Consider the following 134,656-nt stretch of genomic DNA (forward strand, 5'->3'; position numbering starts at 1 on the left):
TCATAAAACCACTGTTATTATTCAACGTGTCCAGTCCCAATGGGCTAGCAGTCTGGATTCTGCCTAAATAACCTTTACACACATTCTTAAGGAGTCCCTCTGGGACTACATCAGTACATCTGAGAAAAGTTTCAGTTAGTTTGATTTTACATTAATTTGGTCTAAGTGGGTGCCCAAAAGGTCTTGGTTGCTAAGTTGTTAGTTAGCTGGTGAAAGTCCTGCAGAAAGATCTGTACGATCTCTGACATTGCCTATTAAATCAGAGTTGTAGTTACGTACGTAAAAAGGCAAAAAGTGGAAGATTAACTCAAGAAGTGTTTAATAAAGATGAGCAAGTACAGCTATTTCTGGATGCGTCTCTGGCGGGGCCAAACCCGAAGTAGACAGGATTTAGGCTGAATCCCATTTTCTCTGTCTTACCCCTACCCCATCACCATTGGCCCTTGAAACAAGGGGTAAGGGGTAGGGGTGAAAACATACCCCTAGTAAATGGGACACCACTTGGGTGCATCACACCATGCAGTATTGATCACAAACCTCCAAGATGCCATCTCTGATCTGTTGAGTGCGTGGGGTTTTGACAACATGGCATATGCATGTATTATTTATATATTTTATATTGTCTTTTATGTTCACTTTGTGTGGTGCGAGGCAGATTTTCTTATTGTGTAGTACTTAGGTCTGTTTGCAATCTGTATCACATGTTCAGTGTATACATACATATAAACCCTGTCCACATGGTGTGTATCTGTTTCAGTTATCACCTTTTTGGAATGTCATTGATGTTCACAAAAACATTTTGTTGACAAAAATCTGTCTTTATTGCCGATAAATTGAACATAACAGGCCAAAACGCTACATAAATGAATGTTACAGAACCATTATCAAATATTAGAACCATACTAACATGACACACACATAAAAAGGCACTCATGTGTGTGAAACTAAAAAAAATCACACAAACCACAAACAACAAAATAACTACAGCGTTTTCTGATATTCCAGACCAGTCTGAAGCCTGTTGCCAGTACCCCCCCCCCCCCCACCCCCCCCTCCCCCCCCACAAACACACACACACACACACAAATTTCATCAGTGTCTTGTATCAAACCAAGTGCCAACCAAGTGCATGAACAAGAATTAATTACAATGATTACAGTAATTCGTACAATGCAATAATGAATGGTACAACATGAACACATGATCTAAGAAACTTCTGCTCGCTTTCAGCCCAAAGTGAATCAGCTGCGTTCCTCCCCCTGCTTCAAGTGAGCTTGCGTCCTCCCTTGATTTTGTATTTCACTGTCTATGGTTCCAGGGCCATACACCCCTTTTCCTTGTTCAAAAAGAGTATTGGGACAGCACTAGGTTTCGCGTGAACCCGCAAAACCAAGGGAAGGGTGAGATAGAGAAATGAGATTCAGCCCAAGACCTCATGTGACACAAAACTAAGCGGTTGCCCCCTTTTTAATACCTCAGAAAATCAGACAACACAACAAGCACTTTTAAATATACATGATTTACAGTTTCCATTTTACTTTGTATCTATTTACAGTATTGTACTGTAGGAAATTTATTATATTTGTGTTTATGCTGCCGTTTTATTGGGTAGATCAGGCTTGAGAGCTGTAATTTCTTTTTTAATGGATGAAATAATTCATCTAATTCACTTCAGACACTTGCAGCAAACAGATGCTTTGTAAATGTTATCACGTATGCGTACAATCAAGTCACAAAGTATGGCAATTAGCAGAGGATGGTTTCGATCCATCGACCTCTGGGTTATGGGCCCCAGCACACTCCCCTCTGCGCCACTAGGCTCTTCAGACCTATGTTCTGGATAATCTGTGATCCACATTTTGAAGGAACAGTTACGGGTTGGTAAAGTTAACCTTTGGTAGACCTTGCCACTATCTTTTATGCTTCCTGATTACTCACACATTGATTATTCACATAACACTTGTGATTGGCTGGTGCTTAAAAAAAGGGCATAGTGAGTACAGATAGAAACATCAGTAAAAGTCTACCAATTTCCTCTTTTCATTTTAGTTTTGGACACCCAGTGAGGCTTACCGTGATGGTTTGGACTGGTCCACCTAGGGTTTCCAGCTGATCTCGAGCAGCGGCTGTACTCACTCTGGTTTCTTCATACGCACAAGTCTTCGCCTTTTACTAAAGACTTCCTTGGAGGGGAATGCTGATGAGATGAAACTATTTTTGGGGGCTTTGCTGTTTGGTCGAGCCTTTTGTACTTGTGAACAATAGCAGCTCCTATCGCTTCCTGCAGGTGTTTCTGGGCTTTGGAGCTGTGGAGTCTGGATCTGTTGGTTTGGAGACACTGCTCTGCCTCCATGTTCTGTGCTCTACACCCACTGCTTCAATTCTCAAAAAACTCAGAAAATAATCGCTCGATCACGCAAATTTGATCATGGGAAGTCAAAATCGTGATCACGATTTGATTAATTATTTCAAATACACAGACATAAACCACAAGACATTGAAAACAACATTGACCCAGCTAATAATTTCTACATTGGTTCTTACTGCCAGTGTGAATATTACACAGTTAACAGCAGGAGCCGTATCAAAGTTCACAGCAATTGCATAACAGAGACTTTCTTACGGTAGAACAACATTGATTGAGGGATATGACCTGTCACTCGTCAATAGGAAACAATCAAAGGGGGGGGGGGGGTTGCATTAATATTGACCAAAGATATCAATGTCAATAGTTACTAAAATTTATTTTGTTTTAGATACAGTGATTATTTACATGAGTCTAGTGGAGATATGCGTTCTGTACACGCTAGAAGTAGTGATTTTACATAGAGTCTTGTGGATTGGTGATGGTGATGTCGGGGCTGTTTCATGTTAAACTAAAAGGATCTTAATCTCTAACTAAAAAGTCTATCTCTGTAGGGATCCATCCCATAATGTTACACACTTAGAATATTATCTGAGTCTTTCAGCATTTTTAGTGTAAGGAAACACTTCTTATCAAGGAGTTTAACCACAGAAACGGCAGAAGGATAAATCGGACCAATAAATCCAAATCCAAATCAAGTCAAATATCAGCACGATGCAGCGTTTTATTTCTTTTTTGTATTTATTGTTCCACATTGCAAAAATTTAAACCAATTCAATCATTGTTGTTATTCTACAAGTCGATAAATAAATCACTGTTTGCTTTCTATTTTCAGATTTTGTATGATATCATCAGTGTCTTTACTTTCAGTCTGAACAGACCTCAACAGATTTGAAACCACATTCAGTCACAGAAAATATGAAATGTCAGACAAAGATTATTAAATGAAATTCCACCAAGTAGGAAAACATTACGTTAAACTACAAAACAACAATAACGTCAGAGCATACAATTAAAAATGGCCAACTTCTAGTATGTTGGTAATGATGAGAGGACAGTTTGGACCAATTTACACAAACATTGAATTTGTGCTTATTAAACTTATAATGCTCAAAGGTTAGAGTTTTTGCCAACTTTTGGGACTTTAGAAATATATAAGGGGACAAAAATGTATTCCTAAAATGAAAATTATACTGACTTCCTGTCAGCAAAAAATTGTGTTTTTCTAGAGATGAAAGAAAGTTTTTACTAATAAAAACGATATAAACTTTTTTTAAACATGTCTACATTTTCCAACCAAACATCTTTAAAACATTGTGGTAGGGTTGGGTACCAAAACCCGTGCTAGTACGGCACCGGAGCCTTAACACCCGGTATCTATCGGACCGAATAGTAACGGGGATTTCGGTACTACTGAAACACCAGCGCTGCCTTTTTCCATCTAGTGGTTGTTTTTGTTATTAAGCAGCAATTTACTGGAGAAATATTACTATTTTTTTTACATTTAATTTGGACCATTAACATAACAAGCCATTCTTAAATGTTGCTGGCTGTCTTTTCTGGCTCTTTTTTATTTTTAAATATATACATTTTAAAAATTTATTTTTAAAAGGATGGTTCAGGCGCCGATTCTGGTGCCTAAATGGTAAGAGTTCTGAGGAAAGAGAGAAAACAGTCCAGCTGATCCACAATAACATCCATGTTGCTCAGAAGATAAAGTTACTGCTGGTCAGCCTTCACGTGGAGAGAAGATCAGAATATAACACCAGCTATCAGGCATGAGGAGGAGGAAACAGCTTGGCTCTGAAACATGTTCACAACGAGGCAGAGTGATACGCTGGGGTCTTTTAAGGCTACTGCTACGAGAAAAGGTTTCCCACATTGTTCACACCATACGGCTTCTCTCCAGTGTGAATACGCTGGTGTCTTTTAAGGCTACTACTCTGAGAAAAGGTTTCCCCACATTGTTCACACCAGTACGGCTTCTCTCCAGTGGTGAATGCGCTGGGTTTTTAAGGCTAGCACTATGAGAAAAGGTTTTCCCACATTGTTCACACCAGTACGGCTTCTCTCCAGTGTGAATGCGCTGGTGAGTTTTAAGGTTACCACTACGAGAAAAGGTTTCCCCACATTGTTCACACCAGTACGGCTTCTCTCCAGTGTGAATGCGCTGGTGAGTTTTAAGGTGTCCCCTCTGAGAAAAGGTTTCCCCACATTGTTCACAGCTGTACGGCTTCTCTCCAGTGTGAATGCGCTGGTGAGTTTTAAGGCAACCACTCTGAGAAAAAGTTTCCCCACATTGCTCACAGTTGTACGGCTTCTCTCCAGTGTGAATGCGCTGGTGTCTTTGAAGGTTACCACTCTGAGAAAATGTTTCCCCACATTGTTCACAGCTGTACGGCTTCTCTCCAGTGTGAGCTCTCTGATGAATCTTTAAATATCCAGATGATGTGAAGGATTTGTTACACTGCTGACAGCGGTGACGTCTGACTCCTCTTCCTCTCCGTTTCTATCAACAGAGAAAAACCAAGAGAGTGAGTTAGTGAGGTGCCATGCTGTAGAGCTCTATCTTAAACTAGAAACAACATTTAGAGGATGTCTATGAAACATTGTTTGACTGATGCAATACTTTTCTTAATTACCTGCCAACATCACTATTATGGAGTTGCATTATGGGAAATGTAACATCCAGTGTTGGTTAGTTTGTGGTAAATAAACTACTTTTGATCAATTTATGTGTGGCTTCCATTTTGTTGCCAGCCTTTAGCCAGCTGTTTAGTAACAAATGGGGGGTCAGCAAGGATTTTAGTGCCGGGAAAATTGTAAATGTAACATTTTCCCACATATTTTAAGATTTCACTGGTATCTGTAGGGGTTACCGTGTTGTCTTCATGTTGCTGAAACAGCTCTACTCCAGTAAAGTAAATTGGAACCATTGTTCCTGATAGGCATTAGCAATGAGGGGCACCAGTTGACCTTTGACCTTTTGTTTTAGGTTGTTGTTTTTGCTAAATCAAACTTGTATAGCCAGCAGCATTGTGTAAGTAAGTAATATGGTAGTGTAATGTGGTATTGTCCACACAAGCTCCATTTCCTCAAGCATTTCTGAAGCTCAGCAGAGCTTTCTGCTGTGCTCTGGAATAAAACTGCTGAGCATCACTGACGTCTCTGAGAAACAAAAGGCACATATGTCGTGGTCATGGATGTTTAAAAAATAGCTTTAATGTACAGTTATGTTCAAAATAATAGCATCACTAAACTCATAAATCATATTTTTTGGTAAAAGTGATATTTCTACATGGCAAGTCATTTACTAGTAAGTGTTGTAGAGTCCTAGAAAACCAACAGTCATGACATGCATGCTGCGTGTTCAAAATGTTCAAAATAATAGCAGTGTTGTGTTCAATTAGTGAGCTGATTGATTCTGTGAAGATACAGGTGTCAGTTATGGCCCATATTTAATCTATATACTGTATATATACATATTCAAGGAAGGAAGAACATGTTGTGCATGCTGGTTATAGTGCATTTCACACTGAAATACTCAGCAAAATGGCTCGTTCCAGACATTGCTCTGAGGAACAGAGGACTTTGATTAAAAAGTTGATATGAGAGGGGAAAACATATAAAGAAGTGCAGAAGATTATAAGCTACTCTGCCAAAATGATTTCAAATGCCTTGAAATGGCATCCAACGCCTGACCGACGTGGGAAACAACCAATAAACACACTGACTGGCCAACGGAGAAATGGAGCAACATTCTGGGGACTGATGAGAGGGAAACTGTTCTTTTTGGGTCTAGGAGCCGCAGACAGTTTGTCCTACGACCCCCCCCCGCACTGAAATCCAGCCCCAGTCCACTGTGAAGACAGTAAAGCATGGTGGTTATGGGATGTTTCTCATGCTGTGGTGTTGGGCTTGTTTATCACATACCAGGGATCATGGATCAGTTCCAATACATCAGAATACTTGAAGAGGTCACGTTGCCTTATGCTGAAGAGGAAATGCCTTTGAAACGGGTCTTTCAACAAGACAAGGACCCAAACACACCAGGAAGGAGCAAAGTCTTGGTTCCAGATGAACCAGATGGATGTTATGGAGGGGCCAGCCCAACCCCCGGACCTCAATCACAGAGAACACTTGTAGGGTGACATCATAAATGTTGTTTCTGAGGCAATACCCATTAATGCAGAGGAATTATGGGATGTAGTTCAATGGTCCTGGGCTGTTCACAGGTGACTCCAGGCAACACTGCAGCAGTTCTCAGAAATAATGGTTATGCAACTAATTATCAGTGCAGGGATTAAAACCCTGACACATTTGTCAGTTTATACAGTAAACATTTGAGTTTGTAAAGAAAAATGCAAATACTACTAATATTCCATTTTCTTAATTTTCTGTAAAGGTAGAACACAGACTTGATCAATGTTGGTCATGTTTTGATTTGGAAATGAACGGCCAGTGCTCCCAATGCATTGGTATTATGAAATTAAAAGCTATTCTAAGGATTTTGAGCATTATTCACTTCTTTAAAAACACAGCTGTTATTCTGAACACAACTGTACGTAAAGGTTTTGCATACAAAGGTGTAATGATTGGTCGAAAGGGGGGTGGCCTCATACACCCCCCCCCCCCCCCACAACAACACATGCATGTCCATTGATCTGCGTTTTTATATCAACAGACAGAGTGAGTGAGATAGTAAGGCGCCATGGTGGAGCGAGCTAAGTAAAACCAGAAGCATCGTTCACTGCATGTCTGTGTCTAAGTTCCACTGCTGTATTACCATGGTTACGCTGTGTGTGTGTGTGTGTGTGTGTGTGTGTGTGTTAGTAAAGTTTGGATTGAATATCTGCCTTTGTTGGCGGCCTTGAGCTGCTCTTAGTGGAAAGACCTTGGAGATAAATAACATCCCAGAGTCCGGTCTAGACCTGCTCTTTATCTTTATGGAAAGCACAAAGAGATAACTGTTGTTGTGATTTAGCGCTATATAAATAAAATTGAATTTAATATCTGCGTGGCCTTTTTGTTGCCGGCCTTGAGCCAGACGTGTATGTATGTATGTAATATGCATGTGCATATTGTAATGACAAGAGTCATTTATATATAAATCCTAAAAGACATTTGTGAAGCCATCTGTGTGCATTCATTAATATTGAGATTAGATTTCTGGGACTCTTCAGTCTGGAGTACCCTCTTTCCTTCACTCACCTCCTCCTCCCTGACACCTTTCCTCTTGCCCTCCTTCTTCTTCTCCTCCTCAGTCTCACCGTGTTTCTGCATGTACTCAGTGATAAGGTCCAGGTCCAGGTTGTCTTGCGGTTCCCATGTGTTATCCTCACTGGAAAGGTGAGTGCAGACAGAAGAACATCTCCTCACACTTTGTTTTTTAGGAAATACATTCTCACTCTAATTATCATTTCTATTATTCCTTTTTTCTATTGCCATCTTGTGAGGTTATTTAAGGTTATTTGTGGGTCTGCAACGTAGTGTCAAAATACCAAACCTTCAACTTTGAGGGCATGATACCATGCTGACATTTATTTGCAATATGTAAATATATTATATATCTCAAGACCAAGAACACAAAGTATTAATATTCTAGACTCATACTTACTCTGAGAACCTTTTCCATTTCAGCAGAAACTCTACTCTTCCCTTCACCACTCTGTGGTCCAAAACCTTCTCCACCACATACTCCTCCTCCTTCACTGCTGCTGCAGGCTGCTCCTCCTCCTTTCCTGCTCCGGTCGCCAGCTTGCCGTCTGCTGAGGACGCCTTTGGTAGACCCAAGGAGGAAACATGTAGAGATAATGATACAAGGGTTAGAAGAACTAATGGGAGGTGTGAGTGAATTCTAGCTGACCATGTTTTACTAGATTCAAATCTTCTTGTCCCTAGTTTTCTTCATGACAACACAGAACGTGTGTATGTGTGTTTTTTTTAACAAATCTTCTTATGAATGTTTTTGGTAGATTTCTGTGTAACTGAGTGAATACAACATTATGATGTGATATCTCTTGCAGGATCAGCCACCGTCACCCTATCCTACTGTACAACTCCACAATGTCTCTGCCTGGAGGACTGTGCTCACTCTAAGGGTCCCTGCAGCGGTCAGACTGGATGGGCAGCCAGAACACCCAGATTTCATTCAGGGATATGTTCTAAAAATGTCTGAGGTTGGTGACCAGCCTCCACCTGTTAATGTGACCGGGGTAATCAACATTTTAGCTTGATCAACAGCAGCCATGCCTCCACCATTCAGCTGTCCTAAATGCTCTCGAAGAGCCTTCACACTGGGGAAGTTAACCCAGCACATCGGACTTGTCCATGCACATGAGCCACATTTTGCCATAACGTGTGGCAAAGTCTTTCCGAGGACATATTTACAGGAAGCATAAAGACATTTTAGCGAGACGAGCCATTGCTCATGATATGTTCATAAATTGAAAGATAAATAGTGCTATTGTATTTATTCTTTGCTATTGTTGACTGTTCTCTTGTTTTTGACATGGCAGTATGAAGATGTTAATAAAATGTATATAAATGTTTTTTTAATTGGACATGACATCCTAAAAACATTTTGCATTTTATTTTGGATGTTACATGTTATGTTTGAGATCCTGTGAATGAAACGTTTCCATTTTAAGGACTAAAATAAATGTCTAAAAGTCACTTCATTGTTTGCATTTTTTTTTTCTTTCACTTAAGGAGTTTTGACACGAGCAAGCATTTGGGTGAACAGTGGCAGACACCAGGGCCAAGCCAGTAAGGTTATATGATAGGAGAACACGACCTGAACACGGCTGCTATCAGAGGCCCAGTCTGCTGCTGGTCTTCTGGGGACCTCTTTGCTCCGCTGCTCCTGGTCCTGGTTGTCCTCCTCCATTCGTCTCTGGTCCCTGATGTCCAGCAGCTCTCCCTGTGGCTTCTTACACGGAATAAATCTAAAGGGAAACATGGACTTTGGAGTTAACACACACAACTTTATTAGGTCATTTCCCCTCACACTGCTACGGTGGCCCACACGGTTCAACAAACACACCACACACACACACACACTGCAGAGGGAGTAGCGGGGGTGCAGCCTCATGTGCTTCACTGAGACGTGGCTGTGTGAACGTTTGCTGCTACAGATCAGATTCACACTGTTGTCTCTCAACTATAAAACCAGCACCCCCATTCCCTCCTCCTCATCTCCAGGGACTTCAATCATGTTTCCCTGTCCTCTGCTCCCCCCCTCCCCCTTCACCCAGTATGTTAAAGCCCACCAGGGTCGTCACAACTTTGGATTTACTGTATGCAAACATCAAAGATGCATACACCCCCCCCGCTCGGCCGCTCAGATCACAACCTGGTCCACCTGGTCCCAGACTACCCCCCTGTGGGGACCACACACCTGTGGGAGGCTTGTTAAGCAGTGGTCTGAGGAGGTCAGTGATAGGCTCAGAGACTGCTTTGAAACTACAGACTGGGAAGCACTCTGCCCCCCCCCGGCACCGACACTGACAGGATGACCCAATGCATCACAGACTAGATGAACTTCTGTGTGAAGAACACTGGGCCCTCCAAGTTGGTCTTATTCTAACCCCAACCGGCCCGTCAGAACGCCGCCTACCAAGAGCCTGGGTCTGACCGAGGTTTCTGCCTAAAAGGAAGTTTTTTCCTCGCCACTGTTGCACTGTTGCTTGCTCTGGAGGAAACTACTAGAACTGTTGGGACCTACTCTATCTGTAAAGTGTCTCGAGATAACTCTTGTTATGATTGATACTATAAATAAATTGAATTGAATTGTTTTCCCAACAACAAACCCTGGGGGGACCTCTGAGATTAAGGCCCTGCTGAATGAGAAGAAGAGGTCTTTGCATCAGGGGACAGAGGGGAGCTGCACAGAGTCCAGAAGAACTCCGGCTCAAGATCAGGAGGGAAAGGTCATCTATGGGAGGAAATTAGAAAAGAGTCTGGAACAGAACATGGCCAGAGACGTCTGGAGAGGGCTGCAGAACATCTCAGGCCACAGCAGAGGTGGGGGGGGGGAACCAAGCCAGCGGAGACCAGGACTGGGCAGATGAGCTGGATCTGGTTTTAACAGATTGGACTCTGCCTCCTCACCCTCTTCAACCCCCCCACCCCCTCTTTCACACCTCCCCTAACCTACTCCCCCCCCAGCCTGCCACCTTCACGACCCTCAACATCAATATTACAATAAGCCCACCAGCCCCTCTCCCCCTGCTCAACACACACACAAATGCTACAACACACACACACACCAAAAGCTCTACATCACACACACAAATGCTACAACACACAAAGACACACAACCTACAACACACCACAAAAGCTCTACATTACTGCCTTGCATCACACACACAAATGCTACAACACACACAAGCTACAAACACACACACACAAGCTACAACACACACACACAACGCTACAACACACACACACAAACGCTACAACACACACAAAAGCTAAAACACACACCAAACGCTACAACACACACACACAACACCACACACACACACACACACACACACACCAACACACACACAACACACACCACAAACGCTACAACACACACAAAGCTACAACACACTGGCGAGTAAAGAGCAGTTGTTAAAGAGTTTACCTGAGTGTGTGCGGGTTCACCTGGAGCTCTGTCTTCTTAAAACTCTAATGCTACGTTCACACCGCCAGCGACTTGAGCTGCAAAAAAGCTCTGGCCGCCCCGCCGAGGACGCTTGTCAAAAAGTACGGGGACGCTTAGTGACGCTTTGACCGCTCTGACGTGGCGGCGTTTTCTGTCCGACCGGGAGAAGCGCACGCAGCCACGGCCAATACACTGACACTAGAAACCTTTATAAATTACATATAGAATGACAGAAGTTGTATTAATTGGTCGCAACGGAGTCTGTTAGTAGCTAGCTCGCTCGTTAGCCGCTGAGCCGTAGCGGCGTGCAGGCAGAGCGAGCAGCCGCCGGACTAATCTAGGGACCCAGACTAACCTGGTGACCCAGACTAACCTAGTGACCCGTGCAAGATTCACTGTGAGCGGATGTGACCGGCAGGTAACGTTAACTTGTGTCTATGTACAAACAACGTTATATTATAAACGAAAGGTAACCCAGCAACGGCGATTATGAGCTTGTCCTCAGAATTAATCTTTTGGTAGGAACGAAAGATTACATCGTATGTTTCTCCAGGATCAGCCAGCGTGAAGGACGTCTATATTCCGATTGGCGGCTGGCGTTAGCCGCTGCTTGCCGCTGAACCGCGTCATAGCTCATTACCATAAAGTTGAAAAATTTCAACTTTCTGATTGACGCTCAACACGCTCAAAACGCCCAAAACGCGACGCCGACAGATTTGCCGCTCCTTGCAGCTGAGAGAAGCCGGCTTCCATTGAAAATGAATGACTTCCGGTAACTTTAGACGCTCAAGTCGCTGGCGGTGTGAACGTAGCATAAGAACAAAGAACACAGCTCTCCCGCCGCCAGCCCGAGATCACAGTGAAGCAACGAGACTTCCGGTTTCTTTCAAGTCAGGGTTTTTCAGATTAAAGTTCAAAATGAAAGAAGGTCGCCGCCTGGAGGTCAGGAGGGGAACAACAGCTCCACATTCACTTAATGAATCAGAGGTGGACTGGGACTGAGGACAATTACTCAAGTACTGGACTTAAAGCCCATGTTGCAAGTTAACCACCACTGTTGATTACAAAAAGCACTCAAGATATGTTTATCATTTTTAAAAATGTCTCCAAATAGTGTTAAAAGTTAGTTTTTGGTCATTTTTGGTATTCGCGGGTTTATTAAGTCAATTCGGCAATGACTTCACACTGGGGAGAGAAGTCTCAGCCTGGCACCAGAACTACGAAGACTGACTGGGATGAGGAAGAGGAGGAAAGGCCAGCAGCCGAATAATTACCAACCTGACAGACGTGAGAGGGCAAATGAGGAATTGTCAAGATTGTGGGGAAGTCTCCATCATTTATCTCCTTTATTTAGTAGGTCAGAAATATATTTTGTAAGTATTTTATTCATAGCATGATAGTCGACGCAAGCTTATTTTATTCCAGATGCGAGCTTTTATTTTGAAAAGTAGAAGCTCGGGGATAGCACCAGGCGGGACTGCATGACGTGGGATGCTCCAGGCTGCAGCCATACACTCTTGGACCCAGTCAGTGTGAGAGAAGTCCCCCATCAGATGATGGAGTTCTACTATCTGTCCACTAGATGGAGCTAACTGACCATCTAATGAGCTAAAGATCAGCAACTTGTACAGCAGCAGGTATCTCTCCAAGGGGCCTCCGTGTGACACATACATCAACGTATACATTGTACATTTAGCTTTTAGTACTTACTACCTTGATACTTCCTCCACAACAACCCCTGTTTCTCATGTGGCTCCTTGGGAAAAAGAATTGCCCCCCCTTTCCCTAGGACTACGTATGTAGGAGACAGGCTAAATTATTCACAACGTCTGCTCATACGGGCTGTTTAGGTGTGAAGAAGCTAGCTGCTAGTCTGGGCTGTGTACATTAGCTGTAGAAGCTAGCTGCTAGTCTGGGCCTAACCCTAGTTAGCGGAGCGTCTGTTCCCTGGAATGTTGTCGTTTCTTCAGTTTTTTGGAGCCGGCACAGCATCGTGAAAACGTTAATCTACTGTCAGCTGTTGTCAGAGGACGCAGGGGAGGGAAACAAGAAATAAAAACACAAACTCTCAAAACCCAAACTGCAGATCCGCTCACTGACAGTCGTGAAGTCGTTTCCTGTATATCCGTAGTTTAATGTAAAAGAAATACAGACACTTTATGATCCTTTTCTGTGTGAAAGGGCCGCACACACCTCGTAAACACACACCTCGTAAAAAACATACAGACTATCATGTGTTTGTCCGCTTGTAGAGCAGATAGTTAAGTTCCGGCTGTAATAGGCCTGTGTGGTTAACTCAGCTGTAAACCCAGTAGTAGATCTCTATCTTTGGTTGGTCTGGAGTCCGGTCAGGTCTACCCGGCAACACTGAAGCTCGGGAGGGGATAGCAGCGCCAACCCTCTAATACGCACCCCCCCGCTGCTCTCTGGCTGCTGTCGCCAGCTTGGTGATTCTGGTGAAGCGTAGTGTTGAACATCAGCTCCTCTTACGTTACGCGTGCAATGGAGCCGGCCAGCAGAGTTAAAACACTTCTATTGGAGGATTATAATATATGGTCTACTGGTGAAGCATCATTAATCACTTTAAGGGGGGGGGGGGGCACATTTTGTCCCCACCGGGCCTAAAATAATTCATCTGAGTCAGGGACATGTAGACCAGAAAGGGGGTAATCCCATAGACCGTTAATATTAATAATATAATCAATATATATACCGTGTATGGGTAATCCCATGCATCCCCGTTATTTCTTTCAGCTAGAATATAAAGTGCAGCTTCCAGCATGAAGCATATCCCACAATCCACTGCAACATGAAGTCACACAGGTGGGACGCCGCCTGTGCTCCAGAGACCCGTCGACAAATGTGAGTAGATATTAAATTATTTCTAACACCGCTGCTTTTGCTGTGTTGATTTGCGAGCTGCAGTCAGGAGAAAGAGCTTTTATTTTTTAATTTGAGATATTCTCCTCACCCAAGAGGGAGGGAGCGGTGCATGTAAAGGTAAATGTCAGACAAAAACAAGTAGTGTTTAAAATATATATTTAGGAAGTAAATATTAACAGCTAAATGTACTTAAAGTATCAAAGTAATATGTCACACGGAGGCCACTTGGAGAGATACCTGCTGCTGTACAAGTTGCTGATCTTCAGCTCATTAGATGGTCAGTTAGCTCCATCTAGTGGACAGATAGTAGAACTCCATCATCTGATGAAACTCAGTACACAGAGACCTCAAACTGTCTGACAACAACAGGAAGGTGACAAATGTGGAGGAGGATCAGTCATATCCTGATCATCCAGACAGATTTGACATCTGGCCTCAGCTGCTGTGTAGAGATGGTCTGACTGGTCGCTGTTACTGGGAGGTTGAGAGGAGAGGAGAGGTTGATATATCAGTGAGTTACAGAGGAATCAGAAGGAAAGGAGACAGTGATGACTGTTTGTTTGGATGTAAGGATCATTCCTGGAGTCTGTTCTGCTCTGATGAAGATGTTTACTCCGTCTGTCACAATAACAGAAGAAGAGTCCTCACGTCCTGCTCTGTCTCTAACAGAGTAGCAGTGTATGTGGACGTTCCTGCTGGCTCTCTGTCCTTCTACACAGTCTCCTCTGACTCACTGATCCACCTCCACACCTTCAACACCACATTCACTCAGCCTCTCTATCCTGGGTTTGGGTTCTGGTCTGGTTCCTCAGTGTCTCTGTGTCCTCTGCAGGACTGAGAGTCTCTCCTGTGGACAGAAACACTGACTGAAGACCAGCTGCTGAAATCAAAGTTCAGTCTGTTCACCATCACACACACTCTGCACTGTGAAGCAGATCTGAGACTCAAACACAGAAACATTCATCTGATTTCATCTCTGATTATCAACATTTGAACTGTTTGACTAAAACACTTCATGATATGTCACATCTCAAAAATAATCAACTGTTATTGGTCACTATTATGTCCTTTTATATTTTAAATCATATTGATATATATTTAAAATGTGGAAAACAAATGTTTCTATAAACAATCATCATATAGTCTAATGTTTCTAAATGCTTTTAATAAAATCTATATGTTTCATCATTTGTTCATTTGATCATATCATGATTTCATTCATAAGTTGAATCTCTTTACAAAGATTGATACACCCCTCCTCCCAAAAAAAAGTCAAAGGTATAACTAATAGAGGGGGGGGGGGCAGTAGCTCAGTCTGTAGGGAGTTGGGTTGGCTGATTTATTCATCTGACTTGTAGAATAACGTCAATGATCGACTTGTTTTAAATGTCGGGGAATGTGGAACAACTTAATGCAAAATGAGTTCAATAAAACAAGGCCACATGCTGATTATTTGATGATGTATTCTTCCTGTTGTGTCTGTGTTTCAACTCCTAATTAAAAGGTAAAGTTTCGTTCCACTAAAGGTTCAGTTGTTGTCTCTGACAGACTCAGATTATTATTCTAATAATATTATGGGATGGATCCCTACAGAGATAGACCTTTAGTTAAAGAGTAAGATCCTTTAGTTTAACATGAATCAACCCGACATCACCATCACCAACCCACCAGACTCCATGTAAATAATCACTACTTTTAGCATGTATAGAGCAGCATACGTCCACCGACTCCATGTAAATAATCACTACTTTTAGTGTGTATAGAGCAGCATATCTCCACCAGACTCCATGTAAATAATCACTACTTTTAGTGTGTATAGAGTAGCATATCTCACCAGACTCCATATAAATATCACTACTTTTAGTGTGTATAGAGTAGCATATCTCCACCAGACTCCATATAAATAATCACTACTTTTAGTGTGTATAGAGCAGCATGTCTCCACCAGACTCCATGTCAATAATCACTACTTTTAGCGTATATAGAGCAGAATATCTCCACCATACTCCATATAAATAATCACTACTTTTAGTGTGTATAGAGCAGCATATTACCACCAGACTCCATGTAAATAATCACTACTTTTCAGTCACACATAAATAATATCTGCCGGTCTGCATACTTCCACCTACGCAACATTAACCGCCTCCGTCCCTCCCTTACCACTCACACTGCCTCCATCCTTATCCACAGCCTCGTCACCTCCCGCCTTGACTACTGTAACTATTTGGCCTCTTTCCATAAACTTCAACTTCTTCAGAACTCAGCAGCTCGTGTCATCACAAGAACCCCCCCTTTTCATCACATAACCCCGGTCCTCCAGCAGCTCCATTGGCTTCCAGTTCAATTCAGAATACAATTTAAAATCCTTCTCCATACTTTCAAAGCCATCCATAACCTTGCTCCTCTATATCTATCAGAACTCCTTCACATCGCCGTCCCCTCACGCTCCCTCAGATCCTCCTCTTCCCTCCACCTCACTGTCCCCCCCAGCTCGACTTGTCACCATGGGGACCAGAGCCTTCAGCCGCTCTGCTCCCCAGCTCTGGAACTCACTCCCACCTGGCCTCCGCAGTATCGACTCTCTCCCCCTGTTCAAAACTAGACTAAAAACCACCCTGTTCCAGCTCGCTTATCTGTAAATACACTGTTCCTGTTTTTGTTTTGTTTTTGTTTTTTGTTTCCCTGTATCTGTCTTTTATTGTCTGTAAAGCGACCTTGAGTGTTCAGAAAGACGCTGTTAAATAAAACGTATTATTATTATTATTATTAAAGCAAATAAAAGCCTTTTGTTGGAGGTGTTTTTGCAACTTTAGTGGAAGATTATAAAGTTTTTATTATCATGAATTTCAGTCTTACCTTGGAAGCTTAGGGCTCCTGCGAGTGAGGACTAAATTAGGACTGTGTTTTAAGCTTTCCATGGCTTTCCATGAGAAATGGCATGATAACAGCTGTTTTCAGTGTTGATGGAACATGGCCTGCCTGGAGTGGTTAATGACCTTTGTGATGAGGGGACTTATGGCATGGAGGTTGGATTTTACCAGGGCTGTGGGGAAAGGGTCTCTCATCTCTCAAGGTCCTTGCATAGGACTTCTGTTGTTCTCGGTAGGCCTGCCTATGAACAGTGAGTCCTGAGGCGTCGCTCAAGGACACGTCCAGCTGTTTTCATTTGCCGGAGTTCGTAGGGGTCCCCTACTGGAGCTGCTGGACGAAGATGGATGGATGGAAGCAACCCTGTTCATTAGTTCATTGCATTCTTGCAAGACAGGCTTGTCTGTAGAAGGCGCTGTAGCTTAATGGTTAAAGCGCCTGTCTTGTAAACAGGAGATCCTGGGTCCAAATCCCAGCAGTGCCTCATTCTCACTTAATGAAGTCTATGCATGTGATTCTTTACAAGTGCAACAAAGTTACCAGTTGCCTGGTTTTCCACAGCACATACGTGACATGTGATGTAGTCTATGTATATATGTGGCTGAAAACAGTCTATACCAGTGGAGTGGAATGCTGGCTTTAATAGGTGCAGGTGGGCTGCATGCTGTTAGGTCAGCCATTTTGGGAATTACTGGTTTAGACTTCCACCGATGACACTCATCAAGTGTGCAGGTGATGACGGATGGCCTCTCACCCATCTCACTCCGGACACCCATCTCACCCCGGACACAACCTGTTCCAGCTTCTCCCCTCTGGTAGGCGCTACAGAGCACTTTACGCCAAAACCAACAGAGTCAGGACCAATTTCTTACCACAAGCCATCATTCTGATGAAATATTTGCACCGCTCTTCTATGGCTTCTGAATGAGAGTAAGTTTGTTGTTTTGTTTGTGAGTAGTTCTGGAACAATAGGTTGAAATTGTAGAATTTTAAGAGTTGCGGTCCTAAAATGTTAATTGCCGTTCTAAAATGTTACATTGTAGTTCTAGAATGTTAAGCTGCAGTTCTAGAACAATAGGTTGAATTTTTAGAATTTGAACATGCATTGTCACCTGACTTTAGTTTGATCTGAGGAAAAGGAGGTCAGCACAGGCCATGATCGTAGAATGCAGGATCATTTTAGTCTGGTAAATTACAGGGATTCTTACACTGGGATGGAGCTGCTGAGATTGATAGACAATCAGCCCCCATACTGCCACATTATACGGTGCAGAACTGAGGGATTCCCTCAGGGTTGTGGGTTCGAGCCCCACTCTCTAAACATGGGGCTCGAACCCACGACCCTGAGATTAAGAGTCTCATGCTCTACCGACTGAGCTAGCCAGGCACTTGTCAAGTTTAGAGTTGCAGTCCAAAAATTTTACTTAAAAGTTCTGAAATGTTACAGTTCTAGAATGTTACTTGGCAGTTCTAGAATGTTAGGTCAAAGTTCTAGAATGTTAAGCTGCCATTCTACAATGTTAGCTTTAAATTCTAGAATGTTAAGCTCCAGTTCTAGAAAGTTAGGTTGAAGTTCTAGAATGTAAAGATGTTATTGTTTTAGGGAGCAGATTTACAGCTGTACACGTTGCAAATCAGTGACTCACCTTTGCCGCCATCAAAGATTCTAATTGCTTGCAGGTAGTGTGGCCGAGTGGCCTGAGGCACTAGATTAAAGCTCCAGTCTCGCTGGAGGCGTGAGTTCAAATCCCACTTCTGCCTTTTGCATATATTACATAGCTGGAAGCCAACCAATTTGATGTCTTACAGCTGTATCCTTTGGGCTGAACTTGGTGACGTAACTAGAATCATCCATCAATCAACTTGCTTCCTTGTTAACCTGAGATTAAACGATTGGTGAAACCTTCCTTTCCAGAAATTTGGAGTAGAAAATCAACAAATAATTGTGATCTCCATATTCATCAAAATAATTGATTATCATTTTGGCAATAATCGTGCAGCCCAAAGAGATCTAAGGTTCTATCAAACCAGGTTGGGCAAGTAACCTTTCTGCTGACTTCTTGTAAAATAAAGCAAGTAACATCACTCAAAGAAAGCTACTGCGATGGCTGGGAATCGAACCCAGGTCAACTGCTTGGAAGGCAACACAAACTTCAAATCTTGTAATACATCTGGGCATTGAGACTGAAAGTGCGCTCTAGCACTGAAAGTCCCTCCAAGGGGTCCTGTGTTATCACATTGACAAAAATGTGAAGTGTGTGAAGTGTGTATGTGCTAGCTCCCTTTGATAGCTCAGTTGGTAGAGCGGAGGACTGTAGAGGCGTAAAGCTGAAATCCTTAGGTCGCTGGTTTAAATCTGGCTCGAAGGAGCAGGCTTTTCCAGAGCTACACTTCAGGGTTCAATAAAGTATTTCTGATTCTGATGTAGAGATGGACAGACGACCCAAAAGCATAATACTTCTTGCCGAGACATAACAAGAAACAAAAAAAGAGTTGGGGGAGATAGAGTTAAAGAACCTTTGTTCAGGACACCCAAATATAGTCTCTCAATATGGCAGGCATTCTATGCATCCAGGGCCAAATGTTTTACCATTTCATCCACTACGGGCCCCTAAGGAAACGTGTGACTGTGAACTCTTGTTACCCATAACAACGACAAGTAACAACGAGTGGAAGTACTTCTCTCTTTTTGTATAATCGCCACTATACGGTCCAGTTCAATCTCGGTAAATTTTGCAGAAATCCTGCAAACAGCTACGATGACTGTTTATCTGTGTGGATTTTAAAATCTCTCTGTCACCCCCGTCTGGCCCGTATTGGATGAAATGATGATGATGATTTTCATCTGTTATACATAACAACCTGGATGCAACAAAGAACCCTTTCTCCTGTTTTGTACACAACCCAAAACAAAAGATAACTTTCACCAAATCCCTCAGTTAAATCACAGTCAGTAACTGTGTGTGTTGACAACACATGCACTGTGTCCAAACCTTTCCGTGTAAAAAAATATCAATCTCAGACATTAGTTCCAAATGAAAACAATTTTTGTCAGCAGTGGGATTCGAACCCACGCCTCCAGTGGAGACTGCAACCTGAACGCAGCTCCTTGGACCGCTCGGCCATCCTGACTGATCCAACAAATGATTTAGTAGGACCTGTTTAAAAAATTGTAATTTAGTAAATTTAACGTGATGATATAGTAGGTCATCCAGGTCATAGTTAACAAGGGAAGGTTTCTCAACTGTCAGCCCAAATATATGGGCGTTCATGGAGACATGGAAGAAAGTCACCAGGTTGGCCATGTGCTTGACAATGGCAGTACATAGCACGGGATGTGAAGGGAATGTGCAATACAGGCCAAATCCTATGGTGGGAATTAAGATCCACCAATGTATCTGTCCACAATGTCCACCTGAATCCAGAAATGTCCCTGCCAGATGGGAAATAGACTGACAATTGGGTCAACAATTTGCAATTATCTTTAAAGTTATGATATATAACTTCTATAACAAGGGTTTGGACACAGTGACCACTTACTTCATTTTGTAGTTCAGGAGATTGTTTTTTCCACAGGTGGCAGTTTTAGAAGCCTGGGTAGCTCAGTTGGTAGAGCATCAGACTTTTAATCTGAGGGTCCAGGGTTCAAGTCCCTGTTCAGGTGTGGAGTTGCACATTCTACTACATGAGTTGTCCATTTGACTAACCTGAACACTTCAGACACTGCCATATCATTTCTGTTCCATGCATAAGTCTTTAAACAGAATTGTGGCTGTTTTTCAAGCAGGTTTGTATCATAACAATGTTGCTGGTAAGTCTAAATGAACAATACGCAACCTACATCCTTCTTGCTAGCAGCCAAATCTCTGTACTCATCTCCCTGCTTGGATAGAAGGTCATCTGGTGCATTTTTCCTGTCACGAGGGCTAAGTGTTGTGGTCTGCTGCATTCCCCAACCTGTGTTGTGTCTTCCCTTTCTTCTGTGTGTCCTGTCTGTCTTGCCATGAGGGCGTTCCAGGGGATCTAGAGGCGTGGCTTTCCATCTACGTTCCATCATCCACTCAGCTGTTCCTCATCACTCATCACCCACTGCAATACATAAACCCGGGCTGACCGCCTCTTCAGCGCCAGATCATTACATGCACTATTGTGGTAACTTGGCTCCTCGTCATTTGCGCTCGTGTTGTTGTTTCTTGTTGTATTCTAGTAATAACTTTGTTTTTGGTTCTTATTTTATTTTTTCTAATTCCACACCAGGTATGTGTGATTGTGTGTGTGTGTGTGTGTGTGTGTGTGTGTGTGTGTGTGTGTGAGTAAGAGAGAGACAGAGAGAGAGAGAGAGAGAGAGAGAAGAGAGAGAGGGGGCGGGGGGCGGGGGGCGGGGGGGCAGCTGACAGCTAAAAAAAAAAAATCTCCGATGGCAGAGATGCAACGGGAGTCGCATTTAAACCAAGCACCACGTCTGAAACCCACGTTCACCAGAAATCTACTGGTTACTAAGTCTGTAAGTACTACAAACAGAAGTTAAAAACAAACCTGAAGCTGAAGAAACCTATAGTCAGAAAGCTCAATCTGGCAGTGGAGCCATAAAAACACTACATGCCAAACAAACTACTTAACAATTGCCTTTCGAGTCACTGACTGATCACATTGACTTGATAGAAAATTTCTATTTTAATGTTTTTGCGTGGCTTGTTGGTCTAGCGGTATGATTCTCGCTTCGGGTGCGAGAGGTCCTGGGTTCAACTCCCGGACGAGTCCTGAAGGCAGGAGCTGTTACTTTCCTAATCTGAAATTTAATATCAAGTTTAACGTTAAATTAACCCAGATTAGGAACAATTAAGATTGTATTAGAGCATGCTGGCAATTTTTCATGTCCTGCTTCAACTGCACGCAACAGAAAAAACAAAGAGGAACGATGAGCAGGAGATGGCTCTCCTTTATCATACATTGCGTCTCTGCCTGTCAGAGATTTTTATTTTTATTTTCTAATTTATTCAATCTATTTGATCCGTAGAACACAGTCTCCCCCCGCCTCTGATCAACCCATATCAATTGCATGCTTAAAATAACATACATAAAGCCCCGCCCATTTCAAGACAACCCGACCACTTCCGGATTAAATGCTGTCCACGTCCGGGTTAGGCCCCGCCCAGTCTGAGCACAGAAACAGATACAGATATTGTTGTACTTGCTCATCCCTACCAGGTACTTTAAGATCAGAGGGTAAGGTCTTCAATCTTCTGAGGTATGATCCCATCCAGAACCGTGCCATAGCTGCAGTCTTAGGATTTCTGGATGGGGCCGTGGCTGCTGTTATGTGTATAGCTGTAAATCTGCTCCCTAAAAACAATAAAAAGTCCGTCACTCCTTTCCTTTCTTTTTCCTTTGGCTTCTCCATCACTCTTCTTTGCACTCGTTCCCACTTGGACCTCTACAGGAAATAAAAGATGGCTCGTTCCAGGTCTAAAATCTCTTTTCTGGGTGGGATAAAAACAGAGCTGATGAGTAAAAGCAAAGGTAGCAAAAGCAAGAACAAAAGGCTCGGCCAAACAGCAAAGCTCAACAAAAATAGTTTCAACTCATCGTTGTTCCCCTCCAAGGAAGTCTTTAGTAAAAGGCGCAAGACTCGTGCATTATGAAGAGAAACCAGAGTGAGTACAGCCTTCTGATCGAGAGCAGCAGAAAACCCTAGTGGACCCAGTCCAAACCATCACGGTAAGCCTCACTGGGTGTCCAAACTAAAATGATAAGAGGCAACTTGGTAGACTCCTTACTGATGTTTATATCTGTACTCACAATGTGTGTTTTTACCATAATACCTGCTGGAGATGCCAGGTCCTCATACATGTAAAGCATGCGCTCTACCACTGAGCTACATCCCCTGAAGATTTTCAGATTTTTTTACTTTTTTCTGAGATAGAATTAGACTTATCTTTATTAATCCTTTTGGGATGACTCCCGCAAGGAAATTGAAATATCACTGAATAAAAGAAGAAACCTGGGTAAAACATGTAATGTTAATGTTGTATATGGCTTCAAAACCTGTAAATGTAACTGCAATGGCTGGAAATCAAACCTGGGCAAAATACTTGCACTGCCATGATATAATTCATAGTCAAAAAGTAAAACACCTGTTGCCTTTCTGCTGGATAATACAACGTTCACTGCAAACCTTGTAACACAGACTGAAAATAAATGCATTGGTGGAGACTGGTGGTTTCTATTACCTATGAGATAACACAATAATGTTCATGAAGGTACATCTGCAATTTGGTATACTGTGTTTTGCCATTGGTTAAAGAACGCCTCTCGTTGTCGGCAGGATTTGAACCTGCGCGGGGAGACCCCAATGGATTTCGAGTCCATCGCCTTAACCACTCGGCCACAACAACCTGAAAAGCAATAGGATACCTGTTTGCACAAACGTTCATAAACTTTTCAATAGGTTAGTAGTAGTTACCAGACACGGGCAAAGTGCAAATCGTAGTGCGCTGCCTGTCTGTGGATCCTCATGGAGGCAGCTTGATTGATTTATATGCTGGTTTATTTGTACCATAACACAGATGGATCCAATTGCTGTCCCTCTGGCTGTTCCTCTCTCTGTCCCATCTATGTTTTCTTCCTCCTCACTCTCTTCTTCATGCTCTTCACCCGCTTCTTCATCCTCCTCATCCTCTTCTTCATCTTTCCCACCCTCTGGAATATCCCTCTTTGTGTCAGAGCCCTCACTTTCATCACATGCCCTCTCTCCAAACTCCCAAAACTCCTCTGGCTCTCCCTCTTCCTGCTCTTCAGTCCCTTGATTTGTTTCTCTCACTGCTGTTTTTCTCACTTTTTATTTACTAGGGCTCTATATCGCTTCCTCGTTTCATGATAAATATTAGAAGAAGATAAAACGGAGGGGTATGCATTACATTCCCCTCCCTACTCAACACGGGCATAAAGCCTGTCGATTACTTTACACAAATGTAGTTATTTGTTATCGCAATGCAACAACAAAGATGGATGAAGTTACGTGTTAACATCCAGAGATACCAAAAGTACTCACTTCCCATACTCAAGTAGAAGTAGAGTTAATTATGTTAAAAAATACTCTGGTAAAAGTAGAAGTACTGATTTAACGTATTTACTGAAGTAAAAGTAACAAAGTACAGGCTTAGCAATTTACTTAAAGTATAAAAGTAAAAGTACCAGACCAGATTTTTCTGAATTTCTGAATGTGATGACTACTGCACTATGGAAACTGCGGTAGGCCTGGCCACGATTTCACATCAGGAATATTCTTCCATGTAGGTTAGTTAGAGTTCAACTCAGCAGAGTTTTATTGTGCAAAGTCAACCTGAACAAAGAAATGTGTTTCTGCCCTGTTTCAAACAGGGGACCTTTCACGTGTGAGGCAAACGTGATGACCACTACACTACAGAAACTGATGAAAAATGATTTTTTGCATGTTTGTGGGGAAATGCAACATTCACATTTTCCTGTAAATGTTTAAAATGCTGTTAGACATGTTCATTTTTGACACATAGAGATTTTAAGCTGGATTCAGTCACAGATGCTTTGTCATGGATTTGAGTGACAGCGAATATGTAGTAAACCTAAATATATCTACATGTATTTACTGTAGCATAAATGCTGGAATAGCTCCACCTATCGATTGATGTACGAAAAGTGAAGCTTGGGCATTCCTCGTTAGTATAATGGACAGTATCTCCGCTTGTCACGAGGAAGATCGGGGTTTGATTCCCTGACGGGGAGATTTTTCTACCAGCTTAGGCCTCGAGGAAGTCCTGGCAAATGCGTTGGACTATACATGAGGGGAAAGTGGGCCTTGGCTCAGGCTGTCTTCTGTGGGAGGAAAACCCCTGACCCCTGAAGGGGAATGTTGTCAAGCGATGGAAGGAGCACAACTCCTGGACATGAACAACACGTCTCAAGGCGCAGCAGGAGGTGGAAGAAAGTCTGTGTGACTTGATAGATAAAAGAGTAACATTTGAAAGCGTAAGTTCCTGTTTCAAAACTGCATGTTTTGAAACCATATACAACTGAAATATTACATATTTTACCCAGGGTTCGTCTCTTATTCAATAATCTCAGAAAAAGTAAAATAATCTGAAAACATACAGGGGATGTAGCTCAGTGGTAGAGCGCATGCTTTGCATGTATGAGGCCCCGGGTTCAATCCCCGGCATCTCCAACTAGTGTTATTGTACAGTTTATCAAAGAGCTGCAGAAGCTCTTATTCTGAAAGAGAGAAGTATTAAAAGGCAATCTCCTTGTGTTCATGGTCATTAATGTAAAAGTCAGTCTGAATGCCCAGATGTGTTGCAAGATTTGCACTGAGCAATACATTGCCCAGTGATTGTGGTATAGTGGTCAGCATAGCTACCTTCCAATCAGTTGACCAATGTCGGAGTCTCAGCCATCGCAGTAGCTTCCTTTTAGTGATGTTAGTTTTTAACTATGATTTATACCATAGCAGTGCAAACATTTTGCCCAGGTTTGATTTCCAGCCACTACCAGCTTTTGAAGCAATATACAACATTAACGTTACATATTTCACCCAGGTTTCTTCTCTCATTCAGTGATCTCACCAAAAAGTCAAAAGAATCTGAAAATCTTCAGGGGCTGTAGCTCAGTGATAGAGCCCATTTTGAGTCTCAATGCCCAGATGTGTTACAAGATTTTCAGTGAACATTGTCCAGTGATGGTGGTATAGAGGTGAACATAGCTGCCTTCCAAGCAGTTGACCTGGGTTCGATTTCCAGCCATCGCAGTGGTTTTCATTGTGTGGTTACTTGCTTTATTTGTCAAGATTAGCCAGAAAGGTTACTCGCCCAACCTGATTTGATAAAACTTAGATCTCTGTTATGGCACAAATAAGGGAGCGTATCAATGTTACAAGCTGCCTCCACGAGGATCCTCAGACACAAGCAGGGAACCACGATTTGCACTTTACCCGTGTCTGGTAACTACTAATAACCAGTTGAAAAGTTTATGAACAGAGAAGAAAGAAGCAGAAAGGCAACAGGTGTGTTACTTTTTGACTATGATTTAAATCGTAGCAGTGCATGCATTTTGCCCAGGTTTGATTTCCAGCCACTGCAGTTGCATTTACAGGTTTTGAAGCCATAAACAACATTACCATTACATGTTTTACCCAGGTTTCTTGTTTTATTCCGTAATATTTCAATTTCTTTGCGGTGAGTCATCCCAAAAGGATTAATAAAGATAAGTCTTAGTCTATCTCGGAAAAAAGTAAAAACTGAAAATCTTCAGGGGATGTAGCTCAGTGGTAGAGCTCATGCTTTACATGTATGAGGACCTGACATCTCCAGCAGGTATTATGGTAGAGTCTTTAAAAGAGCTGCAGAAGGTATTACCTCACTACATGCCATTAATGGTTAATCATTTCTCTTCAGACAGATGTAGCAGCAGATGTTCTTTAAACATCAACAGTCTGGACATAGACTTAATGCTGATACAGATCACAGCAATTAACAGAGTGTGATTTTGATTTTGATCTATCAACCTCTGGGTTATGGGCCCAGCACTCTCCCGCTGCGCCACTCTGCTCTGCTGATCCACAGCCCCAAACAGCATGCTCCACCCGTCAACCAAACTACACATTGCACAGTATTTAAAGCCCCTCAGCCAATTGTTAAACACCAGCTCCTCTTTAAATACCAGCCCAGAAAACTGCAAGAGAGGCAGGAACTCTGGCACTCTCTGACCAAGGGGAGTAAGACCACCAGTGTGCCAGTTGTTAGCATGTCTGCTGCAGTTGTTAATCCACCACCACCATCACCTGTGCAGACCCAGGCCACGCCTCTAACTCAAGATTCTGATGGTTGCTTGGCCCGGGAAAGCATTGCTTGTGATGTGGATGAGGTGCTGTGGCCAGACCGCAACAGAAGAGGATGCAGCATAGTAGTTTTATTTTATTTTTATTTATTTTTTCTGTAACTGTGTACAGTGAATTCTTCTGTTGTTTTGTAAGTAGTGTATGTGCAACTTTGTGTTGGTTGGGAATGGGCTGTACACTGTGTACATTGTTTTTGTGGGACAAGTATATTTGTTACTGTGTATATGTGTGTTCTGAGCATAAAAACAATATTCTCAAATATTTTACAACACACTTATGTATGTACTGTCTGTAGTAAGTGTAACACTGAACAAAAAAAGGCCTAAGTCATTATAATGAATGGAGAAGAAGTGTTTTCCATTCATCTTAGTGTTTTACATTGAGCACATCAGTGTTCAACTGGTTCTTATGAATGTAGATTCATTTTGTGGTTTGTGTGTGTAATTTGAAAACAAAATACCATTTTGAGAAGAAATAACATTGTTTTGAATGTAATGTTTCATTTTGCAGGAGAAATTAGGTTTTTTTTTTATTTGTGTGTAGAGTTCTGAGAATATGAGGCATTCTTTCAGAAAATGTGTGTAAACAATCGAAAAACACTGTAATAAAAAGAAAGGACTGGAGCATTTATGGTAGAGAATAAGTAGGCTGACACTGAAGTGTTGAGACAACAGTGACTGAAAATCTAATTCAATCTACATATCGGTCTTCTTAAAGATCTAAAGAGATTTTCTCACCTCAGAGTCATCTGGAGCACGTAACGATTAGCTTCTGTCCCTCTGAACCCTGAGTGACAATCACTCTGCAGTGAATGAGATGCAGTTCCCCCCTCAGTCTAACCAAGACTATACTTTCAGGGATCATTTCTAGAGTTTCTGACTTGAGGAATGTGTTTCTAAAGTGTTTAGTCTCGCTGGCCACGATGATGAGTTGTGATATTCCTTTCTGAGCGTGAAGCTGACAGAGCGTAATGATTCACTTCATATGCTCTGCGTCATTGATGATTGTTCTTTACTTCTTTATGGAGTGTTGAGGAAGGGAATATGATCAGAGTGGTAGTAGCAGATATATGGAAAACTAACATGTTTAAAGGTAACAAAACATGATAAGCTTTCTAATTAAGTGAAGTTGTAGTCAGTCTCAAAGTATGTTTGGTCCATGGTGGACAAAGTTACTTGAAAGGGTTAACACCTACTTTCTTGACTTTGTAATACATTATGTCCAGTGTAAAAATATAAACTGAGTTAAGCCATCATAATTCATTTTTATTTCTACCTTTGCTTTTCCTACTTTGACATGTCAAGAAGGTGCATTGTTTGAAAGCCCATCTCTACACATCCATGTTCCACTCCCACAGGTGTCTCCACTTGACTAATCAGACTGTGTGGCCTTTACAGGCTCAGCTTGATTGACATGTATTAAAGGGGTGGAACGGTACACTGAAGTCCCGGTGGACGGGATGGCATGTTGTAACGAGGTTTGAGTACATACAGCAAATACTTGAAGCCAGGTTACTCTACGAGTGGATACGAGGCATTGAAGGTGATGTGGAAATCCTGATTGATTCAGTTATTTTTTGGCCCTGTTTGTATTTGGATCTAAAGGCTGGTTAACCACTGTAGGGAGGAGACGTTGGACAGTTCTTTTTGTCTCGTTCCAGTGATTGGCATGTCTGGGTTATGGCGTTGGATATGCGTTAGCATGTTGGATGTATTTCCACTCACGTACCAACAACGCTGACCCACAGTCCTCGTTTTATCCACCACTTTCTCACCTGTACTACTGGAACTGACTGGGAAACCAACGTTTCCCCGTGGGTCGCCACCACTCGCCGTAGGAGAGGCTGCTCTTCCTTAGTGCTGCTGGCTCGGACTCATATGAAGGGAAATATGGGGCAAAAGGTGAGAGCTTGCAGAACAAAAAAATCTGAACTGAATCTGAATGTGAAGTCACAGAAAAAATATTCACAAATGTGTAGATTGATATTTCCATGAACAGAATGACAGCTGCAAGCGTGTAGTGCAACATTTACTCGTGTACTTTTTTTTAAATTCTGGTTAATTTTCCCTCACAACCACAACTCAGTGATGACAACCTCTCAAACTAATTTGTACCTGTGGACTGAGTCTGTGGAGCTCTGAGACAACACGACGGGGGGGGAAATCAGGGTTCTATCACCAGATGAGGGACAACTCTGTCTGGCTTATTGATGTAGCATGGAAGCTACCGTTAGCTAACTAGCCAACGGCCGGGCCAACTCACAATCGGACTGAAAATTGTTCTTGAAAAAATGCTAATTAACAGTAAAAAAAACTAAAAATAACACTGCAATATATTTCTTGTCCTGCCTATGCACCACCTGTCTGTACCTTGTATATCACATTGCACTTTTCTGGTTAGACACAAACTGCATTTCGTTGTCTTTGTACTTGTACTCTGCACAATGACAATAAAGTTGAATCTAATCCAATCCCCCCCCAAAAAAAAGATGGATGTCTTCGCACAAGAGCAGTACACACAAGTATGCGCCGTTTGGGACGTCATTTTCTCTAACTCCAGTAACTGTGTGTGTTCAGCAACTTCCTATTATTTAACCCTTTGAGACCTAAGGTCATTTTTATAGCTCATTGTCCGTCTGCTTCTATTTTCTATAAAAGCTTGGAAAACCTCAACCCTGGTGTCTCCAGTCAAGATATCAACATCATTTTATTCAGAACAAGCTGGGTCATGAGGATATTTGTGCTGCACTGAGGTCACTTGAATGATAAAAATGGTTGTAGGACCTTAAAGGAACATGAATCTTCCAGATAGTATTGATATAACGAGCTGAGCAATGAGAAATGAATGCTTTGTTAAACACCAACAAACAGGAAATACACTTAGTTTTGATACAAAGCATAGGAAATAACAGAGGATGGTTTCGATCCACCGACCTCTGGGTTATGGGCCCAGCACGCTTCCGCTGCGCCACTCTGCTCTACTGTTTATGACGAAGGGCTGGAAAATCTGTTATTGACATTTTGAGGGAAGGTGGCAACCAAGGCTCCGACAGCTTACAGGTTGTAAAGTTAATCATTTGGTAGACCTTGCAACTATCTTTTATGTGAGCTTCCTGATTAATCCTACATTGATTATTCACAAGTAACACTTGTGATTGGCTGGTGTTTAATGCAAAGAAAGGACTGGAGCAATTATTGTAGAGAATAAGTAGGCTGGCACTGAAGTATTGAGACAACAGTGACTGAAAATCTAATTCAATCTACATATCGGTCTTCTTAAAGATCTAAATAGATTTTCTCACCTCAGAGTCATCTGGAGCACGTAACGATTAGCTTCTGTCCCTCTGAACCCTGAGTGACAATCACCCTGCAGTGAATGAGATGCAGTTCCCCCCCTCAGTCTAACCAAGACTATACTTTCAGGGATCATTTCTAGAGTTTCTGACTTGAGGAATGTGTTTCTAAAGTGTTTGGTCTCGCTGACCACGATGATGAGTCGTGATATTCCTTTCTGAACATGAAGCTGACAGAGAGTAAAGATTCACTTCATATGCTCTCTGTCATTGATGATTGTTCTTTGTTTCTTTATGGAGTGTTGAGGAAGGGAATATGATCAGAGTGGTGATAGTAGTAAATATGTGAAAAACTAACATCAGTGAAGGTAATAAAACATGCTAAGCTTTCCGATTAACTGAAGTTATAGTCAGTCTTGAAACTTGTTTAGTCCACGGTGGACATGGTTACTTGAAAGGGTTAACAACTACTTTGTAATGCCTTATGTCCTGTAAAAATGTGACATGAGTTAAGCCATAATTAATTTTTATTTCTACCTTTGTTTTTCCTACTTTGACATGTCAAAGAGGTGCGTTGTTTGAAAGCCCATCTCTACACATCCATGTTCCACTCCCACAGGTGTTTCCACTTGACTAATCAGACTGTGTGGCCTTTACAGGCTCAGCTTGATTGACATGTATTAAAGGGGTGGAACGGTACACTGAAGTCCCGGTGGATGGGATGGCATGTTGGACTGAAAAGAAATACTTTGGTGGAGACAGATGACTTCCAGTACCTATGAGAAAACACAATATTGTTTGTGAAGGCACATCTGTAGTTTGGTATACTGTGATGATTTATCAGTGTTCTACTATTCTTGAAGAATGCCTCTCGTTGTCAGCAGGATTTGAACATACGCGGGGAGACCCCAATGGATTTCTAGTCCATCGCCTTAACCACTCTGTGGATCTGTGTCTGTGGATCCTCGTGGAGGCAGCTTGATTGATTGATATGCTCCCTTATTTGTACCATAACAGAAATTTAATATTTTATCAAATCTGGGTTGGGCGAGTAACCTTTCTGGTTACTGCTTGACAAATAAAGCAAGTAACCACACAACAAAAACTACTGCGATGGCTGGGAATCGAACCCAGATCAACCGCTTGGAAGGCAGCTATGCTCACCACTATACCAACATCACTGGCCGATGCAGTGTATGTTCTTAAACCTGTAAGCTCACTTTAAACTAGATGTGGAAAGTTGAAAGGTTGATTTTTTTCACCTGTGCTGTGGCTTAAAAACAGGTTCTACTGAGATTTGAACTCAGATTGCTGGATTCAGAGTCCAGAGTGCTAACCATTACACCATGGAACCTTTAAAAGTTTTGCAAGGGTTTGCTACTCAGTTTCTTTCATAATTTCCACATGCGTGATGTTAAAGGCACACAACAATCACAACGAAGATGAAAAAGCAACAATTATAGGCCAACTTAAGTCATTTAGTAAGCAAAGCATTCATAGGATGTGGGAAAAAGCAAGTCAAGAACAGGTTTTAAAGGACTTGCCACAGACAGTGAATACAGCAGTAGATATGTCTACTGTGTACAAACACATGGTAACTTTACATCTGTTGACCATAAAGATACTCACAAAACGCTGTTAAATACTTAAATACAAAGAACTGCTAAGTTCTTTATTCCCAATATCATTGGGAATATCATGTCATATCATGTCTCAGAAAAAGAGTAGCTGTCAGAAATAGGATTTGACCCCACGCCTCCAGTGGAGACTGCAACCTGAATGCAGCGCCTTGGACCGCTCGGCCATCCTGACTGATCCAACAAATGCTTCGTAGGACCCATCTCAAAAATTATAATAAAGTAAATCAAACATGTCATGATATAGTAGGTTCTCAGTCATCCATGTCATAGTTAACAAGGGAAGGTTTCTCAACTGTCAGCCCAAATATATGGACGTTCATGGAGACAAGGAAGAAAGTCACCAGGGTGGCAATGTGCTTGACAATGGCAATACATTGCACGGGATGTGAAGGGAATGTGCAATACAGGCCAAATCCTCTGGTGGGAATCAAGATCCACCGATGTTTCTGTCCACAATGTCCACCTGAATCACACAGAAAGGGTTGGACACAGTGACCACTCCCCCACCCATATCTGTCAGTTGAAAGCTGTGGAGAAAGGGGGGTTCCAAAGCTAAACGACGTAGAGTAGAAAATCAACAAATAATTGTGATAATTAATCGTGATCTCCATATTGATCAATCATTTTGGTCAAAATCACGCAGCCCAAAGAGATCTAATGTTTTATCAAACCAGGTTGGTCAAGTAACCTTTCTGCTGACTTCTTGTAAAAAAAGCAATTAACACAACTCAAAGAAAGCTACTGCGATGGCTGGGAATCAAACCCAGGTCAACTGCTTGGAAGGCAGCTATGCTCACCACTGTACCACCATCGCTGGGCAATACAATGTTCACTTCAAATCTTGTAATACATCTGGGCATTGAGACTGGAAATGCGCTCTATCATTGAGCTACAGGCCCTGATGATTCAGAAATTTCCTCCAGGGGGTCCTGTGTTATCACATTTCCAATAATGGGAAGTGTGTGTGTATGAGCTAGCTCCGTTCGATAGCTCAGTTGGTAGGGCGGAGGACTGTAGAGGCGTAAAGCTGAAATCCTTAGGTCGCTGGTTCAAATCCTGCTCGAAGGAACAGTCTTTTCCAGAGTTTCCCTTTAGGGATCAATAAAGTATTTGTGATTCTGATGTAGAGATGGACAGACGACCCAAAAGCATAATACTTCTTGCCGAGACATAACAAGAAACAAAAAAAAGATGTGAGTTAAAAAACCTTTTTTCAGGACACCCAAATTTTGTCGCTCAATAGGGCAGGCATCCAGGGCCAAATGTTTTACCATTTCATCCACTACAGGCCCCTAAGGAAACGTGTGACTGTGAACTCTTGTTACCCATAGGAAATCCTGCTAACAGCTACGATGACTGTTTATCTGTGTGGATTTTAAAATCTATCTGTCAACCCCGTCTTGCCCGTATTGGATGGAATGATGTCAATTTGCACTTTTTATCTGTTATACATAACCTGGATGCAACAAAGAACCCTTTTCTCCTGTTTTGTACACAACCCAAAGTTTCACAAAACAAAAGATAACTTTCACATAATCCCTGAATTAAATCACAGCAGTAACTTTACATGTGTTGACAATAAAGATGCTCACAATACGCTGTACTTGTAATTTAGTTTCTCATGCACATTCATCTCCTCTTAAATACAAAAAACTGGTAAGTTCTTTATTCCCAATGTCATGTCTCAGACATTAGTTCCAAATGAAAAAAATTGTTGTCAGCAGTGACATTTGAAACCACGCCTCCAGTGGAGATTGCAACCTGAACGCAGCGCCTTGGACCGCTCGGCCATCCTGACTGATCTTACAGATGTTCAGTAGGACCTGTCTCAAAAAAATATAATATAGTTAATTAAACATGTCATGATCTAGGAGGTTCTCAGTCATCCATGTCATGGTTAACAAGGGAAGGTTTCTCAACTGTCAGCCCAAATATATGGAGACATGGAAGAAAGTCACCAGGGTGGCAATGTGCTTGACAATGGCAATACATTGCAAGGGATGTGAAGGCAATGTGCAATACAGGCTAAATCCTATGGTGGGAATCAAGATCCAACAATGTTCCTGTCCACAATGTCCACCTGAATACAGAAATGTCCCTGCCGGATGGGAAATGGACTGACAATTGGGTCAACAATTTGCAATTATCTTTAAAGTCATGATATATAACTTCTATAACAAGGGTTTGGACACAGTGACAACTTACTTCATTTTGTAGTTCAGGAGATTGATTTTTCTACAGGTGGCAGTTTTAGAAGCCTGGGTAGCTCAGTCGGTAGAGCATCAGACTTTTAATCTGAGGGTCCAGGGTTCAAGTCCATGTTCAGGTGTAGAGTTGCACAATCTGCTAGATGAGTTGTCCATTTGGCATGCCTGAATGCTTCAAAAACTTCCAAATCATTTGTGTTCCAGAATTGTTGCTGTTTTTCAAGCAGGTTATGCATCATAACAATGTTGCTGGTAAGTCTAAATGAACAATAGGCAACCTACGTCCATCTTGCTAGCACCCAAATCTCTGTACTCATCTCCCTGCTTGGATAGAAGGTCATCTGGTGCATTTTTCCTGTCACGAAGGCTAAGTGTTGTGGTCTGCTGCATTCCCCAACCTGTGTCGTGTCTTCCCTTTCTTCTGTGTGTCTTGTCTGTCTTGCCATGAGGGCGTTCCAGGGGATCTAGAGGCGTGGCTTTCCATCTACGTTCCGTCATCCACTCAGCTGTTCTTCATCACTCATCACCCACTGCAATACATAAACCTGGGCTGACCGCCTCTTCAGCGCCAGATCATTACATGCACTGTTGTGGTAACTTGGCTCCTAGTCATTTGCGCTCGTGTTGTTGTTTCTTGTTGTATTCTAGTAATAACTTTCTTTTTGGTTCTTATTTTATTTTTTCTAATTCTACACCAGGTATGTGTGATTGTGTGTGTGTGTGTGTGTGTGTGTGTGTGAGTAAGAGAGAGACAGAGAGAGAGAGAGAGAGAGAAAGAGAGAGAGGGGGCTGGGGGGGCAGCTGACTGTCAAAAAAAAAAAAATCTCATGATGGCAGAGACGCAACGGGAGTCACATTTAAACCAAGCAGCATGTCTGAAACCCACGTTCACCAGAAATCTACTGGTTACTAAGTCTGTAAGTACTACAAACCGAAGTTAAAAACAAACCTGAAGCTGAAGAAACCTATAGTCAGACAGCTCAATCTGGCAGTGGAGCCATAAAAACACTACATGCCAAACAAACTACTTAACAATTGCCTTTCGAGTCACTGACTGATCACATTTACTTGATGGAAAATTTCTATTGTGATGTTTTACGTGGCTCGTTGGTCTAGGGGTATGATTCTCGCTTCGGGTGCGAGAGGTCCCGGGTTCAACTCCTGGACGAGCCCTGAAGGCAGGAACCGTTACAACATTAATCTGAAATTTAAAATCCAGGTGAATGTTAATTTAACACACATTAGGAGCAAGCAAAATTGTATTAGAGCTTGTTGGCAATTTTCCATATCCTGCTTCAACTTCCCGCAAAAGAAAAAGCTGGGAAAAAATATGAGGAACAAACAAGCAGGACATGACTCACCTTGTTCATTTGAAAAAGGAGAATCATGCCTGTCAGAGATTTTTATTTTATTTTCTAATTTATTCAATCTATTTGATCCGTAGAACACAGCCCCCCCCCCCCGCCTCTGATCAACCCATATCAATTGCATGCTTAAAATAACATACCGGTTAAAGCCCCGCCCATTTCAAGACAACCCGACCCACTTCCGGATTAATTGCTGTCCACTTCCGGGTTAGGCCCCGCCCAGTCCGAGCACAGATACAGATACAGATAGAGATACAGATAATGCTGTACTCGCTCATCCCTACCAGGTACTTTAAGATCAGAGGGTAAGGTCTTCAATCTTCTGAGGTATGATCCCATCCAGAACCGTGCCATAGCTGCAGTCTTAGGATTTCTGGATGGGGCCGTGGCTGCTGTTATGTGTATAGCTGTAAATCTGCTCCCTAAAATCAATAACAGGTCCGGCACTCCTTTCCCTCCTTTCTCCTTTGGCTTCTTCATCACTCTTCTTTGCACTTGTTCCCACTTGGACCTACACAGGAAATAAAAGATGGCTCATTCCAGGTCTAAAATCTCTTTTCTGGGTGGGATAAAAACAGCTGATGAGTAAAAGCAAAGGTAAGCAAAAGCAAGAACAAAAGGCCAAACAGCAAAGCCCACCAAAATGATCCGCAGTCCGTCAACACCCACCAGGTCCGGATAATTTGTTGAAGGCCATGACTGACAGCTGAAGTCACAAGGACCCACGGGATCTCGTGAATTCATGTATGATCAGGCGATATAACAGGATGTAGTTTCTATAAACAGAACCACAAAACCAGATGAATGAACTAGCATTGCTCTGAATTTCATGTGTTTTCATGTAGCATCTTGAGTCTGTGTTTATGTAGTGTTTCTGTGTAAATGTAACATGCCTTTTTCATTTGCTACCAGGGCTTAATGAGCAGCATGGGGATTGGGTAGACATGATGATGGGATGCAAACAGAGGTAATGACTGCAACGACAAGGTGCTGCAGGGATTTGAACCCTGGATCTCCTGTTTACTAGACTGGCACTTTAACCAGCTAAGCCACAACACCCTCTTGAGTACTACTCACAAACAAAACAACAAACTTACTCTCAATTACTCTTAATTATTAATCTGGACTGGTTCGGAAATGAATCAGATCATCTAAAGGGGGTGGATTAACTACCTACATTACACCTGAAATACCCTCAAGATTTGAATGATCCTTTGGAACTGAAGTGCTTGGGAATCCCCATTAGTCATTCAGAACTGCCCAAGGTACTTGTGAGATAGGCTCTATCTTTGTCTGATTAGTCTGAATGGAATCTGTCAGGCATCAGGGGTTCTCCGCTGTAAAAACAAAGTATATTTTACAGCTGGGATGGCCGAGTGGTTAAGGCGTTGGACTTGAAATCCAATGGGGTCTCCCTGCGCAGGTTCAAATCCTGATCACAGTGATTTCTAACTACAGGAATAATTAAGAATTTAGTGATATATGGGGGAGGATGATATTTTATATTTTGAGAAATTAAAGTTTATTGGTAGTGCAGATCTCTATGAGTTGGCTTTCTCTTCTTAGATCCATGATGACACAGTGATTCTTTTTTCAGCTGCATATCGCGATTTAGTCAACTGATATCAAATAATCAATGTATTAATTTTCATTCCAGCAGCACTGAAGACGTTAAAATCAGGCAGTCAGTGCCCAAAGTGCCAGTGCTAGTGTTTGCTTGGCAGTTTCTTTTAATAATATCCCCATGTATTCTTGTTACCACTGCTGTTGTATTTGTTTGTTTTGCCGTGCGTATGTCCTGTGTTTTTCTTTTGTTGTATGCAAATAGCGCTGTGCCGGTGCTTGCGGATGACTGGTGGAGGCAGCCCACACCCAACTCATGATTGGCTGCAGCTGTTAGGTGTATTAGCTGTTGGGTATTTAAAGAAGCAAGATGGCGGACGTCAGGGGGGGAGAGGCCAGCAGGCATTCCTCATCCTCCTCGCCTCCCAACCAGCCGGCCAGCCACACGTTGTCTTATTAAGTTGATGTTGGTTCAGTACTTTTCAGTTTCCAATGTGTAAGGGTGGACCTCTAGAAGTGTTTGGTTTTTCTCCTGTTTTTCTCAGTTTATCGGCACGGCGCCACAGCACGAAGGCGTTGTAGGCAGACACGTCGAGGATGTTGTGGAACACGTCGAGGGGCCAGCGCGCCGTCTTCCTGCGGCAGCTGTACGGGCCCACAAGCTTGTCCCCTGTGTGCGTGTCCAAACAAGAACATGGAACATGGAACGAGATGGTAGAAAAAATGTAAAAACTACACACACACACACACACAAAGGCAATTGTACGGCAATGGTAAACAAAAAACAAAAACCAAATAACAACAAAGCAATACAACACCTCGAAAGGGCACCAGCTGCCCGTCCACCGTCATGTCGGCGCCCGGGTTGTAGAGGCGAGGCAGCTGCCTGTCCACGTGTCCCACACCTCTCGTACGGCCTCATTGTGGGACCGGTACATGCCTCCAGCTGAAGAGGAAGTGATGCAGCGGCGCCTAGAAGCTGAGGAGACAGGCTTAATTGCGGGTGGTGGAACATGTCTATGTCTGTGGATCCTCATGGAGGCAGCTTGATTGATTGTTATGCTCCCTTATTTGTGCAGTATTACCAAGATCTAATGTTTTATCCAACCGGGTTGGGTAAGTACCCTTTCTGGTTACTTTTTGACAAACAAAGCAAGTTACGTTACTCAAAGAAAGTTACTGGCTGGGAATCAAAGTCATATCAACTGTTTGGAAGGTAGCTATGCTCACCACTATACCACCATCACTGGACAATATAACGTTCACTGCAAATCTTGCAACACATCTGGGTATTGAGACTCAAACATAAATGCTCAGAGATGCATCGGTGGCTTCCAGTACCTATGAGATATTACAATATTGTCCACGAAGGAACATCTGCCATTTGTTTTAAAGGGATGTGTGACCACCATTAAATTTTGTGTTGTTTGCGTTGTGTGAAGGTACGGAGCAACCGCAGGGGAACGTTACAGTTGGTTGGTTCTCTTAACGTTCTGGAAACGTTAGAACCAGGAGGGAACGTTCCCTAAACGTTAGTTTTTGGTTTGGTTCGAACTAACCTTTAGAGAACCAAAAACTAACGTTCCCTAGAGTTCTCTAACTGTTCTGTGTTAGTGGGGTACTTATTGCTGTCAAAAGGTATGGTGTTATGTTTGACAATGATACTCAATACAGGAAACATGACAATGCATAATATTTTTTTTTATTCTTCAAGTTTGTCTTTTTGTCGTTAATGGCCACAAGTGAACAGTTCCTTTCTGCCTTTGACCAACATATTTCGGCTTGTTTTTCCAGCCCCTGAGCACAAACGGCAGAGCAGAGTGGAGCAGCGGAAGCGTGCTGGGCCCATAACCCAGAGGTCGATGGATCGAAACCATCCTCTGCTAATCCCTTTGCTTTGTACCATCAGTAAATATATTTCCAGTCTGTTGATGTTTAACATAGCGTTTGTTGCTGCTGGTGTCTGAAGTGATATGTCTCTGCTGGCTGAAGAGTAAACTTAATAGTTTGTCAAGTTCATTTCATCCATAAAAATAGAAACTGCAGTGCTCATACCTGCTGTTACACCCATTAAAACTGGAGCATAAAACAATAAATACATTACACTACAGTTAATAAATACTGTAAATAGAAACATGTACGTTTAAAGTGCTTGTTGTGCTGTCTACCAGTCATATTACCACAGGAGGTAATATCTTTAGCAGCTCTTTTAAAGACTCTACCATAATACCTGCTGGAGATGCCAGGTCCTCATACATGTAAAGCATGAGTTCTACCACTGAGCTACATCCCCTGAAGATTTTCAGAGTTTTTTTTACTTTTTTCTGAGATAGACTTAGACTTATCTTTATTAATCCTTTTGGGAAGACTCCCGCAAGGAAATTGAAATATCACTGAATAAAAGAAGAAACCTGGGAAAAATGCTTGCACTGCCATGATATAATTCATAGTCAAAAAGTAACATATCTGTTGCCTTTCTGCTGGACAATACGTTTACTGCAAATCTTGTAACACAGACTGAAAATAAATGCTAAGAAACATTGGTGGAGGCTGGTGGCTTCCAGTAGTTATGAGATAACACAATATTATTCATGAAGGTACATCTGCAATTTGGTGTAATGTCATATGCTGTTGGTTTTCTACCGCTCTTAAAGAATGCCTCTCGTTGTCAGCAGGATTCGAACCTGCGCGGGGAGACCCCAATGGATTTCTAGTCCATCGCCTTAACCACTCGGCCACAACAACCTGAAACACAGCCCTATACCTGTTTGCATGAATGTTCATAAACATTTCAATTGGTTAGTAATACCAGACATGGACAAAGTGCAAATCATAGTCTGTGGATAGTTGTGGATGAAGTTTGGTTGATTGATATGCTCCCTTATTTGTACAAGAGCTATTTTGTAACAGAGATCTAATGTTTTATCAAATCCGGTTGGGCAAATAACCTTTCTGCTTACTTCCTACTTGTTTCTGCATTTGTTCAGAGCTATGTCTGATGATGAGCTCATAACCAAGACGACCCCAAAGAGAAGCACTTATGAACCCAATAATCATCAGTGTCTCCATTTGAGGTGATCTGAATGTGATTACAATGACATCCATCTTCAGTTAGTCTGTAGCATTGTCATGTTCAACTGCCCCAACAAGTAGCACTTACTGAATTCAACAGTCAAGTCAATGCTAAAGTTAGGGTCATAAGAATGACTTAGAAAACATGTCAGCATTGTTCAACCAGTAACAAGGGAGAATATACTTTTTAAACATTTCTATAGGGAGGTCAGCAAAACTACCCGTCTGTCTGTACAGACTACAACTCAACCCTTTTTCAAACCTAAGCTGGGTGAGTAACGTTTCCAGATGTCTTTGTGTAGGTGTTGCAGAAATGCTGGAGTAGTGTGGATACGTGGCCTAAATAAAACAACACCTATGCGTTGTTATAGGAAAACGGTATTAAATGATATATAGTCCAAGAAAGACAAAACCTTTACATAAGCATTGAGCATGTTCCTGCTGTCAAAGAGAGCTTTACCGTGACGTAGGATCACCTACCTCAGGATCCAGGAATCCACAAAAACAACAAATGAGGCTAAAGAGTTATGTAAACATTGGAATTAAAACATGTATGTGCATGAGTGAAGACAATGAAACCTGTACTCTTTCTCTATCTATGCTGTTTCATCTTGCTGACATAGTGCCAAATGTTGTCCGGCTCACTGGTGACTCGACTGAACCATTTAATTGTATCACTCAGTGTTCAAAATTAAAATAAAAAACAAACAGGTTTTCTGCCCGGTTTCCAATCCGGGACCAGTTTCAGCAGAGTCTGATTTAAATGAAATCTAAAAGTCCAGGAACTTACTCTTTCAAATGTTACACTTGCATCTGTCAAGTCCTGACCATTCCCTGACCGGGAATTGAACCCTGGCCGCGGCGGTGAGAGCGCCGAATCCTAGCCACTAGACCATCAGGGAGTCACATCTATCCAATTCATCTTTGTAGATGTGAGTTTCCTTGTGTAAATATGAAAAGTGACGTGTAAAAAAAAGGCTTTAAAAATGTTGGGGAAACCCCACAAAGATTTAAGAAGGAAAATCAGAGGGAGAAGATGGGGACAGATCGGTGGCAGAAGACGGGGACAGATCAGAGGGAGAAGATGGCGACAGATCAGAGGGAAAAGACGGGGACATATCAGAGGGAGAAGACGGGGACATATCAGAGGGAAAAGACGGGGACATATCAGAGGGAGAAGACGGGGACATATCAGAGGGAGAAAACGAGGACATATCAGAGGGAGAAGACGGGGACAGATCAGAGGGAGAAGACGGGGACAGATCAGAGGGAAAAGACGGGGACATATCAGAGGGAAAAAACAGGGACAGATCAGAGGGAAAAGATGGGGACAGATCAGAGGGAAAAGACGGGGACAGATCCGTGGGAGAAGACAAGGACAGATCCGTCTGGAGAAGACGGGGACAGATCAGAGGACCAACCCAAAATCACAGAGACAGATCCTTTTATTCGTCTTTATTTCTTGTTGGAGAACAGAAGAACTCAGTTTTGTTTTTATTTTTCTGTTTGCGTCCGTTTTAAAACCCGAGCACCTTGTTTAAGTTTTGTTGCATGAATGTTTTATTTTGAAAGAGTGTAAAACCACTTCCTAATGAAACAGGTTGAACTATCTGAGGTTTATTCATAGTGTGTGTGCATGTGCGTGTGCGTGTGTGTGTGTGTGTAAAAAAAACAATGATTCAGTTTGAAATATATTTTTATCCACAAATTAATTTTAGTCTTCAAAGCCTCGTAGTAACTCATAGTATAGTACGTCAAAATATTCATAAAAAGTCATAGGATAACGTGTCGAAAATTCATAAAAGTCATAGTTTAGTATGTCAAAAAATTCATAAAAGTCATAGTATAATATGACAAATATTCAAAAAAAGTCATAGTATAACATGTCAAAAATTCATAAAATGTAATAAAAAGTCAGAGTTTAGTATAACAACAAAATCATAAAAAGTCATAGTAGAGTATGTCAAAATATTTATAAAAAGTCATAGTTTAGTTTGACAAAAAAATCATGAAAGTAATAGTATAGTATCTCAAAAAAGTCATAAAAGTCATAGGATAGTATGTCGACAAAAACATAAAAAGTCATAGTATAATATGTCGATATATTCTTAAAACGTTGTAGTGTAGTATGTCGTAACAAGTCCAGATGTATAGTTCTTGTTGTAAAGCAAAAAGAATCTAAAGTCCTCTGGAGAATGCGGGCATTGATCCCGCTACCTCTCACATGCTAAGCAAGCGTTCTTTATAAGTCACAGTATAGTATGACAAAAATTCATATAATGTCATAAAAATTAATTTAAGAGTATGTCAAAAAATTCATAAAAGTCATAGTATAGTATGACAAAAATTCATAAAATGTCATAAAAAGGCATAGTATAAGTTGAAAAATTCCATCAAAAGTCATAGTATAATATGTTGAAAATTCATGAAAGTCATACTATAGTATGTCAAAATATTTATAAAAAGTCATAGTATAGTATGACAAAAAATCATAAAAGTCATAGTATAATATGTCAAAATATTCATAAAAAGTCATAAAAAGTCATACTATAGTATGTCAAATTAAAAAAAAGTCATAGTATAATGTGTCAAAATTTCATAAAAGTCATAGTATAGTATGTCGAAATATTCCTAAAAAGTCGTAGTATAGTATGTCGTAACAAGTCCAGATTTATAGTTCTTGTTGTAAACCAAGAAGAATTTAAAGTCCTCTGGAGAATGCGGGCATTGATCCCACTACCTCTCGCATGCTAAGCAAGCGCTCTACCATTTGAGCTAATTCCCCTTTTCATAAAAGTATTAAAAAGTCATAGTATAGTATGTCAAAAAATTCATAAAAAGTCATACTATAGTATGTCAAAATATTTATAAAAAGTCTTAGTATAGTATGACAAAAAAGTCATGAAAGTCAGAGTTTAGTATGTCCAAATATTCATAAAATCATAGTTTAGTATGTCAAAAAATTCATAAATTTCATAGTGTAACATGACAAATATTCAAAAAAGTCAAAGTATAATCTGACAAATATTCAAAAAAAGTCATAGTATAACATGTCAAATATTCATATAAGTCCTAGTATAGTATGACAAAATATTCATAAAATGTCATAAAAAGTCAGTATAGTATGTCAAAAATTCATAAAAAGTCGTAGTATAACATGTCAAAAATTCATAAAAGTCATAGTTTAGTGTGACAAAAATTCATAAAATGTCATAAAAAGTCATAATTTAGTTTGACAAAAAAATCCTAAAAAGTCATAGTATAGTATGTCGAAATATTTATAAAAAGTCATAGTTTAGTATGACGAAAAAATCATGAAAGTCATAGTATAGTATCTCAAAAAAGTCATAAAAGTAATAGGATAGTATGTTGAAAAACCTAAAAAGTCACAGTATAGTATGTTCCTAAATATTCCTAAAAAGTCGTAGTGTAGTATGTCGTAAGAAGTCCAAATTTAGTTGTAGTACTAGTAAGTCTTAGTATAATATGTCGAAAATTCATGAAAGTCATAAAAAGTCATAGTATAGTATGTCGAAAAATTAATAAAAAGTCATACTATAGTACGTCGAAATATTTATAAAAAGTTATAGTATAGTATGACAAAAAAATCATGAAAGTCATAGTATAATATGTCAAAATATTCATAAAAATTCATAAAAGTCATAGTATAGTATGACAAAATATTCATAAAATGTCATAAAAAAGTCAGAGTATAATATGTCTAAATATTTCTAAAAAGTCGTAGTGTAATACGTTGTAAAAAGTCCAGATGTATAGTTCTTGTTGTAAAGCAAGAAGAATCTAAAGTCCTCTGGAGAATGCGGGCATTGACCCCACTACCTCTCACATGCTAAGCAAGCACTCTACCATTTGAGCTAATTCCCCCTTTAATTAAAAGTCATTGTATAGTATGTCAAAAGACTCATAGTATGTCGAAAGAATTCATAGTAGAGTATGTCAAAAACTCATAAAAAGTATGTAAAAACTAAAGAAGTCTCTTGGATGAGAGACAAAACATCTGTGGAGGACCTTTTACCAAGTCCAGTTGCCCTTGGCCTAGTTGTGGACTTTTGGGGTAATAGCATGGATCAGGAACCAAACGGCAATATTTGACACGTTTAGACCATGAAGACAGTTATCAGTTTAGTTCCCATCTGGTAGGTGTATTTGTGGACTCAGTTGGACTTTTTGAAGATAATTGCACAATGTTGACCCAATAGTCAGTCTATTTCCCATCTGGCAGGGACATTTCTGGATTCAGGTGGACATTGTGGACAGAAACATTGGTGGATCTTAATTCCCACCATAGGTTTTGGCCTGTATTGCACATTGCCTTCACATCCCACGCAATATATTGCCATTGTCAAGCACATTGCCACCCTGGTGACTTTCTTCCATGTCTCCATGTCTCCATATATTTGGGCTGACAGATGAGAAACCTTCCCTTGTTAACTATGACCTGGATGTCAGAGAAACTATAGCATGACATGTTTAATTCATTATATTATAATTTTTGAGACAGGTCCTACTGAATAGCAGTTGGATCAGTCAGGATGGCCGAGCGGTCCAAGGTGCTGCGTTCAAGTTGCAGTCTTCACTGGAGGCGGGGGTTCAAATCCTACTTCTGACAACAGTGTTTTCATTTGGAAATAATGTCTGAGATGTGATATCGGGAATAAAGTACTTAGCAGTTCTTTGTATTTAAGAGGAAATAAATGTGCGCAAGAAATGCAATTTCAAGTAAAGTGTTTTGTGAGCATCTTTATTGTCAACAGATGTAAAGTTACCATGTGTTTGTACACAGTAGACATATCTACTGCTGTATTCACTGTCTGTGGCAAGTCCTTTAAAACCTGTTCTTGACTTGCTTTTTCCCACATTTCCTCTGAATGCTTAGCTAACTAAATGACTGTTGCTTTTTCATCTTTGTTGTGATTGTTGTGGGCCTTCAATATCACACATGTGGATATTAGGAAAGAAACTGCCTAGCAAACCCTTGAACCACTTTTAAAGGTTCCATGGTTTAATGGTTAGCACTCTGGACTCTGAATCCAGCAATCTGAGTTCAGATCTCAGTGGAACCTGTTTATAAGCCACAGCACAGGTGAAAAAAAATCAAAATTTCAACTTTCCACATCTAGGTTAAAGTAAGCTTACAGGTTTAGTATCAAATGGTGCATTGTCAAGTGATGGTGGTATAGTGGTGAGCATAGCTGCCTTCCAAGCAGTTGATCTGGGTTTTATTCCCAGCCATCGCAGTAGTTTTCATTGTGTGGTTACTTGCTTTATTTGTCAAGAAGTAACCAGAAAGGTTACCTGCCCAACCTGATTTTATAAAATATTAGATCTCTGTTATGGTACAAATAAGGGAACATATCAATCAATCAAGCTGTCTCCACAAGGATCCACAGACACAGGCAGTACACTATGATTTACACTTTGCCCGTGTCTGGTAACTACTACTAACCAATTGAAAAGTTTATAAACATTTGTGCAAACAGGTGTAGCGCTGCTGTCCAGGTTGTTGTGGCCGAGTGGTTAAGGCGATGGACTAGAAATCCATTGGGGTCTCCCCGTGCAGGTTCAAATCCTGCTGACAATGAGAGCCATTCTTTAACAGTGGTAGAAAACCAACAACATATGACATTATACCAAATTGCAGATGTACCTTCATGAATAATATTGTGCTATCTCATTGGTACTGGAAGCCACCAGCCTCCACCAATGTATTTCTTAGCATTTATTATCAGTCTGTGTTACAAGATTAGCAGTAAACGTTGTATTGTCCAGCAGAAAGGCAACAGATATGTTACTTTTTGACTATGAATTATATCATGGCAGTGCAAGCATTTTGCCCAGGTTTGATTTCCAGCCACTGCCGTTGCATTTACAGGTTTTGAAGCTATATACAACAATGACGTTACTTGTTTTACCCAGGTTTCTTCTTTTATTCAATGATATTTTTATTTCCTTCCGGGAGTCATCTCAAAAGGATTAATAAAGATAAGTCCATCTCGGAAAAAAGTCAAAACAACTGAATATCTTCAGGGGATGTAGTTCAGTGGTAGAGGGCATGCTTTACATGTATGAGGACCTGGCATCTCCAGCAGGTATTATGGTAGAGTCTTTAAAAGAGCTGCAGAAGATATTACCTCCTGTGGTAATCTGACTGGTAGGGTTATAGAACGTAGTGGTAGACTAAGACCTCCTGTGGTAATCTGACTGGTAGGGTTATAGAACGTAGTGGTAGACTAAGACTTCCTGTGACACAAACTAAGTGGTATGCTCTCTCTTTTATACCTCAGACTATCAGACAGAAGAACAAGCACTTTAAATGTACATGTTTTACAGTCTCTATTTTACTGTATTTATGTACTAGTACTGTAGTATATTTCTTGTATTGTACTCTAGTTTTTACTGGTGTTACTGCAGGTAACCTGTAACTTTTATTCTTGTGTTTTATGTGTCCTAATGTTTCTTTTTTGTTTTTAACTGTCTATTCATGTGTTTTATCGGTTTTTAATGCTTATGATTTTTAACTGTTTGTACTTGTGTTTTATCTGTTTAACTGATTTTGTGTAAAGCACTTTGAATTGCCCTGTTGCTGAAATGTGCTATACAAATAAAGCTGCCTTGCCTTGCCTATGAGTAAGTTTACTCTTCAGCAGGTGGAGACATTTCACTTAAGACACTTGCAGCAACAGAGGCTTTGTTAAATATCAACAGACTGGATATGGCCTTATTGCTGATACAAAGCATAGGAATTAGCAGAGGTTGGTTTCGATCCATCAACCTCTGGGTTATGGGCCCAGCACGCTCCCGCTGCGCCACTCTGCTGAAAATCACCCCAGATGGGACTCTAACCCACAATTCCTGGCTTAGGAGGCCAGGGCCTTATCCATTAAGCCACAGGGACATTACCTTACCCAAACTCACCAGTTCAGAAGAAATACATATACAGTTCTGGAGACATAATGAAACAGTAACCTAGACCTCTAGATTTTGAAGTGCTTCCCTCTAGGCGTTCAGAGATATTGCATTCACAAGAATTGGATGGACAGACATGAGGAGACAGTCACCTTGACATTGAACCTTTGACCTCCAAAATCTCATCAATTGATTTGCGAGTTCATGTGAATGTTTTTGCAAACTTTGAAGAAACACAAACATGGGCGTTGTGATAAGGTGGTGCTGTTAATCGTTGTTTCTGAGATCAACAATACCTTCCGAAGTTGAATAGCTATTGCATACCCGGTAATATTAGAGAAGAGCTCTCGTTGGCACTGTAGACGGACAATTTAGAAAATGAAGTTACTTTACACTTTAAACTGTTACATCTCCTCTAAATCACCATATGCACATTTTCAAGCTTCGTTGGCACGCCAACCACCACCTACAGTAGGTAAATCACTGGCTAGCTATGCATGAGTACCTCATACCTTTTACCAGGTTCAGGAGGTTAATAGTTATGGTCAAATGAAGCTTCATTAAGCTTTCTGAACAATGTTCTTCATTTTCTGAACGCATTCACTCTGTAGTGTTTTATTATTGGTTGTGCATCTGTGATTGCCCTAGAGGTCTCTCAGTCCAGAACCTCTCCCGCTCATCTTTGTTAGTTTTACACTGTCCAGCATAAATCACTGACACCATACCTCACACTCATCCATGCATACACCTTGCATACATGTATACAACCTTTGCACACAGTCTTTTGTCTCCCCTTTTCATGGGGTCATGACAAAGCATCTAGGGTCAATTTTAGCCTTGGTGTGAGTACATAGGTTTCCACATACAATGTTTTTATTAAGATTGACGACCAAATTGTTAGTATTTCTAAAATTTTGCGAACCATTGCAATACCTTTCAAAGCCTTGTTGGCGCAGTAGGCAGCGCGTCAGTCTCATCATCTGAAGGTCGTGAGTTCAGCCCTCACACGGATAAAACAAGAAAAACACAACTGATGCTGAAAATACAGTGACATTCAAGTGGTTCAACACTAGCACATAAATGGAATTTGTCATTCTTTGGTTAATTCTGAGATTGATACAATGAAAGGAATTATTTAAGAGTGGTAGCAAACCAATGAAAAGTTTCCTAGAACATATGTGATATGTCCTTGGACATACTATCCAAGCAAGGAGATGAGTACAGAGATTTGGGTGCTAGCAAGATGGATGTAGGTTGCCCATTGTTCATTTAGACTTACCAGCAACATTGTTATTATACAAACCTGCTTGAAAAGCCACAATTCTATTTAAAGACTTGTGCATGGAACACACATGATATGGCAGTGTCTTAACGGTTCAGGCATGTCAAATGGACAACTCGTGGAACGGAATATGCAACTCTACGCCTGAACAGGGGCTTGAACCCTGGACCCTCAGATTAAAAGTCTGATGCTCTACCGACTGAGCTACCCAGGCTTCGAAAGCAACTGGATGTGGAAAAAACAATCTCCTGAGACCATTGAGATGTTGCCATGATCATGGTCTTCTGGACAGCAGGAGGGTAGACCACGATTTGCACATTGCCTGAGAACACCAATTGTTATTGCACAAACTGGTTGAAAATTGGCCAAATTGGCCAAAAAGGTTAAAAAGCTCAAAGTCACAACTCATATTGGCCACTAGCAGACTGTGAACATACTGCAAACCTGCATGACAGATGACGATAGTGAGCACTTCATACATATCCCACAATAAAGCTGTCGCCCTACCAAGGACTTGAGCTGTGGTATACTTTTTCGCTCAAAACGTTGATAACCTAATTCAAACAACACGGCTCTAGACGAGTAATCTTTACTGCTGGTGGGTACAAAAAAACAACTCTCCCTCTTGTTCCACTTCTATACTCTTAGCCCTCGTGACAGGAAAAATGCACCAGATGACATTCTATCCAAGCAGGGAGATGAGTACAGAGATTTGGGTACTAGCAAGATGGATGTAGGTTGCCCATTGTTCATTTAGACGTACCAGCAACATTGTTATGATGCAAACCTGCTTGAAAAACAAAGCCGCAATTCCTTTTAAAGACTTATGCATCAACCACAAATTATGTAGCAGTGTCTGAAGTGTTTAGGCATGTCAAATGGACAACTTATCTAGCAGAATATTCAACTCTACAGCTGAACAGGGACTTGAACCCTGGACCCTCAGATTAAAAGTCTAATAGTCTACCGACTGAGCTACCCAGGTTTCCAGAACAAATGGTTGGGGAAAAAATCATATCCCGAACTACAAATTGAAATGCAAGTAAATGAAGACCATTAAGCTGTTGCCATGAACACAGTCTTCTGGACAGCAGGAGGGTAGACCACGATTTGCACATTCCCTGAGAACACCAAATGTTATTGCACAAACTGGTTGAAAATTGGCTAAATTGACCAAAACGGTTAAAAAGCTCAAAGTCACAACTCATCATGGCCACTAGCAGACTGTGAACATACTGCAAACCTGCATGACAGATGACGATAGCGAGCACTTCGTACATATCCCAGAATCAAGCTGTTGCCTTATCAGGGACTTGAGCTGTGGTATTCTTTTTCGATGAAAACGTTGATAACCTAATGCAATTTTACGGCTCTAGACAAATAAACTTTATTGCTGGTGAGTACAATAAAACAACTCTCCCGCTTGATCCGCTTCCTCTTGACGGGAAAAATCCACCAGATGACTTGCCATCCAAGCAGGGAGATCAGCACAGAGATTTGGGCGCTATCAAGATGGATGTAGGTTGGCCATTGTTCATTTAGAGATAGCACCGGCATTGTTATGATGCAAACCTGCATGAAAAACAGCCACATTTATTTTTAAAGACTTGTGCATGTTACTTACATGATACAACAGTGTCTGAAAGTGTTCAGAATTGCCAAAGTGTACAACTCATCCAGCTCATCCAGAACTCTGCCAATTTTGCTCAATTTGGCCTTAATTGTTTCTGGACATCTGTTCTTTTTAAACAATTAAAAAGCAGGCCGGTTAGCTCAGATTGTTTGAGTGTGGTGCTAATAATGCTATGCACCCGCAGACACTTTAGGGGTGATAAAATCACCAAACCCTACGCCCAAAATCATCTATATCCACCTTTTGTTTGCACAAATAGGCCATTTACGCAAGTGCAGAAGTTCTTGTATCTCAAAGGCATATGAGGTTGCATACTGATGGAGAGAAGGAGGAGGAGAGAGGTACCTAGTGCATCATGGGAAGTCCACCGGTAGTCTAGGCCTATAGCAGCACAACTAAGGGATGGTTCAGGACTCACCCGAGCCAGCCTTAACTATAAGCTTTATCAAAGAGGAAAGTCTTAAGCCTACTCTTACATGTGGAGATGGTGTCTGCCTCCTGAACCCAGACTGGAACCTGGTTCCACAGGAGAGGAGCGTGATAGCTGAACGCTCTGGCTCCCATTCTACTTTTGGAAAACCTGTTCTTGACTTGCCTTTTCCCACATCCTCTGAATGCTTAGCTAACTAAATGACTTAAGTTGGCCAATAATTGTTGCTTTTTCATCTTTGTTGTGATTGTTGTGCGCCTTCAATATCATATCATATCAATATTATGTGGATATTATGAAAGAAACTGTCAAGCAAACACTTTCAACACTTTTAAAGGTTCCATGGTGTAATGGTTAGCACTCTGGGCTCTGAATCCAGCGATCTGAGTTCAAATCTCAGTGGAACCTGTTTTTAAGCCACAGTATAGGTGAAAAAAATCAACCTTTCAACTTTCCCCATCTGGTTTAAAGTGAGCTTACAGGTTTAATGTCCTCTGCCAGTTAGACTGTAAACAGTATGTTGGTGGGGGCATGTTGAGGAGTCACCTGGTTGTTAATGTAACTTGAAGAAGCTCCACATTTGATGGTATTGATTGGAAGTGATAGGCTTTGAGTTACATGGGGGATACGCACTTTGCATTCAGTCTCGTAATCACCATAAAAATTAGGTATCACTGAAATTTGAACTTGTGTTGCTGCAGTCAGAGTATACAGTGCTCATCCTGAATGGGCCAGTATAGTAAATCAAAACGGCTTGTTGAATATTCTATTAGCTTTGGAACCCCCCTTTCCCCACAGCTTTCAATTGTCAGATATGGGTGGGGGAGTGGGCACTGTGGCCAACCCTTTCTGTGTAAAAAAAAACTTCTGCGGAAGACATTTTACCAAGTCCTGTCACCCTTCAAGGTTCAAGTAGTCTTTATAATCCCCGGGGGACAATTTGTTGTGCAGCAGCATGTAACATAAATAACACACAGGTTATACAATACAACAGCCATACAGAGAGCCATACAGAGAGCCATACAGAGAGCCATACAGAGAGCCTTTATCAATTTTTCATCACGGAAATGCAGCTCCAGTATGTCATTGACTAGAAAAGCAATGGTTATGGAATTGTTTACTCAATGGTAAAATGAAAAGAGTAGAACGTACGACAGATGATAAGATAGAATAGTAAGATATTTGTGTTAAAATGTAAGGAGTAAAAGTAAAACTCAAAAAAAAATTAATAGTCAAATACAGTAAAATATCTGAAAAATCTACTTGAGTACAGTAACGAAGTATTTGTACTTTGTAACTTCCCATCTGTGGTATCCCAGTAAAAGGTCCAAAGGTCCAAATCTGCCGACAACAAAAGGCATCCCATAACTGTGGTAGTACAGCATTGACAGATGGATTATTGTGGGCGTCCTTACATCCAGTGGTGGTGGTATATTGGTGAGCGTAGCTGCCTTCCAAACAGTTGACGGGGTTCAATTTCCAGCCATTGCGAAAGCTCAACTTTAATGCAAAAAAACGAATCCATTAATTTGCTATTTGTAAACTGGATTACTGCAATTCTTTATTATCAGGAAGCTCGAAAAAGACAATGAAACACTCTTCAGCTGATCCAGGATGCTGCAGCACGTGTTCTGACAGGAACCAGGAAAAGAGATCACATCTCTCTTGTTTTAGCTTCTCTGCATTGGCTTCCAGTAAAATCTAGAATAGAATTTAAAATCCTACAAAGCTCTCAGGCACCATGCCTGAAGATGAAGAGCTTTGTAGGATTTTAAATCTTATCTTATCTTAAAAGAGCTCATAGTACCTTTCTGCCCCACCAGAGCACTGAGCTCCCAGATACTTTGGGTTACTTGTGGTTCCTAGAGTTTCTAAAAGTAGAACGGGAGCCAGAGTGTTCAGCTATCAGGCTCCTCTCCTGTGGAACCAGGTTCCAGCTATACAGTACTATGATGTTTGTGGTTTATATGTTATGTGTGTTTTAATCTTTGTACAGAAGTAGTTTGTTGATTCTCTTATTTTCCTCCCTGGTGTAAAAACCTTGTATAGTCAGTAATTTCTTGTGCTAAACAATATTATTCATTACCTAAAGACATATTGTTTTGTTGAGCTCAATAATGTAATAAAGTTGGCATGTATTATATTAATTGGCTTCATTTCAATATTATTCCAATTATAGTGTACACACTGCTGAGCATATGACTTGCCTTTATACACCCTACTTCCCTGCAAATGACTTTGATCTACTTGCTTTTAGAGAAAAGAGAACTAAAAATGTTGGTTTTACCTGTCATACATTGTTTAAAGAAAAGAAAATTATTTATTACTAAACAATACTTATTATAAAGACTAACTTTTAATATTGACCAAATATAGCACGATTACTAAATGTATGCAGTACTAAAAACAGATATATTGTTCAAAAGTCAATCTAAACGTTATAAATTATTTGTTTAAATTGTTTCCCAACCTTACTAATATCTTATTCCTCCAAAACTTTGTTTAGTAGAACAATAAAGTTGTGGACAGTGTAATTGGATCTTCTGGCACTAGGTGGGGATGGAACCTAAGATCTGGTGCTAGGTGGGGATCGAACCTGTGACCTTTGAATCTACGTTAAACTTCCCTTATTTCCCAGAAACATTCCAATTTCAGCAATTAAATTAAAATCTGACTTAATAGAAACTATAAACTCTTACACTATGTGTGTAATTTAGCATCTTTCTCATCTTTTCTCTAATTTCTTCTTTTTCCTCCTTTCCTTTTTTCCTTCTCCCGCCCTCTTCCCCTTTTCCTCTTCTTCCCCCCCCCCCCCCCCCTTACAGACTATTGTTCCCCAGCTTTGGCGCAGTAGGCAGCGCGTAAGTCTCATAATCTGAAGGTTGTGAGTTCAACCCTCACACGGGGCAAATACTTCAAAAACAAAAAAAAGCATAACTGATGCTGAAAATACAGTGACTTTCAGGTGGTTGAATACTGGGACAAGCACATGACTGGAAGTTGTTTTTCTGTGGTTATTTCTGTGATTGAGACAACGAAAGGCATTCTTTAAGGGTGGTAGCAAACCAATGACTCATCACAGCATTAAAAAAACGCAGATGTGCCTTCATTAACAATATTGTGTTATCTCATAGGTACTGGAAGCCACCCGTCTCCATTAATGTATTTCTTATCATTTATTTTCAGTGTGAGTTACAAAATTTGCAGTGAACATTGTACTGTCCAGCAGAAAGACAGCAGGTGTGTTACTTTTCAACTATGATTTATACCATAGCAGTGCAATCATTTTGCCCAGGTTTGACTTCCAGCCACCGCAGTTGCATTTACAGGTTTTGAAGCCATATACAACATTAACATTACATGTTTTACCCAGGTTTATTCTTTTATGCAGTGATATTTCATCCCAAAAGGATTAATAAAGATAAGTCTAAGTCTATCTCAGAAAAAAGTCAAAAAAAAATCTGAATATCTTCAGGGGATGTAGCTCAGTGGTAGAGCTCATGCTTTACATGAATGAGGACCTGGCATCTCCAGCAGGTATTATGGTAGAGTCTTTAAAAGAGCTGCAAAAGATATTACCTCCTGTGGTAATCTGGTGGACAGCACAACAAGGACTTTAAACGTACATGTTTTTCTGAAAGAGCTGAAGATTTGAATGGTTTAAATAACTGAAAGAGCCAAAAAAACATATGTAATGAAAACTAAACAGAATAGCCTTCCCACAATGAAATGTGTTTGAGTACACTAGCTCAGGGGTTCTTAACCTGGGGGTCTGGACCTCCAAGAGGGTCGCACTTAATTTGTAGGGGAATAGGTAGTTAGGGAGAAAACATTTTTAGACTGGGGAATGGTTTTTACATTACCAAGTTTGGCACCTGGAACCGAAAAAAGGGTCTGAAGGTGGGTCAAGAACACAAATAAAAATGGAAAGACAATTGAACAGTTTTAAAGTATCAGTTGTCTGGACAAGTTGGGCCTCAATGAAGAGTCCTTCTGCAGACTGGTTGCATCTCCATGTGTCTGACACGAGTAGAGCGTTACAGCAATTTTAACAAGAACCACCGTTGACATGTTAGCGACAGCCAGACTCCAGTGTGCACCTCTAGTTTCCAATTCAGTTATGCTTTGGACTCACGCCATGCCCACCAGGTGGGGCATTAATAACCTCTTGAAGCACACTGGAAAATATATGATTTTCTCGCCTAAATTTTTACCCCCTAAAACATGCTGCAGTTTCCACATGCTTTGGCCCTCTGGGATGACCCTGAGTTCATTGTGAAGCTAACACTCTCAGCTTGTTGTTTCTAGTGGCATTGTGACACTAGGCCTTACTGACACAGAGCTACAGAGGTTAGAACACAGAATTTCTATTTCCGTCCAAGTAAATCATCTAAAAAAGCATATTACAACTGCTATATACTAAAATAGTACCCTAGCCACATGTCTCAACTTAGAACAGAAAAAATCCAGAAGAAAATTGCTTATAAAATGGATTTTATATGAATGTTTTTCTACAGATATGTCTGTGCGTTTGTCTAATTTCTTATTTCTAAAAAAGCCCAAAAAGTGCTAAATACAAAACTTCTGAAATACAAAAACACATCCACATCACTCACACACATGCCTAAAATAAGTAGATACATAGATTTATAGGAATAAGTAATCATAATTTGATGAAATGTTGAAATGCTATAAGAAGGCCATATTTTTGGCTTTCAGACAGTTGGAGTGAACTCAGGGATAGGTTTTTGTTGGCCATGTCTGGTACCATTCAACTCGTCTCTTTACTGGCTATACAGGGATGCCAGTTTTATGCCCTTATGTTCTAATTGGTGGCTTCTACTGTCATTCTTTCCCACGTGGGCCCAATGGGGGCTGTACGATATGATTGGCTTAGTTTGAGTGTATCTCTTGATAGAATCATGCTATTGGTTGGCAACCAGCTTCATTCGAACGTGCTGGCACTACGGATTACAATGATGTGTCGGCATGATTTCTAGCGCGCACAGGGAAAAAGTTACACGCGATCAAAACCGAGAAATGATGCACTATCTAGATTTTTGAACGTCGAAACTTGGCCAGAAACTACAAGATTGTGAGGGGACCAGATAATTATGGATTACAAGGCTTGGATATTCTAATAGTTTGACATGTTTACGAAGGAGGAAAACAATGTTTTCGGCGATCTTTCACCGCTGTGATTAAAGACACGAGCAGACAGGTATGGATGCAGATTCATTTTATACTTAAATATGTCTGTCTTGCTTTACTTCAGAACATGATTATAACCGTTGTGAGTCACCTTATTGCTTGTGTGTGGGCTCGATGGAATCATGAGACTTTAAGCTTTCTAACGATGTATGACTTGAGCGTGTTTATGACGGATTATGCAAGTAATAACGTCCTTTTATGGTGCGTTTTAATTTCAAACCACCAGTGGTACATTGTACACTAGCTAACTAAATATTTATACATGTGTTTTAATCTCAGAGTTGAAATTGAACCTTCCAACAGCAAAATCTACACAAATGTGTATTTCCTGTCTGGGTAGCTGAATCTTTAAGATGCTTGCCTCAATGCAGAGTCTCTAGAACTGTGGTTGCAGCGTGGATGTGTAGTCTTGTCGCCATTTAGCAGCCGTGTGTGACACAAGCTGAGCTTTACAGCACAGACAAGCTTCCCTAGTCACTCACTGGAATAATGTGTGACTCAAGTCAGAAATGGCATATCTGTGAGCTAATGACATGCCTGGTTTATAGTGGCCCATTTTAATAAATATTGGCACAGAAACCCAGTTCAATAGGTTTATTCACAAAATCAGTCAGAATCAGTGGTTGACTTTACATTCCTTTTGAAAAAGGACTCGTGAATCTTCCCAAGGGATTACATAAACAGAGAAGGTGCACTTAAGTTCCTGAAATATAAAAAGCAAACAATTAGTGAATCTTTAACATTTGACATTGATGCACTGGGGCAGACCAGTGTTGGGCTTTAAGGTGTTCTTCCCCTGAGTTTCAAACACAACCTGAAGTCTCACACTTGCCTTGGGTTCAGAGTTGGAATCACAGTCGCTAGCAGCAGCATTGCCTTTGACAGCAGCAGTGTTGCCGGTCTTGCACGTTGTACGTCCCAGGAGCATTTCCAGGAAGTAGTTAAATCCTCCGACGGTCTAAAGTGACAGGAAACAGGACTCAGACATGTGAGCACCAATAATAAAACAACGCAAGTCATTGAATATGAAAGGATTAAGGCTAATGTCAAAAAGAAGAAAGTCATGAGTTCAGAGATTAACAAATTTGACATTGGCCCTAATCCTCTTCCGTAGAAGAAAAGTACTTTTACGTTACCTGAACTTGAGCCGATGTTATGTCCAGAATTGCGTAATTAAACAGGTCTTCTGTGTTGGCTTTGTTGAATTCAACCACAGCAAACTGTGCCGCTTCTAAAACATCAGTGCGGTTCACCGGGACTTCTTGTGGGCTACCGGGAGGCAGAGGAGGAGGAGATTGTCCAGTTACAAAGCGGCCGGTGAAAGCAGAAACAAAAACGCAAAACCAGACAAACAGCATGATCACAACAGGTTGTTCTGCAGTAGTTATTAGGAGTCCTGGTATCGGTTCTGAGTGGACTAGTTCAAAGCCGAGTTAATATACCGTCTAGAGAAACATACACACACCTGTTTCCTATCTGTTGATGAACACCCACACAGGTGTTTCCACTTAATCTGGCTGATTAGACCACACCCCAGGACTCTGTGGGTTTCCTTTTGGTGCGTTCACACCACCTGGGAATATCAGGGACCGACCCCATCAGTACATTGTTTTTCAGAATGCCAGCAAATGTCTAATAAGGGAGAACTCCCAGTCTGGGGAAACTTCCGGATTGGTGGAATGGGGCTTAATAGGGAGTGAACAGATGTGTGTTCCTCTTTTCTGTCATATTGGCGTTTGGCATAACAACTTGTTGCATTACTGCCACTAACTGTTGGGCGTAGCCTAGAGCATCAGGTGTGTGAAAACATGGAGGCCACAATGACAAAGGACACCCAAAGCTCTTTAATTAGGCATTACGGTCCTCACTACAGTGTGTACAAGAGCTCAAAACATAGACCTACTTGACTTGTCTTGGTTTACCGTTTACTGGCAATGGCACTGTGGGAATTTTGTATATTTCTGAAACGTTTCTAACCATTCAACACATGAACGTACGTCAGTTGTCAACATGTCACCAACTGGGAAACTGTTCTAGCAAAACCTAGCCCCAGTTTCCCACCTCTGACTCCCACATGAGTGATGTCAATGATGACCTTTTCACTGGGAAAAATGTTTTTTTTCCAATGCCCATGATGTCCACTGATTGATTAGGCCCGTACAAATGAGACCTTTATCATTCTTATTGGTCATAAAAAGATTTGACATAATACATTCTGTCTGATGTGGTGGTGAGTGGGACGGGGGCCCCACAGGGGACTGTGCTGTCTCCTTTCTGTTCACCTTATACACCACAGACTTCCAGCACAACTCAGAGTCATGTCACCTACAGAGGTTATCTGATGACTCTGCAGTTGTTGGGTGTATAAGGGATGGACAGGAGGGGGGGTACAGGGCACTGGTGGAGGACTTTGTGGAGCCAGCGACACAAACAGACTGAACAAACTGATCAGGAGGCTTGCACATTGTGTTTTCCCATCCTGTATATATTTGAATATTTGTTTTAATATTTTATTCTTATATTTTATTCCTATTACTATTATTATTATTTATTATTTCATGTATACTGTATACTATGTATATTTTTTCCTAGTATCTCATTTATATTTATATTCTGTGTTGTGTGACTAATGTACGTGTGCTACTGTGACACCGTAATTTCCCATTTTTTTGGGATCAATAAATATCTGTCTATCTTAATGCTGTTACAATATTCTAATAATCAATAATGCCAGAGAAAAATGACAAAGAGTGATAACATTTTTAATAAAGTACTGGCATTTTTCAATAAAGTATTGCCTTTTGACTTGCAAAAGTTTTGTTCCAATAACATTAACAAGCATACCGTTAGTTACGTCCCTGTGTTTGTCACGATGTGGAGAACTTGTGAAGGCAGGTAGTGTGGCCGAGTGGTCTAAGGCGCTGGATTTAGGCTCCAGTCTCTCTCGAGGCGTGGGTTCAAATCCCACCACTGCCGTTTGCAAATGTTGAACCGCTGGAAAGCATTCAGTGTGAGGATGCACAGTTGTTGCTTCTGTGGAACTCTTAGTTCATATTTTGAAGTAACTAAAGTCATCTGTACGCACAAGGACAACTCACTTGTAAGTGTTCAACGTGAAATACTCATTCATTGCCATTCATAGTCGATAACTGTGACTGGATGCATGTCGGCCATCCCGGTAGCGATACGCTACCTATACCATCCTGAGAAAGGTTTATGTTATATGCTCTTATACTAACGTGTTCATATGATTTGATAATTTTCACAATGTTTGAAATCATCAGTTAACCTAGCCATTCTACATTGCACACCAGGTTTATAAGACGGTAAGACTTCCGGGGTGACAGGAAGTGACCCGTATTTAAATGATAAAAATTGTAACCCTCAATATAGCTTGTGGTGTGTTTAAACGTATATCACCATCTTATCACAATGTCCATGCTTGTGTCCATGCTTGTGTCTTTGTTATGCAAATTCTCTGGAAGTCTACTTATTAAGACAATGCGTTCCCCTGTTTCCCTATTGATTATAAAACACATGCCTGAGATTGTTGATCTCAGAAATAACAATAGAATCACAACTTCCATTCATGTGCTTGACCACCTGCAAGTCACTGTATTTTCAGCATGAGTTGTGTTTTTTTTGTTTGCAAATCTCTTAGAAGTCTAGCCTACTTATTGAGAGGATAATTTCACTGTATTCCCCCCATTGATTTTAAAACACCTGCCCCGTGTGAGGGTTGAACTCAGACCTTTAGATTATGAGACTGACGCGCTGTCTACTGCGCCAACGAGGCTATGAAAGTGAATACAATGGTTGGGAAAATTTCGGAAAAACTAACAATTATGTCTTTAATTTCAATAAAAACACTGTTTCTGGAGACCTATGTACTCACACAAAGGCTAAGATCAACCCTAGATGCTTTGTAATGACCCCAGGAAAAGGCCAGGACAAAAGACCGTGTGCAAAGGTTAAAGGAAATGCGAGAATATGACCACAACAAAAGAAATGATAATTCAATGATGGTGGTAGTCAGTTTAGTCGGTGGTGAATGTGTATGCATGGATGAGTGTGAGGTATGGTGTCAGTGATTTATGCTGGACAGTGTAGAACTAACAAAAAAGAGCGGGAGAGGTGCTGGACTGAGAGACCTCTAGGGCAATCACAGATGCACAACCAATAATAAAACACTACTGAGTGAATGTGTTCAGAAAATGAAGAACATTGTTCAGAAAGCTTTATGCAGCTTCATTTGACCATAACTTTTAACCACCTAAAAGAAATTAAGTCTCTGGAAATATTATGCCCTAAGCAATTAGACAAAATAGTGCAATGTAATTTTGAACCGCTCCTAGAAAGAAACCCTTAGGTAGCCAGTGGATTAACTACTGTAGAACGTGGTCGGCATGCCAACGAGGCTTGAAAGTGTGCACATGGTGATTCAGAGGAGATTTAAGAGTTAAAAGTGTAAAGTAGCTACATTTTCTAAATTGTCCGCCTACACTGCCAACGAGAGCTCTTCTCTAATATTACCGGGTACGCAATAACTATCCAACTTTAGAAGGTATTGTTGATCTCAGAAACAACAATAGACGACACCATCGCATCACAACGTCCATGCTTGTGCCTTTGTTATGCAAATACTCTTTAAGTCTACTTATTAAGAGTATGATTTCCCCTTTTTCTCTATTGATTTTAATACACCTGCCTGAGATTGTTGATGTCAGAAATAACCATAGAACTGCCAAGTAACATTCTAGAACTGTAACATTTCAGAAGTTTTAAGTGAAATTTTTGGACCGCGACTAAAAACTTGAGAAGTGCCTGGCTAGCTCAGTTGGTAGAGCATGAGACCCTTAATCTCAGGGTCGTGGGTTTGAGCCCCACGTTGGGCGGTGGTGTTTTAGAGAGTCGGAATCCCTGAGTCTCACAGTATCAGGTGGCTTTATTCGTCTGTCAATCGCAAGATTAGCAGTTTCATCCCAGTGTGAAAATCCCTGTTATTTACCAGAATAAAATGTGCCTGCGTTCTACGATTATGGTCTGTGCTGACTTCCTGTTCCTCAGATCAAACTAAAGTCTGGTGACAATGCATGTTTAAATTCTAAAACTTCAACCTATTGTTCTAAAACTACAACCTACTGTTCTAGAACTGCAACTTAACATTCCAGAACTGCAGCTTAACATTCCAGAACTGCAGCTTAACATTCTTGAAGTTAAACCTAACATTCTAGAACTGAATTTTAACATTCTAGAACTCAAACCTAACATTCTAGAACTGCAACTTACCATTCTAGAACTAAGATGTAACCTTTTAGAAAAGTAAGTAACATTTTGGGACCGCAACTTACAAATATTCTAAAACTTCAACCTATTGTTCTTGAATTGCAACTTTACATTTTATAATGGCAGCTTAACATTCTAGAACTACAACATAACATTGTTGAACTGTAAGTAACATTTTAGGACCATGACTCTCAAAATTCAAAAACTACATATTATTGTTCTACAACTGCAACTTAACATTCCAGAACTGCAGCTTAACATTCTAGAAGTGAATATTAACATTCTAAAACTCAAACCTAACATTCTAGAACTACAACATAGCATTGTAGAACTGTAAGTAACATTTTAGGACCATAACTCTTAAAATTCAAAACTACATCTTATTGTTCTAGAACTGCAACTTAACATCCACATAAAGTGGCTGTATTGGGGCAGATCATCTGTCAATCGCAAGATTAGCAGTTCCATCCCAGTGTAAAAATCCCTGAAATTTACCAGACTGTCCAGACTAAAATGTGCCTGCATTCTACAATCATGGTCTGTGCTGACCTCCTGTTCCTCAGATCAAACTAAAGTCTGGTGACAATGCATGTTTAAATTCTAAAACTTCAACCTATTGTTCTAGAACTGCAACTTAACATTCCAGAACTGCAGCTTAAAAGAAAGTTGATGTGTATTTGCATTAATCCAAAATAAAGTTGATGTGTATATGCATTAATGTGAAAGAAAGTTGATGTGTATATGCATTAATCTAAAAGAAAGTTGATGTGTATATGCATTAATCAAAAAGAAAGTTGATGTGTATATGCATTAATGTGAAAGAAAGTTGATGTGTATATGCATTAATCCAAAATAAAGTTGATGTGTATATGCATTAATCAAAAAGAAAGTTGATGTGTATATGCATTAATGTAAAAGAACGAATGATGTGTATATGAATTAATGTGAAAGAAAGTTGATGTGTATATGCATTAATCTAAAAGAAAGTTGATGTGTATATGCATTAATCAAAAAGAAAGTTGATGTGTATATGCATTAATCAAAAAGAAAGTTGATGTGTATATGCATTAATCAAAAAAAAGTTGATGTGTATATGCATTAGTAAGTAGACCTTGTGGCGCAACGGCAGACTGTCAGTAGAAATAAACCTTTTGTTGTAAGAAAACGTGTTAAATTTGTTATGAATCTTTTTTGTAATTTTACATATGTTTAAAATATCAGAAAACATATCGATATTGCAGTATTCATAATCAATGTTGCAATATCGCATTTTGTCAATATCGTGCAGCCCTAGTGTGTGTGTGTGTGTGTGGGTGTGTGTGTGTGTGTGGTGTGTGTGTGTGTGTGTGTGTGTGTGTGTGTGTGTGTGTGTGTCAGGGACAGAGGTAGTTTTTTTATGCGATGTAGGCTGTATGATTGGTGATGATGTATGATTGGTATTTTACAAATCACACACTATAAATATGGTAGAGAATAGAGGATGGATACCCGACCTGAGCCCGACGGGGCCCGACGGTACCCGACGGGTCGGGCCGGGTTCAAACAGATTTTTAGAAAGGATGCTCGGGTTCGGGTCGGGCTCGGTCACATCAGTGCGATAAGGCATTGAACATTTGAATTTAAAACAGCTTATTATGTAGGTAATGGCGCTTGTTGCCCCGTGTGCATTGATGCGCTCATCTGTTGACATTTCCAAATGCCTTCCTACAATTGCTTAATAAAAGCGGCTTTCCACACAAACAAACGTACATGTGTCATTAGTATGAGAAACAAATGCGATTTTAACTGGGTCGGGCTCGGACATAAATATCTTAATGCCTGTCGGACGCGGGTCGGGCTCGGACAGAAAAATCCGGCCCGATCCGCACTCTAGTAGAGAAGTAGAAAGAAACAGAGTGGCAATAAAGTCAGATATTTTAATAAGTGGAAGAAACAATATGATTATATTATTAGAGTCTACTTGAAGCTTTTTATATTTGTCTCTCTCTTTCACTTACACACACACACACACACACACACACACACACACTGTACTATCACGTTGTTCTAAATCATCGCCTCCCAGCCCTTGACATTTAGCAGTCCCACTCCCAACACACACAGACACACATACACACACACACACAGACACACACTAGGGCTGCACGATATTGACAAAATGTGATATTGCAATATTGATTATGAATACTGCAATATCAATATGAATTCTGATATTTTTAAACATATGTAAAATTACTAAATAGATTCATAACAAATTAAACAAGTTTTCTGACAACAAAAGGCTATTTCAACTGACAGGTTCAGCACCCTGAGCAGGTGGGGGGGTACAATGCCTTGCTTAGGAGCACCTGGCAGGGCCTAGGAGTTGATGGCATTTCTCCAGCCTCCAATTGACACTTTGGTCCACATGGGGACTTAAACCATCCAGTTCCCAAACCAAATCCCAACAGACTGAGTGACTGCAAACCCCTAAACATTTGACCTCGACGTGATTTGAACACGCAACCTTCTGATCTGGAGTCAGACGCGCTACCGTTGCGCCACGAGGTCTCGGGTCAATAAAGATGCACATCTACTTTCTTTTAGATTATTGCATATACACATCAGCTTTTTTTTGATTAATGCATATTCACATCAACACAGCAATGCAACGGTAGCACGTCTGACTCCAGATCAGAAGGTTGCGTGTTCAAATCACGTCAGGGTCAAATGTTTGGGGGGGGCAATAGCTCAGTCTGTATGGAGTTGGGCTAGGAACCAGAAGGTTACCGGTATAAGTCCCCATGCGCACCAAAGAACGGAGTGTGACTTGCTGGCACTTCACCTCCTGGGCACTGCCAGGTGCTCTTGAACGAGGCACTGGACCCTCCCAACCGCTCAGGGCGCTTGACCCCTCCAATTTGAATGTCAGTTGATATAAATCTTTTGTTCTAAGACATTTTTTTTAATTTGTTATGTATCTATTATGTAATTTTACATACGTTAAAAATATCAGAATTCATATTGATATTGCAGAATACATTTTAGTTATCCTAACACTTTTAACAGTTTTAACTGAAACACGGCGGTGAGCTCCAGGTGCTTTTTGTTGGGGCCATCTGTAGATGCTATAAACCAGGTTTCGTACAGATCTGTCGCACGGCCTAGGACGAGTTCAAAAAAGTTGGTTTCACGCTTATATTGCGAAAAGCCCTTTGAGCATAAATGGGCGTGGCCTATATCCGGAGACTCAGCTTAATTCAGTGAACTTTGATGTAAAGAATTTTAATTTTTAATGTCAAATGTGGGAGTTATAGGTAAAAATACGTTTGACCTCACTGTAGCACCACTTAGTGGTCCAAATGTGTATTATTTGGTAAGTCAGGTGTAACCCTTTAGAGGGGGTGAACAGAAAGGGATTACTCTATATGATAAATATCTATGGCCAGTAAGATCAGAAGTTCTATGTTCGTCTATGGAGCCCAGGAATTAACCAAACAATACACCAGGAATGACTCAACAACAGTTTACTTGCTTTGAGAAAACAAAGACGCTTCTCTTTTAATTTATAGACGAGAAGGATAAGCCAAAAACATAAACAACATAACAATTACACACTATCAGATTACACAAAATTTTACCCGGGTAAGTAAAAAAATAAAATATAACCAAGTCCCCACAGCTGTGATTTAAAGTTCAGAGTTTCTGTTTTCAGTCACTTCAAATCAGGTTCAGTTCAATCCACTGTGAATGTGAAAGGTTTGTCCTACCGCGCAGTTGGTATGCGTGTGTGTGTGTGTGAAATGAGGTGCTAAATCCTGTAGGCGCCGTATCTCTAGTTCTCCACTGGGCTGGGGCTCGCCATCAAAGTCTCAATCCAGGCTCCAACTTCCAGACAGATCAAAGGTTCAACAGGGTCCAACAAAAAAACCTGACCTACAGTGAGTAAGGTCAGAACATTTGTTTAGCTTTCAATCATGAACTGTAGAATATAATTCATGTTAACTGAACAATTATTGTAACATGAAATTACCATATTGGTAACAACCATCCTCACAATATTCCTAGAGGTAATTATTGAAAAACCTTTTCAATATCATATCAAAGTATCACTTACACAAAATATTTAGAACACAAAATAACATACTAGTATGCTGAAAACAGTCTGTGTACCCTCTGACATATGAGGGCATGCTTAGGCACATCTCAAATAAAATATAGCACTCAAAGATAATTAAAACATATCTTAATATGCTCAAAGTGCACAGATTACACAGATGCTTTAAGTGCTAAATCAACACAGTCAAATTTATAACAATTACGCAACATATTGCACAACGCTGAATTAAGTTTGCAGTTCTAAACCACCAGCTAATGGTTCTAGCGCTTGTGAATGGTGTCTGACATTGTGCTAGTTAGCATCTCAGCTAGCGCTTCATGCGCGCTAGCATTAGCGGCTAGCGCTTAGCGGCTAACGCTTTGCATGGTAGAACGATCGCTCACCAATGCGTTTCTTCATCCGAGAGGCGTCAGGTCTCTCCAACTGCACGCCCAAAGGTCCAGGGCTCCCCACTGGAGTGTCTCAAGCGGTTTTAATCACTTTTAGCAACTTTTGTCAATATATATTCACAAGGTAGGTATCGTTCAACACGAGGGTTTTGCTACGTTCTCCCAGCAGCTCAAAAAAAGGAAGTGAACTCTGCTCCGTGCAGGTCAACAGTCCGGGCTTCTTCCTGATTGGCTGACAGCACGTCTCCAACTCCTCTCCTTCAAAATAAACTTCCCATTTATTTTCTCTTTACCTATATTTAATTGTTTTCGAGACAATTGAATGAATTGACTTCTTAATAAAGTTTCAGCTCTTTTAATATAGATTTTTGACCTTGGTTACACCCTCCCCTCTTGAATTCATGCACGCCTCTGTGCATGGAAGCGGCTGTTTAGTTACCGGTCCGAAGGGTAAGTTCAGGCTTGTTCTTGAATCTTCAACTTCCAACAAGGCATCAGTAAGAGCTGTACTCAGGCCTTGAAACAGAGACTGGACAATCGATATCAATGGGCTTCCAAGATGTGAATACTGTAGTCGTTCTGGTCTTTCTCTGTTCCTGGTTGAACGTCGTACAGTGCTGCTTTGTCCATCGGCTTCAATACTTTCAGATGGTGCTGTATCACTGGTAACTTTTGCAACACCATCCAGCTCTCTCTCTTCTCTTTCAACAAGGACAACCTTTTCAGGAGTTTGTTTATTTTTGTCGGTAAGAAAGTCATTTCCAACAGGTCCAGTGACACTGAAGGGTAAATGTACACTTGTTGATTCTTTAGCTCTTGTTCCTTCTTCAGGTGTTGTATGGGAAGTAGCAGGCGAACATCCACTTACGGCAGCAACTGGCAGTGCATGCGGTGGGTCTCCTGCTTCAGCGCTACATGAGTCGCCAGACGGATTAACAGGTAAGTGATCTTCATCCACTAGAGAATCAACAGGTTTGGATACGTTTCTCCCCTTGTCCTCTGAAAAGGGGGACTCAGAATTGATGTTTGAACCGGGAATTTCATAAACTGTTGTAAATCTTCCAATTTCTTTTTGTGGTTGTTCTCTGAACCACTCATATGGAATGTCATCCTCAGAGTCACACTGATCATTTACATCATCAGACAATTCAACTGACTTGCGTGTTCGTGGCCTGCGAACTTTTGGCAGATCTGGCTTTTCAACGCTCAGTGGGAGAGAACCACAGGGTAGTAGAAGGTCTCTGTGTAGAGTCCGCAAGGGCCCTTCCCTGCTCTCTGGTCTGAGGATGTAGACCGGAAGATCTCCAGCTTGCTTCACCACCACGTAAACATCCGGTTCCCACTTGTCGGCAAGCTTATGTTTGCCACGCAGGCGAACAGCTCTCACCAACACTCTGTCGCCAGCCTCTAATTTAGAGGCATTGACGTGCTTATCGAATCTTGCCTTGTTCTTTGCGGCTATCTTCGTGGCGTTTTGGGTGGCTATCTTGTAGCTCTCTTCCAGATGAGACTTGAGCTTTTGTACGTACTGTGAGTGAGACTTGTACCCATCATCCCTCAAGGGTAACCCAAGTGCCAGATCAATGGGCAGTCTTGGTTGGCGACCAAACATGAGTTCATAAGGTGTGAACCCAGTTACATCATTCTTCGTACAGTTGTATGCATGTACTAAGGGTTTCACAAAGTTTCGCCACTGGGATTTGTCTCTATTGTCAAGTGTCCCCAACATGTTCAACAATGTCCTGTTAAAACGTTCGACTGGATTCCCTCTGGGATGATAGGGAGTCGTACGGATTTTGTGGATTCCAGCAATTTTGCATAGCTCTTTGATTGTCCGTGACTCAAAGTCGGGTCCTTGGTCGCTGTGCAAGCGCTCAGGAATTCCATAATGGACCATGAAGTTGTCCCAAAGGCACCTGGCGACGGTCTGAGCTTTCTGATTTGGCGTCGGGATGGCAACCGCATACTTTGTAAAATGATCGGTGATCACCAAAATGTCTTTCGCACCACTCCTGTCAGGCTCTAAGGACAAGAAGTCCATACAAACAAGTTCCAGAGGCCTGGTGGACTTTATGTTCACCAACAATGCCGCCTTTTCTGGCTGTGCTTTTCTGCGGATGCACCGATCGCAGGTCTTGACTTTTCTTTCCACATCGGCCGCCATCTTTGGCCAGAAGAATCTGGTCCGTACCAAATCCAAAGTTCGTTCAATGCCTAGGTGGCCCATATCATTGTGAAGGCTCTGCAGAACTACACTCCGGAGCTCCTCAGGTAAGACAAGCTGATATGTAACTCTGCCATTGTCTTGACGTTTCCTGTATAGCACTTCGTCATGCAATTCAAGGCGATTCCACTCCCTTAGAAGGAAAGGATATCAGGGAGTTCTTTTCTGACTGTTGGAGGCAGCTTTTCTCCACTTTCCATTTGAGATATTACCTCCCGAAGGCAGGGGTCAGCTCGCTGTTTATCTCCAATCTCTCTCTCGGACAGATGAGGAAGACCAGGTAAATCATGCTGCTGTTCATTCACAAAGCTGTCCGGTAAGGCTTCAGGGGATATTGCCAGGGATTGCACCAGCGTCATGCCTCCATCTCCGTCTCCACATTCATCTGATTCACCACAAACAAGATGCCTCTCACAGATGGCGTGCACGATGTCTTGGCTCACAACACTCCCAAAGTCAGCCAAATGTGTTTGCATGAACTGACTGATGCGCTCCTGTTCTTTCTGGGACTTTAGGTCATTTGAAAGCTCTCCGTGTGGTCTCCTTGAAAGACCGTCTGCATCAGAGTTCAGTTTACCGGGTCTATATTGGAGCTTGAAAGTAAAGGCTGACAGAGCTGCTAGCCATCTGTAACTGGTGGCGTCCAATTTGGCACTGGTAAGAATGTATGTCAAGGGGTTACTGTCAGTCACAACTGTGAACTGATTTCCATACAGGTAATCATTAAACTTTTCAACAACAGCCCACTTTAAAGCCAGAAACTCTAACTTGTGGGCAGGGTATCGTGATTCACTGCGTGATAGGCCCCTGCTGGCATATGCAATCACTCGCATGTGACCCTCCTGCTCTTGATATAGGACTGCCCCAAGACCCAGGGTACTGGCGTCGGTGTGGAGGACGTAGGGTAACTTGGGGTCTGCAAACCCAAGAACAGGAGCTGTGGTGAGCTTTTCAATGATGGTGTTGAATGCTAGCTCACAACTGTCAGTCCACCGATCGCCAAAGGGCCTCCTTGGATCACGGTATTGGTTAGTTTGTGTCTTGTTCTTGATGCTCTTGTGCAGTGGGGGATAACCAGATGTCAAGTCGGTGAGGGGTTTGACGATGGCGGAATAGTCTTTTATAAATCGTCTGTAATAACCTGAAAATCCGAGAAAGGACCTTAGCTGTTTCAGGTCTTGGGGCCTTGGCCACGTTTTCAGGGCCTCCACTTTTCCAGGGTCAGTCCCCACTCCATCCTGTGATACGACATGCCCCAGGTACTTGACAGACGTTTGAAAGAACTTACATTTCTCCGGAGAGAGCTTAAGGCCAAATTCCTTGAGACGGTTCAGGACTTTCATCAGCCTCACCTCATGTTCTTCCAAAGTCTTTGAAAAGACGATGATGTCATCGAGAAATACAAGAACTTCCTCCAAATTCATATCTCCCACACATCTCTCCATCAAACGCTGGAACGTACTCGGGGCGTTTGTGACTCCTTGAGGCATCCGGTTAAATTCCCAAAACCCCATGGGACAGACAAAGGCGGTTTTGGGTTTGTCTGCTTCCTCAACCTGGATCTGATAATAGCCGGACTTTAGGTCAAGGACGGAAAACCACTTTGACCCGGTGAGTGAGGAGAACGCCTCTTCCATGTTCGGGAGTGCGTAAGCATCTTTCACAGTCTGGAGATTGAGTTTCCTATAATCAATGCAGAGACGGACCTCGCCATTCTTCTTCCTCACTACCACTATAGGTGACGAGAATGGAGACTCAGATTCTCTGATCACTCCAGCTTGAAGCAGTTCTTGTAAATGCTTACGGACAGCCTCCAAGTCATGGGGATGTATGGGACGAGCTTTGTGCTTGAATGGTGTCTCGTCTGAGAGCTTGATTTGGTGCTTAACCCGATCAGTTCTTCCAAAGTCAAGATCATTTTGTGCAAAAACTTCAGGCATGCTGTTCAGTTTCCATGTGATACGCTCTTTCCACTCAGCAGGAACAGGCGAATCGCCGAAGTTGAATTTGATGTCTGATTTCTGGAGAGAGTCTGGTTGTGAGGTAAGTACACTATGTTCTTGTGACAGAACTTTCTGAAAGGCACTGATCTCGCCAATAATACATCTTTGGGGGACAATAACATCGTGGTCTGACTCATTGGTAAGTACTACTGGGAGTTTGCATGGCTTTTTAGTGGGCAAATCAACAAGACAGGTTTTCACCAGCAGGCCACCTGGCAGTGAAGTTGAGGAAGGGTGCTCCAGAACTACTGATCTCTCTGTAGTGAACCCACTGACTGCAACAAAACCTTCCAAGACCACGGTTTGGCCAGCTGGAACCAACTGGGGGTCTTTACCATGCATCCTCACCACCCCAAGGTCACCGTCCTTACTCTGTCGCTGCCTGAGCTCAAGGACTTTGAGCACTGCCCTGTAGCCATGTGCTGCTGGCTGCTGTGTATCAGGAGCAGTCTCACAGTACATCTCATATAGTACATCAAGCGTGTTGGTACCTATCAGCATGAGTGAGCCAGAAGCAGCTTGAACATCTGGAACCACCAAGGCAAGGGTTGGCACCTTGATTTCCACTCCCACAAACTCTTTGGGGAAAGTGATACTCAACTCAATGTATCCGAGGTAAGGTACACACTGACCATTGGCTCCTTGAACTTCAAGTAAGTCGAACAGTGGTCTGATTTCATGTCCAGAAAGGTGTTGCTGATAGAAGGACTGAGGCACCGTGGTAACTTGGGAGCCTGTGTCCAGTAAGGAGATTGTGGAGCTCCCCTCCACTTCCACTCGGGCTGTGCTCTTTGTGCCTACTAAGCCTTTAGGTAGTTTGAATGGACGACCTCTTGTATGAGACTGTTTTAACATGGCACGTTGCTTGGGTTCAATGGGACATGATTGACTTATATCAGTTCTCGTCTGTCCCTCGACAGGAACTGAACTTAGTTTAAAGAAGAAGTAGGGGGGTTCTGTGCTTCCCACAACTGCTGTCGTTGTCTCAGTTCTTTCCGTTTTGCTGCTACCAGGGCAGGATTGGCATCAAACTCACAGGTGGCAACAATGTGCCCATCCTCCCCACAGCGAAAGCAGTACCAAGGCTTTGGCTTGGAAGTGGCACCCTCGTGAGAAGGTAAGTTGGTTTCTGTGGTTGCACGGTCAGGTTTTTGTGTGTTTGCCATTTTTGAAGTTTCTCTTTTGGGAGACACCATCTTTTTCTTTTTCATGAGAGACGTTAGCTGGCTTTTCAAGTCTGCAACTTGTTTCCTTAGCTCATTTACGCTACTAGTTTCAGGCTCTGCTTGGGTCTCACCACAGTTACACACCGTTTGCACGTGGGACACAGCCTTCTGCTTCGTGGTGCCCAAGTGTTGTTTCATTCGCACGGCCTTGGCTTCTTGCTTATCTTCCTCAGTACGTAACAGCCTTAAGAGTTCAGCGAACGTTGGGGGATTCTGTTTTTTGTGTTCTAGGTGGAGGTCATTAAGCAGAACGTTGTCCCAACAGCCCCTACAGAGCTGGCGAAGTAGGTGGCTGTCTATGTCCTGTGCTGGGACGCCTCCTCTGCGCACAGCTTTACACAGGGCAACTTGAAGACGTTGCAGGTAGGAAGACGGTTTTTCTCCAGAGTCCTGGAATGTGTTCATGAACCGTACAAACAGTTCCTCGCCGTCTTCAACGGTGGAAAAGGCAGAGTCTAAAATTTGCAGATATGCCGTAGGGGATGCTTCAGGACTAAGATGTCTAACAACATCGGAAGCTGGAACAAGAAGACTTTCAAGGATTTTCCTTGCTTTCTCAAGATCAGAAACAGATACATCTTTCATCATCAAATCAGCATGAGAACGCCAAGTGTCGTAATCAACCTCACTGTATGGTCTAGGGATTTTCCCCGAGAAAGCTCTCAACTTCAAAGTGGGATGAGAGTGTGACGGTTTATCCTCGTTCCTCACAATGTGCTCAACAACTATCCTTTGTACCTCAGGTGGATTGAGTTCACTGGGGCTCAGAGTCATAGGTGTCTTTGAGTTAGAGGAAGAAGTAGATGTCCTCTGATTAACATCCAAGGGGTTAAGGTTGAGAGGGGCAACATCAACCAGCCGTTGTGACGGAACATCATGCAAGCTGTGCTCTACAGCATGCTGAACTTCCTGTGGGTGTTGGAGGGAAGTAGGATCCCCACTAGGTGCAGCACCCTCAATAGACTCCTCTATTTGAGACATCACCTCCTTTAACACCTGCTCAATGTCCTGTCCACTGAGTTTAGCTATTTCTTTGAGCTTCTCAAGGTAAGTCTGTGTGACAGTGCTGCCTACTTGTTGTGCGTAGACACTTGAAAGAGCTCGGACATGGTAGGTGACATCAGGGCATTCTGGAAATGGGTGAATGTAAGGCAAAAAAGGTTCTAATGCCTGTACAGCAGTGCCATGGTTATACTCTACTATCAGGTTTGTATGAAACTCTGTAGTTGGGTCATCTATCTTTACAGTCCTATTAATTGAACCATACTTTTCCAAAAAGTCAAGAATGTTTTCATCTTGCTCTGATCCTGTCAACCCACTCACTAGGACTGCATTTGGGACTTTGACGCTCAATTTATCAACAATATCCATTTTCTAGGGGTGTGTTAAATTATTATGCAATAAACAAAAGCAGTTTGTTCCAAGTAATTGTTTGGCAATGAACTAGGCTCCTGGCTGGCTCGCCAACTTTATGTAACCCTTTAGAGGGGGTGAACAGAAAGGGATTACTCTATATGATAAATATCTATGGCCAGTAAGATCAGAAGTTCTATGTTCGTCTATGGAGCCCAGGAATTAACCAAACAATACACCAGGAATGACTCAACAACAGTTTACTTGCTTTGAGAAAACAAAGACGCTTCTCTTTTAATTTATAGACGAGAAGGATAAGCCAAAAACATAAACAACATAACAATTACACACTATCAGATTACACAAAATTTTACCCGGGTAAGTAAAAAAATAAAATATAACCAAGTCCCCACAGCTGTGATTTAAAGTTCAGAGTTTCTGTTTTCAGTCACTTCAAATCAGGTTCAGTTCAATCCACTGTGAATGTGAAAGGTTTGTCCTACCGCGCAGTTGGTATGCGTGTGTGTGTGTGTGTGAAATGAGGTGCTAAATCCTGTAGGCGCCGTATCTCTAGTTCTCCACTGGGCTGGGGCTCGCCATCAAAGTCTCAATCCAGGCTCCAACTTCCAGACAGATCAAAGGTTCAACAGGGTCCAACAAAAAAACCTGACCTACAGTGAGTAAGGTCAGAACATTTGTTTAGCTTTCAATCATGAACTGTAGAATATAATTCATGTTAACTGAACAATTATTGTAACATGAAATTACCATATTGGTAACAACCATCCTCACAATATTCCTAGAGGTAATTATTGAAAAACCTTTTCAATATCATATCAAAGTATCACTTACACAAAATATTTAGAACACAAAATAACATACTAGTATGCTGAAAACAGTCTGTGTACCCTCTGACATATGAGGGCATGCTTAGGCACATCTCAAATAAAATATAGCACTCAAAGATAATTAAAACATATCTTAATATGCTCAAAGTGCACAGATTACACAGATGCTTTAAGTGCTAAATCAACACAGTCAAATTTATAACAATTACGCAACATATTGCACAACGCTGAATTAAGTTTGCAGTTCTAAACCACCAGCTAATGGTTCTAGCGCTTGTGAATGGTGTCTGACATTGTGCTAGTTAGCATCTCAGCTAGCGCTTCATGCGCGCTAGCATTAGCGGCTAGCGCTTAGCGGCTAACGCTTTGCATGGTAGAACGATCGCTCACCAATGCGTTTCTTCATCCGAGAGGCGTCAGGTCTCTCCAACTGCACGCCCAAAGGTCCAGGGCTCCCCACTGGAGTGTCTCAAGCGGTTTTTAATCACTTTTAGCAACTTTTGTCAATATATATTCACAAGGTAGGTATCGTTCAACACGAGGGTTTTGCTACGTTCTCCCAGCAGCTCAAAAAAAGGAAGTGAACTCTGCTCCGTGCAGGTCAACAGTCCGGGCTTCTTCCTGATTGGCTGACAGCACGTCTCCAACTCCTCTCCTTCAAAATAAACTTCCCATTTATTTTCTCTTTACCTATATTTAATTGTTTTCGAGACAATTGAATGAATTGACTTCTTAATAAAGTTTCAGCTCTTTTAATATAGATTTTTGACCTTGGTTACACAGGTCTGCTACCCATTGTACATCATCAGTCTGTTAATTTCCCGTAATTCACCTAAATGTAAGTTATGTAGACGAATAATGGAAAATCCATTGAAAAACAATGGGGTTCCACATCGGTTCTGTGTGAACCGCATAGCCTTGCTCCTGAGATCCACAAATCCTCGGCTAAGGGGTCCAAGCCCGAGGATGCGGACCGCAGTAGCAGGAAAGCGCTAAACACGAAACCTGTGACGATTTTTTTGTCATGCCGCTCAGAGGCTCTGTACCAATTTTGGTAAAGATAGGCCATTAGGGGGTGCTGTAACGTTTATTGGTTTTGTCAAAAATATACAATTCACTACTGCAGCCAGGGGCATTAAAGTATGACCCCCCTAAACCTCTTGGTTCCTGTTTCCTCAGCCATGTCTGCTAGCCTCAGACTCTTTGTATGCTGTTGCTATGGCTGCGCTGCTAGTGCTAGTTAGCCACGGAGTAGCTTACCATGGCAGTGACGTAGTAGATTGTGGAATTCCAAAATGGCGGCGCCCACGTAAAAAACAACAACACTTTCAACTTACCATTTTATACATTTTAACAAATTCACCCATAATAATAATAGGACCAATGAGAAGAAACGAAATACATCTGTTATATCACCATTACTCAAATTCCAGTTCAGTTCATTTTTAAAGAAGGTGTTGTATCCGGCCTAGGAGCTGATTTGATTCTTTAAATCTTGTTGGCACATTGGTAATTACAGATCATGATTTTCATTTTCATTGAAAGATTTTTTACAGATAATTTGGGTTCTGTTGAAAACGCAGAGAGCATCATGAAGACCAAGGAACACACCAGGCAGGTCTCAGATACTGTTGTGGAGAAGTTTAAAGCCGGATGAAACCAAAATCAAACTTTTTGGCCACAATGCAAAACAATATGTTTGGTGTAAAAGCAACACAGCTCATCACCCTCAACACACCATCCCCACTGTCAAACATGGTGGGGGCAGCATCATGGTTTGGGCCTGCTTTTCTTCAGCAGGGACAGGGAAGATGGTTAAAATTGAGGGGAAGATGGATGCAGCCAAATACAGGACCATTCTGGATGAAAACCTGTTGAAGTCTGCAAAAGACCTGAAACTGGGACGGAGATTTATCTTCCAACAAGACCATGATCCCAAACATACAGCAAAATCTACAAAGGAATGGTTCACAAATAAACATATCCAGGTGTTAGAATGGCCAAGTCAAAGTCCAGACCTGAATCCAATCCAGAATCTGTGGAAAGAACTGAAAACTGCTTTTCACAAACGCTCTCCATCACACCTCACTGAGCTCCAGCTGTTTTGCAAGGAAGAATAGGCAAGAATTTCAGTCTCTCAATGTGCAAAACTGAAAGAGACATACCCCAAGCGACTTGCAGCTGTAATCGCAGCAAAAGGTGGCTCTACAAAGTATTACCACAAGGGGGCCAAATTATTTTGCACGCACCACTTTTCAGTTTTTAATTTGCTAAAAAAGTTTAAAATATCCAATAGATTTCGTTCCACTTCACAATTGTGTCCCACTTGTTGGTGATTCTTCACAAAAAATAAAAATGTTATATCTTTATGTGTGAAGCCTGAAATGTGTCAAAAGGTTGAAAAGTTCAAGGGGGCCGAATAGTTTCGCAAGGCACTGTACAAACAGAACACCAGAAGAATAATAATTTTAAAAAAGTAATCTTCTAATCTGCTCGGTTTTCTGCATTTGGCCACATGTTCTCATCCACATCACACCTGATATCTTCTCTGCCGAGGCATCGTGGGAAGAATCTTTTTGCATGCCTTATCCACCCCTGGCAGTGTTCAGCTGTGATGTCTTGGCATGCAGCATCCACATCCAGGAGGGACATTTGGTCATGTGGACAATGGTCAAATACCTTCCATCTCCAGACTGAAAAAAACTCCTCAATGGGGTCGAGGAAAGGAGAGTAAGGGGCAAGGAAGTGGGACATCATCCTTGGATGGGCGTCAAACCAGGCTGGGATTGTACAGGAATGGTGGAATGCCAAATTGTCCCATGTGATCACATATATTGACAAGTGTTCTCCCACGGCAACGCCTTTTCGCCAAGTTGAAGCCAGCCTCGTCAACACAGATAATTTCATGTGGGACTTGATTGGCCTCCAACTCCATGACTCTCTGAAAGTAATTAGACACAGTGTATGTAACTGCTGTGCTGTACTGTATATCTACTGTATGTCCTCATGTACTCCAGGTTTATAGAGTAATTTACAGTAATGACTGTATTGCATAACCTCACCTGGACGTATTGGTGACGGAGTTCTTTGATGCGTTCACTGTTCCTTTCAAAAGGAACTTTGTATAGTTGTTTCATTCGGACTCTGTGTTTAGCTAGAGTCAGAGAAATAGATGTTAGGCTGATTGCTGCAATGTTCCAAAAGACAAGGTTGTCCTCTACAACTCTGGACTGAATGTCCAGGCATAAAGTCACTCTAATACTGTAAATGGTAATTTTACAGTATTTACACTTTGATGTAGGAGAAGCAATATCCTACATGTTGGTTGCTCTGGAAATACGGACAATTGATGCCACTGTGTCCCGGCTGATATTTGTCTGTACTCGTTCACCAGCCTCTCTGTATGATAGCCCGTGGTTTATGACATGGTCAATGATAGCAGGTCTTATCTGATCAGTTACCCTCGCTCTGGTCCTTCTTTGAGCGCCACCACGCATTCTAACTCCTCTTCCTCTACCTTGCCCCACTCCTCTCTCTTGTCCTGGTACTCGTCTTCTTCGCCCTCGTGCAGGCATTTTTTTCTTTCTTTCTTTCTCTCTTTGTGTTGCTCTAAATTCTTCCTTTTCCAGCCAGGACCAGCCCAAAGAGTCCTCTTTTAGAACATATGATCATGTGATTGAAAGAACCTCAACACAGTGTGCTTCCTAGATGGGAATCAGCTGTGATTTCATCAATTGCATGACTTCAATAAGCTGTTTCTCATTAGCAATGGAATAAAAATACAGGGAATATATTTGTTTTTCAATTCACAATATGAATAGTTGTTCACTTTGCCTTTAGCCTGTAAGGTCAGGTTTAGAACATGGTGTTATCTGTTCTGACATACAGTGTTAAAGCATTGGCAAATATGGCAGTAAAAGTCTATTGTTTTGGTCTTGTTTGAGCTTGTGTGTAAAAGGAGTTTAAGCATTTTACATTTGAGTTAATTATATGCATTATGTGGTAAAGCAACAAGAAATGTGTTAATAATATAGCTTACACATGCTGATGTAGTGCTAACTGTGTTAAGAGTTCTGTAAAATTGTTAGAAGTATTGAAAAATCTGTCATAGCAATTGTAAAAAACTGTAAAGCATTGGTAAATTTGGCAGTAGAAATCTATTGTTTTGGTCTTGTTTGAGCTTGTGTGTAAAAGGAGTTTAAGCATTTTAAATTTGTGTCAATTATATGCATTATGTGTTAAAGCAACAAGAAATGTGTTAATAGTATAGCTTACACATGCGGATGTAGTGCTAACTGTGTTAAGAGTTTTGGAAAATCTGTCATAGCAATTGTAAAAAACTGTAATGAAATAGACATAATGCTGATACAAAGCATAACAATTAGCCGAGGATGGTTTCGATCCATCAACAATGCTCTGGAGCTGAAAAATTTGTATTTCAAATTTTGAGGGAAGGACCAAGGTTCCAACAGCTTAGGAGTTGTAAAGTTAAACATTTGGTAGACCTTGCAACTATCTTCTATGTGATCTTCCTGATTACTCACACATTGATTATTCACATGTAACACTTGTGATTGGCTGGTGTTTTAAAAAAAGGGCATTTTGAGTAAAGATATCAGGAAGGAGTCTACCAATTTATATGCTGGTGGTCCAGGTAGCTTTGTCATTCATTAGGCTACTTTTACTTTTATACTTTAAGTAAATTGCTAAGCCTGTACTTTGTTACTTTTACTTGAGTAAAGAAGTTAAATCAGTACTTCTACTTTTACCAGAGTATTTGTTAACACAATTATCTGTACTTCTACTTGAGTACGGGCAGTGAGTACTTTTGCCATGTCTGACAGTCATTGGTATGCAGGTCACTTGATGTAATACAAGCAAATACATAAGGCCCCACCCAACAGTTTTGTGATACGTGGCGTTCAACTGTATGTCAATGATCAAGCTTGTTGCTGTGACCAAGAAACCACCAGCAACATGACTGATACATCATCAGTTCCCAAATTTTCTTGGATGCCAAACATTTAAATTTAAAGTCAGATTCCAATTGACATGTAAGAACAATATAATGTACGTCCAGCTTCTACATTTCCACATAAGTCAGCTTCCCCAATTTCTGAGTAACAGGAAAATAGCCTGATAAGCATACATGTACAGCTCAACCTCAAAAAGCCATAAAGCAAATGTTTGTGGCTTAAAGATCGAGCTCCCGCTCATGAAACATCAGACAGTAGCAGTCTCTGTGGCGCAATAGGTCAGCGCAGTCGGCTGTTAACTGTTAGATGTCTTTTTAACAGGCAGAAACCTCAGACCAAAACTTACTCATGGTGGGCAGTCATCTGACAAAACCAGTTGGGGGAGAGGGTGACAGAGAGAGAGAGAGAGAGAGAGAGAGAGAGATAACGGAATGAAAAGATGAACAGTGGTAATTATGGCAGAAGTTAAGGTAATAGAACTATTACTAATAATAGTAGCAGTAATAGTGCAGGGCGTCCAGCAGAACCACGGCAGCAGCTGCATCCACTACTCAGGTGCCTCCACAATCCAAGGAAGTCTGAGAGGGGAGAAAGCACAAGGGCTTCTGAAAAGAAGCAACATTAGTTACATGCATACTTTTTTCAAGTATCAACAACAACTATCATAAAGATGATAGCCTGCACACATCCTTGCAGGGGGCACCCAGATTTGAACTGGGGACCTCTTGGTCTGCAGTCAAATGCTCTACCACTGAGCTATACCCCCACATACTCTATGCTGGATATGCTTATGGAGCAGCAAAACAATGGCTGGGCCTCCACCATGTGGTTACCTTCACATTCTGAGAAAGTATCCAAATCTCATCTACTGTATGAAAGGGAGTTACAGTTTTTTACAATTGCTATGACAGATTTTTCAATAATTTTAACAAATTTCCAAAATTATTAACACATTTAGCACTACATCCGCATGTGCAAGCTATACTATTACAGATTTTTACAATTCCTATGACGGATTTTTCAATACATTTAACAAGTTTCCTAAACTAATAACACACCAACACACACAAAACACACAACTGGCAAAACAGTTAATTTCATGCTCAAACTCACACATTGTAAACTAAACTAATCTACTCCAAAACTAATTTTCAAAATACAATAATACACTAACACTACACACTATGTCTAACAAAACACTGCAAACATGTTTCAAAATCAAATAATTATTCCAAACACTAACACATGTTCTCTTCCAACAGGAACATTTAGTTAATCATAACACAATGACAAAAAAAACTCTATCATCAGCTAACATTACAAAAACTTCATTATGTTAGATGTGTCAGGTATGCCCTTATACAATAGACAGTATATTGTATTGATTATAGATTGTGTTTTGCACATGCATTTTCAATTCAATTTTATTTATAGTATCAATTCATAACAAGAGTCTCGAGACACTTTACAGATAGAGTAGGTCTAGACCACACTCCTGAATTTACAAGGATCCAACAGTTCTAGTAGTTTCCTCCAGAGCAAGCAACAGTGCGACAGTGGTGTGGAAAAACTTCCTTTTAGGAAGAAACCTCATTCAGACCCAGGCTCTTGGTAGGTGGTGTCTGACGGGCCGGTTGGGGTTAGAATGAAGAGTGGAAATAACAAAAAGTAGAAAAAATAGTAGTTTGTAGCAGTTCTTTGTAGTAGTTCATGGCATAGCAGGGCACTGTGGGCATTACAAGGCACAGCAGGAGAATCTTTTGAAAAACCTCATAAAGTCGTTACTACTAAGAGCTCTGGGAATACTTGGCTCAGTAGAGCTGTGACCATCCGTCAGCCAGGCTACAGTGCTGAAAAGAAACCTCACTTCACTTCGTTCACCATTGCATTGTTTTCTGAACCGGAGCTACAATACAGCTAATTCTACAGTCTATGGTTAAGGTCACATTTATATTCAGATTATGTAAGATATATATCACAAAAGTTCCGTAGTGTAGTAGATATCACGTCTGCTTTACATGCAGAAGGTCCTGTGTTCAATCCCCAGTGGAACCAGACTTATGCTATAAAGTAAGAACTAAAGCTGGGGAACAATAGTCTGTAAGGGGGGGGAAGAAGAGGAAAAAGGGGAAGAGGGAGGTAAGAAGGAAAGGAGAAAAAAAGAAGAAATGAGAGGAAAGATGATAAATTAGTTTTATAGTTATGGGATGCCTTTTGTTGTCGGCAGGATTTGGACCTTTGGACCTTTTACTGGGATACCCAGAGATGGGAAGTTACAAAGTACAAATACTTCGTTACTGTACTCAAGTAGATTTTTCAGATATTTTTACTTTATTTGACTATTAATTTTTTTTTAGTTTTTACTTTTACTCCTTACATTTTAACACAAATATCTTACTATTCTATCTTACCATCTGACGTATGTTCTACTCTTTTCATTTTACCATTGAGTAAACAATTCCATAACCATGGCTTTTCTAGTCAATGACATACTGGAGCTGCATTTCCGTGATGAAAAATTGCTAAAGAGCTGGTTTATGTGGCTCGTTGGTCTAGGGGTATGATTCTCGCTTAGGGTGCGAGAGGTCCCGGGTTCAAATCCCGGACGAGCCCAAAGGACTAAATGTGGTTAATATCTAATTATACATTTAGAGTCCATCTTGTAATCAGATTCATCCAGATAACTAACAGCAGGCATATGTGTTTATGTAGAATAATAGGCAATAATGCTTATATTCATTTCAAGTGAAATGACTCTGTGTAGCCACCACGGAAAACATGTAAATGAGAAGATGACGTAGCAGGAGCCACTACGGTAGCAAGTAGTATGAAAGGCCAAAAATCCGCAAAAGGAGGTTGGTTGGGGTGTTGGACGGGTCAAACAGAAGATCTAGTAGAGTGTGATCGTGTACCGCCTGTCACGTTTCCTAAGCCCCCTTCTGTGTAGTACGTATTTATTTTGTTTTTAGATGTATGGCTGTTGTATTGTATAACCTGTGTGTTATTTATGTTACATGCTGCTGCACAACAAATTGTCCCCCGGGGATTATAAAGACTACTTGAACCTTGAAGGGTGACAGGACTTGGTAAAATGTCTTCCGCAGAAGTTTTGTCTCTCATCCAAGAGACTTCTTTAGTTGTTTTTTTTTTACACAGAAAGGGTTGGACACAGTGTCCACTCCCCCACCCATATCTGACAATTGAAAGCTGTGGGGAAAGGGGGGTTCCAAAGCTAATAGACCATTCAACAAGCAGTTCTGATGCACTATACTGGCCCATTCAGGATGAGCACTGTTTACTCTGACTGCAGCAACACAAGTTCAAATTTCAGTGATACCTAATTTTTATGGTGATTACGAGACTGAATGCAAAGTGTGTATCCCCCATGTAACTCAAAGCCTATCACTCCCAGTCAATACCATCAAATGTGGAGCTTCTTCAAGTTACATTACAACCAGGTGACTCCTCAACATGCCCCCACCAACATACTGTTTATAGTCTAACTGGCAGAGGACATTAAACCTGTAAGCTCACTTTAAACTAAATGTGGAAAGTTGATTTTTTTCACCTATACTGTGGCTTAAAAACACATTCCACTGAGATTTGAACTCAGATCACTGGATTCAGAGCCCAGAGTGCTAACCATTACACCATGGAACCTTTAAAAGTGTTGCAAGTGTTTGCTTGACAGTTTCTTTCATAATATCCACATAATATTGATATGATATGATATGATATTGAAGGCACACAACAATCACAACAAAGATGAAAAAGCAACAATTATTGGCCAACTTAAGTCATTTAGATAGCTAAGCATTCAGAGGATGTGGGAAAAGGCAAGTCAAGGACAGTGTCAGACCCGACTGGCAGAATAACCCAAACGCAGACAAGGAGAAGTTCAATGAAAGTTTATTGAAACTAATCCGTGAACCAGATGACCAACCCAGGTGAAGCAGAGGAAAAAGCTGTGACGGCAGGGGAGTGAAGACAATCCGGAGGTGTAGAGTGTTGATGGTCCGTAGCAGGATTACTGGATGTGCAGACAGAGAGACAGACGTTACCAAATACGAATACAGACGTGAAGCAAACAAACAGCAAATGTCAGATGAGGCGCCAAACACATACTAGGTAGACTAACGATCCGACAGGGACTGGATGTCAGGTCACGGTATAAGAGCTGGTGGTGATGATGATGAGACACAGGTGGGTGCTGGTGATTAGGCTGAGCAGGAACAGGTGATGATGATTAGGCTGAGCAGGAACAGGTGATGAGTGAAGGAGGCCACACCTCCCCAGGTTGCATGGCAACAGGAACCATGATGCACAGACCGAGACAACAAACATACAGACAGACAACAGGATCAGAGCGGGGGATGCCTGACAGTAACCCCCCTCCGACGACCGCCACCAGGCGGACCACCCGGAGCACCGGGCTGGCGACGGTAAAAGTCCCGTAGCAGACCATCATCCAGAATCTGGCGACGAGGTATCCAGCTCCGCTCCTCCGGTCCATACCCCTCCCAATCCACCAGGTACTGAAACCCACGACCCCGCCGACGGGAGTCCATGATGCGATTGACGGTGTAAACGGGACCCCCATCGATCACACGCGGAGGTGGAGGACGAGCCGGAGGGGGCAACAGGGGGCTAAGCAGAACAGGTTTCAGCCGAGAAACATGGAAAGCAGGATGTACCTTGAGTGATCGAGGCAGTGTCAACCTGACCACCGCAGGATTAATCAGGCGCTCCACAGTGAACGGCCCAATGAACCGGGGTGACAACTTCCGAGATTCAGTCCGCAGGGGCAAGTCCCGAGTTGACAGCCACACCCGGTCCCCAACAGACTAACCGTGGGGCCGGAACGCGGTGGCGATTGGCCTGGGTTTGGTATTGACCAGAAACCCTCAGCAACGCAGTCCGAGCTCGGTGCCATGTCCTGTGGCAGCGGCGGATATGAGCCTGAACAGACGGCACCGCCAGATCCTTCTCCTGAGACGGAAACAAAGGGGGTTGATAACCATATACGCATTGAAAAGGAGACATACCAGTAGCGGACGTAGGGAGCGTGTTGTGAGCATATTCCACCCAAGGAAGCTGAAATGCCCAGGAGCTGTGGTTCGCGGACACCAGGCAACGCAGCGTGGTCTCCATCTTCTGGTTAGCCCTTTCAGCTTGGCCATTGGTTTGAGGATGAAATCCAGATGACAGGCTGACGGTGGCGCCGATGGCAGAGCAAAATGCCTTCCATACCGCCGAAGTGAATTGGGGACCACGGTCCGAGACAATGTCGCAAGGCAGACCATGAACACGGAAAACCTCCCTCACCAGAATCATGGCCGTCTCCTTGGCAGAGGGAAGTTTAGGCAGAGGCAGGTAATGGGTGAATTTACTGAATCTGTCAACAACAGTGAGAATCACAGTGTTACCTTCAGAAGGAGGCAAACCGGTAACAAAGTCCAGCGCCAGGTGCGACCAAGGGCGACGAGGAATGGGCAGTGGCCGCAGAAGACCCGCAGCAGGCCGATTGGATCCCTTGTTCTGAGCACAAACAGGACATGCAGAAACAAAAACACGAGTATCCTCACCCATGGCAGGCCACCAGAAACGCCGCCGAAGCATGGCCATAGTGCGCGCCACACCAGGATGACATGAGGTCTTGGCAGAATGTGCCCACAGAAGTACATTAGAGCGGACAGTCTCAGGGACGAAAAGTCGCCCCGGAGATCCGTTACCTGGGTCTGGTTGGTTGTGCAGAGCGGCCAATACTTCCTCCTCGATCCTCCAAAAGACAGCGCCGATGACCTTGTCCCGAGGCAAGATGACTTCACGCTCCACTTCCTTCTCCTCCAGCACGGAATACATGCGGGACAAGGCATCAGGCTTGCCATTCCGAGAACCGGGCCTGAAAGTGAGGGAAAAGTTAAAACGTCCAAAGAACAGTGCCCATCGGGCCTGCCGGGGATTGAGTCGTCTGGCCGACCTGACATATTCCAGGTTCTTGTGGTCGGTCCAGACCACAAATGGTTGAGAGGCACCCTCCAACCAATGTCGCCACTCCTCCAATGCGAGCTTCACGGCTAGTAACTCGCGATTTCCCACGTCGTAGTTCCTCTCCGCAGGGGACAGACGACGAGACAGAAAGGCGCAGGGATGGAGCTTCCCGTCCTTAGCCGAACGTTGGGACAAGATAGCACCAACCCCGACGTCCGAAGCATCCACCTCGACCACGAACTGACGGGACACGTCCGGTTAAGTGAGAATCGGAGCCGAGGTGAAATGACCCTTCAACTCCAGAAAGGCGTCCTCAGCAGCAGTACTCCAGCAGAAATCCTTAAGACTTGAGGTCAAGGCGGTCAGGGGGGCGGCCACCCGACTGTAATCCCGTATGAAACGTCGGTAGAAGTTTGCAAATCCGAGGAAACGTTGAAGCTGCTTCCTGGTCTCCGGCGTAGGCCACTCCAACACTCCACGTACCTTCTCCGGATCCATCTGGACTTGACCCTCAGACACGATGTACCCCAGGAAGGAGGTGGTGCGAGCGTTGAAGGCACATTTCTCCGCCTTAACAAAGAGTCGATTCTCCAACAGTCTCTGGAGCACCTGGAGAACATGTTGTTTGTGCTCCGAAACGTCCTTGGAGTAGATAAGGATATCGTCCATGTAGACAAACACAAACTGCCCCACCATGTCCCTGAGGACATCGTTGATAAGGCACTGAAACACAGCAGGCGCGTTAGTTAGTCCAAACGGCATGACCAGGTATTCAAAGTGACCCATAGGAGTGTTGAATGCAGTCAGCCACTCATCACCCTCCCTGATCCGTACCAGATGATACGCGTTCCGAAGGTCAAGCTTAGTAAAAATCACAGAGCCTGACAGACAGGTTTTCCAAAAGTAGAATGGGAGCCAGAGCGTTCCTCTCCTGTGGAACCAGGTTCCAGTTTGGTTCAGGAGGCAGACACCATCTCCACATGTAAGAGTAAGCTTAAGACTTTCCTCTTTGATAAAGCTTATAGTTAAGGCTGGCTCAGGTGAGTCCTGAACCATCCCTTAGTTGTGCTGCTATAGGCCTAGACTGCCGGGGGACTTCCCATGATGCACTAGGTACCTATCTCCTCCTCCTTCTCTCCATCTGTATGCAACCTCATATGCCTTTGAGATACAAGAACTTCTTCACTTGCGTAAATGGCCTATTTGTGCAAACAAAAGGTGGCCAAGAGGAAGCTGATCAAGAGGGAGAGTTGTTTTATTGTACACACTGGCAGTTAAGTTTATTTGTCTGTAGCCAAAAAATTGCATTAGGTTATCAACGTTTTGAGCAAAAACGAATACCACAGCTCAAGTCCCTGTAAGGCAAAAGCTTGATTCTGGGATATGTATGAAGTGCTCGCTATTTTCAGTTCAGGAGATTCTTTTTTCCACAGCTTTTTGTTTTAGAAGCCTGGGTAGCTCAGTCGGTAGAGCATCAGACTTTTAATCTGAGGGTCCAGGGTTCAAGTCCCTGTTTATGTGTAAAGTTGCACTTTTTGCTAGATGAGTTGTCCATTTGACTTGCCTGAACACTTCAGACACTGCCATATCATTTGTGTTCCATGCATAAGTCTTTAAAAAGAATTGTGGCTGTTTTTTTTCAAGCAGGTTTGTATCAAAACAATGTTGCTGGTACGTCTAAATGAATAATGGGCAACCTACATCCATCTTGCCAGCACCCAAATCTCTGTACTCATCTCCCTGCTTGGATAGAAGGTCATCTGGTGCATTTTTCCTGTCACGAGGGCTAAGAGTATAAAAGCGGAACAAGAGGGAGAGTTCTTTTTTGTACCCACCAGCAGTAAAGTTTACTCGTCTGGAGTTGTGTTGTTTGAATTAGGTTATCAACGTTTTGAGCGAAAAAGAATACCACAGATAAAGTCCTTGGTAAGGCAACAGCTTTATTGTGGGATGTGTATGAAGTGCTGATCTCCATGCTTGGATGGCAAGTCATCTGGTGGATTTTTCCTTCCATGGCAACAGCTTAATCTTCTTCATTTACTTGCACCTCAATTTATAGTTCAGGAGATTGTTTTTTCCATAGACCTCTTTTTTCAATGTTGGTGGTACGTCTAGATGAACAATGGCCAGCCTACATCCATCTCGCTAGCACCCAAATCTCTGTGCTGATCTCCCTGCTTGGATGGCAAGTCATCTGGTGGATTTTTCCTGTCACGAGGGCTTTTGATCAAACTACGTATAGTGCTTCGGCATGAGGACACTAAGAGTATAGAAGCGGAACCAGAGGGAGAGTTGTTTTATTGTACCCACTAGCAGTAAAGTTTATTTGTCTGTAGCCATAAAATTGCATTAGGTTATCAACGTTTTGAGCAAAAAAGAATACCACAGCTCAAGTCCCTGGTAAGGCAACAGCTTGATTCTGGGATATGTATGAAGTGCTCGCTATTGTCATCTGTCATGCAGGTTTACTGGATGTTCACAGTCTGCTAGTGGCCATGATGAGTTGTGACTTTGAGCTTTCTAACCGTTTTAGCCAATTTAGCCAATTTTCAACCAGTTTGTGCAATAACATTTGGTGTTCTCAGGCAATGTGCAAATCATGGTCTACCCTCCTGCTGTCCAGAAGACTGTGATCATGGCAACAGCTTTTTTGGTGTTCATTTAATTGCACTTCAAATTGTAGTTCAGGAGATTACCTGGTACGCAATAGCTATTCAACTTTGAAAGGTATTGTTGATCTCAGAAACAACGATAGACAGCACCATCTTATCACAATGTTTGTGTTTCTTCAAAGTTTGCAAAAAAATTCACATGAACTCGCAAATCAAAATCAATTGATGAGATTTTGGAGGTCAAAGGTTCGACGTCAAAGTGACTGTGTCCTCATGTCTGTCCATCCGATTCTTGTGAATGCAATACCTCTGAACGCCTATACGTTCAGCACAAGAAACGCCCTGATTTCGATTTTGGAGGTCAAGGGTCTAGGTTACTGTTTCATTATGTCTCCAGAACTGTGTATGTATTTCTCCTGAACTGGTGAGCTAGGGTGATGTAAATCCCCAGTGGCCTAATGGATAAGGCACTGGCCTCCTAAACCAGGGATTGGAGGTTGGAGTCCCATCGGGGGTGATTTTCAGCAGAGTGGCGCAGCCGAAGCGTGCTGAGCCCATAACCCAGAGGTTGATGGAACGAAACCATCCTCTGATAATTCAATTTTGCTAGTGACACAATGTTAGACTCTCTGAAAGGGTGATGAATCAAGAGATTATGACCCTCAACCTGATTTCCATGGTGAGATGAATCATAATATAACTGCTGGAAAAGTTGTTGACAGCCCATGAAAAGTGGCAAGTCATGCTCTGGCAGTTTACTGTCCATTTCAAAAAATCAACATCCACTACCCTGTCAGAACCCTGTAGTAATGCTGACTTTCCGGTTATGTGATTGGTAAGTGGTTGGGCTGTATACAGGTTTTGATTATATCCATCAGTTGCATGGACGGGACTTCAATAGCCCGGTTCCACCGCGCGATCACTGATATTCTCCATCACCCAGCCAGGTTTAAATAAGACAAAATAAACCAATATTAGAATCTGATATTAATTAATTTACTATTACACCTTTAGAAGAGAGAGATCTGATGTTTAAGAGTACATGTAGCGTCCCTGGCTGAATAATGGTCTGGCTCTTTATTAACTGATGATTCAGTTATCTTCTTCAATCTTTATTGTCCCTTTTTTCAACATTCCTTATTACAGATTGAACATCTTGAATCACCGTAAGAGCTGAGAAAAACATGAAAAAACACAACACCTTCACTTTACATACAATGCGCTGTAGTATCTCTCAAGTGACAGGCTAATGGCATTTGTTACTGTTAGCTTAACTTGCAAACTTGTATTCTCTAACCTCAGCAAAACTAAAAAACGGTATACAACAACGTAACTCAGCCTACAAATAGTTGTAACATAAATGAAGTGTGAAACTAACATACCTTGTGCCTCTAACAGCTAGGTGCTAAACAATATTATTATGTGACCGCTTTTTCCTTTTTCGTTTTGTGGCCGTACATTTTCTTCCGGTTTTCGGAACTTTCAAAATAAAAGCATGAGCGTCAGAAAATGACAACCAGAGAAGCACTATATGGGCTATTTACAGTACACATTTAATTCTCCTATTCTTTTGCACTATTGCAAATTGGCTTTATGTGACAATTAATAACTTCAAGATTCCTCACAGTGGTGCTGGAGGCCAGGGTGATGCCATCCAGGGTAATTATCTTTTTGGATAATGCGTCACGGAGGTGCTTGGGCCCCAGAGCAATAACTTCAGTTTTATCTGAGTTTAACATTAGAAAATTACAGCTCATCCAGATTTTAACATCCTGAAGGCACATTTGACGTTTAGCTAACTGATTAGTTTCATCTGGCTTGATCGATAGATATAACTGAGTATCATCTGCATAACAATGAAAGTTTATGGAGTGTTTTCTAATAATATTGCCTAAAGGAAGCATATATAATGCTTTAAGAGCCAGGTAAAGTTGTGGCTTATAGCTAACCAAACATGTAATCACCGCTGACTTGTGTTTTAATTTATTTTTTATTTTATTTGTTTTATTTGTTTTTTCAGCACTAAGATCTAAAAACACCAGTACAGAGATAAGTCCTTTGTCTGATGCAATTAGGAGGTCATTAGTAATTTTCACAAGTGCTGTCTCTGTGCTATGATGAACTCTAAATCCTAACTGAAAATCCTCAAATAAGCTGTTGCTATGCAGAAAGTCACACAGATGTTTGGCGACTGCTTTCTCAAGAATCTTAGAGAGAAATGGAAGGTTGGATATAGGTCTATAGTTGGCTAAAACATCTGGATCAAGGTTTGGCTTTTTCAGAAGAGGTTTAATTACAGCAACTTTAAAGTGCTGTGGTACATAGCCTGTTAATAAAGACAAATTGGTTATACCTAGTAGATAAGTGTTGACTAATTGTAAAACTTCTTTAAGTAGCCTAGTTGGGATGGGATCCAAGAGGCAGGTTGATGGCTTAGATGAAGAAATAATTGAATTAAATTGATAAATATCAAGTGAAGCAAAGCAGTCAAAACATGTATCTGGTTTTACAGCTGTTTCTAAGGTTCCTGAGTTTAGAGATAAGCCAGTTAAAGGCAGGTCTTGGTGAATTTTGCTTCTAATAGTTATAATTTTATCATTGAAGAACCTCATAAAGTCGTTACTACTAAGAGCTATGGGAATACTTGGCTCAGTAGAGCTGTGACCTTTCGTTAGCCTGGCTACAGTGCTGAAAAGAAACCTGGGGTTGTTCCTATTTTCCTCTATCAATGACGAGTAGTACCCTGCTCTGGCATTACGGAGGGCCTTCCTATACGTTTTAAGACTATCTTGCCAGATTAAACGAGAATTTTCCAATTTGGTGGAACGCCAAATCTTCTCAAGTTTCCGCGATATTTGCTTTAATTTGCGAGTTTCAGTATTATACCATGGAGCTAACCGTCTTTGTTTTATTATCTTCTTTTTTAGAGGAGCAACAGAGTCGAGAGTCATTCGTAGCGAGCCTGCTGCCGTATTGACAAAATTATCGATTTGGGAGGGACTAATAGCATAGGAGTCCTCCGTTACTTTGTGACTTGGTAATGAATTAAATGCTAACGGAATCGCATCCTTAAATTTAGCTACAGCACTATCAGATAGACATCTTGCATAGAAGGTTTTGCCTAATGGCGTGTAGTTCAGCAGTATAAACTCAAAAGTAATCAAACAGTGGTCAGATAAAAAGGCATTCTGTGGGAACACTATTAAATGTTCAATTTCAACACCATATACCAGAACAAGATCGAGGGTGTGGTTAAAACGGTGAGTTGGTTTATGAACACTTTGAGAGAAGCCAATAGAGTCTAAAAGAGAGATAAACGCAGTGCTAAGGCTATCATTCTCATCGTCCACATGAATATTAAAATCCCCTACAATAAGAACTTTGTCCGCTTTTAGCACTAAGTTTGACAAAAACTCTGCAAATTCGGATAAGAATTCAGAGTATGGGCCAGGTGCTCGGTACACTATAACAAATAGAACTGGTTGCATTGATTTCCAACTAGGGTGTGAAAGACTAAGAACAAGACTTTCAAATGAGTTATAATTCAGTTTAGGTTTAGAGCTGATTAGTAGACTAGAATCGAAGATAGCTGCAACTCCACCTCCTCGGCCCGTGCCTCGAGGAATGTGAGTATTAATATGACTGGGGGGGGGTGGATTCATTTAGACTAACATATTCTCCATCACCCAGCCAGGTTTCAGTAAGACAGAATAGATCAATATTAGAATCTGATATTAATTCATTTACGAGTACACCTTTAGAAGAGAGAGATCTGATGTTTAAGAGTCCACATTTAATTCTCCTATTCTTTTGCACTATTGCACTTGTGGTTTTAATTGTTATGATGTTTTCATGCACAGCTCCTCTTCTGTTTACCTTTGATTTAAATAATTTTATTAATTTTAATGGTTGGGGGGCAGACACCGTCACTATGGGGGTTTGACTAGGTAACTCCTGAAATAAAGGAGCAGAGAAGTGTGTTAGACTGTGACTCTGCCTCCTGGTCCCAAATATGGATTGTCAAGGATTAGGTCCACTAATAAACTTGTCAATGTTTCTAGAAATGAGAGCTGCTCCAGCCCAAGTGGGATGAATGCCGTCTCTCCGAATCAGACCAGGTCTTCCCCAGAAGGACTGCCAGTGATCCACAAAGCCCACATCATTATCTGGACACCATCTCGATAGCCAGCGGCGAAATGACGACATGCGGCTATACATGTCATCACTGGTTAGATTTGGCAGGGGTCCAGAGAAAACTACGCTGTCCGACATTGACTTTGCGTATGTACACACCAATTCAACATTAATCTTAGTAACCTCCGTTTGGCGTAACCAGGAGTCATTAACGCCAACGTGAATAACAATCTTGCTGTATTTACGTTCATCCTTAGCCAGCAGTTTCAGATAAGACTCAACATCGCCCGCTCTAGCCCCCGGGATGCACTTAACTATGGCTGCCGGCTTCGCTAACTTCACGTTTCTCAAAATGGAGCTGCCGATAATCAGAGTTGGTTTCTCAGCGGGTGTGTTGCTGAGTGGGGAAAATCTGTTAGAAACGCTAACAGGCTGGTGGCGGTCCGCGGCCTTTGAAAGCTTACGACTGTCTCTTCCTCGTCCTCTTACCGTCACCCAGGCACTATGTCCTGGCTGCTCAGGAGCTGCCGGGCTACCAGAGGCTAACTCAGGCTCAGGCCGGGCCGTGCTGACTGCCGGGGGGGGGTTAGCTACAGTAACTAACGGCTGATCTATCATGGTGCGGAAACGGACTTCTAACTCACTAAGCCTCGCCTCCATGTCCAAAAATAAACTACACTTGTTACACACACCATTACCGCTAAAGGATGCAGAGGAGTAACTAAACATCTCACACATCGAGCAGGAGAAAGTAGGAGAAAGCGATGACATAGCTAACTGCTAAGCTGAAGTTGCTAACTGCTAAGCTAAAGTACGGTAGCGTTAGCTACCAAGCGTTCAAAACAACTGTTATTTAACGAAAGTCACTGAAAGACGTAAAATAAATGCTTATGCCTATGCCCCGTTAATGCGAGCTCTAAGCGAAGCAAATGCAGCACAACCCTTTTCTCAAGTTCCAGTCACTTCACCGGATAAGGCTAACTGCTAAGCTAAAGTCGCTAACAGCGAAGCTAAAGTACGGTAGCGTTAGCTACCAAGCTTCCGAAAACTGTTATTAATGAAGGTCACTGTACATGTAAAGAACTGTGAGTGCTTAGGCAGAACTACTATACGAATACGTGTTTAGCGGACAGTTAGCCGCTAAAATAGCAAAACAAACAAGTTGAACTAGTATTGAGTGAGCAGCAACGCTGTCAACACACAAGCACAGGAAACGGAAATGAGTCAGGTACGCTTACCGTAACAGTCCGAGTAGCAACGTCCAGTAGGTGTCATGGACAAAAATGTGCTGTAGGCTGTTTTCGTGTTTTCTTGGGCTAAGCCCAAGCCCAATAAATGTCTTTGCTATCCCAAAAGAAAATCGGCTGTTGGTCCAGCGTCTCTTTCTCTCTCCTTCTCACTCGGCCTGGCAGTGGTGTATTCAATCTCCTCAACCTCATCGGGTAGGATTGCATTTTTCTTAGGTGGCATATTCTCCTGGGCCTGTGGTAGCTGGCGGCACCAGAGCACCTGAGATTTCAGGGTTCAAATCTCCAGCTCTGAAAAGTGCCGCTTCTTAGCCGGATTACCTCTGGCCATGTCATAAATAGATTGTTTCCAGCCACTGTATTTATCAATGTACGATCATTCATACGCTCTGATTGGTGTGATACGAACGTTTCATGAATCTTGTGAAGCCTTTTACAAGAGGATTTCTGCGCTCATACCTGCGCTAGTTTCTACATTAGATTAGATTAGATTAGATTAGATTAGATTAGATTCAACTTTATTGTCATTACACATGTACAGGTACAAGGCAACAAAATGCAGTTTGGGTCTAACCAGAAGTGCAATAGTAAGTTCAGGATATACAATGGTTCCATAAGTGCAGGACATGGATATGTACTGAATAAATATAGAAATGAATACTATTATAAACAGAATTTTACAGATAGATTTGTCCTATGACTATAATATATAGATAACTAGTATAGTGAACAAAATTTACAGCTGGATATGTGCAGAATATAATACACAGGTGGATATTACTATAAATAGATTTTTTACAGCTATGTACAATGAACATAACACACAGATGGCTATTACTATAAACATAATTTTAGATAGATATTTGTAATAATTTAGGCTAAAATGAGCAGTATAACAATTGATTTAAGGTAGTACAAATAAAGTTTGGGAAGAAGTTATCCGAATTAAAGTGCAGTGGAAAGTAATTGTATATTACAGTTAAAGTACGGTATTGCAAATGTATCTGTAAACAATTGGTACTGTAAAGAAACAGTTGGCAGTGGAAATTGATATTCTAGTCAAGGTAAGTAGTGCAAGATGCAGATATAAACAGTTGTTACTATAGTAACAGTCAGCAGAGCAAGTGAACATTATAGTATTGCAGATAACAAAATGGAGAAGGTGTGAGGAGGGAGAGGAGAGTCTATCAGTATATGAGGGGAGTGGGATCAATGAGGATCAGAGTTCAATAAAGAGACAGCTCTGGGGAAAAAACTGCCGCTTCTTAGCCGGGTTACGTCTGGCCTTGTCGTAAATAGTAAGGCCGAGGCCTCAAAACCGAGAATGTATTGGGGCGTGATATTTAAATTACGATTGTTTCCAGCCGCTGCATTTATCAATGAACGATCATTCTTACGCTCTGATTGGTGTGATACGAACGTTTAATGAATCTCACGTGAAGCCTGTCGTAAGAAGATTTCTGCGCTCATATCTGCGCTGGTTTCTATGTGAGGTTGAGGTGCAATTTGTTTACCTTGTCATAAGCTAGATGCTTTGGGTGTGTTAAGGTGTGAGCCCAAATAGTCATTGAACGACAAAGACAAGACAGCGATCAGGTGATAGAACCGGGGTATTGATGTCCCATCCATGCAACCGATGGATATGATCAAAACCTGTAAACAGCCCAACCACTTACCAATCACATCACTGGAAAGTCAGCATTACTACAGGGTCCTGACAGGGTAGTGGATGTCAATTTTTTAAAATGGACAGTAATCTGCCAGAACATGACTTGCCACTTTTCATGGGCTGTCAACAACTTTTCAGCAGTTATATCATGATTCATCTCACCATGGAAATCAGGTTGAGGGTCATAATCTCTTGATGCATCACCCTTTTAAAGTGTCTTCCATTGTGTCAGCAGCAAAATAGAGTTAGCAGAGGATGGTTTCGTTCCATCAACCTCTGGGTTATGGGCGCAGCACGCTTCCATTGTGCCAATCTGCTGAAATTCACCCCAGATGGGACTTGAACCCACAATCCCTGGCTTAGGAGGCCAGTGCTTCAATACATAACTGAAGTGATCACACTAATGAGTAGCACTATGGTGCAATTTGTTTACCCCGCATAAGCTAAAGCCTTCTTCCAAGCTAAAAGAAAACAAGGCGCTCTTCTGCAAACTGTTTTCGAGCACTTTTGAGGTGCAGCGTGATTTTCGGCTGAGATGCTTCTGGTGGTCAGAACACGTGTTGCAGAATTCTGGATCAGCTGACGAGTCTTTATGGACTTTTTCAAGCAGCCCGATAATAAAGAATTGCAGTAATCCAGCTTAAAGTAACAAATGCATGGACTAGTTTTTCTTCATCAATTTCAGTCAGGATTTTTCTAAATTCCTGAACGTGATGACTGCACTACGGAAAATGCGGTAGGCCTGGCCACGATTTCACGTCAGGAATATTTTTCCGCGTAGTTTATTGAGAGTTCAACTGTGTGATGTCAACATGAACAAAGAAATGTGTTTCTGCCCTGTTTCGAACAAGAGACCTTTCGCTGGTGAGGCGAACATGATAACCACTACACTACAGAAACTGATGAAACATGTTTTTTTTGCGTGTTCGTGGGGGAATGCACCATTCATATTTTACTGTAACTGTTTAAAATGCTGTTAGACATGTTAATTCTTGACACATAGAGATTTTAAACTGTATTCAGTCACAGATGCTTTGTCATGTATTTGATTGACAGCAAATATGTAGTAAACCTAAATATATATACATGTATTTACTGTGGCATAAAGGCTGGAATAGCGCCACCTATTGATTTTGCCAAAAACAGAGCTTAGGCATTCCTCGTTGATTGATTGATTGATTGATTGATATCTTTATTTCGAACATGCAAGAGAAAGTGTATAAAAATAATAATAAAAAGAAATAATAAAACAAAAAAATTGGAGAGAAACATAACAAACAAAGTATCCTTCTTTAACATCCCTCTATTACATGTGCGAAAAGGAGTAGGAAGAAGTAAAACTTATGTACTCCTACCCCTTTAATTCTTGCATTGCTTTACAATATTTATAATTATGTTGCTATATATATATATATACACATACCTACACAAATACATACACACATATGTACATATACACATATATACACATACATATACACATACACACACACACATACATACATATACATACACACACATATACATATATACATATATATATATGTACATACACATACACATACATACATACACACACACACTTACCCTCATATATATATAAATAAATAAACAAAACAAAAAACACAAACAAAACTTTCTACAGTGCTTCTTTATACTTTCTAAAACTAATTTCTTTGTACATTTTTTTGAAAAGGAATATGGTTGGGCATTGCTTTGGGTTCTCATTTAGTTTGTTCCACAATTTAACTCCGCACATTGATAAACAAAATTTTTTTCCTTGATGTTCTACATCTATTAATCTTAAAATTTCCTCTTCCCCTTAAATCGTACCCTCCCTCCCTTTCAGAGAACATTTTTTGAATATTCCCAGGCAATAGGCTATTTCTTGCTTTGAACATGAATACTGCAGTTTGATATTTAATTAAATCATGGTATTTTAGCAATTTAGACATTAGAAATAATGAATTTGTATGATCCCGAAATCCGGCGTTGTGAATGATTCTTATTGCTCTTTTTTGCATAATGACTAGTGGCTGTAGTGAGTGTTGATAAGTGTTTCCCCAAACCTCTACACAGTAATTCAAATAAGGTAACAGTAGTGAGCAGTATAGGATGTGAAGTGATTTGGGTTCCAGAATGTGCTTAGCTCTTGCTAGGACTGAAATACTTCTGGACAGTTTGGTTTTGATGTGTTTTATGTGAGGCTTCCAGCAAATCTTGTCATCTATGATCACTCCCAGGAATTTATTTTCATATACTCTTTCTATGCTAACCCCCTCTATCTGTATCTCTGCCTGATGCTTTGACTTACAGTTTCCAAATACCATGAATTTAGTTTTACTCAAATTTATTGATAACCTGTTTATGTCAAACCATTGTTTAATTTTCTTGAATTCTAAAGTGATTAACTCCAAGAGTTGCTGTAAGCTGTCCCCTGATCCAAATATGTTTGTATCATCTGCAAATAATACAAAATTCAATACTTGAGATACTTTACAAATATCATTGATATATAATAAAAATAACTTTGGTCCCAACACTGACCCCTGGGGGACACCACAAGCAATGCCCAGACATTCAGACAAATAATCTCCCATCTTCACAAATTGTTGTCTGTCTCTCAGATAACTACTTATCCAGTCTAGAGCTACCCCCCTGATCCCGATTCGTTCCAGTTTACTGATTAATATTTTGTGATTTATTGTATCAAATGCTTTTTTTAGATCAATGAAAACCCCAACTGCATATTTCTTTTTATCTGTGGAGTTTGTGATTTCTTCATTGAGTTCTGTTAGTGCTAGTGAGGTTGATCTATTCTTTCTGAATCCATATTGGCTGTCAGTGAGTAGTTTATTTTTATCAATAAATTTCTCTAATCTGTTGTTAAATAATTTTTCTAAAATTTTTGAAAATTGTGACAGTAAGGCAAGGCAAGGCAAGGCAGCTTTATTTGTATAGCACATTTCAGCAACAGGGCAATTCAAAGTGCTTTACACAAAATCAGTTAAACAGATAAAACACAAGTAAAAACAGTTAAAAATCATAAGCATTAAAAAACGGTAAAACACATGAATAGACAGTTAAAAAAAATAGAAACATAAAACACAAGAATAAAAGTTACAGTGCAGCATAAGAAAGTTAAAGAAATGAGCAGTCATTTAAAGAAAGGCAGCATCAAAAAGAAAGGTCTTCAGCCTTGATTTAAAAGAACTGAGAGTACAGCGGATCTACAGGTTTCTGGGAGTTTATTCCAGATATGAGGAGCATAGAAACTGAACGCTGCTTCACCCTGTTTAGTTCTGACTCTGGGGACAGAAAGTAGACCTGTCCCAGATGACCTGAGAGGTCTGGGGGGGTCATAGTGTAGTAGCAGATCAGAAATGTATTTTGTACCTAAACCGTTAAGGGATTTATAAACTAGCAAGAGTACTTTGAAATCAATTCTTTGAGACACAGGAAGCCAGTGTAAAGACTTCAGAACTGGAGTGATGTGATCCAGTCTCTTGGTCTTAGTGAGGACTGGAGTGATGTGATCCAGTCTCTTGGTCTTAGTGAGGACTCGAGCAGCAGCGTTCTGAATCAGCTGCAGCTGTCTGATTGATTTTTTAGGGAGACCTGTAAAGACCCCGTTACAGTAGTCAAGTCTACTAAAGATGAAAGCATGGACCAGTTTTTCCAAGTCCTGTTGACACATATTACTGTCTACTGTAAAAACGTAAATTGAGTTGAGCCATAATTCATTTTTATTTATACCTTTGCTTTTCCTACTGTGACATGTCAAAATGTCAAAAGGTGCATTGTTTGAAAGCCCATCTCTACACATCCATGTTCCGCTCCCACAAGTGGTTTAACACATGCTAGTTGTCCCTTAAATTCACAGTTTATTTTTGTATGTAAAATTACAGATTTTTTCATACTTATGTTAAGTTCTGATCTTTCCCTGACTGGGAATTGAACCTGGGCCGCGGCAGTGAGAGCGCTGAATCCTAGCCACTAGACCATCAGGGAGTCTCATCCATCAGACTTATCTTTGTAGATGTGAGTTTCCTTTTCACTTATCGGAATGACTCCTATTGTTTTAGGCGAGGAATGGCGCCTGGCTAGAGCTTCAGAAGATGACAGATTACACATCTGTCACATAGTCAGTTTTTATTCTTAAACTATTGACATTATTGTCCTATTGTCCTATTGAGTTTTAATCTCAGATGGCATCTAAGGCTAAGAAGCATCGTGCCATGGGGGACGATGAATGGCTGTCCCGGCTGAGGACGTTTGCCGCTACAGGGGTTTGGCTACTGATGCTGGGAATAGACCGGCCCCTAGATTAGATTAGATTCAACTTTATTGTCATCACACATGTACAGGTACAATGCAACGAAATACAGTTTAGAGAGTTTAGAGAGCCTCCGAGCCGCAGCTAGTGAAAGCGCCGCCACATGCACTCTGAAAAGGATATATGCAGACAGCAGGATAATACAAGACATAACATAATGCACAAGACTACATACATGAAGGAATAATTGGTGTATGGTGTCTGTGGATGTGAGTGCGTGGGAGACACAAACTGTGTGGGTCGTTGAAAAACAGCTCAGTTCAGTCCGGCCTTGACTATGAGTGTGTGTGCGTGTGTATGTAAAATGTTGAAGGCAACAGAGCTGGCATGAGCTCTATCTTAAGGTACAGCTTTTTACATGTTTTTTTTTAACAACTATCAACAATTAATTAATGTCATGTAACATTCTGTAGCATTTTAATTTTGGTTGATTACCGAAAGAGAAGGGTCCACTCCAGCAGCGGGGGCAGATGTCTCTTTTTGGTGGAGCACAGGTCTGCACGTGTCCTTTCTGCTGGACAATACAATGTTCACTGCAAATCTTGTAACACAATATCTATGAAGTAACACAATATTGTTCATGAAGGCTCATCTGCAATTTGGAATAATGGGATGAGTCATTGGTTGCTACCACTCTTAAAAAACACTTCCCGTTGTCGGCAGAATTCCAACCTGCGCTGGGAGACCCCAATGGATTTCTAGTCCATCGCCTTAACCACTCGGCCACGACAACACTATATGCGGTGCTATACCTGTTTGCACAAATGTTCAAAAACTTTTCAAGTTAGTTACCAGACACGGAAAAGGGCAAAGTGCAAATCTCAGTGTACTGCCTGTGTCTGTGGATCCTCATGGAGGCAGCTTGATTGATTGATACGCTCCAATATTTGTACCATAACAGAGATCTAATATTTTATCAAACCGGGTTGGACAAGTAACCTTTCTGGTTACTTCTTGACAAATAAAGCAAGCAAAATCACTCAAAAATAACTACCGAAATCGCTGAGAATCAAACCCAGGTGAACTGCTTGGAAGGCAGCTATGCTCACCACTATACCACCATCGCTGGACAGTAGCCCATATATTTGGGCTGACAGTTGAGAAACCTTCCCTTGTTAACTATGACGTGGATGACTGAGAACCTACTATATCATGACATGTTTAATTTACTACATTACAATTTTTGAGAGAGGTCCTACTAATCATCTGTGGGATCAGTCAGGATGGCCGAGCGGTCCAAGGCGCTGCGTTCAGGTCGCAGTCTCTACTGGAGGCGTGGGTTCAAATCCCACTTCTGACAACTTGTGTTTTCATCTGGAACAAATGTCAGAGATGTGATATTGGTAAAAACAAACTTAGGAGTTCTTTGTAATTAAGAGCACATGAATGTGTTTTGTGAGCATTATTATTGTCAACAGATTAAAGTTACCATGTGTTGTACACAGTAGACATATCTACTGCTGTATTCACTGTCTGTGGCAAGTCCTTTAAAACCTGTTCTTGACTTGCTTTTTCCCACATCCTCTGAACGCTTAGCTAACTAAAGGACTTAAATTGGCCAGTAATTGTTGCTTTTTCATCTTCGTTGTGATTGTTGTGTGCCTTTAATATCACACATGTGGATATTATGAAAGAAAGTGCCAAGCAAACCCTTGCAACACTTTGACAGGTTCCATGGTGTAATGTTAGCACTCTGGACTCTGAAATGAAGTGATTTGAGTTCAAATCTCTATGAAACCTTTTTTAAGCCACAGCACAGGTGAAAAAGATCAACCTTTCAACTTTCCACATCTAGTTTAAAGTAAGCTTACAGGTTTAATGTCCTTTACCATTTAGACTGAAAACAGTATGTTGGTGGGGGCATGTTGAGGAGTCACCTGGTTGTTAATGTAATTGGAAGGAGCTCCAAATTTGACAGTGTTGACTGGAAGTGATAGGCTTTGAGTTACGTGGGGGATACACACTTTGCATTCAGTCTCGTAATCACCACAGAAATTAGGTATCACTGAGATTTGAACTTGTGTTGCTGCAGTCAGAGTATACAGTGCTCATCCTGAATGGGCCAGTATAGTGCATCAGAATTTCTTGTTGAATGGTCTATTAGCGTTGGAACCCCCCTTTCCCCACAGCTTTCAATTGTCAGAAATGGGTGGGGGAGTGGGCACTGTGTCCAAACCTTTCTGTGTAAAAAATGTACGCCCATATATTTGGGCTGACAGTTGAGAAACCTTCCCTTGTTAACTATGACATGGATGACTGAGAACCTACTATATCATGACATGTTTAATTTACTATATTATAATTTTTGAGACAGGTCCTAATGCCCATCTGTAGGATCAGTCAGGATGTCCGAGTGGTCCAAGGCGCTGTGTTCAGGTCGCAGTCTCCACTGGAGGTGTGGGTTCAAATCCCACTTCTGACAACTAGTGTTTTCAACTGGAACTAATGTCTGAGACATGACATTGGGACTAAAGAATTTAGCAGTTTGTATTTAAGGACAGCATATTTGTTTTTCAAGTTGTTTTTTAAGTACAAAAGGCTTGGCCAAAAAGCAAGCCCAACAGAAGTCTTAGCCAAAGTCACTGTAGGACAGGCTTGAGCTATTGGTAGGCCACGCTCACACAGAAAAATTTAAAAGTATGTAGTTCAGTGATTTATAAGTATCCAAGAGCCGCTTGTTATAGTTTCTCTCAGAGGAAAAGCAAGATTATCAGCAAAATATGCAAGCTGAGGCAGGAGCAAGCAGCAAGGCGTCTGCACTGTAAGAAGCAGAAAGCAAGTCAATATTCAATTGGATTATTAATACCAGACACGGGCAAAGGGCAAATCGTAGTGTGCTGACTGTGTCTTTGGATTCCTTTGGAGGCAGCTTAATTGATTGATATGCTGCCTTGTTTGTACAATAACAGAGATCTAATGTTTTATCAAATCGGGTTGGGCAAGTAACCTTTCGGCTGACTTCTTGACAAATAAAGCAAGTAACATCACTCAAGAAAGCTGCAATTGCTGGAAATCCAACCCAGGGCAACTGCTTAGAAGGCAGTTAAGCTCACCACTGTGCCGCCATCGCTGGACATTACAACGTTCACTGCAAGTCTTGTAACACATCTGGGCATTTAGACTGAAATTAAATGTTATGAGATGCATTGGTGGAGACGGGTGGCATCCAGTACCTATGAGATAATACAATATGGTTCATGAAAGCACAACTGTGATTTAGTATAATGTGATGTGTCATTGGTTTGCTACCATCTTCTGTGTTGTGATATAGAAGCAGTGGAAGTGGTTCCTTACACAGATTTGCCATCTTAAATACTGAATGCAACAATTTCCACTCAACTCCACCTTCTTTTTGATCAAGTTTCAGTGGTCTTGTCTATTGTAAGTAATGAATGGCTTCATGAATAGACAACCATCATCCCAATGTATGCCATTAACAGTCTATGAGTGGTCAATTAGAGTCCAGTGACTTTCTTTGGTGCAACTCCTTTTTCCTCCAGATAGAGCTCATTCAGCATTAGAAAGTACCAGTTAGTGCTGCATATCTATTCCAAAATCCCCATTCTTTTATTTATTTAGCCAGCGGTGGACAACTGCTGACATGTACTTGCTCTGCATATGTTAGTGTCTAATGATAACCTCACAACCAAGACAACCCCAAAGAGAAGCACTTATGAACCCAATAATCATCAGTGTCTCCATTTGAGGTGATCTGAATATGATTACAATGACATCCATCTTCAGTTAGTCAGTAGCATTGTCATGTTCAACTTCCCCAACATGTAGCACTTACTGCATACACAACTTAACTCAGTGCTTGTGTTTGGTTAGTTTTACTGCCAGAGTAATGCATTTTACTAGTGTTGGGAAGAATTGTGAAACAGACAGAGATATGTCTGATGATGAACTCACAACCAAGACAACCCCAAAGAGAAGCACTTACACACTTAACACAATAATAATCAGTGTCTCCATTTGACATGATCCAAATGTAAATCCAAGGCCATTTATCTTCAGTAAGTATGTGGCATTGTCATATTCAACTGCCCCATCAAGTAGCACTTACTGAATTTAACAGTCTTTTACTTACGAAAACCTTTCAGCATTGTTCAACCAGTAACCAGGGAGAATATTCTTTTAAACATTTCTTATGGAGGACATCCTGGACTTCAGAGGTCAGCAAAACTACCCCAACAAGTAGCACTTACTGCATACATAACTCAAGTCAGTGCTTGTGTAGTTCTGGTGCCAGAGTAATCATTTTACTAGTGTTGGGAAGAATTGTGAAATAGCCTGTCTCTGCATTTATTCAGAGATATGTCTGATGATGAACTTACTACCAAGACAACCCCAAAGAGAAGCACTTATGAACACAATAATCATCAGTGTCTCCATTATAGACGATCTGAATGTGATTACAATGACATCCATCTTCTTTTAAAGTCTGTAGCATTGTCATGTTCAACTGCCCCAACAAGTAGCACTTACTGAATTCAACAGTCAAGTCGATGCCAAAGTTAGGGTAATAGGAATGACTTACATAACATTTCAGCATCGTTCAACCAGTAACCAAGGAGAATATCCTTTTAAACATTTCTTTACGGAGGACATCCTGGACTTCAGAGGTCAGCAAAACTACCCCAACAAGTAGCACTTACTGCATACATAACTCAAGTCAGTGTTTATTGTTTAGGTAGTTCTGTAGCCAGATTAATGCATGTTACTAGTGTTGGGAAGAATTGTGAAATAGACTGTCCCTGCAGTTGTTCAGAGAAATGTCTGATGATGAACTCACAACCAAGACAACCCCAAAGAGAAGCACTTATGAACACAGTAATCATCAGTGTCTCCATTTGAGGTGATCTGAATGTGATTACAATGACATGCAGCACGGGGGAGGGTAAAGATTGTTGAGGTGAGTGAGGGTGGGGGGGGCATGCCATGAACAGATTGAAGTATGTGGGGATGGGGGAGCATGGGGGGGGGGGGGGGGGGGGTGATGGGGGCCGGGTTGGCCATTGCAGCAGAAGCAGGGCAATCAAAGCTGTTGTAGAACTGGTTGAGTTGGTTTGCCCCCCCCACGCCCCCTCCAGGAAGACGAGGACTAGGTGGACACCAACACCGAGCCCAGTATCAGACCCTGTGGATGTGAGGAAAGCATCTGAATATCTCTGCCTGCTTTGATTTGTACTCAACAGAATCCAGAGTGAGTCCAGCTGACACAGTGGAGATCTGCTGGATTTCAGTACAATAGAGGAATGGAGGTGGACCAGGACCCAGAGCAGTGGACCAACCAGGTCCCCAGAGGACCAGCAGCAGGCCCGGCCTCTGGTACCAGCCATGTTCAGGTCAGTGTTCAGGACACAACAACCAGTCTAAACTAGGAGGCCTATTCACAAGACCTAGATAGTGGATTAGGCCGGGGTTTTCCAGGGTTTCTGGATGTATAAACAAGGCTAACAGCTAGCCTGCTCCTGACCAGGCTAACAGCTAGCCTACTCCTAACCAGGCTAACAGCTAGCCTACTCCTGACCGGGCTAACAGCCAGGCTAACAGCTAGCCTGCTCCTGACCAGGCTAACAGCTAGCCTGCTCCTGACCAGGCTAACAACTAGCCTGCTCCTGACCAGGCTAACAGACAGGCTAACAGCTAGCCTACTCCTGACCAGGCTAACAGCCAGGATTTATAAATCCTGCAATCTTTGTTCACTCAGCAGTGCTTTTACCTTCTTATTGCATATAATATACAACAGGAGCATTCTGCTGTTCAATTAAGTCCTGATATTATTTTAACATTGTGAGCATTATTTAAATAAATATCCATGTGACAGTCATCGGTGCTGTTACGTTGCATCTATGAACCTAATAAACTGCCGGTCATATTGTTGTTAGAAGTCTGGTGAATAGAGTATGACAGTTGTTGAGATCATTAGCAAAGGCTGATACAGTTCTTAATGAGTCAGTGATGAAGGATAATATATAACGTCCTCTACACGTGATTCTATAACGGTTCTAACAGCAGCAGACTGGCCAGAGACCAGCACATCTCTTTACATCATCTATTTCTTTTTGTTTTCATGAGAATAACAGCATATCACTCTTCCATGTGCTTTGTATTTGCCATTCTTAGCACACAGTGTGTTTTGACCAATAAACCGGGACTATAATTTGGGATGATTCTACAATTCTTCAATGTCCATATCTCCTTATTTATGGTCTTAGTTCACTGGACCACTAACTATATAGTGGAGACTACTGTACACTCATGAAACAACAGGATGAGGACACCTCAAGGGTTTTTGTTTATATTATGATATCACAGTGGCGGCTGGTGAAAAATATTCTCGGTGGGGCAGTTTGTGCTGGGGGGGGGGGGGGGGGTTCTGGGGTTCCTTTTTGAATTTTGTAGACGTGATTTCCCGCATTCTGGTGCATTGAACGGTGACCAGCTGGAAGTCCCACTTCATTCACAATGATCAATTCATGTGTTGGTAAATTGTAATGTTTCACACATATCAACTCATATTTGTTATTTCATGTGGGCCAATAAAGTAAAAACGAGACATTGTGAGCTGTTGATGCAGTTTTAAAACAGGTAGTTAGTCCTACACTTTGACTAGGCGACACAGGCTCTTATTTCTTCATTTAAAGATCATAAATGCATATTGTGTTGAGATATTTCTATTGTAGTAGACATGATTATAGAATATCATCAATTAAAGTTGGCCACGATAAAAAGAGCTGTGTGCAGTCAATTGAGGAAGTGGTTTAATGGGAGGCCACTGATGCATAGGTTATGCTTGCAAGAAGTCACCCCCCCCCCCCCCGCTTGTGAGGTTATGGTAAAGGTTTGAGTGAGAGAAGAGGGCGTGGTGCCATTCAGAATGTTAAAGTTAAAGTGTACTACGATGATTGTGTGGCAATGTGTGAGACGTTTAATGGCAGGAAATAGTCCAGTAGGGATGCGTGTTTAGGTGCTCGGTCAAAAAGGTCACGACAAGGAGGTTGGGGTTTTTGTCACCCCCCATTCACAGAATGAACTTCTGCCATCCTGGGGTGAGGGGAGAGGACACTTGGTTTTTATATATATTATTACATCAGTTTTAAACTGATGAATACACTATTACAGTCATGTATACAGTGGACATTTAGTTGATTAATTTCATTATTTGTATAGTTTCTAGATTTTAGAGTCCAAGAGAGAGACAGAGATAGAGGTAGGTATGTAGGCTATGCATCATATTCTAGCATTGTTGATAAGATTTTTTATTTTATCTTAATAGTAATTTCCTGAGTAACATTATCTTCTGCCAACTTTTAAAGTGCTCATATTATATTTGTAGACTGATTACGCATTCAGGTGGTCCACCATCATCTGCCACACTTTCTTGTTTCATTACTGCGTTGCAGTTGTTTCATTAAAGTTTGCCTGAAAGATTTGTGTATATTTCAGAACATGAAGAGTGCATTTGCTTTCATTAAAACATGTCAGCAATATTTTTCTTCAGTTTGTCATAAATTATTGAATGAATAGTTAAAATTGTGAGTAAGAGAAAATCCAGGGTTTAAAGAAGGTTGTTCACTAACTCTCTCTGTTTGTCTCTCTGTTTGTCTGTTGCTATAGAAACGGAGAGGCAAGGGACCCAAACGTCAGCACTGTCAGCACTGTGAGAAATCCTTCACAACATCTGGATATTTAAAGGTTCATCAGAGAGTTCACACTGGAGAGAATCTACACAGCTGTGATCAATGTGGGTCAGTTTTCACACAACAGTGTTACCTAAAAACACATCAACGCATTCACACTGGAGAGAAGCCGTACAGCTGTGATCAATGTGGGGCAGCTTTCACAGTGCAGAGTCACCTAAAAACACACCAGCGCATTCACACTGGAGAGAAGCCGTACAGCTGTGATCAATGTGGGGCAGCTTTCACAACACAGGGTTACCTAAAAACACATCAACGCATTCACACTGGAGAGAAGCCGTACAGCTGTGATCAATGTGGAGCAGCTTTCACACAACAGAATAACCTAAAAAAACATCAACGCATTCACACTGGAGAGAAGCCGTACAGCTGTGATCAATGTGGGGCAGCTTTTTCTCAGCAGAAGAACCTAAAAACACATCAACGCATTCACACTGGAGAGAAGCCTTACAGCTGTGATCAATGTGGGAAACGGTTTTCTTATAGTAGTAACCTTGAAAGACACCGGCGTGTTCACACTGGAGAGAAGCCGTACTGGTGTGATCAATGTGGGAAAAGGTTTTCTCACAATAAAAATCTTAAAAATCACCAGCTCATTCACTCTGCCTCGTTGTGAACATGTTTCAGAGCCAAGCTGTTTCCTCCTCCTCATGCCCTGATTGCTGTGTTCTTATATTCTGATCTTCTCTCCTCATTGAAGGCTGACCAGCAGTAACGACCATTTAAGATTAGGAAATATAAAGTGTTTGCATTAAAACACTACCAAAGGAAACACATTCTTCTGCTCTGAATTAGGCAGACTAGTTGCTAATAGGGTATTGCTGCCCTCTACTGTATGTTGCCGACATTCTCAAATTTTTTTTAGTTTTTTACCATTAAGTCCACAACTGAAAAAGCACACCATCCTAGTGAGAGTAATAAGTATAGATTATAAATTGAACAGTCATCCTAATTAAATGTTCATTTAAAGCTCGGATCCCACACTTACTTACAGTGCCCTCGAGTCAATCTTGCACAGTGTTCCAGACTCCACTAATCCACAGCTGCTGAAGCGCCTCGCATGGATGTCCCTTCATCATCTTTATCCAGCTCCCGACAGAACATGTCCACTTTCTTGGATGTAGTGAATGTGAGCGTTCTCCCTCCGCGGGTTACTTTCAGGGTGGCTGGATAAATAAGAAAGTTTGAGACGCCTTTGGCATGTAATTTATGCTGTACTCCTATACATTCCTGGTGCTGCCGGACGGTAAAAGCACTGTAGTCAGGCTTAAAGTGCAGCGTTGCATTGGAGTCCTGAATCGGGCCTTCCTGCTGCCCCCTGAAGGACTGCTTGGCGGTCCTGGTATCTCAGACACCTTCAAATCAGCGAATGTGTCAGTGTACCCTTGTCGTTGATTCTGTGTGCTCTGTCCATGTTGATGGTGTTCCTGTTCTGTAAGGAGGGAATCCAAACCAGTAGCTGTTTCTGCAGGAATCCCACTGGGTCGTCTTTTTCAGTCTAATAATGCGAACGTTGTTGTATCTCAATCTCTCCTCCATTTTGGCTAGCTTAAACTCAAATTTCTTCTCGTCATCAATGCCGGTTTCTTATCTGTCTGTTGTCTCCCTGCACCAGGTCCCGTACCATAGCTTCCTGTCTCTCAAGCTCTGTCCTGATGTGTTGCAGCAATGCTTACTTCACTGCGTCGTGGACCGCTTATTGAAGCACATTTGTTGCTTTTCCAGAACCTTTTTGCGCCTGCAGACATTCTACTAAGTCACAGTGTTAACAAATAAAAACGTAGAATGAGAGAGAAGGACTTGGTTTTTATTGTAAAATGCAGAGGAGGATGCGGAGCCTCAGCTCTGAGCAACCCTTGCAAACACCGGTCACGTGATCTTTTCTATAATTTAGAAAATACATGTTTAAGGACTTTAGGATGAACAGAAACAGCAATGTTCAGTATAGTACTTTTCCAGGCTGCTTTCTCATTTGGGCCTTGACGAGGCATGGCTGCTCTAGGGCTATTAGTTTTAACCTTTGAACACACTTTTGAACCCTTTAAATCTCCAAACTTTCCATCAGTAGCATCGCGAGACTACACAGCAAAAAAACTAATGTTTAAAAACCAATGTGTGGAAGGCCTGAATTTGGACTTTGGGTCAAATTCAGTTTAAAACCTTTTAAAGTTAACTCTGCCTGAACAGTGTAATTTCTTTTAACAAGGTGCCCTTTAAGTTGTATGTCTGCATTAGCTTAAGTTAAGTGTATTGTCTTGTTTGTGTTGTAGTATCTATAGAGATTTGTGGTGTGGTATGGAACCATTGTCCTTTCTTTTATGTATTATGAAACTTATTGCCGCCGGTCTTGGCAGGACTCCCTGGAAGAAGAGTTACTGTAGCTCAATGGGATTGTTCCTGGTTAAATAAAGGCTAAATAAAAATAAAATGAATCTGTAGTATGTCCAAACATTCCTCTCTTCATTGCCGACATACTGGAATTCGGCCATGTTTAATTGGATGCTCTCCAGTTATTGTTGTTTGGTAGATTAACATTATATTTTCCTACTTTGGGGACTTTTCATTTCATATTCTTTGTCTGACATTTTCTATTCCCTGGTTGTATTTTCTGTGACTGCATGTGATTTTAAATCTGTTGGAGTTTCTTCAGACTAAAGCAAAGACACTGATGATGTCATCCTAAAGAAACATAAAGGACAGCAACCTGTTTCCAGAGGACACTAAAGAATGACGGAGCAGCAGGAAACAGAGCAGCTCAAATAGCAAACAGCTGATTTATTCATCTGACTCGTAGAATAACGCCAATGATTGACTTGTTTTAAATGTCTGGGAATGTGGAACAGCTCCATGTTGACTACCTGAAATAAAACAAGGCCACATGCTGATTATTGGGGACTTGATTTGATGGATTTACTCTTCCTGTTGTGTCTCTGTTTAAATTTAAAGGTAAAGTCAGCGTCCACTAAAGGTTGTGTTGTTTCTGCTTACAGACTCAGATCTTTACTCTAAGTGTGTGACGACATTATGGGATGGATCCCTACAGAGATAGACCTTTTAGTTAAAGAGGAACATCCTTTTAGTTTAGATCCTTTAGTTTCCAACCAGACCAGAGTGGTGATTGTAGGAACAGTGGAAAGATGAACCAAGACGGCTTTTCATATGCATATTTTCCTTTTCTATTGACTATAGTTGTGTTTGTTATTAACAGAAATCAACCTGTCAACAAGAAGCTTCTTTGTTCACAAACAAGAGAAGGCCCAATCGAGCCAGACTATGAATTGATTCATGAAATCCCTGTTGTTGTTACGTAATCAGTCCCATATGGTTAGGATTCCTGGTTTTCACCCAGGTAGCCTGGGTTCAACTCCCGGTATGGGAATCGATGAAGGTCTCTAGCAAAATAAGTAAGCTCTGTCTTATTGGTCTCGTATTAAGTCATAGATGTAGTTTGACGTACTACTCGTCATTAATGGCGGAAAATAGGAACAATCCCAGGTTTGTCTTCAGCACTGTGTGCAGGCTGACGGAAGGATACAGCTCTGTTGAGTAAAGTATTCCCATAGCTCTTAGAAGTAACAACTTTATGAGCTCCTTCAATGATAAAATTATAACTATTAGAAGCAAAATCCACCAAGACCTGCCTTTAACTGGCACTGACTTATCTCTAAACTCAGGAACCTTAGAAAGAGCTGTAAAACCAGATACATGTTTAGACTGCTTTGCTTCACTTGATCTTTATCAATTTTATTCAATTATTTTTTCATCTAAACCACCAACCTGCCTCTTAGACCCCATCCCGACTAGATCAGATCGATCTCAGTTGGTACATGTTAACGATGAATCCTCCATGCACGTCAAAGTTAGTCATGGAGTCCCACAAGGATCTGTGCTCGGTCCAATCCTATTTACTTTATATATGCTTCCTTTAGGCAATATTATCAGGAAGCACTACAAACTTTCATTGTTATGCAGACGATACTCAATTATATCTATCGATCAAGCCGGATGAAACTAACCAGTTAGCTAAACTTCAAATGTGCCTTCAGGATATTAAAACGTGGATGAGCTGTAATTTTCTAATGTTAAACTCAGATAAAACTGTAGTTATTGCTCTGGGACCCAAGCACCTCCCTGACGCATTATCCAAAGAGATAGTTACTCTGGGTGGCATCACCCTGGCCTCCAGCACCATTGTGAGGAATCTTGGAGTCATCTTTGATCAGGACATGTTGTTTAATTGTCACATAAAGCAAATTTGCAATAGTGCAAAAGAATAGGAGAATTAAATGTGGACTCTTAAACATCAGATTCCTCTCTTCTAAAGGTGTACTAGTAAATTAATTAATATCAGATTTTAATATTGATTTATTTTGTCTTACTGCAACCTGGCTGGGAGATGGAGAATATCAGTGATCAGGCGGTGGAACCGGGCTATTGAAGTCCCGTCCATGCAACCGATGGATATGATCAAAACTTGTATACAGCCCAACCACTTACCAATCACATCACTGGAAAGTCAGCATTACTACAGGGTTCTGACAGGGTAGTGGATGTTGATTCATCAAAATGGACAGTAAACTGCCAGACCATAACTTGCCGCTTTTCATGGGCTGTCAACAACTTTTCCAGCAGTTATGATTCATCTCACCATGGAAAGGTTGAGGGTCATAATCTCTTGATGCATCACCCTTTTAGAGAGTCTAACATTGTGTCACTAGCAAAGTTGAATTAGCAGAGGATGGTTTTGATCTGTCGACCTCTGGGTTCAGCACGCTTCCGCTGCGCCACTCTGCCGAAATTCACCTCAAATGTGACTTGAACCCACAATCCCTGGCTTAGGAGGCCAGTGCCTTATCCATTAGGCCACTGGGGCTTTACAGCACCCAAGTTCACCAGTTCAGGAGAAATACATATACAGTTCAGGAGCCATAATGAAACAGTAACCTTGACCTTTGACCTCCAAAATGGAAATCAGTTCATCCGCAACTCCAAGTGCTTCCCTCTAGGGGTTCAGAGATATTGCATTCACAAGAATCAGTTGGACAGACATGAGGGCACAGTCACCTTGAAATTGAACCTTTGACCTGTAGTGGAAGTTTCTGTTCAGCGAGGGAGGATTTGTGTTGAAGAAGAGACCTTGTTGAAACAAAATAAAGACAGGCTGCAAACTGGAGTAAAAGTTTAGATATTCGGTGAAAGAGTTTAATTATTTTCTTGAGAGAACAATCAAAATGAAAAGGACTCATCCGAGCCAGCACTAACTATAAGCTTCATCAAAGAGGAAAGTCTTAAGCCTACTCTTACATGAGGAGATGGTGTCTGCCTCCTGAACCCAAACTGGAACCTGGTTCCACACGAGAGGAGCTTGATAGCTGAACACTCTGGCTCCCATTCTACTTTTAGAGACTCTAGGAACCACCAGTAACCCTGCATTCTGGGAGCGCAGTGCTCTGGTGGGGTAATAAGGTACTATGAGCTCTTTAATATAAGATGGTGCCTGAACATGAAGAACTTTGTAGGTGAGAAGAAGGATTTTAAATTCTATTATGGATTTTACAGGAAGCCAATGCAGAGAAGCTAAAACAGTAGAGATGTGGTCTCTTTTCCTGGTTCCTGTCAGAACACGTGCTGCAACATTCTCGATCAGCTGGTCTTTATGGACTTTTTCAAGCAGCCTGACAATAAAGAATTGCAGTAATCCAGCTTAAAGTAACAAATGCATGGACTAGTTTTTCTGCATCAATTTTAGACAGGATATTCCTGAATGTGATGACTACTGTACTGTGGAAACTGCGGTAGGCCTTGCCACGATTTCACGTCAGGAATATTTTTCCGTGTAGGTTATTGAGAGTTCAGCTCAGCAGAGTTTGACTGTGAGAAGTCAACATGAACAAAGAAATGTGTTTTATCAGCCAACAGAACCACCCACTGGGGCAGAATAAAGTCCAGTGTCAAGCTGTCTGGATCTGAAGCTCTAGCCAGGTGCCATTCCTCGCCTAAAACAATATGAGTCATTCCAGTAAGTTAAAAGGAAACTCTCATCTACAAAGATACATTTGATACATGTGACTCCCTGATGGTCTAGTGGCTAGGATTCGGCGCTCTCACCGCCGCGGCCCGGGTTCAATTCCCGGTCAGGGAATGGTCAGGACTTGATAGATAAAGGAGTAATGTTTTGTAACCATATACAACAGAAATATTACATATTTTACCCAGGGTTCTTCTCTTATTCAATGATCTCAGAAAAAGTAAAAAAATCTTATAACTTTTAGGGGATGTAGCTCAGTGGCAGAGCGCATGCTTCGCATGTATGAGGCCCCGGGTTCAATCCCCGGCATCTCCAACTAAATAAATAGTGTTATTGTCCAGTTTATCAAAGAGCTGCAGAAGCTCTTATTCTGAAAGAGAAAAGTATTAAAAGGCAATCTCCTTGTGTTCATGGTGATTAATGCAAAAGTCAGTCTTAATGTCCAGATGTGTTGCAAGATTTGCAGTGAGCAATACATTGTCCCATGATTGTGGTTTAGTTGTCAGCATAGCTACCTTCCAATCAGTTGACCGATGTTGGATTCCCAGCCATTGCAGTAGCTTTCTTTGAGTGATGTTACTATTTAACTTTGAATTATACAATACCAGTGCAAGCATTTTGCCATGGTTTGATTTCCAGCCACCACCAGGTTTTGAAGCCATACACAACAGTAACATGACATATTCCACACAGGTTTCTTCTCTCATTCCGTGATCTCACCAAAAAGTCAAAAACATCTGAAAATCTTCAGGGGCTGTAGCTCAGTGATAGAGCCCATTTTGAGTCTCAATGCCCAGATGTGTTACAAGATTTTCAGTGAATATTGTGCTGTCCAGCGATCGTGGTATAGTGGTGAGCATAGCTGCCTTCAAAGCAGTTGACCTGGGTTCGATTCCCAGCCATTGCAATAATTTCATAGTGTGGTTACTTGCTTTATTCGTCAAGATTAGCCAGAAAGGTTACTCGCCCAACCCCATTTGGTGAAACATTAGATCTCTGTTATGGCACAAATAAGGGAGCATATCAATATTACAAGATACCTCCACGAGGATCCACAGACACAGGCAGTGCACTGCGATTTACACTTTGCCCGTGTCTGGTAACTACTACTAACCAATTGAAAGGTTTATGAACAGAGCAGAAAGCAGCAGAAAGGCAACAGGTGTGTTTTTCAACTATGATTTATACCATAGCAGTGCAAGCATTTTGCCCAGGTTTGATTTCCAGCCACCGCAGTTGCATTTACCCGGAAGTGGGTCGGGTTGTCTTGAAATGGGCGGGGCTTTAACCGGTATGTTATTTTAAGCATGTAATTGATATGGGTTGATCAGAGGCAGGGGAACTCTGTTCAACGGATCAAATAGATTGAAAAAATTAGAAAATTAAAAACAAATCTCCAACAGGCAGAGACGCAACGCGAGTCGCATTCTACCAAGCACCATGTCTGAACAAACCCCACGTTTATCAGAAGTCTACTGGTTACTAAGTAAGTACTACAAACCAAAGTAAAAAAGAAACCTGAAGCTGAAGAAACCCTTAACGTTAACGGAAAGACCCACGGCCCTGATTGGCAGAGAGAGAGAGAGAGAGAGAGAGAGAGAGAGAGAGAGAGAGAGAGAGAGAGAGAGAGAGAGAGAGAGAGAGAGATGTTTTTTCTCAGTGTTATGTGTGTGAGTGAGCAGAGTGGCACACAGCAACACAAGGAATCTGTATGTGTGTAGGGGAGGGGCGCTGTAACTAGCCTATCACAGAATAGTGTAGTATGTATGAGGACCTGTCATTTCCAGCAGGTATTATGGTAGAGTCTTTAAAAGAGCTGCAAAAGATATTACCTCCTGTGGTAATCTGACTGGTAGGGTTATTGCATTACACATACGTTTTTATGGGTGTTTCGGCAGGTATGAGTAATGTAGTGTCCATTTTCATAGATGAAATAACAGGTGCAACAGGTGTGTTACTTTTAGACTACGATTCATACCATAGCATTTTGCCCAGGTTTGATTTCCAGCTACCGCAGTTGCATTTACAGGTTTTGAAGCCATATTAACATTAACATTACATGTTTTACCACGGTTTCTTCTTTTGTTCAGTGATATTTCAAAATCCTTTTGGGAGTCATCCCAAAAGGATTAATAAAGATAAGTCTAAGTCTATCTCAGAAAACAGTCAAAAAATCAGTCAATTAGCAGGAGATGTAGCTCAGTGGTAGAGTGCATGCTTTGCATGTTGTAGGACCTGGCATCTTGAGGAGGTTTTATGGTAGAGTCTTGGGAAGGACCAAGGTTCCAACAGCTTACGGGTTGTTAAGTTAAACATTTGGTAGATGTTGCAACTATCTTTTATGTGAGCTTCCTGATTACCCAGACATTGATTATTCACATGTAACACTTGTGATTGGCTGGTGTTTTGGAAAAAATCATTGTGAGTAGAGATATAAACATCAGTAAGGAGTCTACCAAGTTGCCTTTTATCATTTTAGTTTTTGACACCCAGTGAGGCTTACCGCGATTGTACGGACTGCGTCAACTTGTGTTTTTGGCTGCTCTCGAGCAAGTTCAGACCAAGTAAATGTTCAGCCCATATTCACACAGACCTAAACCTACTCACTTAATGCTGGTTACAATATTCTAAAATCAACAATGCCAGAGAAAAATGTTTGTTCCTATCACATTGACAAGCATACCGTTAGTTACGGCCACTGTGTTTGTCACAATGTGGAGAGCTGATGCTTGCAGGTTGTGTGGCCGAGTGGTCTAAGGCGCTGGATTAAGGCTCCAGTCTCTCTGGAGGCGTGGGTTCAAATCCCACCACTGCCAATTACAAGTGATGCATAGCTGGAAGCCAACCAATGTGATGACTTGGCTTTATAATTTGTGCTGAACTGACATCTTGGTGATTGGGTTGGTGAAGTAACTAAAATCATAAGAGGCAACTTGGTAGACTCCTTGCTGGAATTGTTCCTCTTAGACCTGAGGTTCAAGATTGGCTAAACACTCCTTTCCAGAAGAAGGCACACACCCTCTGGTGCCCCTTTCTGTAGAGGGGAACCACCACCCTGGTCTGCCACTCCTTAGGCACTTTTACAGTCCTCCACGCAATGTTAAAGTGGCGTTTCAACCAAACAGCACCTCCACACCCAGAGCAGCATTTCAAAAACATGTCTTTCCTGTGGCCAGCCAAAGTTGAGGTATGAGAAGGATGGTTCTTCCGTCCCCTTCTTTTACCAGCAATGTCAGGTATTTCTACTGCTCCACTAAGGTTTTTAAAGCCTATGGTGCTGAAGGTCTGACAAACCCAAAAATGCCCTTTAACGACTTTGCACAGACAGAGTTGTTTCAATAGGAACTGGATGCCACAAAGAAAAGGGTGGAGGACAAAAAAGGAAAAGGACCCCCACACAGGAGCCCAAACAGACCTCATATTCACACTGGATTCCCTGGAGTAGCAGAGAAGTACATTTACTGCCCTGCTAAAGTCTTTTCTATTTACAAAGACCAGGGCATGGAGAAGAAAGAGTTCCGGGATTCGGCTTTTTATAAGTCAGAAAAACGGAAGTGGGAGGTTGAAAAAGGAAAATTATGGAGTGTTGTATATACTGTATATTTTGCACTATTGGACTCGCTGTGTTAAAACTGTCAATGATGTATTTAAAAAGAGTAAGAAGACTCGCCCCGATGGTGCTATTAAAAACCTCCTTCACCATTCTGGCGGGTACAATGTCTGAGGGACAGTTGGTAGGTTTCATGTGTTGTACAACCTCACTAAGTAACATCAGAGAAACAGGCTTAAATTCCTCAAACACAGTTGAGTGTGTAGGAGAAGCAGATAAAATACCTTAAAACCAGCACTAGGTTATTTTCTTGATAGATGCTACTTTGTCAATAAAATAACCGAGAAATTTCTCACATGTACTAATTGACACATCTGTCGGAGCAGAGGAGCATGGATTTATGAGTTAATAGTATTAAATAACAATCTAGGTTCGTGGTAATTGCTAGCTATGACAGAAGAGAGATGCTGCATCTTCACCACCTTCACAGCATTCTGGTATGTGATAGACTGTCCCTTAATACACCCAGTGACACATGTAGATTGTCTTTCCATCTTCGTTCAGCTTGTCTGCAGTGTTGCCTAAGGGCCCTTGTGGTGTCATTTAGCCAGGGGTCCGCCTTAGGTTTAACAGCTTTAATCCGATAAGGGGCAATAGAGTCTAGGATTTCAGTGCATGTGGAATGGAACACAGAGAGAATGTTATCTGGGGAAGAGGGAGAGACCAGACCATTCTTGGCATTAAACTGTGAGCTCACAAACGCAGATGCAAACTCTCCAGCTGAAGAGGAGGTGATGCAGCGGTGCCTAGAAGCTGAGGAGACAGGCTTAATTGCGGGTAGTGGAACATGTCTATGTCTGTGGATCCTCATGGAGGCAGCTTGATTGATTGTTATGCTCCCTTATTTGTGCGATGTAACCGAGATTACATTTTTTATCAAACCGGGTTGGGAGAGTAACCTTTCTGGTTACATTTTGACAAATAAAGGAAGTGATGTCACTCAAAGAAAGTTACTGGCTGGGAATCAAAGCCATATCAACTGCTTGGAAGACAGCTATGCTCACCACTATACCACCATCGCTGGACAATATAACGTTCACTGCAAATCTTGCAACACATCTGGTTATTGAGACTGAAAATAAATGCTCAGAGATGCATCGGTGGCTTCCAGTACCTATGCAGTATTATAATATTGTCCATGAAGGAACATCTGCCATTTGGTATATTGGAATGTTAGACCACCATTAAAGGATGGCTTTCGTTGTCGGCAGGACTTGAACCTGCGAGGGGAGACCCCAATGGATTTCTAGTCCATCGCCTTAACCACTCGGCCACGACAACCTGAAAAGCAGTTGTGTACCTGTTTGCATAAATGTTCATAAACTTTTCAATTGGTTAGTGGTAGTTACCAGACACGGGCAAAGTGCAAATCGTAGTGCACTCCCTGTGTCTGTGGATCCTTGTGGAGGCAGCTTGATTGATTGATATGCTCCCTTATTTGTACCATAACAGAGATCTATATTATCAAATCGGGTTGGGCAAGTAACCTTTCTGGTTACTTCTTGACAAATAAAGCAAGTAACCACACAACGAAAGCTACTGTGAAGGCTGGGAGTCAAACTTAGGTCTAACACGAGAGGCATCCTTTAACAGAGATCTGAGTGTTGCGTGGTTATTGTAAATAGGTAATGTTTGAGAAATATGGTATGGTTTTAGACAGAATAATGTATTGATGAATGCAGCAGTAGCATGTAAATCACCGTAGTTTTAGATGTTAAAATGTGCACACAAGAAAGCTACGGGATTACTGTGGGGAAAAGGAGAATGGCTAGGTTAACTGATGATTTTAAACATTGTGAAAATTATCAAATCACATGAACACGTTAGTATAGGAGCATATAACATAAACCTACAGTCTCAGGATGGTATAGGTAGCGCTTCGCTACCGTGATGGCCGACATGCGTCCAGTCACAGTTATCGACAATGAATGAGTATTTCACGTTGAACACTTACGATTGAGTGGTCATTGTGCGTACAGATGACTTTAGTTACTTCAAGATATGAACTAAGAGTTCCACAGAAGAAACAGAACTGTACATTCTCACACTGAATGCTTTCTAGCTGTTTAACATTTGCAAATGGCAGTGGTGGGATTTGAACCCACGCCTCCAGAGAGACTGAAGCCTAAATCCAGCGCCTTAGACCACTCGGCCACACTACCTGCCTTCACAAGTTCTCCACATCGTGACAAACACAGGGACGTAACTAACGGTATGCTTGTTAATGTTATCGAAACAAAACTTTTGCAAGTCAAAAGGCAATACTTTATTGAAAAATGCCAGTACTTTATTAAAAATGTTATCACTCTGTCATTTTTCTCTGGCATTATTGATTATGAGAACATTGATTATGTAACAGCATTAAGATAAACAGGTATTTATTGATCCCAAAAAAATGGGAAATTACGGTGTCACAGCAGCACACGTACATTAGTCACACAACACAGAATATAAATATAAATGAGATACAAGGAAAAAATATGCATACATACAGTATACATGAAATAATAATAATAACAGGAATAAAATATAAGAATAAAATATTAGAACAAATATTCAAATATATACAGGATGGGAAAACACAATGTGCAAGCCTTCCTGATCAGTTTGTTCAGTCTGTTTGTGTCGCTGGCTCCACAAAGTATTCCACCAGTGCCCTGTACCCCCCTCCTGTCCATCCCTTATACACCCAACAACTGCAGAGTCATCAGAAAACTTCTGTAGGTGACATGACTCTGAGTTGGACTGGAAGTCTGTGGTGTATAAGTTGAACAGAAAAGGAGACAGCACAGTCCCCTGCGGGGCCCCCGTCCCACTCACCACCACATCAGACAGAATGTATTATGTCAAATCTTGTTATGACCAATAAGAATGATAAAGGTCTCCTTTGTATGGGCCTAATCATTCAGTGGACATCATGGGTATTGGAAAAAAACATTTTTCCCAGTGAAAAGGTCATCATTGACGTCACTCATGTGGGAGTCAGAGGTGGGAAACTGGGGCTAGGATTTGCTAGAACAGTTTCCCAGTTGGTGACATGTTGACAACTGACGTACCTTCATGTGTTGAATGGTTAGAAACGTTTCATAAATATACAAAATTCACACAGTGCCATTGCCAGTAAACGGTAAACCAACACAAGTCAAGTAGGTCTATGTTTTTAGCTCTTGTACACACTGTAGTGAGGAACGTAATGCCTAATTAAAGAGCTTTGGGGTGTCCTTTGTCATTGTGGCCTCCATGTTTTCACACACCTGATGCTCTAGGCTACGCCCAACAGTTGGTGGCAGTAATGCAACAAATTGTTATGCCAAACACTAATATGACAGAAAAGAGGAACACACATCTGTTCACTCCCTATCTCACTCCCTATTAAGCCCCTTTGTACCAATCCGGAAGTTTCCCGAGACTGGGAGTTCTCCCTTATTAGACATTTTGCTGGCAGTCTGAAAAACAATGTAATGATGGGGGCGGTCCCTGATATTCCCAGGTGGCACGAACGCACCAAAAGGACACCCACAGAGTCCTGGGGTGTGGTCTAATCAGCCAGATTAACTGGAAACACCTGTGTGGGTGTTCATCAACAGATAGGAAACAGGTGTGTGTATGTTTCTCTAGACGGTATATTAACTCGGCTTTGAACTAGTCCAATCAGAACCATACCAGAACTCCTAATAGCTACTGCAGAACAACCTGTTGCGATCATGCTGTTTGTCTGGGTTTGCGTTTTTGTTTCTGCTTTCGCCGACCGCTTTGTAACCGAACAATCTCCTCCGCGTCCCGGTAGCTATCAAGAAGTCCCGGTGAACAGTACTGATGTTGTAGAAGCGGCGCAGTTTGCTGTGGTTGAATTCAACAAAGCCAACACAGTAGACCTGTTTAATTATGCAATTCTGGACATTACATCGGCTCAAGTTCAGGTAACGTTAAACCTTATTTTTCTATTATGGAAGAGGATTAGGGCCAATGTCAAACTTGTCACTTAATCTTTGAACTCCTGAGTTTCTTTTTGACATTGGCCTTAATCCTTTCATATTCAATGACTTGCATTGTTTTATTGGTGATCACATGTCTGAGTCCTGTTTCCTGTCACTTTAGACCGTCGGAGGATTTAACTACTTCCTGGAAATGCTCCTGGGACGTACAACGTGCAAGACCGGCAACACTGCTGCTATTAAAGGCAACGCTGCTGCTAGCGACTGTGATTCCAACTCTGAACCCAAGGCAAGTGTAAGACTTCAGGTTGTGTTTGAAACTCAGGGGAAAACACACCTTAAAACCCAACACTGGTCTGCCCCAGTGCATCAATGTCAAATGTTAAACAAGATGCATGAATTGTTTGCTTTTTTCTATATTTCAGGAACTTAAGTGCACCTTCACCATCTATGTAATCCCTTGGGAAGATTCACGAGTCCTTTCTCAAAAGGAATGTAAAGTCAACCACTGATTTGGACTGACGTTGTAAATAAACTCCTTGAACTGGGTTTCTGTGCCAATATTTATTAAAATGGGCCACTATAAACCAGGGAGGTCATTAGCTCACAGATATGCCACTTGTGAGTTGAGTCATATTATTCCAGGGAGTGACTAGGGAAGCTTGTCTGTGCTGTAAAGCTCAGCTTGTGTCTCACACGGCCGCTAAATGGAGACGAGACTACACCTCCACTCTGCAACCACAGTTCTAGGGACTCTGCATTGATGCTAGCATCTTAGAGATTCAAGTACCTAGACAAAAATACACATTTGTATATATTTTGCTGTTGGAAGGTTAGATTTCAACTCTGTGGGATTAAAATACATGAATATATTCTCAATATTTAGTAAGCAGTTAATGCCCCACCTAGTGGGCATGGTGTGATTTCCAAAGCATAACTGAATTGGGAACTAGAGGTGCATGCTGGAGTCTGACTGTACAAACATGCCAACAGTGGCTCCTGCTACAATTGCTGTAACACTCCACTTGTGTCAGACAAATGGCTGCTAAATGGAGATGCAACCAGTCTGCAGAAGGACTCTTGAGGCCCAACTTGTTCAGACCACTAATACTTTAATTTAAAATGGTTCAATTCTTTCCCTTTTTATTTGTGTTCTCGACCCACCTTTAGACCCTTTGCTCTGTTCCAGGTACCAAACTTGGTAACGTAAAAACCATTCCCCAGTCTAAAATGTCTTTTTTTTTCTTTTAACTTTACCTATTCCCCTTAAGTGCGACCCTCTTGGGGGTCCAGACCCCCAGGTTGAGAACCCCTGAGCTACTGTACTCAAAGACATTTCATTGTGGGAAGGCTGTTCTATTTAGTTCTTTTCATTCCATATGTTTTTTGGCTCTTTCACTTCTGCGTTATTTAAACCATTCAAATCTTCAGCTCTTTCATAAAAACATGTAGGTTTAAAGTGCTTGTGCTGTCCAGATTACCACAGGAGATAATATCGTTTGCAGCTCTTTTAAAGACTCTACCATAATACCTGCTGGAGATGCCAGGTCCTCATACATGTAAAGCATGAGCTCTACCACTGAGCTACATCCCCTGAAGATTTTCAGATTTTTTTGACTTTTTTCTGAGATAGACTTAGACTTATCTTTATGAATCCTTTTGGGATGAAATCTCACTGAATAAAAGAATAAACCTGGCTAAAACATGTAATGTAAATGTATATGGCTTCAAAACCTGTAAATGAAACTGTGGTGGCTGGAAATCAAACCTGGGCAAAATACTTGCACTGCTATAGTATAAATCATAGTCAAAAAGTAACACACCTGTTGCTTTTCTGCTGGACAATACAACGTTCACTGCAAATTTTGTAACTCAGACTGAAAATAAATGCTAAGAAATACATTCATGGAGACAGGTGGCTTCCTGTCTATGAGATAACACAACATTGTTAATGAAGGAACATCTGCGTTTTTTTTATACTGTGATGAGTCATTGGTTTGCTACCACCCTTAAAGATTGCCGTTTGTTGTCTTAATCTCAGAAATAACCACAGAATCTTCCATTCATGTGCTTGTGCCAGTATTCAACCACCTGAAAGTCACTGTATTTTCAGCATCAGTTGTGTTTTTAAAACACCTGCCCCGTGTGAGGGTTGAACTCACGACCTTCAGATTATGAGACTGACGCGCTGCCTACTGTGCCAACGAGGCTATGAAAACACTTTCAATGGTTGGGAAAATTTCGTAAAAACTAACAATTTGGTATTTAATCTTAATAAAAATAATGTATGTTTAGACCTATGTACTCCACATACATTGCCGAACTTTGCGTAGGAATCGGCGTACGTCCGTCCTACGCCGGTTTTAGGTAGTATGCACGTTTCATAAATGAGGGCCAATGTGAGCACAATATACTTCAATACACAAAATACTTCAAAAGTAGTCTTTCGTCCAATATAATCAGAAAGCTCAATCTGGGGCATCCAGATAGCGCAGTGGTCTGTGCGGATAACCACGTATAGAGGCTTGCCCCTCGACGCAGCGGCCCGGGGTTCGAGTCCGGCCTGTGGCCCCTTTGCTGCATGTCGCTCCCCCTCTCTCTCTCCCCTTTCACACGTACATATCTGTCCTGTCTAAAAATAAAGGGAATAAAACCCCAAAAAAATAACTTAAAAGAAAAAAAAAAAGCTCAATCTGGCAGTGGAACCATAAAAACACTACATGCCAAACAAACTACTTAACAATTGCCTTTCTAGTCACTGACTGATCACATTTCCTTGATGGAAAATTGCTAATTGCTGAAAATGATTTTACGTGGCTTGTTGGTCTAGCGGTATGATTCTCGCTTTGGGTGTAAGAGATCCTGGCTTCAACTCCCGGACGAGCCTTGTAGGCAGGACCTGTTCAAACTCTAATCTGTACTGTTAAATCCAGTTTATTGTTAAATTAACCCAGATTAGGAGCCAGCACAATTGTAGTACAGCATGTTGGCAATTTTTCATATCCTGCTTCAACTGCACGCTACAGAAACAACTGAGAAAAAATATAAGGAACAAACAAGCAGGACATGGCTCTCCTTGTTCATTGGTCTAGGTTTATGATTCTCGCTTAGGGTGCAATAGGTCCTGGATGAGACTACTTTGCATTTAAGTAGAGGAATGGATTGAACAATCTGGTTTATTTATTGAATGTGATGGAAAAGAGAGTGTCATACGTGACGCAAATTCATCAAAATACTACTATCACTTCTTAGCTTTCCAGCTGCTGCATTTATCAAGGTACGATCATTCTTACGCTCTGATTGGCTTGATACGAACGTTTCATGAATATCACGTAAAGCCTGTCGTAAAAGGATTTTTGCGCTCATATCTACCACACCTCTTTTTTTTGTTTCATGTTATGTCTCGGCAGGAAGTATTAGGCTTTTGGATCGTCTGTCCATCTCTACATCAGAATCAGAAATACTTTAATAATCCCTAAAGGGAAACTCTGGAAAAAGCTTCTCCTTCGAGCCGGAGTTGAACCAGCAACCTAAGGATTTCAGCTTTTTGCCTCTACAGTCCTCCGCTCTACCAACTGAGCTATCGAAGGGAGCTATGTGTTTTCACGCGCACTCCCCATTCTTGTGATTAACACAGGACCCCCTGGAGGGACTTTCAGTGATAGAGCGCATTTTCAGTCTCAATGCCCAGATGTATTAGAAGATTTGAAGTGAACATTGTATTGTCCAGTGATGGTGGTATAGTGGTGAGCATAGCTGCGTTCCAAGCAGTTGACCTGGCTTCAATTCCCAGCCATCGCAGTAGCTTTCTTTGAGTGATGTTACTTGCTTTTTTAACAAGAAGTCAGCAAAAAGGTTACTTGCCAAACCTGGTTTGATAAAACATTAGATCTCTTTGGGCTGCACGATTATGGCCAAAGTGATAATCCCGATTATTTTGATCAATATGGAGATTATCACAATTATTTGTTGAACCTCAGGTTAACATGGAACAATCTCAGCAAGGTGATGGATGGATGATTCTAGTTACTTCACCAAGTTCAGCCCAATTGACACAGCTGTAAGACATCACATTGGTTGGCTTCCAGCTATGTAATAAATGCAGATGGCAGTGATGGGATTTGAACTCACGCCTCCAGAGAGACTTGCAAGGAAAAAGCCATTAGCTAGAAGATTTTCAGATTTTTCTGAGATTGACTTAGACTTATTTTTATTAATCCTTTTGGGATGACTCCCACAAGGATATTGAAATATCACTGAATAAAAGAAGAAGTCTGGGTAAAACATGTAATGTTAATGTGTATATGGCTTCAAAACCTGTAAATGCAACTGTGGTGACTGGAAATCAAACCTGGGCAAAATGATTGCACTGCTAATGGTATAAACCAGGGGTTTTCAAAGTATGAAAGGGTGAGCCCCCCTCCAAGGAGCACAATGCCTGCTGTGCCCCCCCTCCCCAATAATCAACCCACACACAAACAAATGCCACTCCAAAACACCTTCTAATTGCTTTTATTTTAGAACCATCTCATCTTTTAAAATGACAATTTATCTGAATGAAATTCAACACATGAACATTTTAAAACATTTCCTCCCATTTTAGTTATTTAATCAGGGGCTTGTATGGCAAATACGCACTTTTTTAATTTTCTAATAAGAGCAACCCAAACTCATTTTTCAAACCGTTTTCTCAAACAAACGTTACATACCAACAGTGTTTTCATATCTTAACAAAACATTTTGATCAGATATTTGGAACATATCTGTAAATGTTGCACATTTCCTTGAAATTAAAAAAATAAATCAAAACCTAAACAGTTGCAAAATCGTGGAGCTCTTAGTTTAGTGGGAACAATGTGCTTGTGCTTTTGATGCGCAAATCTAGGTAATGCGGGGTTGCACTGATGAGAGGTATAACCGCAGATCATCTTCAACCAGCAGCCTTGACCGGTATTGCTTTTTATCTTTGCGAGTGCGGAAAACCCACATTCGCAAAGATAGGTTGAAGTGAAGGGGATGAGCACGTTCACTGCCTTCGTGGAGAGCTGTGGAAATTCAGTCCCTACTGACAGCCAAAGTGCGCAAGTGACACGTCACTCATCCTCTGTTTCAAGTCCATGTCACAGCTCAGCTCAGCCAGAGCCTCTTCCTCTCCTGCTGAAAGTCCATCTTTGAGTGTCACGGGGAAGGAAAATGGGTTTCTCACCCACTGGTTTGCCATTGTCTCCTCTCCAAAATACTCTCCAAACTGCTCGCGCATTCCCTCCAAATGCGCGCAGACCACCTGCTGTAAACACTCCACCTTCAGCTCCGCTCTGGCCAAAACATCCTTATTTTCCTTATTTTTTTATTTTCCTTACATTATTTTCCCGCATGAAATCATTCAAAACCTTGAAGATTTCGTCTGCTGTAGTGCACGAGGGCAGAGGGTGACAAAACAAAAACTCCTCATGCACATTTAGCTCTTTAACAAAACGCACGTACACCATTAATTGAGCACAATTGGCAACATCAGTCGACTCGTCCAGCTGAAGGGAGAAGGAGGGGCTTTCACGAACACTGTCCACTACCTGTTGCCGCACATCTGCGCCCATATCTGAGATTCGGCGTTGGATGGTGTTGTCAGACAACTGGATGACATTCAGTTTGGCAGCAGCAGCTTCTCCCATCATTACTGAACACATGTCCTTAGCAGCAGGAAGAAGTAAAGTTTCACCGATGTGTGTGGGTTTCCCCGTCTTTGCAATGCGTAAGGCCACCCGATAAGATGCTTCGGTTGCCTTAGCGTTAACAGTACTGAACGTCTCTATTGTTTTTTTCTGTGTGCACAGCTCCTTCAGCTTCCTCTCAAAAAACTCCCGCGGCTTGGTCACTAAACTGGGTGCTTTGTTTCAATGTGGCGCCGGAGCTTACAGGGTCTCATGCTATCATTAGCCAGAACCTCCTTACAGATTACACATTGCGGCCTGGAGCATCATCGGGAGCAGTCCAGGAAAATCCAAACTTTAAGTAGTCGTGGTCATACTTCTCTTTTTTCTATTTACGCCAGAGCTTGTCTCCCCTGCCTTTTTTTAACTAAAAATATGTCCATTCTTTACTGCAAGCAGATAGCTTCTTCTCGGTTTATTTTTCCCTCGCACCGCGCCTCCCCTAAAGTGCTCTAGCGCCCCCCCGGGGAGGCGCGCCTCACACTTTGAAAACCCCTGCTATAAATCATAGTCAATAATTAACACACCTGTGGACAATACAACGTTCACTGCAAATCTTGTAACACAGACAAGAAACACATTGGTGGCTTCCAGTACCTATGAGATAACACAATATTGTTTGTGAATGCACATCTGCAATTTGGTAAACCGTGAGGTGTCATTTCTTTGCTGCCACTCTTAAAGATCACCTTTCGTTGTCGGCAGGACTTGAACCTGCGAGGGGAGACCCCAATGGATTTCTAGTCCATCGCCTTAACCACTCAGCCACGACAACCTGAAAAGCAAGACTGTATATGTTTGCTCAAATGTTCATAAACTTTAAACAAATTGCAAATTGTAGTTCACTGCCTGTGTCTGTGGATCCTCGTGGAGGCAGCTTGATTGATTGATATGCTCCCTTGTTTGTACTATAACAGAGATCTATATTTTTCCAATTGGGTCGGGCAAGTAACCTTTCTGGTTACTTCGTGACAAATAAAGCAAGTAAACCACACAAAGAAAACTACTGCTATGCTCACCACTATACCACCATCGCTGGACAATGCATTGGTATACTAAAGGTTGGCTTTTTCCTTTTATTAAATTAAGGCATTAAGATCAATTTCTAAAAGATGATTTTTTTAATTCCTCTTTTAAGTCAACTTCAGCATGGGTTCCTAAACGCAAGCTTACCACTGTATGCATGTATACCTGCATGCATTCAAAATGTAGGCCAAATACGTACTTTAAAAAAGAAACAGAGCAGTATTGACACAAAAAAGAATTTTCCAGCAGAAAGCACCATTTTAAGGACACACTTTCATGCTCTTCACCCTCTTCTTCATCCTCCTCACCCTCTTCTTCATCCTCCTCACCCTCTGGAATATCCCTCTTTGTGTCAGATCCCTCCCTTTCATCACATGCCCTCTCTCCAAACTCCTCTGGCTCTCCCTCTTCCTGCTCTTCAGTCCCTTGATTTGTTTCTCTCACTGCTGTTTTTCTCACTTTCTATTTAATAGGGCTCTAAATCGCTTCCTCGTTTCATGATATATGAGAAGAAGAAAAAACGTAGAGGTATGCATTACATTTCCCTCCCTACTCAACACGGACATGAAGCCTGTTGCTTTACACAAAGTCCACCACTACGTTCTATAACCCTACCAGTCAGATTACCACAGGAGGTAATATCTTCTGCAGCTCTTTTAAAGACTCTACCATAATACCTGCTGGAGATGCCAGGTCCTCATACATGTTGTAATGGCCAATTTGGCTATATATGTTTGGTATGTGTGTAGTGGGCGTGTGTGCGGTAGGTCTGCGTGAATGGTTGTCTGTTACGTCACCTGCGCACCTGTTTGTGGGTGTTAATTAGAGGTAATAAAGGGAATCACAGGTGAGTTGGATGGGAAATCTGGATCCGGGAAGCCACACAGTTTTTCAACCTCAGCTGTGTGAGAGTAATGTTTTTAGATCTTGTCGTTCTTGGCTTTTAATCATTCAAGTCGGTCTTTTTGTACGTGCTTTTATCTTAAAATGTCTACAATAAAGGATTAAATGTGCGACGGCGGCGGACTTCATTATTTGCACCAGCAAGAGTTGGAAAGGGCTTCAGATTTCACCCAGTGGCATTATTTGTGGACAGATTGCCACTACATATTGTTGAAAAACTAGCTTCAAAAGACTGAACAATTGGATTTGCAAGACGAAGGACAGAGCCGCGCTTCATTCACTCCGCATCAGCTGAACCCACTCACTGGGACTGAAAGACAGCGCTGCGCAAAGCACCGCAGGAGAATCACGGTAGGACAAAACAAGAATTGTTACAAGCTGTGTGGAAGAGATTGGCCTTCTCATACAAGGGATACAGGTACATCCTGCTACAATTCTTAATAAAGCTTTCAGCAGTTCTGCTATATCGATATCAAAATGAGTGACGTGTCTGCAGCTGTCAATCAAAGTGAAACGGAAAATGAACGTGGTAAAAGATCGGTCAAACTAACGGCCAAAGCACTGGAATTACAAATAATATCCAATCAAAAGGAAAGGAATTCCGGAATAAAGAAACTATACAAGCTAACAAAGGAAGTTAAGCAATTGATGATTTCAGAGGGAAATGTGTCTGAGGTGCAAACAAAGTATGAAATGTGTTTGAAACTTTGTGTGGAAACTGAACAGTTGCATGACTTATTGAAACAATGGCTACCTGAAGATGAAATGTCAAAACAAAATGAATGGTTTGAAACCCAAATGCACAGAAATAAAGCAATAATACAAAACATGGAAACATGGTTACTTGACAAAGGGAACAATGGGAGTGCGGCATAAGGAAACACAAAATATTGGATCAAGAGCTCATGTTCTGAATTCCCAATCAAGCATGCCTCAACGGTTTCAGGAAACATTTCGTGCAATACCTCACGCAAAGGAATCCATTCAAAATGTTGACCTGATGCAAACTAACGTGGACCAAGGCACTCTTCTTTCCATCATGCAACGACAGAACGAAATAACAGCTCTACTAGTGCAACAACATTCTTCGTCTTCACTCCCTCCACGAGATATACCAACATTTGATGGAGATCCTCTTGAGTACAGCGCATTTATTAGAGCAGTGGTTCTCAACCGGTGGGGCCCCCAGGGGGGCGCGGACTCTCTCCCGGGGGGGCGCGAGTAGACTACAGGATGGGAGGGGAAAAAAACTGAAAAAAAAAATAAATAATAATTTATTTATTTTTTCTTCAAAAGCTAAAAATCTAGCGACTTTTAATGGTGTTTTTGGAGACTTTTGTAGTGTTTGTAGACTCGAAAGCACGAATCACTCTGCAGTTAGGCCTACTGTGCTCACCCACGGGAGATGCCGTGAGCCCCTCCCGTCCAAAAGCACTCACAGTCAGCAGTAGCCTCGCGCAGCAGGCACAGCCTGCAGTCAGAGCAGAGAGAAGACACACACCCCTCCGCGCATGCCCACTTCGATCCTGTATTCTTTAACATGTACGTTAAAAGGCACAACTCTGCCGTGCCTTTGTACGTAAATGTGTTATGCCAGTAATCGTCTCCGTTAGATATCAAACATGAACCAATTAAAATCGAGATATTCCTGTCCCTTTGCGTAGCTGACGTCATTACACCAGCTGGATCTGAACAACCCGCCCGCAGCTTTAACCAAGCAGGAAAAGCCGTCAGCTCATATATTACCGGCAACTACAGCATCGCACATTTTCCACCCTGAAACGGATGAAAACATCCAGTCGGAACCGGACCGGGCCAGCAGGTCTTCCAGCCCTCGCCGAGTCAGAGACGATGCAAACTGAAGCGCCGTAAAGACGAGTTTTACAACGATGTGATCGACGCCTTCACGAGAAAGCGTCGGATGGATTTTATGTACAAATCTACCGATTGGTGAGTCAAACTATTTTAAAACAATTCAAAACAATTTGCGACGTACTTTAAAGAGGATTATCGATCTTTTGCGTGGGTTCGAGATCCGTTTGTGTGCACAGCAAACGAGCTATCAATGGATATGCAGGAACAGCTTATTGTGCTGAAGAGTAACAGTCGACTGAAGGAACTCTTTAGCTCCTGCCCTATTTCGTCATTCTGGGCATCATTGATGCAGGAATACGCTGAACTCTGGGACGTCGCCTTGAAGATTCTCCTTCCTTTCGCGTCAACATATTTGTGTGAGGCAAGATTCTCAAAAATGACTGCACTCAATACTACTATACAACTAAACACCGGGCACCCAGATAGCTCAGTGGGTAGAGCGGGTGCCCATGTACAGAGGCTTGCTCCTCGACGCAGCGGACCCGTGGCCCCTTTGCTGCATGTCACTCCCCCCTCTCCCCCCTTTCACATCACTGTCACGCTATCTAATAAAGGGAAAAAAAAACCCGAAAAATAACTTAAAAAAAACAACTAAATACCATAATCGTGCATAAATCGAGGATGATTTGAGGCTATGTTTATCAAACATTGAGCCAAGAATTGAGGATCTTTGCAAGGCAAAGCAGGCTCAGGTCTCACATTAATATCACCAACCTGCAAGCTTCTTTACAAAATGCAGATGATGCCTACTATTAGACCTAGTGATAATAACAATAATAAAGCATAATTAATATCAGAGGTCTGGTGCCAATTCCCAATTATAGCAATAGCCTAGTAATAATAATAGGCCTACTGATGATGATGATGATGATGATGATAATAATAACAATAAAGCATGTAACCTCATATAAATATATAGCAATAGCCTAGTAATGATGATAGGCCTAATACTACTCACAATAATACTAATAATAATACTACTACTACTAATAATAATATCTGCAAGCTCACATTAGAAGTCTGGTACTACTGCCAATTATAAAAATAGCCTAGTAATGATAATAGGCATACCTACCGCTACTGATGATAATAATATTAATAATAATAATGTGGGCCTAAAAATAATAGCCTATCTATCTATCTATCTATCTATCTATCGTTCTATCGTTCGTGGTGTGTGGGGCGTTGGGCACTAGGGCCCCAACTACAATGAACCAGCTTTGGGGGGGCCCAGCTTGCAAAAGGTTGAGAACCCCTGTATTAGAGCATTTGAGCATGGTGTGGAAAGAAAGGCTGCTAGCAACATAGACTGTTTATACTTTTTGGAGCAATATACCAAAGGACAACCTAGGGAGGTGGTTAAGAGCTGTCAACACATGCCACCAGACAGAGGATACCAAAGAGCAAGGACCCTCTTACAAGAACACTTTGGAAATAAACAAAAAAAGCCACTGCATACATGGAGAAAGCTCTTAGATGGCCATCAGTAAAATTGGAAGACATTGAAGCTTTGCAAGCTTTTTCTTTGTTTTTACGTGTTTGCTGTAATGCTATGGAGGACATCAGCTACATGTCAGAGATGAACATGCCATCCAACATCCGTGCTCTTGTTTTGAAGCTACCATATAAATGGAGGGAAAGATGGAGAAACACTGCTTACGAACTTCAGGAGAAGCATAGTCGCCAACCAGGTTTCAGTGATATCGTCAACTTGATTGAAAGACGAGTGGCTATTGCTTCCAATCCACTCTATGGAAACATTCAGGACACATTTACCTCATCACTTAAGCATAAAGAAGGAAATAAAGTCTCACAAGTACGCTATACAGGAAAAGGAAGCAGTTTTTGCTACTTTCATCACAGCTGTCAATTCTCAACCTGAAACTCAAATGCAAAAATGAGAAACACTTACCTGATGAACCAATAGGAGTACTGTGTCTGCTGTGTGAAGAGGATCACAAATTGGAGTTGTGTCCCAAAATGGAGAAGTTACTGCACAGTGAAAGATTATCTTCCTGAAGGAGAAAGGTGTTTGTTTTGGTGTTTATCTGTGGGACACATCAGCAGGGATTGTCATAGGCGTCATTCCTGCAATTTGTGTAATCTGAAACATCCTACCATCCTTCACATCCATTCAAAGGAGAAGAAAACCACCTCCGAGGACACACAGCAGGAAGCATCAGGAAACAGACATGCAGGTTCTCCCAAGACATGTGGCCATATAGGGGCCGGAGCACAGGACAGTGTCTTGGCAATTGTGCCTGTACAGATTAAGGCAAAGAACGGCAGCAAATTGCTAACTACATGTGCATTCTTGGATCCTGGCAGCACAGCTACTTTCTGCTCTGAGCGACTCATGAGGGAGCTAAAGGTCAGAGGAAGGAGTGCTAAAATTCTGTTGAGGACTATGAATCAAGAAAAGCTTGTTGACAGTCATGTTATCCCAGACTGGAGATAGCTGCCCTTACTGGTACCACCTACTTTGAGCTGCCTGAAGTGTACACCCAGTCTAAGATGCCTGTGTCGCGTGACAACATTCCACTACAGGAAGACTTAAGTGCTTGGCCACACTTAAGCTCAGTGGAAATTCCTGTAATTGATGCTGAGGTGGAGCTTTTAATTGGGACCAATGTTCCAAAAGTGATGGAACCATGGCAAGTGATAAACAGCAATGGTGAAGGACCTTATGCCGTCAGAACCTTACTCGGCTGGGTTGTCAATGGACCTGTTAAAGGAGGCAATGAGACTGAGAGCAGCTGTCCCATTATTCCAGCCAACAGAGTAACCATTGCTCCAAAGAGGAATTACTGGAAAAGCAACATAACCACCGACTTCAATGAGAAGTCAGCGGATGACAAGCCAGAAACATTCAGAGAAGATCTCAACTTTATAACAATCATGAACAGTTCAGCTGAACTTAACAGAAGAAAAGAAAAGAAGAAGAAAAGGAAAAGAAGGAAAAGGGAGAACAAGAAGACCGAAGAAAAGGCACACAGGAAGCTTCTGGAGGAGCAGAAGGTGGAGGAGCTAAGGCGGGAGCAGAGGCTCAAACTGGCGGAGGAGTTCAAGGAGCAAAGCTGGGCAGCCATGTCTAAGCTTGAGAAGGAGCTGCAGCAGATGGAGGCTCAGTACGGAGACGAGTTTGGAGATGCATCCGAGAGTGAGAAAGAAGAGCTGGAGATTGACCTACAGGAGAAGAACAGAGATGAGGGAGGAGATGCAGAGCAGCTCAATGGACATGAATTGACAATTGATGATTATTATGATGGTCTGTACTGCCCAGCCTGTGACAAATCTTTTAAATCAGATAAAGCTATGAAAAACCATGAAAAATCAAAGGCACCGGGAGATTGTGGCATTTCTATGGCAACAGCTGGAGGAGGCTGATTAAGGCTTTTGTAAAGCAGAACACTCTACCTGGGTTTGACCTACTTCATGAACACTTACTGGACAAGAACATTGACTGAAAATGCACACTTGCACTATAGACATCATTGATTAATTTTGTCATTGGCTCATTACTAATGTGGGAAATTGTTATGTTATTATACAGTAACAATTAGGGGCCGGTGTGTAATGGCCAATTTGGCTATATATGTTTGGTATGTGTGTAGTGGGCGTGTGTGCGGTAGGTCTGCGTGAATGGTTGTCTGTTACGTCACCTGCGCACCTGTTTGTGGGTGTTAATTAGAGGTAAAAAGGGAATCACAGGTGAGTTAGATGGGAAATCTGGATCCGGGAACCACACAGTTTTTCAACCTCAGCTGTGTGAGAGTATGTTTTTAGATCTTGTCGTTCTTGGCTTTTAATCATTCAAGTCGGTCTTTTGTACGTGCTTTTATCTTAAATGTCTACAATAAAGGATTAAATGTGCGACGACGGCGGACTTCATTATTTGCACCAGGAAGAGTTGGAAAGTAAAGTATTATAATACTTTACATATTATTATTTTGAAGTGCGTGATTTTGTTTAGAGCGGCTGTAACAAGGGATGTTTTCCCAGTGTGGTATTAATAAAGTCTATTTTATCTTAATTTTTTGTTATTGGTCTGGCCACCCACTTACATTACTCTCGTTTTTTTTGGAACAGATAGTACTGCACACCCATACTATCACAGTCATAACTGTGACAATATGTAGCGCAACTAAACACTTACCATCTCTATTAAATGCTGCAGCAAGGTGCAACAACTCCAGCTCCTGTTGGAGTTGTTGCACCTTTGCTTCTGCGTTTAATTTTTCTCTTTGGAGGCTCTCCAGCCTCCTCCTCAGCCATTTGTGTTGGCTCTCGGCCGCCCTCCTTTGCCGGTGTCATCACACACCCCTGTCATCACCCCAGTAATGGCACCCATTAGCTGGGGGAACAGGGTATGCCGGGGAACAGCTGGGTCGTTGCAAGCATACCGCACATACAAAAAAAAAGATTGTCATACAACTGCATGGTCAAGCACTTTATACAATTAATGGAACACATGGAACAATTTATTGAATTAATTATATTTTTCATTGTTGGATGTGTTTATATTTGTTTGTTTTAGTTTAATCAGATTTATTATCTTTATAATATTTCATTATACTGATGTTAAAAAAAAATCCATCCTTCTTCTTATTCTTGAAGCTTAAAATATTTTTTCTATATTGAGGCTTACTTGTAATTATGTTATGTCCTATTTTTTTAATTGTAAATTAACTTTTAGAGACCTGGTGAGATAGCTCTATACATAGCCATATTCTACTGCTTACTCTATCTTAGAGCGTGTCTACGTACGTATGTTTGGTGTCATAGAACAAAGCTTTTAAAGCTTAGGTTTAACCTACAGAACGTGGTTTCCTCCTGACGTCCTCCTCATCGTCCTCCTCATCGTCCTCGTCCGTCTCCACACCTGCCATGGCCTGCTGATACAGAGAACAACTGTGTGGGTTTGGGCATTCACGTATAGGGAGGTAGACCATTTGTAAACACTTTTGTGATTTATGAAGGACACGTGGGAAAAGTCAATCCCCCTATTACAAAAATATAAAATGTCCTGGTTTGGGCTTCCCTACAACTGTCCTCCCCTTACCTAAAGACGTGACATTTTCAGTGTTAAATCCCAAGTGTCCATCCCCAACTGTGGGTGTCTGGGAGAACAAAGAGTGTTTTTAAAGTCTAGTTTTTACTTACACGGGTATCCTCTTCCTCTGTTTCCTCCATCTCCTCCTCCACGGCAGAGGACCCAGACTCCTGGTACTCCACCTCGTCCACATGAGGTGGAGCTTTTCTCCGTGGTGTCTTGCCGGCGGCGTTTTGAGGAGGAGGGGGTGGATGAGGTGGAGGGGGTGGCTGAGGCAGTAGCTCCCTTCGAGTTAGCTGACACCTGTTGGAAACGGTGGATGATTGCCACACATAGATTTAGGGCGTAGAAGTGCCAGAAGTGTCCTGTTGCCGGAGCCTCTTCGCCTGTTGGCGGCAGACCCTCCTGCAGGAGGCCAGCTCTTTCTCCAATTTTTCCACCTTCATTGTCGTCCCCTGCTCCCTCCTTCTTAGGACCTGGTTGTCCAGCATCAAGGAGGACAGCTGCTCCTGACAGTCATGGTTGGGGCAGACTGTGTCTTCCACCTCATCCTCTGGGACAGGAGCCCCTTCCCTGTCAATGTCACCATCGCCGCTGTCTTCGTCTGCAGGACAACTGTGTGGGGTCTACTAGGGATCGGTTGTGTGACTGTATTTCACCAAGACTCATGTACACTGATAAGATCTTGTGTTTTTTTTTTCCTGAGCTAAGTGGATTTGTAACTTCAAATGCATCCTGGTAAAGGATGAGGGACAATGAAGGAGTGCTTTTTAAGAGAGAATTCTCTTTGACATTTTTTTCATCCATCACATCATCCAAAACCATGTTGTCAGTTATGACATCTTGCTTGGTTACACTGCGATTTAACACTGGATTATCTGTCTCCTTGTTTTGTCTGATCTCAAGGGTCCTTCATTTCTCTTTCAACTTGTCAAAGAAGTCTGCCATACTAGAGGCATGAACATGCTGGAATCCCTCAACAATGCACTGTAAGGTGCTAGCTGGCAACTGCATTTTAGCATGCATTTTCAGGTAAAACAAAGCCAAATCATGTAAAAGAAGTTGCTCAACACAATCCTCTTGTGATGTGATCATCTGGTATTGGATGACAAGGATCACGCTCAGGTGACTGGGTACCACTGATACTTTCTGAGG

At 41.6% G+C, this 134,656-nt stretch overlaps 1 long non-coding RNA gene and 31 other non-coding genes across 32 annotated transcripts; 17 read left to right on the forward strand and 15 right to left on the reverse strand.

Annotated features, from left to right (window-relative positions):
* Positions 1-2,132: 2,132 nt before the first annotated feature.
* Positions 2,133-2,243, forward strand: LOC116678002 (U5 spliceosomal RNA). The gene has a single exon (XR_004329145.1). It is a non-coding gene; the product is annotated as a U5 spliceosomal RNA (small nuclear RNA).
* Positions 2,244-17,183: 14,940 nt separating this feature from the next.
* On the forward strand, positions 17,184-17,256 carry trnat-ugu (transfer RNA threonine (anticodon UGU)). The gene has a single exon. It is a non-coding gene; the product is annotated as a tRNA-Thr (tRNA).
* Positions 17,257-20,363: 3,107 nt separating this feature from the next.
* On the forward strand, positions 20,364-20,436 carry trnak-uuu (transfer RNA lysine (anticodon UUU)). Its single transcript has one exon. It is a non-coding gene; the product is annotated as a tRNA-Lys (tRNA).
* A 1,025-nt stretch (positions 20,437-21,461) lies between these two features.
* trnap-cgg (transfer RNA proline (anticodon CGG)) lies at positions 21,462-21,533 on the forward strand. The gene has a single exon. It is a non-coding gene; the product is annotated as a tRNA-Pro (tRNA).
* A 781-nt stretch (positions 21,534-22,314) lies between these two features.
* On the reverse strand, positions 22,315-22,430 carry LOC116678001 (U5 spliceosomal RNA). Its single transcript, XR_004329144.1, has one exon. It is a non-coding gene; the product is annotated as a U5 spliceosomal RNA (small nuclear RNA).
* Positions 22,431-23,085: 655 nt separating this feature from the next.
* On the reverse strand, positions 23,086-23,167 carry trnas-cga (transfer RNA serine (anticodon CGA)). The gene has a single exon. It is a non-coding gene; the product is annotated as a tRNA-Ser (tRNA).
* Positions 23,168-24,129: 962 nt separating this feature from the next.
* On the reverse strand, positions 24,130-24,202 carry trnav-cac (transfer RNA valine (anticodon CAC)). The gene has a single exon. It is a non-coding gene; the product is annotated as a tRNA-Val (tRNA).
* A 698-nt stretch (positions 24,203-24,900) lies between these two features.
* trnaa-ugc (transfer RNA alanine (anticodon UGC)) lies at positions 24,901-24,972 on the forward strand. The gene has a single exon. It is a non-coding gene; the product is annotated as a tRNA-Ala (tRNA).
* A 2,509-nt stretch (positions 24,973-27,481) lies between these two features.
* LOC116678000 (small nucleolar RNA U3) lies at positions 27,482-27,697 on the forward strand. The gene has a single exon (XR_004329143.1). It is a non-coding gene; the product is annotated as a small nucleolar RNA U3 (small nucleolar RNA).
* A 2,349-nt stretch (positions 27,698-30,046) lies between these two features.
* LOC116677999 (small nucleolar RNA U3) lies at positions 30,047-30,262 on the forward strand. Its single transcript, XR_004329142.1, has one exon. It is a non-coding gene; the product is annotated as a small nucleolar RNA U3 (small nucleolar RNA).
* Positions 30,263-32,314: 2,052 nt separating this feature from the next.
* On the reverse strand, positions 32,315-32,386 carry trnag-ucc (transfer RNA glycine (anticodon UCC)). Its single transcript has one exon. It is a non-coding gene; the product is annotated as a tRNA-Gly (tRNA).
* Positions 32,387-34,880: 2,494 nt separating this feature from the next.
* Positions 34,881-34,952, forward strand: trnap-cgg (transfer RNA proline (anticodon CGG)). Its single transcript has one exon. It is a non-coding gene; the product is annotated as a tRNA-Pro (tRNA).
* Positions 34,953-36,131: 1,179 nt separating this feature from the next.
* Positions 36,132-36,205, reverse strand: trnat-agu (transfer RNA threonine (anticodon AGU)). The gene has a single exon. It is a non-coding gene; the product is annotated as a tRNA-Thr (tRNA).
* Positions 36,206-36,508: 303 nt separating this feature from the next.
* Positions 36,509-36,590, forward strand: trnas-uga (transfer RNA serine (anticodon UGA)). The gene has a single exon. It is a non-coding gene; the product is annotated as a tRNA-Ser (tRNA).
* A 2,782-nt stretch (positions 36,591-39,372) lies between these two features.
* Positions 39,373-39,454, reverse strand: trnas-aga (transfer RNA serine (anticodon AGA)). Its single transcript has one exon. It is a non-coding gene; the product is annotated as a tRNA-Ser (tRNA).
* A 7,097-nt stretch (positions 39,455-46,551) lies between these two features.
* Positions 46,552-56,748, reverse strand: LOC116677996 (uncharacterized). Its single transcript, XR_004329141.1, has 3 exons — positions 56,401-56,748; positions 56,076-56,078; positions 46,552-46,574 (listed from the first exon to the last, which is right to left on the reverse strand). It is a non-coding gene; the product is annotated as an uncharacterized LOC116677996 (long non-coding RNA).
* Positions 48,132-48,204, reverse strand: trnak-uuu (transfer RNA lysine (anticodon UUU)). The gene has a single exon. It is a non-coding gene; the product is annotated as a tRNA-Lys (tRNA).
* Positions 56,749-58,158: 1,410 nt separating the features above from the next.
* Positions 58,159-58,240, forward strand: trnal-uag (transfer RNA leucine (anticodon UAG)). The gene has a single exon. It is a non-coding gene; the product is annotated as a tRNA-Leu (tRNA).
* A 4,788-nt stretch (positions 58,241-63,028) lies between these two features.
* Positions 63,029-63,100, reverse strand: trnaw-cca (transfer RNA tryptophan (anticodon CCA)). The gene has a single exon. It is a non-coding gene; the product is annotated as a tRNA-Trp (tRNA).
* A 15,262-nt stretch (positions 63,101-78,362) lies between these two features.
* trnac-gca (transfer RNA cysteine (anticodon GCA)) lies at positions 78,363-78,434 on the reverse strand. Its single transcript has one exon. It is a non-coding gene; the product is annotated as a tRNA-Cys (tRNA).
* Positions 78,435-79,650: 1,216 nt separating this feature from the next.
* Positions 79,651-79,723, forward strand: trnav-uac (transfer RNA valine (anticodon UAC)). Its single transcript has one exon. It is a non-coding gene; the product is annotated as a tRNA-Val (tRNA).
* Positions 79,724-80,209: 486 nt separating this feature from the next.
* On the forward strand, positions 80,210-80,281 carry trnap-agg (transfer RNA proline (anticodon AGG)). Its single transcript has one exon. It is a non-coding gene; the product is annotated as a tRNA-Pro (tRNA).
* A 13,867-nt stretch (positions 80,282-94,148) lies between these two features.
* On the reverse strand, positions 94,149-94,221 carry trnav-cac (transfer RNA valine (anticodon CAC)). The gene has a single exon. It is a non-coding gene; the product is annotated as a tRNA-Val (tRNA).
* Positions 94,222-98,874: 4,653 nt separating this feature from the next.
* Positions 98,875-98,957, forward strand: trnal-cag (transfer RNA leucine (anticodon CAG)). Its single transcript has one exon. It is a non-coding gene; the product is annotated as a tRNA-Leu (tRNA).
* Positions 98,958-111,433: 12,476 nt separating this feature from the next.
* On the forward strand, positions 111,434-111,505 carry trnae-cuc (transfer RNA glutamic acid (anticodon CUC)). The gene has a single exon. It is a non-coding gene; the product is annotated as a tRNA-Glu (tRNA).
* Positions 111,506-111,634: 129 nt separating this feature from the next.
* On the forward strand, positions 111,635-111,706 carry trnaa-cgc (transfer RNA alanine (anticodon CGC)). Its single transcript has one exon. It is a non-coding gene; the product is annotated as a tRNA-Ala (tRNA).
* A 520-nt stretch (positions 111,707-112,226) lies between these two features.
* Positions 112,227-112,298, forward strand: trnastop-uca (transfer RNA opal suppressor (anticodon UCA)). Its single transcript has one exon. It is a non-coding gene; the product is annotated as a tRNA-Sec (tRNA).
* Positions 112,299-114,125: 1,827 nt separating this feature from the next.
* On the forward strand, positions 114,126-114,207 carry trnal-aag (transfer RNA leucine (anticodon AAG)). The gene has a single exon. It is a non-coding gene; the product is annotated as a tRNA-Leu (tRNA).
* A 1,993-nt stretch (positions 114,208-116,200) lies between these two features.
* trnas-aga (transfer RNA serine (anticodon AGA)) lies at positions 116,201-116,282 on the reverse strand. Its single transcript has one exon. It is a non-coding gene; the product is annotated as a tRNA-Ser (tRNA).
* A 799-nt stretch (positions 116,283-117,081) lies between these two features.
* trnal-uag (transfer RNA leucine (anticodon UAG)) lies at positions 117,082-117,163 on the reverse strand. Its single transcript has one exon. It is a non-coding gene; the product is annotated as a tRNA-Leu (tRNA).
* A 5,275-nt stretch (positions 117,164-122,438) lies between these two features.
* Positions 122,439-122,526, reverse strand: trnay-gua (transfer RNA tyrosine (anticodon GUA)). The gene is given in 2 exon segments: positions 122,439-122,474; positions 122,490-122,526. It is a non-coding gene; the product is annotated as a tRNA-Tyr (tRNA).
* A 2,811-nt stretch (positions 122,527-125,337) lies between these two features.
* On the reverse strand, positions 125,338-125,419 carry trnas-aga (transfer RNA serine (anticodon AGA)). Its single transcript has one exon. It is a non-coding gene; the product is annotated as a tRNA-Ser (tRNA).
* Between the last annotated feature and the right edge of the window lie 9,237 nt (positions 125,420-134,656).

This window comes from Etheostoma spectabile, unplaced genomic scaffold (genome assembly GCF_008692095.1).
Source record: "Etheostoma spectabile isolate EspeVRDwgs_2016 unplaced genomic scaffold, UIUC_Espe_1.0 scaffold00006330, whole genome shotgun sequence".
Classification (NCBI taxonomy): Eukaryota; Metazoa; Chordata; class Actinopteri; order Perciformes; family Percidae; genus Etheostoma; species Etheostoma spectabile.